General features: G+C 34.8%; 1 protein-coding gene across 1 annotated transcript; it reads left to right on the top strand.

The window, feature by feature from the left end:
* The first annotated feature begins 26,954 nt into the window (after positions 1-26,954).
* Positions 26,955-77,934, top strand: LOC131876674 (uncharacterized). Its single transcript, XM_059222121.1, has 2 exons — positions 26,955-27,383; positions 77,926-77,934. Exons 1-2 carry the CDS (start codon positions 26,955-26,957, stop codon positions 77,932-77,934), a joined length of 438 nt encoding a protein of 145 aa, XP_059078104.1.
* Positions 77,935-144,179: the final 66,245 nt, after the last annotated feature.

Raw genomic sequence — 144,179 nt, forward strand, 5'->3', positions numbered from 1 at the left:
GTTTCCAGATACCCTCATCAGATTTAATGATACAGGTTCGAGGGCAAACATTATTAGGGTTAGTCAAAACACAAATTTTTACCAAAACCTCCCCCTCCACAAAATCAAATCTTGATGATATAAAAGGACCACAAGTATTACCAATTTGTTCCAAAACCTCTAGGTCCATAAATTCAAATGGTAATTTGGGCAAGCCAAACCAGAAAGGAACTAATTTAAAGCTTGACCAAGCAGGGACATAAAATGGTTTCCAAGCCAAAACAAACACTAAATTTTTACCAAACCAACAATGTGAAGATTTTAAAACTTCATCCCTAACAAAAGAAGAGTTGAAAACAATAATAAATGCATTTGCAAAGAGTAATTGAAAATAACGCATATCAGACCACTTTTCTGCAATTTATGATGAAATTTAGATAAACTAGTTGCATCCCCCCAAATTTCCCCTAGAAATAGCATGTATATGCAAACAATGAGCTTTCAAATCTACAATAGAATCAAGTAAATCAATGCATGGAACAGAAGCCCATACCTATGAAGACCCACCTCCTAAATCAAAGCTGGTTTAATTTTCACTTACCTTATCGTCTTTTCCTGATGTCGGAGATTCCCTTACCTTATCCCCCCTTTGATGTGACGAAGATAACTCAAGCAGGTTACTGTTAGATTGCTTCTCCATCATCTTTTCACTAGTGTTCAGTCGAGAAGCCCTAATTGCCTCATTTACAGATGAAAAGTTCACAACTTTCGCATAGGACGGTTTTCCTCCCAGCTCTGTAGATCGTTTACCCGAAAGCCCCTTTAAATGATTTGGGATAAACTTTTGCCACGGGCCCTAACCAAAATGCCTACAATCCAAAAATCATTGATGCCCATCACCAGATCTGTCCATACTCCGCCGATTTCCACTGCTTGGACCTCTAAAAAAACCCCGAAAATGCTTGGAGACCAGCTTGAAATTTCGTAAGTCTGCCCTCAACCAATTCTATGCTGCCATATCTACCCATTTGCCCTTCGTGAAGACCAGCTGTGGGACATGCGGCTAATCTTCCCAGCCCACATCAGCCCATGCACCAATAACCCTAGATTCGTCCATGCAGAGAACTTTTAAAATTTGAAAGATCTGGGTTGCGCAAAACCAAATTTACTGCACCTTTTACTTCTGAATCTTTAAATGATCATTTTGTAACTCTGCTTCTATGTGATCTACTGCTATAACTCAGAAAGCCTTCTCCTGTAATTTTGGATGTCTCCGGAAAGGAAATCTCACTAAGAATTGCTCCAAAATGTGTGGAATATGAAGAATTCTTCAAACTTGCGCTGCTGCTCGACTGAACAACTATTTCCAGTCCAGGAAATCTGCTATGCTAGTGTTAGATCCATATTTGTTTCCGAGTGCATGAGCACGAAACTGCTGAAGTTCAGAGGCACAGTTTTTCCGATTTGTCCGATCGTAGGCTTGAATCCTCTCAACCCTTTCAACAGGTCGGGGTTTCGAATCCCACAAATTTCGAAACAATAAAATGAAAACTAATTGGAAATAAATAGGCACAGAAACTGCCACTACTCTTCTGATTCTTCTCCGACTGGAGCAAAGTGGACTGCAATGGCAAAGTAGGGCATGCCAAAGCCAACGTTGCCGAGGAGCGGATAACAAGGCCAAATTGAGCCCTAGTTGAGGGACATTGATGTTCAACAATAATATTTGATACCTAACCCAATAGCTGCCCGATCGATCCTAATATCCTTGTTATATCTGATATCCTGTATCTAATTTCAGTCTCTGTATACCTGCGATGATGGAGAGCACTGCTTCTGTAGATTATTTCTCCTATTCCAAATTTCGCACCATTCGCACCATTCGCTAATCGATCTTCTCTGCCTTCAAAAAATAATTAAAGATAACTAAAATATTGTTATTCTAGATATTATATTATTTTTATTATTATATTAATAATCTTATTTTATTATCAAATTTTAATATTCTTAAATTACACAAAGATAACCCTTACCTAACTAAAATTATATATAATTAAATTTACAATGCAGTTAGTTAATTATATTATATCATTAAACATTACTCTAATGAAAAATTACAAGATATACAAGACAAAAAAATACAAGAGTAATCTTGTAAAAATTAAAACCATATTAATTTAAATCTAAGTCTTCCTTTTAATTTTACAATAACTCGTTTAATTGTAAGCAAGGTCTTGAAATGATTAATTTATGTTATTTGGATTTAATATTTGAAGTCATAATTTCATATACTTTTAATAATATTTGTCTTTTATATTAAAATTGGTATATAAATGGTCATATTAAATTAAAATTTTAAGAAAATAATATTATGATGATGAAAAACAATGATAGTTAATGAAAATATTTGTCACGAGGAGGAGCGAGTAGAAAACACATATGTAGAGACAAAAAAAAATAGAAACTCCAAGGAATTGAGAGGCTAAGACTTGCTTTAGCATAAGAAAGACTACAAAAGAATAAGATCTATGATAGAAGAGGAGCAAATCTAAACTATTAAAATATATATTTTTCCATAAAATAAAAGAAAGTACCTAAAATAGTGAACCATGCTTTAGCTGAAAGTGACTTAAATAAAGACTACAAAAGAATAAGATCCATGATGACACAGGAGTGAATCTAAACCAATAAAATATATATTTTGTAAACTGAAGAAAGTCAAAACATTAGAAAATCGCAAGAAACTTCAATAGAAAAATATAATTCATGACAAATACCTCTATCTTTTCATCATGCATGAAATTTTAAAGAAGGGTCAATGCAAGAGGTAAGGAAAACCAAGATCTACAACTTATTATTGGATGAGGAGCAAATTATCATCCCAGGTATCTTAGTATAAAGGACACGAAATTGAGTCACAGAGAATGATGCATGTGGCTAGCCTGTTCCTTCGTGTTTGTATATATGATTAAGGTCGACCTCTTAGAGAGGTTGATGGTTTCTATTAGAAGCTAGAACCCTCCAACAAACTTTTAAAGAAGGGTCAATGCAAGAGGTAAGGAAAACCAAGATCTACAACTTATTATTGGATGAGGAGCAAATTATCATGCCAAGTATCTTAGTATAAAGGACACGAAATTGACTCATAGAGAATGATGCATGTGGCTAGCCCGTTCCTTCATGTTTGTATATATGATTAAGGTTGACCTCTTAGAGAGGTTGATGGTTTCTATTAGAAGCTGGAACCCTCCAGCAAACTTTTTTAATTCTAAATTAAATATGTATTTCTAAATTAAATAGAGATCATACAGTTTGTAGCTTAAGTATTGAGTGGTCTACTTATCTAAATGCCTCTATTGACAGAAAAAAATCATCTTGTACACTATAGTTCCTTTATCACATCTGAACCGCACTACCTCCCCAAAGGCTTAGCAACTCCCATCAACTGACTAATGAGCTCCTCATACATTGAATGAATTGACAATATGCAGGAAATGATCTATATCTAGAAGCATGGAACTCCCTCATTTATCTTCAGTTTGGCCATCGTAACCCATAGATCTACGATCTCAGTCTTTGCTATACTGGCCTTACTTTCTAGCTTCAGAATTTAATGTTACATTGTTTTGCATATCTCATCTTATTACTCTTCGCTTCAACTCACCTTCTAGTACAATTTCCGTTGATACAATGTTTGTTGACCATTTTCTGTGGCTCTCTAGTTGAGCAAAAAAGTATCTAGAAAAATATTAATACTTTGATAAAGTATCAATGTTTTATTTTTATTCTTTTTTCCAACAAGAAAATTTTGAAGGTTTATTTAAGTGTGTTAGATTCACTTTATACAATAATTAAGCTCAATCTGTAGCAATTTGCAATTTAAATAATTGATATAATATTAAAATAATAATAGACTTAAATTCTTGAGGTTGTAAGAATTGATATTAAGATGTGGATTTGTTTGATAATTATAAAAATTTATTATTATTGATTTAGTTATTTTTTAGCATAAATTTATTATTACCAGTTTGATCAACATAAATAATCTATCAACATAATGCTTCGTTGCCATTTACTATTCGACATGATCCACATTCATAAATATTTTCAATAAATTGGTGAGAAAACTGGACTATAAACCAATCATATATTTTTCTTATAAATGCAAATACAATCAACATGGAAATATAGAGATTCAAATAGAAAACATGCATTTTTTTTTTTTTTCTTTTGTGTTTTTCCTTTCTTAGTATTAGTGACTTTTACTCCAACTAATATCTCTATCTATCTCTTTCCCTATCACTCTCTATCTCATCACCTACCCTCTCTCTCCCTTGTTTTCTTCCTATCTCTCTATCTATCTCTATATCTCTATAACTCTCTCTATCGCTTCCAATATGTCTTTGTCTCTGATCTTTCTCTCTTCCTCACTCCATCTCTATTTGTCTCTTGACTTCTATTTGTTTTTCATTCCTTATATCTATGGCTCTCTCCCTCTCCTCTTTATATCTCCTCATATCTCTATCTCTCTATCACTCTATCTCAACATCTATAGTTCTCTTTATCTATCCCCCTCCCTCTTCCTTTATATCTATCTATCTCTTCCTCTCTATCTATCTCTCTACCTCCCTATCTTTCTTTATCTTTATCTCTCCCTCTACCCCTTTCTATTTCTCTATTTGTTTAACCCCCCCCCCCCCCCTCTCTCTCTCTCTCTCCCTCTCTTCTTCCATCTTTGTCAAAATCAAAGACAAAAAAATTAAGGGAATTGACACAAAATAATGAAGGCAATGTCTATATCTGTCTATCCCTCTCTCTCTGTCTCTATCTAAATTAAAGACAACAAAACTAAGGGATTCAACACAAAGTAATGAAATCAATATAAGAAATCGAGGGAAAATAAAAAAGGTATAATTTTAAAAGGGTTAAAATGAATTGATAAATAAAAAATATAATTTTAAAAGAGATGGGTCGAATATGGAGAAGAAGACCATAAAATTGATCAATTTCCTAGAAAGTTACATGTAAGAGGGCAATGAAAGTTTTGACGAAAAAATATAATCATTTTTTAATTAAGAAGGAGGTAAGTATAATATATCAATAAATTCATTGGATACTAAAGTAAATTTTAAATAACATATGGTAAAGTAGTTTAGGATCTAGACAACATATGAGTTGCAATAAAACAATTTCTTTAGTTATTTAGAGAAAGTGAAAGGTGCAAGAATATTTTTTGGTGATGATAGTTCACATTAAATTGAAGGAATAGGTTGAATTCTAGTGACATGAAAAGATAGTAAGATACTAGAATTAATAGATGTGAATCTTTTACCAGAATAAATAAATAAAATCTCTCATTAAGTTAAATAGCTCAAAATGGTTATGAGGTAGATTTTAAATATTCATATAATTGTTCAATCAATATCATTAAGTATAAATTTAAAATTGTGGCTATAAGAATTGACAATGATGATATCTATTAATTTTTAGCATATGTATATAAGATAATTTTAACTACTATAGATTTTGAGCTAAGTGAGTTCTTTCATTAAAGATTTGGTCACTTCAATTATCAAAGTTTATCTATCTGTTCAAAGTTGAATATGATACATGAACTTCCTTGGATAAAGGTAAGCACAAGTGTGTATATAAGATAGATGAGAGGAAACAAAAATGGAAACAAGAACTGACAGTCTACATGTAGGGAAAGTAAATCTCTTGAGCTTATCCATAGTTATTTATTTGGGTGGATGAACCTACCATCATGGGGAGGAGCTAGGTATGTCAAGTAAAAATTCCTAAAGAAAAACGAAGAAGTGTCTAGAAAATTTGAATGTTTAAAGCATTTATACAGAATTAAAGTGAAAACATGGTCAAATTAATAAGAATAGATAAAATTTGCGAATATATCAATTTAACAAATTTAATTTTTTTAACAAATGAAAAATATCTTTTAAAATTTATCTTCTCTCTATTGGGTCTAAACCTATTTCATTGTGTAGTAAGAAGCAATATACTATTCTTTATCAACCACAAAGGTAGATTATACAAAAATAAATGAGGTACAAATAAAGAAATATCTTGGTTGAGGTACATCAAGTAGGGCCTTATTTATTTATTTATGGCAATAAAAGTGTGAGATTATATCTTAAGAATTGAAAAAGGGTAGAATAGTACATATAGAGGTCTATCACCATTACATTTAGAATCTTTTCTAGAAATAAGTGATCTGTCTTAAATATTGTACCAAATAGTTAATATTTTAACTAAGGATTTATGTGAGGCTAAGCTTGTATATTTTATAAGTCTTTAGGATTACGAGAATTCACATTAAAAGAAATAGAAAGTAAATTCTTCTCTAAACCCAACTATTCCATACAGTAAGTTTACAGAGGTATTTATCATCATATTTTGATTTATATTGTTTCAAGTTAGATTAGAAAATTATGTTAATGTTTTATTTTGAAAATTTTAAAGTGTGATTCTCTATTACATTTCTCTCTTCTGGAAGATTAAAAGAACCCTCTCTAATATTTTAAGTCTGATATGCATCAAGTATAAGCTCATTTATGTTATTTTAAAAGTTGATTGTTTGCAAATATTGAGTAAGAATAGAATTGTCCTACTCAACAGAAAAATTAACATGTTATAAGTCCAATATACGTTGAGGCTCTTATTTATGTTGTTATTCCTTAATCTGTTTATTTGAAAATATTGCGCAAAATAGAATTATCCTAATTCACCAAAATATTAATATATTCTAGCTTTGGTGTGCATCGAGTTTGAGCTAATTCATATTCTTGTTCATTAAATGTTTTGTTTAAAATATTGAGAAATAAAGAATTGTGAAACAATACAAGTGTTGAAGTTTATATAGCTACAAAAATCATTAATTATGTGTAGGGAATTCATCATTCTCCATATGTGGAAAATATGCTAGCAATAGTTCATGGAAACAAACTTCAACATCAAATATATATATTTTTAATAGAAACATAAATTTCAATTCTCAACTATGACAACATTTATGCAACATTCACCATCATGACTAGGAATTAATTTCCCAATATCTCAATTCCATCTTGTTGTTTTTATTAGCAATCTCAAAACTATCTATTAATGGATTAAATCAAGTATGCATGTAAAATTGATTTCTCATAAGATTTTTTATATTATGATGAACCATATTTTGTATTGCATCTTGCTACTTTTCTTAACAAGTCTAAAAACTATCAATTAGAGTGTTGAATCAAGTATGCATCTAAAATTGACTTTCCATAAGATTTTTATAAAAACATTTCTTGTTTAAGCATGCACGCGCGCACACACACACACACACACAGATATATATATATATATATATATATATAACTTTTTCTTAGTAAAATAAAATCTATTTCATTTACCTACATTGAAAAAACAATTGTTTATAATTGCATCCCTACCAATAAAGACTAATGCCCACTCCAATTTCTATTGCTTTTTATGTCAAATATTATTATATCCATACAATTTCAAATTTATCAAAAGTTTCTTCGGCATACCCATTGCACACCAAGGTGAAATTTCTAGTTACTTTACATTTAATAGGTGAACAAGTGTTGAATTTCATTAATTACTTTTACTAAATAGGTTTTGAATAATTCAAATTTTATGATTGTTTAATAATTTTAAAATATGTTAATAATATTTTCTTATCTATATGAATAAATAGATAATACATTATAATATTAAATACACTCCAAAAGTGAAGAATATATATGATGTGTATTGATAAGATCCATAGCCAGAAGTAAAGGAAGGAAGGTCAGAGTAGACAACTATCCCGATAACGCAAGCAAGAAGTTGTTTGTTGTGGGAAGGTGGGTTCTCAGAGAAGAGGTACATTCCCTTCTATTGTTCCAGGTAGTGAGATTGTGGTAGTTAGATCCCGCACGATAGTCCGGTGAAGCTTGCCCTTTCCACATGGGGTTAGGGTGGACCGACCAGTAGTTGATTAGTTCCCGGTAATAGAATTATTTCTAATCGGAATAAAGCGACCCCCGGTTGTTGGATTGAAGGAGAGAAAGATAGCCCGGTAGGATGGGAGGACAAAATAGAAATTAATAATACTATTTTAGTTATTCCAATGTAATAATAATATGAAAATTTATATCATAATATTTTAATATAATTATAATATATTAACAACATAATAATTAAAATACCAAAATACAAAAATACTAATGTTTATCTATATGACACTAACCATAATTAATCTTAAATCTAATCATATCTTTAATTGAATTGTAAACTTAATTACAACTAGTATAGATATTTTTGTTACAATTTAAATGTAGACACCTCGAGTGATATATCTAGGGATCTTTTCGATATATATTTATATTTATTTATAAAGTTTTTTGAAAGATTTAGATACAAATTCTAAATAAGTTGTTAAATATTTGTTTAGTGGAGGCCTAAAATAAATTTTAAAAGAAAATTTAAACATATTAAATATTTAATCATTTGAACAGTAGTTTCATGAAATTTGGCAATAAGATGTAAATTTTTTTAATCAATTAGATTTTAGAAAAATAACTTCTATAATTTAGAAACTTAAAAATCATGCATCTTAACTTTTTAATAAAAAAAATATAAAAATTAAAAAAAAACAAATTCAGAATTTCTATTCTATTCTATTCTATTCTATTCAATTCAATTCAGTAACTTCCCATCGAGGGTGTTTGAGTTCACTCCAATTATTTTGGATCTCCTCAGCGTATATTAAAAATCTAGTCACAATTTTCACTCTACATTTTGCATTGGCAACTTTACATATGCTTTCTTAGATAATCTTGATAACATCCTCCACTTTCTTCTGTGCATCATTGAAGAGTCTTTGGTTACTCTTTTTCTAGATATGCCATGGAAGCATTGAAGGTGAGATGCTCTAGATATCAGACCATGATTCTTTCTATTTTATTCTTGGCCAACCACTTAACATATCCTCCTGTGAAGGCCTTGAACATCCTAATGAGCATTGCAGCTTGATGGACCAATAAACTTGATTGCACAATTGCACGTAGCCTCTGCACTGTTAAGATTCTTATTTGGAGAACTATCCACAGAAATGCGGCAGTTCTGGGAAGTACCAATGGATGCCAACACTGTATTGACGACCAATTGTTATTTGCTTCGATTGCATTTTCTATATTGTACCCCGTCTTTACTGTGTACTCACCTGTCTTTGAGCCACACCAGATTATTTCGTCAGCCTGATCATTAATTATAATATTTCTCTAATTCAGTTCTAGTTGTAGTGCCTATTTACAATGATCGAGTAGCGACAAAGAGTCAATACTGATCTTAATGTATAAGAATCTCCAAACTCATTTGAGATGATCTCAACATAATTAGCAACTTTGATGACAATTAACGTAGTTTCCACATAATCAGCTATCCCAGAGATTTCTTTTAGAGGCTTATGGCTATTACATGAATTGGCCTAGAAATATGCATATTTATAATCTTTCAAGTGAGGTTCCTTGCAATCAAACTTAGATTCTCTCACAAGAATATCCAAATCACAACCCCCTAGATATGTTGCCAATAGTCAGAATTTGATTGGGTCATTATAATCCATGTTTTAATTTGAAATATCCTACACCAAAGTTTATGTGGTTCCCTATGTTGAGACATGGACCAGCTAGGACTCGAACCTAGGACCTTCCATACCTTGCTGGAGTGCTCTACCACTGAGCTACTGGCCCCTCTTGGACCACTCCATCGTCAGTCCAGGTGTGTCTTATTTCCAAAACCAACACCCCCCCTTAAGCCACACCTCTCGTGTGCTTGGGGCTCCTAGCCTGGATCTTGCTCTGATACCATGTTGAGACATGGACCAACTAGGACTCGAACCTAGGACCTTCCATACACTGTTGGAGTGCTCTACCATTGAGCTACTAGCCCCTCTTGGACCAGTCCATCGTTGGTTTGGGTGTGGCTTATTTCTAACACCAACACCCTATACATGTTCCATTAATGTTTTGCTTCGAGGGTTATATTTTGTGCCTTCATTCTCCTAAGACTTGCACTACTACCACTACTAGCCATCCTTGGTAAATAAGCTTTCTCCCAATGGATTAGAGGGATTTTTCTATCCTCTTTTGATCCCTCCCATAAGAATTTTTGAGAAAGCATTTCAAGTTTCTCTCAATTTTGTATCTAATATGGTAACATGATATAACATAGATAGGTACAACTTGTAGAACATATCTTAAATCATAGTTATCCTACCTACCAAGGAGATCCATTTACTTTTCTAGATTATTACTTTATTTCTACAAGTCTCCACCACCTCATCCCAATGGAGGGAGTGGTATATCTTCGTGAAGTACGAGAATCCACAGTGTTGAACCAACAAAGAGGCAATCAGGTTTCCCATGAAGTTAGCAATTCTTTTTTGTATGTGCTTCTTTGTGTTAAAAAATAATTTTTTTATTTCTCAATATTCATGACTTGACTTGATAATTTGATGTGTTTAAATCCAAATTTCCTTTATTGTTTCTACTTCCCGCATATTAGCCCCCCCAAATAAGATTGTATCATCTATTAACTTGGCATGAGTAATAGGAGCAACATTATTAGCCACTTGAATACCTCTCCATAAGTCAATATCTCTTCTTAATTTGAAGGACCTGCACATTACTTCTACCACAATTAGATAAAAAAAGGTGAGATGGGTTCACATCACCAAATGCCATTCCTCAAAAAAACCACCTAGTTAGCCATGAACCAAAATTGAATATTAGGTTGCATAGATATAGTAGTGGATCATTAAACAAGCCATTGATAATTGAACCCAAATCTCTCCATGACTAACCTGAGGAACTCCCAATGAACGTTGTTGCAAGCCTTGCTATCATCTAGTTTGATCATCATCTCATTAATTTCGTTTGATAACATAGTGTGAATAGTTTCACCAAAGAGACTTATACTCTCTATTATTTCCCTAGCAGGTGTGAATCCATTATGCTCTTTAGAATTAATAGAATCCAATATTCTTTTTAAACAATTGACCAAAAAATTTGAAATAATTTTATAGATTGTATTGCAAAGTGATATCAGTCTATAGTCATTGAAAGATTTACATGTTGACTTCTTAGGGATAAGTGCAATAGTTCTCTTGTTTATTTTCAAGAAAATATTTGATGTCTTGAATAGTTAAATTTATTTTTCTAATACCCCCTCTATTTTCTTCAAGCTTAACGATTCCATTAAAATCTCCATCCAATATAAAGGGTTGCCCATTAGTGTCCTCATTTTTTTTTGTTATTGACTTCTCAGTTTGTAGCTTATTGATTGGCCCATATATTGCACATGGGAAACTAAATCTTCACATTATAGTAAAAGACATAAAATGGGATCCAATTTGCTTTGGATTTCAATAAACTAACCGATACACAATAATATCTTTGAAGAATTTCTAGTCTTTCTGCTAAACAATAGGCATCTTGTAATAGTCCAAACCAAGATTTATAATACCTAACAAATTTTGTGGCTTCTACATTGCATATTTTGGTTTCTTAATTCATGACGATAACTATTGACAACGTTTCTAGGTGATGCTTTCTCAATCATATTTTTTCAAGTGAATTTAAGCCCCCAACATTCCATGTTGTGATATTCATTACTTTCCAAGGGAGGCATCAACTCCCTTGGATTTTGTCATATACTTCCTAATGCTAGCAAAACCTTTATTAGCATCCAAAATTGTACTTGCCTACAATTTTGTCCTAGCCTAGGTCTCACCTTGGCATTTCGGTTTACAAGATTTGATTGCAATTCTGAATCTACTCACGCTACTTACCTATTCAACATTCACATCAAAGTCCCAGTTCTACCCCATTTTTGGAGTCTTGATTTCCAAGACCAGGACATACCATGCTCTGGTCCTAAATTAGGACTAGGATTTACCATGCCCTTGACTTCTTAATTGGACACCAAATTTAACCCTCCTAATGGTCATCATTGATGAGTGGGATTTTGGATCTCGTGTCGGCTTGTTATGGAAATTCAATTTGTTTTCGATGGTCAAGTAGGAAAGGAGGTCTACCCCTCTCATTTGAAACCTAAAAAATTGAAATCAAAATCTACACTCTAGAAAATTCAAGTGAGCAAGCATTTAGTCGTTCATCAAGCATGGGAGAAAAACTTAAGCCAAGTTCAAGCATTAAAGGTGGTATTCATCATTGATGTTTTTTGAAGACATCCTACATGAAACCCTAATTGCTTTGTGTAAAGACAAACAAAAATCCACTAAGGTAGACATTGTAGTTTCAAGAATTACATTTCAAATTGTCTTTCGCTCAAAACAAAAGTACTTTATTGTAATCTTTCATTACATTTGTAAATTCATTTTCATGGTTAATTCCGAAATTGGGGTTTGAACTAAGGGAAACCTATTCCCAACATATTTTCCTTTCTTTTTGTGTTTAGGAAATAGGTCCAAAGTTATAGTTAGAAAATCTAACAAAATAAATAGTGATGAATAGGTTTAGCTTTCAATGACAAAAAAATCAGAGGACCATGGCGGATCTATGCTACATTCTAAAAAAAATAGGATGAAATTCTAAGAATAGGTTCTACACATCTTTGTTTGCTAAATGCAAGTTGGTGGTTCAATGGGAAATCTATAGCTACTATTTCTATCAATTTACTTCAATATTTTTTGGTTTTACCTTAATTTCACAATTACATCAAAATTCAACTTAAGAAAGAGGATAATCATAATCAACCCTATCCAGTTGAATCCATTCATCATATAAGTCTCTTTGTCATTGGAATTGAGCCTAGATCTATTGGGTTCAACCCTCTTTCAATGTAATTTGATTAATTGGGTTGTTTGGTGATTTTATTATCTCAAACCCTAATTCTTAATTTTCCAAACATTACATTTTAGTGAACTAGACATCTTGCAAGCCTAAGTTTGATTTATTGTCTGAGATTCAATTTTGTATAAATTTTACAATTAAAATTTGCACTCATAATTTTTATTTTGAAGGGAATTGCATAAATTAAGAGGTTAAATTCATAAAATAAAAAAATTATTATTCTAAAATTAACTTGTGGGTTGCATAATTTTCAAGTGTATTTCTAGATGTGATTATTATGACATGTTATGTTGTTATTTTTAAAAAAATATTACTCTAAATCACAATTGAAATTTCTTAATTAATTAGTTAATCAATCATTGCTACAACAAATTGCATTGCTTAATCATAGCTTTCAATTTTTTCATTAAATTTTTTCTCCTTTGTGCATGAGTTTTGTTAGCATTAGTCCTACATACAATAATCCCATGAGAAGAATTTGTATAATTGAGGCTTCCCAATAAGGGTATGGAACCTCAAATAGATCACTTATTCCATGGGAATGTTGGTTCTTCCTCTAATACAACAAATGAAAACATTTATCCCCATTCTCCCCATAATTCGCATTATGGGATGAATCATAACTAGGGTTACTATTGATCAATTGGATAAGATTGACAATGTATTTAAAAATATTCAACAATGGATGAGTCAACAATACTCAGAAATGAGGCAATCCTTTTGATTGAAGGATTAAATAGAATTATGCAATGTGATAAAATTCATGTCGATTTTTTGCATGGCCTTTCTCATATTGTTGACACTAATATCATGCGAATCGAAAGTTTTGTCAAATTACTTTGTTACTCTTAACCAACTAATCAAGTCAATCATTCCATTCCTATGACTACATCCTTTCCTAGTGTGCCTACATTTACATCTTCTATCATTTCTATTTCCACACAAAATTTTAATTATGCACATGTTAGTCATTAGGAAATCCTATTAATCAATATTCTTACATACCTCCTTCTACGAGTCTTCCACTTTTATCTCAATCATCTCCCATACTAACATACCATAGTGTTCCACATTAGTATCAACCTTCACTTGCATATAAAAATGTTACTCCTCTATTACAATTTAACATGTCCAATTTCAATCCATCCACCTAAGAAAGCATCAATAATATAGCCCAAACTATTACAGCCCTACCACAATTGGCTTCTATTACTCAATCTATGTTTAATGTACCCACATTTGATGTAGAGAACCCATTATCTGTTGGCATTGTCTGTGTTGTTGCCCCTAAACATATGGAATTCCCTCAATTAGAGTTGTATAATGGAAAAGGTGACCCCTTGACTCATGTGAAGATATTTCAAAGTTTGTGTTGTGATTTTTCTCATGACCAAATACTTATAGCTAAATTATTTACTAGAGCCTTTAGGGATAAATCTTTGTAATGGTATTGTTCTTTGTCATATTCTATTACTTCGTATCAACAATTGGCTAATGCTTTCATTCAACAATTTCACAACAATATTGGTCCTAAAATTACTTTAATTGATTTGATTCATTGTAAACAAGGAGTTAAAGAAGAAGTGACTAATTTTATTGGTAGATATAAACATTTTCATTCTCAAATTGCTTATCAAGTACCTCGTCATGATTTTCAAAGAATTTTCATTGCTAATTTACAAAAATACATTAAAGATAAGCTTCCCTTTTTAAGTTTACTTCCTTTATGCAATTGTGTGTATTGCTCCATAATTATCAGCTTCAAGTGACTCAATTTGAATAATCTCTTTCAATTGATCCGGTTGATAAGAATGAGGGTTCTCAACAATCACTTGAAATTTTTAAACCGAATAAAGGCTACATGAAGATAAATGATATCATCAACACTCAAGTGATAGCGACGACATCAGGTGTGGCTCCTTTATTGAAATACTTTAGAAAAACATTTACCCCTCTTTCTGAGTCTTTGGATAATATAATATAATGTTGAGGTTGATAAATTATGCTAATGTGTTGAAATTCCTCCCATCAAGAAAATTGATACTTCTTAACTATTTCCATTCTATCATGATCCCACATACTTTTGTCAATATCACCATCAATATGGCTACGAGACTGAGAAATGTTCTACATTGAGGAGTAAGATTCAAGATTTGATTGATAATACCACTATATATGTACTTGGTGTGAATGACAAGAGAAATAAGTCTGTAGCTCCTCCTAATAAAAACCTCCAAATATTTACCAATCCTTTGCCTTGTCACTCTACTATTGTTGTTGAGTCTAAATCTAATACCTTTTATCCCAATGACCTTGGTATGGAATCTAACAATATTGTGAATCTTGTGGATGAACCTTTACCTCCTATAGATCTTTGCATTAATTTTGATCCTAGTGAGACTATTGTTTCTCCTAATGGCCCATTGTATATCATTACGAAGATAAATGACAAATTCTCACGAGTAGTACTTATTTATCTAGTGTGTATGGTGAATGTGATTATCAAAGTAAATATTTATACTTTATAAATGAATCAAGTTAAATATGATAAATTTGACATTACGGTGAAGGCGTATGATGGTTTCTCTTGCCATACTATTGGTTCTATTACTCTCTCTATTGAGATTGGTACTAAGTGATTAGATGTGACTTTTTATATCATTCCTACATTGGATCAATTTCATGTGAAGTTGGGACATTCTTGGCTCTCTTCTGGAGTCTTCAACTCTGAGAGACATTTCTCAAATTATTCAAGGCATTTTATCAACCCATTTTGCTCCACTATAGCAGCATTCTTGAATAACTTGTATTCATTTTTAATTCTACAGAGATCTTCAAGTGCATTTACAAGTTCTCCTTCAAGATCAAATTCTTCTTCATCTTCTTCTTCTCCTTCACTATCATTGCCAAAGACATCTTGTTGGTAGGAATGATCTGCATGATCATTCTCAAATGTGTGCCTCTCATCTTTTGATTCTTGAGCCATGAAGAGGTGGGTTCCTTCTTCATCATTGTTGTGGCTACTAGAAGATCTGCCTTCATCATTTGTAGATACATGAGATGCATTTCTCATCCTATCTTCACAAGTTGGTTCTGCAGTAGTAGGCTCATTTACATAGAGCTTCTTTAGTCTATCCCATAAACTTTTTGCCAATCTGCATCTATCAACCTATGAGGAGATATCATCTGATAACCCACATGGTATAGCCTTCATTGTGACATCATTGCATTGGTTTCTTCTTTCTGCATCTAAATTGGTGGGAGGAACGACTTTACTAGGGCATCCATTTACAATAGACATATGCACATCAAACCCTAGAGAGGATCTAGGTATGCTTTCATTCTACAACTCAAAATGGAGTAGTTTGAACCATCAAAAAATGGAACAGGGATTGGCACTAAACAAACCATTGTGTCCTTAAGATAGAATCTACCCAGGCTAGAGAAAGCTTATCAACTGGGAACCTAGGGTTCTAATACCAATTGTTAGACACAATGCACCATTGAGAGGGGGGTGAATTAGTGATTCTCAAAATTTTCCCTTTAACCACCCTATGTGTGTATGTCGGTTATTAGATCTAAGTGAATGAAAAATTACCATTTAGAGGGGAAAATAATACAAATGAACTCACAAATAAAGAGGGACATCACATAACTCCAAAATATACAAGGAAAACCCAAGATGGGAAAAACCTCGGTGAGAAATGTTGCTGGAGACTACTCCCCCAATCCAGCCTCACAATGAAAATCTAATTACAATGTTTAGGGCACCAACCTAAGGAGCACCAACCCTTGATTAAGGGCAGCAACCCAAGAAGCACCAACCCCTAATTTTAGGGCACCAACTTAAGGAGCACAAACCCCTGATTTAGGGCACCAACCCAAGGAGATTCAATCTCTACACCAAGCTACAACTCAGTTAATACAAAATCATGTTTCTATACCAAAGCTATCTTCTTGTTACAAATGGATTTTGTAACACATCTGTGAATCTCTTAGTTGGATCTTCTATCCAGTTCACTGTTGGTTCTCTGCCAACCCTCACACTTTTGCAACCTTACTCTCTATTGCACTCTTGTCAGTTCATCCCCTTCTCCTTCTCTGTCGGTTCTTCTTTCTATCATTTCTCCACTTTACCGGTTCTCTTTTCTCTCTGCTACACCACTTCTCTCCACCGGTACAACTCTCTGCCGGTTCTATGGTTGTCTTCTCTGTAGTCTTCTGCACTTCTTCTCTATTGGTTTGACCTCTGTCTGTTCTCTCCTTTGTCAGACTTAATGGCTAATTGCGGATTGCTTCATTGATGCCGGTTGAACACTTCAACCGGCATCTTCCTCACCCTTATTCTCTTTTATTTCTTCTTGATGAACACTTGACTAATTTCTTCTCACATGCAACAACACTCTCTCATCTAGTGACACTCTTCAATGATTTTGGCTTGCATATTAATAACTTGGTTTTCCTACCAATAACCAATTAAAATTTTAGGCGGTTAGGGTTTTCTTATCAACCTCGAGACAAACCAAATCCAATCAGATCTCATTCGATCTGATCACTTGGATTGATGAACTATAACTCATCAATCAATCCCACCATTGTCGTGCCTTCATGATCATGCCTTCTATCTTTGGCAATCTGCTTTTGACCTATCAATGGATTTGTTGGTCGATCACCAAGATTGGTTTTGCAGTTTCCTTCACCTTCCTCAATTTGTTCAAACAATCTGTGTTGGATCTTTGTTGTCCATTGACTTCAAGTTGTAAACCTCTGCTTCCACATAAATCTTGACCTATCACCATCTACCTTGTTGTTTGACACTTCACCAACTCAACACACTAACCTGCACATGCATGCCACTTCACCTTCATGTGAGAATTGTGACGGCATCCACCTTTTCTTGATCACCTGTGTCAGTACAGATTCGATTACTGACCAACTCCATTACCAGGTCTACACTCTTGCTAACCTTCCTTATGCACAATCTCATCAGATGGGAGTCTTCTGCATTTGCACTCTTGTTAGCATTTTCGATGGACATACATACTAGTAAACACCTTGATGACACCATGTCATCAACCTTCAACTAATGCCATCTTCAATCTGGCCATTGTCCTCTATCTACAACTACTCAACCTTGCCTTCTTCTTCATCGACCCAGACTATATCTCAACCAGCTTATCAAAGTGACAAACCCATCACACTTCATTTGTCTTGGCAGCTCAACATGCCTTTTCTGTCGGTCCAGTGCATATCCCCGATTTCATGCACTTGAGGCATTCCTTTGATTCACTGGTAGATCTGGTGTGAGCCTTCAAACACCTGCCTTTACCTCTTCTTCCTTATCTCACAGAACTCTGATGCACACTATGCATACTAGGAGATAAGCTCCACTTATCATTGGTAGTGAATCCTTACATCATCTGCATCCTGTAATGCACTCATGTGGCTTCCCAATTTGTGTAGCATATCTTCAAATAGGAACATGTGATCCGGTGTGGGCACATTCATTGTTAGTCATCTCTTCACATGGTGACTGCATCTTTATCCAATGGGAGTCCTATTGTTTTGCATCCACATAACATACCGGTGACCTGTACATCCTTCTCCTCCCATGTTGATGTGATTTAGGTAACATTCCACCTCTTCATCATAAACAACAACTCAAGCACCTTGTTCATCCTACTTTTACACAGTTCATAAGCTTTTTGGTTGGTAACTACTTACTATCAACTCAACTCTTACCAGTTGACATCATTTCCTTACTAGTGACAGACAGTATCAGTAACCTGTCCATTTCATTCACACAAGTCAAACACTAGCTTATGTACTAGTGACTCTAGTGTTCATTCCTATGAATGATATTGTCTTCTTTACTAGTGACTTGCAACACTAGTTGACATCAATGACTGCATGTCAACAATACTCCCATACCGGTTGTCCTTCTATACGAGTTGACATCAATGACAACACAATACCTACAATGTTCTCATACTCAAGTTACTTTGAAAATTGAGTCTTTTTCATTGCAAATTGAGTCTTTTTCTTTGTAATTTGGTATTTTTTTTTTTTCTAATTCATAGTAAACAAATCTTACTAGACTATTCCAGTCGTGTTCTTTCTCCTTCAAGTTTCCTATGTTGTCCCTTTTATCTCAATATTAGAGTAGTGAGATCTTAAAGTGCCTGGGGGCTTAGTGTGTCTTGTCTCTTTGATATCTTGATACAAGTACATTTCAATGCAACTTTTGACTTTACCATGAGTATGCTTAGTCTCATACTCGCACTAAAGTGGTGACTAAATGTATCCTCCTAAATTATACTCACCTACAATTTTGTCCTCACTTAGGCCTCACCTTGGCATTATGTTTTTCAAGGCCTAATTGTAATGTTGATTATGCTCACACCACTTACCTATTATACATTCTCAACAATTTCCCAGTTCTACCCCATTTTTTGAGTCTTGATTTCTAGGATTAGGATGTACCACAACTTGGTCCCAAATCAGCACCCAAGTGTACCATGCCCTAGTCTCACTAGACAGGGCCTACCATGCTCCAATACTCTTAATTGGGCAAAAAATTGCACGCAGATAGTGGTCATCATTGAAGAGTGGGAATTTGGATCTTGTGTTGTTGTGTTGTAGAAATTCAATTTGATTTTCAATGATCAAGTATAAAAGGAGGTCTACCCCTCTCATTTGAAACCTAACAAACTAAAATCAAGATCTAAACTCTAGCAAATTCAAGTGAGAAAGAAATCAGTCATTCATCAAGTATTAAAGAAGAAGTGAAGTCAAATTCAAGCATTGAAGGTGGCATCTATGATCAATGTTTTATGAAGACATCCTACATGAAACCCTAATAGCTTTGTGTGAAGAGAAAAATAAATTTGTCAAGGTAGACATTGTGGTTTCAACCAGTAAATTTTAGATTCAGTCTTTCCCTCAAAACAAAAGTACTTTATTGCAATATTTCATTACATTTGTCAATTCAATTTTGCGGTTAATTAAAAAATCAGAGTTTGACCTAACACAGAAACCAATTCCCAACATATTTCCATTTCTTTTTGTGTGTAGAAAATAGGTGCAAAGTTGACAATGATGAACATGTTCAACTTTTGATGGTAGAAAATTCAGAGGGCCAGAGAAGATCTATGCTATCTGGTCCCAAAAAATTGGACTGAACTTCTGAGAACAAGTTCTACACATCTACTTATGCGGAGATTCAAGATGGTGAATTAATGGGACATTTGTAGCTTATCTTAATTTATTGTAACATGTAGATTACCATTTAATATCTTACCATTAACCTAATTTCACAATTACATTACAATTATGTTAGGATAATTGGTAGACAATTGATAGGGGGGGGTGAATCAGTTGTCAATAGATTATGAAACTTTAAGCACTTAAAACCTTTTACTAGAATAAAAAATATATCAATTAAGCATAGAAATAAATCATAAACCAAATACCATGCATCTATAACACGTAACACCAAGACTTGTATGTGGAAAACCCAATAAAGGGAAAAACCATGGTGGGAAACCCTACCCAGACTAAGATGATACTTTTGCAAAAAGTATATGATTACAATAAGGGGCCTGGACATGAAGGCACACTTCATAGAGTGTACTACTAATCACAAAGGAGCATCACTGACTATAAAATATCATAGAATACAATCTGGAAAGAAGATTGAACTACAAGACTAACATCTCCTATGCCTGAGTATAGTTTCAGTTAAGCTCAATACCACAGGTCTTAAACCTCTTACACAAACCCAATTCGATCACCTATAATTGACCAAAGCCTTTGCATATGATTATAGATTTATTTGCAAATAGATAATCCCATAACCATAATCCCATCACCATGATCTACAAAAAGATCTTACATCTTATTTATACAAACCCAAGACCTAAACAATTTGGTCGGCCACTTAAAATATAATACAATAAATCCATTACATAAACCCACAAATTAATGATAACCCAAGTCAGCCTAAGGCCGAAATGACATTACCAATGAATAAATCCAAGCGATAATGCATCAGGAGCATCCACCAACACATTACACAAACTGGTTCATAACCTAGGATATAATAGCACTGGACCTAAAATAGGTCGCCATAAGAAAAATGTGCAACACTGCCAATCAACTAGAACATGAACATGATAACCATAAACATCCTGAGAACCTTCTATAAGTCGCACCAACATCACTTATCGAATCCATCACAAGATCTTCAACAAAGCTCTGCTAGTAAAACCCTTACCGATAACCAAAAGGATTACTAGAACAAATTATAGTTTTCGGATCACCAAGTCCTGAACCAACTGAATGTGTCATGCACATGAATGACCGAACCAAACCATATCCACCAATCTGAATATATTAGAGACCAATCTCCTGATCATAATCACAATCCAACCACTCTATAGGAACCCGATAGACAACCAAATAAGATAGTGTTGACATGAATGCAACCCATGATCAATTCCTCCATATTGCCAATAATCTCCCCCTTTGACATTAATGGCAACACTAGATGTGAAAAACATCCAAGTGCCAAGAAATGCCAAACAAGAGTCCCCCAATGGAAGACATCCAAGAAATGATATATCAATGAAGGTCTGAACCAATTAACCATCCTGAACCAAACTTCCCCTTTGACTGATATCTTTGTTAAGATCTATTTTTCACATGTATATATCTCCCCCTTTGACATAAATGCCATAAATATGACATAAACGTCAAAGAAAAACAATATATCCTCTAAAACACATATCTGACTACTTCCCCTGAGTAATAGCACCATCTAATCAATCCAAAATGAATAATATCTCTGATAATGCATGTTGGACTGATGTCAATTAGTATCACTTAATTCTCTACCAGAGGGGTAGAGACCCCCAATCTATCTCTAATATACTCAAATAATTCCTTGGGAAAGGATTTAGTGAAGATGTCTACAATTTTCTCTTTAGTGTTCACATAGACCAATCTGACTTCATTTGCTTCTACCTTTTCTTTCAAAAAGTTATAAGTAACTGATATGTTCTTTGTTTTAGAATGAAATACCAAATTCTTTCATATGTCAATAGTAGTAGAGTCATCACACTAAATAACTATCAGTTCATCATAATCTACCCTTATATAACTATCGGTTCATCATAGTAGTAGAGTCATCACACTAAATAACTATCGGTTCATCCATAGAAGTGAATGATTGTTTCTTTTTGATCCATGAAACAAGTTTCTTTCCAAGAAAGAAAGCTCCACTAGATGTGCTTTTCCGGTTATCAATATCTCCAACCTAGTCTACATCTGTATATGCACATAGTGTAAAGTCATCGTCTTTAGGATACCATAAACCATATTGAGTTGTTACTTGTAAATATCTGAAAAATCCTTTTCACTGCACTCTCATTATTCTCCCTTGGATCACTCTGATATCTTGATACAATACAAACTGCATTCATTATACCCAGTCTAGTCTGAGTCAAATATAGAAAACCTCCAATCATAGACTTATACCTTGTAGGATTTACCAGAGCTGATACATCTTGTTCACATTATACACTCAGATGAGAATAGTTGATGTTGTCATGGATGACAACCAGCCAATAACATGGTTCGCAGGTTACACCGGCAATAGACATCATCTACTAACACTGGTAGGCACTACAAGTTTATTCACACCGACATCCCATCTACACTGACAATAGATTATACCAACACTCTAAGCCGACTTGAAAAAATATTATTTTGTATTGTAATTATATTTGTATAGATGACATGATGTATTGTAAAGACTCATATATGTATGAGATCTTGTAGGTCATTTTGAAATGTAATTAAGTAATGTAAGGAAGCGATATATGAGATGTGATAGGTTATGATAGCAAATGAACTATATATGTAATTTGATGTAATTATCCTATGAGCAAATAAGAGTAGGGAAGAGAGAAGCAAGGTTTATGGAAAAGTTATGTAACAGAGCTTAAACCGGTACTGAATCTAGCATTGCAGATGCTATTTTGAGAAGTACATTATTATTGGATTTAACCATCCAATTGTAGTCAATGTGACTCCATTTTGTGTTGGTGTTGAGCAGTGAGCTCTAGGCTATTGGCCTTCCTGCATGTTCAGGCCCATATTGTACAAGTAATATTTATTCATAGTGGTCAATAAGTAAATATTGTGGGTCAGAAATCTCACCGAGGTTTTTCCACTACCAGTTTTCCTTGCTAAAAATATGTGTAATGGTGTGCATTGATGCTTATACTTTTTTTTATCTTTACTACATTATTATTTGTTAACTGGTATATTAATTTGGGTTATAAAGTTGTAAACAAGTTAAAATATTTCATCTACTGGTTAGACATTGATTCACCCCCTCTCTCAGTGTCTTTGGGACTGATCAAGTATCTAAGAATTGGTATCAGAGCCTAGTCCTCTATTTATAGAAGCCTAATAGCTTGAGGAAGATTCTTAAACCGATACTGATGGAAAGTTTGAGACAATAGTTGGAAGGAGCTTTTGAAGATTTTGATGCAAAAAAATTGAAGAATATCAAACTGGAAGATGAACTCAGAACTGATCAGGAATTCATCAAAGCACTTCAAGCTAACCTGGTTATAGCAAAGAATAAGAGAAAATAATTACATGTGCAATTGCAAAATCTAGATGATGAAGAAAAGGAAACTCTTAGAGATATTGTAGAGAAGTTGAGACAAGAGAACAGTAACATGAAGAATGAGATGCAAGATTTAACCATGAGATTATGCAAGGATATTGAATATAGAAAGAAGAATGAAGAAGATTTGGCCAGAAGACTTAATGAAAGATTAGATGAATCTTTAAGGCTTAGTTATGAAAATGATATGCTTAAAATAGATTTGATTCACATGCAACATGAAGAAAAGGAACTTATGAGACAAGTTAGCACTTTGGAAAGTGAGTTGGTCACTACAAATGAATACAAAGACAAATTCAAGAATAGTTCAGAGAAGCTTGATGATATGCTGAAAAGTCAAAAACCTAATGGAGAAACAATTGGACTTGGATTTGAACATGGAGAAAGTTCCAAGACTACAAACATTCATGATCACAGCAAACCAATAAGGCAACCTAATGCTTATAAATTCAATGGGAAATGTTTTAATTGCAACAAATTTGGTCATAGAGCAAATTAGTGTAGATTTAGGAATAATCAGAATACAAACTCATCCACTGGTCAATGTTCCAAATGCAATAAAAATGGTCATAACTCAGACAATTGGAGAATGAATGTGAAATGCCATATTTGTGGTAGATTTGGACATTTACCTAATCAATACAGAACTCAAACAGGCCAAGGTTATAGAAAACCTATTCAAAGAAACAATGTAACTTGTTATGCATGTAACAAGATTGGGCATATTGCAAAATTTTGTAGAAGCAAGACTGTATCGACAAACAACAAAGGCAAAGAAAAGGTAAATGAAATTAATAAAAGAATTCACTAAACAATGGATCAAGAAGAGAGATCAGAGGAATGATGAATCTATCTCTGCACCGACAGAACAAAGCAATCCTACACTGGTAGGATATTCTTCATCTAACTAATTAATGATCCTTAGGGGAAAGGAAACTAATTGAAAATCATGCATTTACCCTCAGTTGGTGGTAAGAAGTTATAATTCTTCTTTACCAGAAGACATGTTGAGTTACAATGGAAATTCACTTCATCAGCAAAGTGGAAATTCATTTCACTGACGAAGCTAACTTTTTGGTTACAAAACACCATAATTTCTCATTTCAACTCACCAAAGCATTCAATCATTCGAAGAAGAGCAAAATTGACAAAAGACATCCTAAAGGCAAAGCAACAAAAAAAATTTCAGAGCATTCAAGGATTTCTCAGCTAAAAGGTATTTATCTTACGCAATGGCTTTTTCATCCTTCGTTCCTGAATTTGTTGCAAACCCTTCCATTGTGGAGAACTTAAAATGGCCTAGACCCATTTTCAAGATAATCCCTAAGATCAAAAAACTGGATGACTCCATTGGTGTATTTTCTAGAATCTCAAAGGGAGTCGAATTTGCTGAAGACCCTAGGGCATACATACATTGCTACATTGAAAGTTTAGGGTCTGAAGATTTAAAGAATATGTTAAATGTTATTGCTGACAACCAAGGTATAGTCAAACTGGAACACAAGGTTATTGAGAATTTAGGGTTCATTAACATCCTTCAATGACAGAATTCTTAGATGAAACCATCTACTATGTTCTTAGTAGGGTTCATAGTGAATTTATGTGGTTAGATTTAGTTTTTAAGATCACTAATGAAGCTATAAGGGTTGTTACTGGCACTAGGCCTGAAAAGAAAAAGAAAATTCCAAACAAGGAAGTTATGAGCTTAACCAGAGCTACATTTGACAACAGGTCACTTAGGGTTATAATATAAAAGGTAACAATGTTAAATTTGCAAGTATGGTCATTGGTTATAAAGTTGCTCATACTAATAAACTAAATTTTGTATCTAGTTTATGCATTCATAGTTCTCATGAGATGATCTTGAATAATGTTAAAATTGGCATCTGTGAATGGTTAAAGGATGAATTGCTAGAGAATTTGAGCAAGATAAAAGGAGATAAGAAGGGAACCTTTAAATTTGGAAATTTGATTGTGAGTTTAATGCTTTACTTCTTAAAGAAGATTCCTGGTATTGGACATAAGAATTTTGCCTATGATATTTCTATTGGAAAAACAGATAAAGGAGGCAATTACCGACATGGGATCTGATAGTGAGAAACTGGTAAAAGAGTATTTCAAGAATTTTCAAAAAAAAATGAGACAAAGGGAAAGGATTCCCCAAAGAATTGTTGATAAGTATGACAAATAAATATGCTTTGTAATCAAAAGAGATGAAGTATGGATGTAGGCAGTTAGACCTAGAACTGTTTGGATTATAGAGATGTGATATGAGGTGGATTCACACATCTTGGATTCATATGCTAAAATACTCTTAGATGCTCCACCGGAACCAACAAAGGAATATTTGGAAATACTGAAAGAATTGAGAAAGGTGTTGAAGTTAAGAAGCACAAGAACCTAAGATAAGAGATGAGGTAATGAAAGATGCTTCGATGTTTGTTGAAATTTTTAAGAAAGGCTTATTGAAATGAGATCCGATGAAAGGTGTTGTTGAACAAGAAAGAAGAACATAACAACAACCGCTAGCACATATCTCTCATGTGGCTACCTCATCTGATTCTGACAATGATAGGGCAACTAAATTCAAAAGACTGGAAAGAAAGAAAAGAAAACCCTCACCGGCACGTGCTCCATCTCCTAACAAATCAAGGACACTCAGAAAGAAGCAATAGGTCCTAAGAAGAAAGTTACTCCAAAGAAGAAATTTGAACCAAAGGAACCAGATACTCTTTCACCAAAAGAGTTAGTCAATGAAATCACTCAAGATGGTAATCTTAGTAATGTAAATAAATTTTATCATTCTTTTAAGGATTCAGATAAGGATACTATATAGGAAAGCATTATTTTGTATCTAGACATGTACAAGAAGGTTCTTATTGAAGTTGTAGATGTTCTTCCTAATGAATTGTACTTAAGATTAGAAGTAAAGAGAATGTTTGTTATGGAAATTGATAAGAAATTAAAGGTAGAAGCTCTATTAGTTGTGCATCCTGTTAATTCCAAGAAGGAAATTGATGACCTTATATCTAAAGCCAATAGAACTATTTTTGTGAGTGGTCACCAACAAGTTATTATTATGGCCGATAGAGTGAAAGAAATTGCAGATGAAATGGCTGATAAATGGGACATATTTTTTGTTGAGAGAGAAGAAAGAAGAGAAAGATAGACAAAAGATGGATAAGTCATTTACTAAGGTATATCAGAAGACAGATAAGGGTAAGAGTAAGATTGGCAATATACCGAATATTACAATTAAGGATAATCTACCTCCACCAGCATAGGACACCCCACCAATAATCTCAAAGGCACCAACACAAATAGATAGTCAGCCTGAAGAAGAGAATTCAAAGGAAGTAACAAAAGATGGCATTAATCAAGAGTCAGACATTCTTTTTACCATGAATGTGGACACTCGGGATATCAATATTGTATTAGATAAGGAAACTAAAGAGGTAAAGAAAGATGAAGCTACAAATGATGTGATCTCTAACTCATTGGTGAACATTGTTGACTCTCAGATTAACACTGAAATACCAGTAGAAGCAAAAGAAGAAGCAAAAAAGGGACATGAACAAAATATATCTGAACCAACAGATAGTAAGACAGAAAGTAAGAAGGAAAGTAAGGTTGAAAATAAGAATGAAGATAAGAATGAAGATAAGAAGGAAGAAAAAGTGGATAAAGAAGAGGTTAAGGATGGAAGCAAGGAAGAAAAAGTGGTTAAGATAGCTGTGCAGACATCTAGAGAACAAAAGAAACCAATTGGAGAAGCAAGCACTCCGCCTAGAACCTCTACTATGGATTATAGACCAACAAATGTTACAGATGTACTTTTAAATTCAATAAAGAGGATTACAGAATACAATGCCTTAGCATTTAAGGCCATTTATGATACTTTACCAATTTTGTAAATGATTGCACCGACATGTAAAGTTGATCATATTGATGGATCTATAGGTAAATTGGACACATTGTCCAAATTTATTGCTTCTAATGTTCAAACCGTGGATAAAATAAATGAAGAGACCGTTAAGGAAAGACTGAATAAGGAGAAAGATGAATTCTTTGACATGACAATTAAAGACTATACAAGACATATTGATTCTTTGTTACCGGCACTAAATTCCACCATTCTAGAATACAAAGAGTTGTACAAGGAAGCATGTAAGCCTCACCATTTAATAGAGGATATTGATAAGGAAATAAGGAAAACACATAAGGAAATTGATGATATAGTTGATAATATGATTGGTTCTTCGGAACTTACTTCAGTTTTGGATCAGGAAATGGCAACCTATGAAGAGAAGATTGAGATATTAGAAAGAGAGAAGGAAAGATTGAGAATGAAAACTCAAGAGTTGAAGAACAAGCTTAGTCCTAGATTGGACAACTTATTAACACACCAGAATGAGCTGTCTAAAGCATCTATTCAAGGCGACAGATCACCAGACAAACATATGAATTATCTCACTGGTATGATCCGACAGATTGAGACCATAATTTCTGACAGTACTATGTTTTTGCAAGGTCTTAACTTAGTTTTGGCAGACATTTTTTCAGATTGTACATTGTTAGCAAATGCACACTCCAATGAGATATTGTAGGTGATTGAAGGTTTTGTCATTGATGGAAACCTTACAATCCTATGACACCGGCAAGGCAATTTACGGGCACTAGCAAGGTCAAACTCTACATTGGTACATAGACCACCAGCACCGGCAGTGAAAAGAAGCATACCGGCACAGAAGCCGATAGGAATTTTGTTTATAATATATTTTGTTAATTATTGTAAAATCATTGTAAGCCAACTTGGCAAGTTATTAAATGACTCATATATATAAGAGTAGATGCTATTTTGAAGTAGTACAAGATATTGGATTTATATAATCCATTTTGTAAGTTAGTGAGACTTACCATTTTGTAATTGAGCAGTAGGCTCTAGGCACTTGGCCTTCCTACTTGTGCAGGCCCCTATTGTAGTAGTAATATTCTCTTATTGGCTAGTAAGTGAATATTGTGGGTCACAAATCCCACTGAGGTTTTTCCCACACCGGGTTTCCTCGTTAAACTATTGTGTTATGGTGTGTTTTTCATGTGGTTGTTATCTCTGTTTATTGCATTATTTCTTGTTTACCGGTATACAATATTAATATGCTTTGCATGTTTTAAGTTAAGAAAATCTTTTTATCGGTTAGATACTGATTCACCCCCCCCTCTCAGTATCTATGGGAATCCTAACAATTGGTATCAGAGCTTGGTCCTCTATTTTCAAAAGCCTAATAGCTTGAGGAAGATCTTGACACCGGTAGAGATGGAAAACTTGATGAAGCAATTAGAAGCAACTCTCTTAGACTATGATGCAAAAAAATTGAAAAATATCAAAATTGAAGATGACCTAAAAGCTACATAACATATTATTGAAGAACTTCAAGAAAATATTACCATTGCAAGAAATAAGAGAAGAGAACTTTGTGAAAAGATACAAAATGAGATTTATGAAAAGGAAACTCTTAGTGATCTGATAAATAAGCTGAAACAAGAAAACATGACAATAAAGAATGAGATGCAGGATATGACTATGAGATTTTGTAAGGAAATTGAAGATAGAAAGAAGAATGAAGAAGATTTGACTAGAAGAGTAAGTGATGCTGCAAATGAGAACACAAGACCTAGCTATGAAAGTGATTTGTTGAAGATAGATCTGATGCATACACAAAATGACTCCAATGAACTTATGAGATAGAAAGAAATCTTGGTAAGACAACTAGATACTGCAAATCAGCACAAAGAAAAATTCAAGAAAAGCTCAGAAGAACTTGGTGACTTGTTGAAGAATCAGAAGCCTAATGGTGACACTTGTGGACTTGGCTTTGAAGCTGGTGAAAGCTCTGGTACTGTAAACACACAGGATCAAGGTAAACTAGTAAGACAACCTACTACTTATAAATTTAATGGCAAATGCTTTAACTATAACAAGTATAGTCATAGAGAAAATCAATGTAGATCTAGAAATTATCAGAATACCAATACACCCACTGGTCAATGTTCAAAATGCAACAAAGTTGGTCATAATTCTGAAAATTGCAGAATGAATGTAAGATGTTATGTTTGTGGAAGATTTGGACATCTATCTAATCAATGCAGAACAAAAACCGGCATAGGATTTGGGAAAGCTATTCAAAAAAATAATGTGACTTGTTATGCCTATAACAAGATTGGACATATTGCAAAATTTTGTAGAAGTAAGTCCTCACCGGTAAATAACAAAGGTCCTAGTTTGAAAGGTAAAGAAAAAGTTGAAGAAGTAAAGCAGGAATTCTCAAAATAGTGGATCAGGAAATCAGAACTAAATGTTGATAGGAATACTCCTCCACTAGCAGAACAGAGTAACACTCCACCGGTAAGAGACTCTTCATCTAACTAAAGAAAATTCCTTTGAGGGTTTGGCAATCAAATGTGAAACATGCTATTATTCCCTTAGTTGATGGTAAGAAGTTGAAACTACTTCTATATCGGCAGATAAGTTAAGTGATTACTTAATCAACAAGCATTAAATGTGGTGGTTGGCAAAATTAACATTATAAATCAATGTTTTGGCTCCAATTTCATTTCACCGAGCATTCAAACATTCGAAGAACGTGAAAATTCCTAAGAAAAGGCATTTCGAGCAAAGAAGTGAAGCAATTCAGCAAGCAATCATTCCTAAGGCAGATAAAGGTATTTATAATCATGACTTCTTCATTTGTTCCTAAATTCATAGAAAACCCTACTGTAGTTGAAGTGATTAAGCGCCCTAAACCTGTATTTTAGTTAGTTCCTGCAATTGCTAAGAAGGATGATAATGTTGGTGCATTTTCTCAAATTCCCAAAGGAGTAGTTTTTACAGAAGACCCTAGGATGTACATTCATTGTCACATATAAGAATTAGGTGATGAGGAAATCAAGAGCATGTACAAATCAGTAATTTGTGATGATTCTGGTAATGTTAAACTTGAACACAAGATAGTAGAAACCCTAGGTTTCACTGAAATTCTCAGTATTCTGGATTTCCCTAAGGATGTTATAAGGATATTTTCAAGCAGGGTACATGGTGCATTCTTCTGGTTGGATTCAGTTCACAAAATCACTAAAGAGGCAGCAAAGGCTATGACAGGGTTACCCTCCACTAGTAATAGACCTGATAAGACAAAGAAGGTCTCAAATGACCTAGTGACTAACCTAATAGGTACAACATCTAATAAGAGATATTTAAGAGTAAATGATGTAACTGAAATCAATGTCAGATTCATTAGCATGATCTTAGGCTACAAAACCACACATGCAAATAGGTTAAACTCAGTCTCTAGCTTATGTATAAAGAGTGCCTATTATATGATTAAAGATAATGCAAAAATAGATGTGTGTGAATGGTTGAAAGATGAACTAATTGACAACTTGGGAAAGATAAAGAAAGGCAAAAAGGGGACATTTAGATTTGGAAACCTATGTTAAATGCTACACATAACAAAACAAGTGCCTAGTATCAGTAACAAAAATATTGGTTTTGATATACCAGTAGGTAAACAGTTGTCTGATTTACTAAATAACATGGGAGAAAATAGAGAAAAGAACATAGATGAGTACTTTCAGGCATTAAAGGCTCGGATGAAGACCTCACAAGCAATTGTAAATAAGTATAAGGATGAAATATGCTTTGTTATTAAGAAGGATGAGATTTGGATGGAGGCAGTTATCCCAAGAACCATTTGGGTTATTGAAATGGGTTATGAAACTGATGACCACATAATTGAAACATATGTAAAAGCCCTCTTGGAAGCATCCAAGGAACCTCAAAAAGAGATATTTGGCAATGCTAGGACTATTAAAAATCAAATTCAATCAAAGAAAAGGGTAAACAAGGTCGAAGCAACAGTTAGAAGAGGATTTAGACAAGATAAAGCTATTAAGAATGATGTACTCAAACAAACTGGTATTACTGAAGATGAGTTAGAAGCACTTCAACCAGAAACTCACCTTTCACCGGTTGCAACTTCTTCGAAAAGTGATATGCCAGCTGCATTTAAAAGAGTTGTGAGGAAAAGGGAACCTTCACTAGTATCTACACCTTCTCCTAGAAGAACCAGACAGAAACAACAGGCAATAATGCCCCCGGCTAGAAAAGTAGCCCCAAAGAAAAAGTTAAGACCCAAAAAGAAGACTCAACAAAACATTTCTCCAATTGACAAACTTCTAGATGAAATAACAAAGGATGGAAAGCTGAAAAACATCAATAAATTATATGATTCATTATCAGCTGATGACAAGGAAAAAGTTGAAAATGGTGTAATTCTACACTTGGACATTTACAAGAAATTTTTAATGCAAGTTGTAGATGAATTACAGGTAGAACTATTTAAATGACTTGAAGCTAGAAGGCAAGATGTTGTAGAGCTTGATAAGAAAATAAAAGTTGAAAAACTATTTGTTGTTTATCCTATCAACTCACCAAAAGAGATAGATGATTTGATCTCTGAAGCTAACTGGCTAGTATTCTCAACTGTACACCAGCATATAGCACTTATGGTTGGTAGAGTGAAAGAGGTTGCAAAGGAAACTGCTAATCCATGGGACATATTCCTTGTAGAGAAAGAAAAGTAGGAAGAATATAGAAATCCTAAACCCATCAAAGTATAACAAAAAGATAAGGATAAGGGAAAAGGCAAGGTTGGTGGACCACCTAGCATAAAAATAACAGATAATCTATCCCCACTGCCTCTAGATACTCCACCGGTAGTTACCACTAAAAATCAACTAGCTAGTGAGAGTATGGACATACCACAAGAGGACATAAATCCCAATTCTGAGGTGTTATATATAGTTGACATTGACACTCAGAAAGTCAATATTGTGGTAGATAAGGATCCAACTGGGAAAATAGATATGGATAGTGAGCCATTAATAATAGATGGTACAAAAGGTAAACCGACAGATGACAACACTAACAAACAAACAGAGCAACAGGTTCACACAGAGACAGTGCCACCGACAACAGCTGAGCAATCCAAACCTTTGCTTAAAGAAATAGAAACACAAACTGATCTACCAGAGGTCACCACAAGCAAGGAAATTTCTCCCACCAGTGGGATATAGAGTGTTGGCTCTTCAAATGCAGAATTCAAACAAACTAATGTGACAAAAGTTCTTCTGGATTCTATCAAGAAGATAATAGAATGTAGCTCATAAGCATACAAAGTAATAGATGATACCATTCCAATTTTGAAAATGATAGCACCTAAATGTAATGTAGATAATAAAGATTCTTTGAGTCAACTTGACACTTTGTCTAAGTATATTACTGGCAATGCTGTGACAGTTGAATAAATAAAATAGGAAGCATTCAAGGAGAGATTAGAGAAGGAAAAACACAAATTCTTTGAGGAAGAAATAAAGAAGTGTACAAGATAATTTGACACACTTCTACCTGAACTGTGTAATACATTGAAGGAATTTAAAACTTTGTACAAGGATACATGTAAAGCTAACTTTTTGATAGTTGATATAGACCGGAAGATCAGCAAGATACAGGAAGAAATAATTCAACTAGCTGACAATTTCATTAATTCATCTAATTCATTATCAGTTTTTGAGTAGAAAATAATAGGTTTTGAGGAAGAACTACTAAAATTGGAAAGAGAAAAGGAGAGAATAAGAGGAAAGGCTAATGATCTAAAATGGAGACTTAGTAAAAAATTGGACTACCTCGCCTCCTTAAGAAAAGAAATATCTGATGCTTTGATTCAAGGACAGAAAACACTAGCAGAGAAAATGCAACACCTCACCGGTATAGTTCAGAGGATAGAGGCCACAATAAAAGATAGCAAAAAGTTCCTTGAGAGCCTGAATCTGGTTTTGGCAGATCTTTTTCAGATTGTAACCAACCGATTACAAGGGTGAAACTAGAAACCACACTCAATTAACACTTTGACAACCTTTGTCATTGATGCCAAAGGGGGAGTAGTAGAATGAGAAAAATAATCAGTAAATGACTTATCAACTTAGGGGGAGTACACATTCTTTTGGTACTCAATTTTTGGTAAGAGAATTCTGATAGATTCCTTTTAGATGACAGTTTTTGATTTTTCTCATGAGTGTTGTCATCAATGCCAAAGGGGGAGATTGTTGGCAAATGCACACTCCAATGAGATATTGTAGGTGATTGAAGTTTTTGTCATTGATGGTAACCTTACAATCCTATGACACCAGCAAGGCAATTTACTGACACTAGCAAGGTCAGACTCTACACCGGCACATAGACCACCAACACCGGTAGTGAAAAGAAGCATACCAGTACAGAAGCTGACATGAATTTTGTTTTTAATATATTTTGTTAATTATTGTAAAATCATTGTAAGCCAACTTGGCAAGTTGTAAAATGACTCATATATATAAGAGTTCATTGTAGAACATTGTAGTAATTATGAAAGAAGATGGAAGGAGATTATTAGGCAAAATAAGGTAGACCTATTATGTGAATTATAGGTTAAGGGTTTATGTATAAAACAGAGCTATAAACTGGTACTAGATCTGGCATAGTAGATGCTATTTTGAAGTAGTACAAGACATTGGATTTATATAATCCATTTTGTAAGTCAGTGAGACTTCCCATTTTGTAATTGAGCAATGATCTCTAGGCACTTGGCCTTCCTGCATGTGTAGGCCCCTATTGTAGCAGTAATATTCTCTTATTGGCCAGTAAGTGAATATTGTGGGTCACAAATCCCACCGAGGTTTTTCCCACACCAAGTTTCCTCGTTAAACTACAATGCTATGGTGTGTTTTTCATGTGGTTGTTGTTATCTTTGTTTATTGTATTATTTCTTGTTTACCGATACACAGTATTAATATGCTTTACATGTTTTAAGTTAAGAAAATATTTTTATCGGTTAGATATTGATTCACCCCCCCTCTCTCAGTATCTGTGGGAATCCTAACATACATAACCGATTACAAGTTTCTAGGTAAAATTTGAATTCTTTGATTCTTTTGACATCCTTTGTCATTGATGTCAAAGGGGGAGTAGTGGTCTATGAGAAAAATGTACAGAAGGAGATCATTTTCTCAGGGGGAGCACACTCAGTTCTTGAACTTCAAATTTTGGATATCAGTTTTTGGATTTTTCTCATGAGTGTTGCCATCAATCCCAAAGGGGGGGATTGTTGGCATTATACACTCAAATAAGAATAGTTGATGTTGTCATTGATGGCAACCAACTGGTAACATGGTTCACAGGTTACACCAGCAATAGATATCATCTATCGGCACTGATAGACACTACAAGTTTATTCACACCGGCATCCAGTCTACACCGACAATAGATTATACCGACACTCTAAGCTGACTTGAAATAATATTGTTTGGTATTGTAATTATATTTGTATACCTAACATGATGTATTGTAAAGAGTCATTTATGTATGAGATTTTTTAGGTCATTTTGAAATGTAATTAGGTAATGTAAGGAAACGATATATGAGATTTAATAAGTAATGATAACAAATGAACTGTATATGAATTTTTATGTAATTGCCCTATTAGAAAATAAGAGAAGGGAAAAGCGAAGCAAGGTTTATGGCAGATCTTAAACCGGTACTGAATGCAACATTGCAGATGCTATTTTGAGAAGTACATTGTTATTGGATTTAACCATCCAATTGTAGTAGTGTGACTCCATTTTGTGTTGAGTAGTGAGCTCTAGATTGTTGGCCTTCCTACATGTGTCAGCCCCTATTGTACAAGTAATATTTATTCATATTGACCAATGAGTAGATTGTTAGGATTCCCATAGATACTGAGAGGGGGGGTGAATCAGTATCTAACCGGCATATCAAATTTCTTAACTTAAAACATGTAGAACATATTAAAACTGTGTACGGGTAAGTAAGAACAAATGCTATAAATAGAGATAAAAGCAACCACATGAAAAGCACACCATAACACAAGGATTTAATGAGGAAACCCAGTGAGGGAAAAGCCTCAGTGGGATTTATGAAACACAATATTCACTTATTGTCCAATAAGATAATATTACTGTTACAAGAGGGGCCTGCACATGGAGGAATGCCAAGTGCCTAGAGATCAGTGCTAAAAATAGAAGTCTCACTGACTTACAAAATGGATTATACAAATCTAGTGTCTTGTACTGGTTCAGAATAGCATCTTTAATGCCAGATCCAGTACCAGTTTCTTCTCTACTTCTTACATAAACCCTTAGCCTATAATTCGCATAATAGTTCTCCCTTATTTCGCCTAATTACATTCTACCATCTCTCATCTATCTATCTCTCAATTTCCTACAATTAACTCTTATATATATGAGTCATTTTACATTATGCCAAGTCATCTTACAAATATTTTACAATAATAAACAAAATATATTACAACAAAAATCCTATCGGCCTTTGTGCCAGTAGTCTGAGTGCCGGTCTAATGTCTTGCTGGTGTCATAGAATTGTAAGGTTTCCATCAATGACAAAACCTTCAATCACCTTCAATGTCTAATTGGAGTGTGCATATGCCAACAATCTCCCCCTTTGGCATTGATGGCAACACTCATGAGAAAATTCCAAAATTGTATCCAAAACTTGTAATCCAAAAATGTGTACCCAAAAATATATGAGCTGAGCTCCCCCTGAGTAGGTGAGTCCTTTGCCGATTATTTTCTCATACTACTACTCCCCCTTTGGCATCAATGACAAAGGTTTTTAGAGTGTCAATGGAGTTGTAGTTTCCTGTCTCAACCTTGTAGCTGGGTGGTTACAATCTGAAAAATGTCTACCAAAACTAGATTTATACTTTCCATAAACTTCTTACTCTCTTTAATTGCTGCCTCAGTTCTTTGTACTATGTTAGGGATCCCACAGATACTAAGAGGGGGGGGGGTGAATTAGTATCTAACTGATGATTAAAATTTCTTAATTTAAGACATGCAGAACATAATATAATAGTGTACCGGTATGCAAGAAATAATGCAATAAATAGAATCAAGAACATCCACATGAAAAGAAAACCATAACACAATATTTTAACAAGGAAACTCGGTGTGGGAAAAATCTTGGTGGGATTTGTGACCCACAATATTCACTCACTGGCCAATAAGAGAATATTACTTACAATAGGGGTCTGCACATGCGGGAAGGCCAACTGCCTAGAGCTCACTGCTCAATGGGAAGTCTCACTAACTTACAATAAAGATTATACAAATCCAATATCTTGTACTTCTTTACAATAGCATCTTCAATGCCAAATTCAGTACCGTTTCCTGCTCTGTTCTTTACATATACCCCTTAACCTATATTTCGCACAATAGGTCTACCTAATATTTTCTTTTTACACTTCTATATCTCCTCTTACAAATGTCTCCAATGATCTCTTTTATATCTAAGAGTCATTTTACAATTTTCCAAGTCAGCTTACACATTTTTACAATAATAAAAAAAATATAATATAACAAAATCATGTCGGCCTCTATGCCGGTATACTTCCTTTCTTCTGTGCCGGTGTAGAGTGTGATCTATTGATGCCGGTATAATGCTTTTTCTGGTGCCATAAGATTGCAAGGTTGCCATCAATGACAAAACCTTCAATCACATACAATGTCTCATTGGAGTGTGCATATGCCAACAATCTCCCCCTTTGGCATTGATGGCAACACTCATGAGAAATTTCAAAATGTATCCAAAAATGTGAGAGCTCCCCCTGAGAATATGATTTCTATCGTATGATTTGAATTTTCTCATCCCACTACTCCCCCTTTAGCATCAATGACAAAGGTTGTCAAGATGTCAACAGAGTTTGAGGTTTCAACCTTGTAGCTAGGTAGTTATAATTTGAAAAAGATCTCCCAAAATCAAGTTTATACTGTCCATAAACTTCTTGATATCCTTTATTGTTGTCTCTGTTCTCTTCACTGTATCAGTGAGATGCTGCAAATGCTCTACCAGTGTTTTGCTTCCCTGTATTAGTGCCTTAGAAATTTCCTTCTGCAGAGATGCTAGATAGTCCAATCTTGGACTTAGTTTTGATCTCAAATGTTTTGCCTTACTTATTATTCTTTCTTTCTCTCTTTCCAATTTGAGTAGTTCTTCCTCAAAATTTGTTATCTTCTCCTCAAAAACTGATAGTGTATCAGGTGAGTTGACAAAATCATCTGTAAGTTTATTGATCTAATCCTGTACCTTGCTTATTTTCTTGTCAATATCTACAGTCAAAAAGTTTGTTTTACAGGTATCTTTGTACAAATTTTTGTACTCTTTCAACAAATTACATAATTCCAGTAGAAGTGTGTCAAAATCTCTATTACACTTCTTTAATTGCTCATCAAAGAATTTTTGTTTTTCAACTTCTACTTTATCCTTCATTGACTCTTCTTTTATTTTCTCAATGTTTTCTGAGATATATTTACATAGTGTATCCAATTGTCCTAAAGAATCTTTGTTATCTATATTACAGTTAGGAGTAATTACCTTCAAAATTGGTATGGTATCATCAATAGCTTTGTAAGCCTTTGAGCTGCAGTCGGTTATTTTCTTGATAGAATCAAGTAGTACCTCAGTAACATTGGTTGATTTGAATCTTGATGATGAATCAACAATCTGAGTACCGGTGGAAGTAACCAAGCTTGTTTTGACCTCTGGTAGGTTTGTTTTTGTCTGCATTTCTTTAAGCAATGGTTTTTCACTAGTTGCCGGTGGTCCTATTTCCTTATGTACCAGTTCTGGTTGTTGTTGTTATGGAGCCTTTAGCTCTATTTGTTTCTCTGTATGTTTCATTGCCTTAGTCTGTGTCTCAATCTCTACCTTTTTCTCTTTATCTTCTGTCGGTTTATCAGTTTCTCCTGCTATCGGAGGCTCACTAGCCATATCTGACTTATCAATTGTATCTTTGTCTACCACTATGTTGATCTTTTGAGTACCAACATTCATAGTATATAGGACTTCACAATTAGGATTAGTATCCTCTACATCCATACTCTCGGCTCTCGGTTGATCTTCAATAGTTGTTGATTTTATCGGTGGAGTAATTAAAGAAGGTGGGTGTAAGTTGTCTCTAACCTTGATACTTGGTGGTCCACCAACTTTTCCTTTCCCCTTGTCTCTATCTTTCTGATAAAATTTTATAGGTTTGGGGTTCCTGTATTCTTCTTGTTTTTCTTTTTCAACTAGGAATATATCCCATCCATTTTCTGTCTCCTATATTACCTCATTAACTCTTCCTACCATTAAAGCAATGTGTCGATGTGCAGTAGAAAATACTATTCGGTTGGCTTGAGCAATTAGGTCATCAATTTCTTGGGGAGAGTTTACCGGATATACAACAAGTAACTTTTCAATTTTTTTTTTCTTATCCAATTATATCACTTCTTGTCTTCTTGCTTCTATTCTTTTGAATAATTCATCTGGTATTTCATTGACTACTTCCATCAAAAACTTTTTGTACATATCCATGTGCAATATAACACTATTTTCAACTTTCTTTTTCATCAGTTGTTAGAGTGTCATATATTTTCTCTATATTCTTCAGTTTACCTTCCTCTATGATTTCATTCAGCAGTATATCAAGAGGGGCCAAGTCTTTGTTTGTCCTTTTCTTCTTCTTGTGTGTCAATTTCTTCTTTCGTGTGGCCTTTCTTACCGGAGATCTCACTGCTTGTTGCTTTTGCCTTGTCCTCCTGGGTGAGGGTGTGGTTGCCGGTGAGGGATCACTTTTTCTTACAGCTCTTTTGAAAGTTGCAAGCATGTCACTTCCTAAAGAAGTACCTACCGGTGATAGGTGAGTTTCAGGCTATGGAGCTACTAACTCATCCTCTATTATACCAGTTTTCTTCAGTACATCTTCTTGGATGGCTTTTTCTTGTCTGGAACCTTTCCTTACAACTGCCTCAACCTTTTTCACCCTTTTCTTAGATTGAATTTGTCTTTCAATATTTTCTGCACTACCAAATACTTCTTCCTTAGGTTCTCTAGGGGCTTCCAGAAGTGCTTTAGCATATGTTTCAACTATGTGATCATCTATTTCATAGCCCATCTCGGTTACCCAAACTGTCCTTGGGATGACCACTTCCATCCAGATTTCATCTTTCTTGATGATAAAGCATATTTCATCTTTGCATTTGTCTACAATCTTCTATGATAACCTTACTCTTTTCTTCATTTTGGTCTTTAATGCTTGAAAGAAGTCATTAATATTGTTTTCCTTGTTCTCACCCATGTTATTGAATAGTTTTGTTAATTGTTTGCCTACCGGTATGTCATATCCAAGTTCTTTGTAACCTATACCGGGAACCTATTTTGTTATGTGTAGCATTAGACATACTAACAGATTTTCAAATCTGAAAGTTCCTTTCTTGTCCTTCTTGATCTTTCCAAGATTGCTAATTAATTCATCCTTTAACCACTCACATATGTCAATTTTTGCATTATCTATGACCATATAATAAGAACTCTTAATGCATAAGCTTGAAACTGAATTGAGTCTATTAGCATGAGTAGCTTTATACCCTAATATCATACTGATAAATCTCACATTGATATCTATTACATCATTAACTCTTAGAGACCTCTTGTCGAATGCTGCACCGGTTAGGCTTATAACTAGGTCATTGGAAACCACCTTGGTTTTATCTAGTCTTTTACCAGTGGTCGGTAACCTTGTGACAGCTTTCATAGCTTCCTTAGTGATTTTGTGGATTGCATCTAACTACAAAAATTCTCCATGTACCCTGCTTAAGACTATCCTAATCACATCCTTGGGGAATTCAGGAATGCTAAGGATCTCTGTTAATCGTAGGGTCTCAATGATCTTGTGTTCATCTTTTACATTGCCAGTATTATCATATATCACAGTTTTAAATATGGTTTTAATTTCTTAATCTCCTAACTCTTCAATGTTGCAGTGGATGTACATTCTGGGGGTCTTCATCATAAACAACTCCCTTAGGAATTTGAGAAAAAGCACCTAAGGTATCATCCTTCTTTGCTATCTCGGGAACTAACTGAAATATGAGCCTAGGTCTTTTTATTACTTCAACAACAGTAGGGTTTGCTATATATTCAATTGCAGAGGAGGATGCCATGATTAAATACCTTTTACTGCCTTAGGATGGATGATTGTTTGGAGTGTTCTTTCTTCTTGCTAGAAATGCCTTAGCTCGAAATTGAAATCTCGGTGAAATGAAATGGAGCCAAAACCTTAATTTTATAGTGTCTTTTTGCCATCTACCACATTAATTGCATGCCGGTTAAGTATTCACTTAACATTGTTTGTCGGTAATAAGTAATTTCCAACTTCTTATCTCTAACTGAGGGAATAATAGCACATGTATCAATAGATTGCAAAACCCTCAAGGAAATTTTCTTCAATTAGATGAAGAACTTCCTGCTGGTGGAGCACTGCTCTGTCCTTTCGGTGAAGCATCACTCTATTCTGCCAGTGAAGTATTGGTTTGTTCTATCGGTGGAGGAGTATTCCCAATATTTAGATCAGCTTTTCTAATCCATTGTTTTGAGAATTCTTGCTTAACCTCTTGAACTTTTTCTTTACCTTTCAAGCTATAACTTTTGTTGTCTACCAATGTTCCTTTACTTCTACAGAATTTAGCATTATGCCCAATCTTGTTACATGCATAATAGGTTACATTATTCTTCTGAATAGCTTTCCCATAACCTATGCCGGTTTGTGTTCTACATTGATTGGATAAATGTCCAAATCTTCCACAAACTCAACATCTCACATTCATTCTGCAGTTTTTAGAGTTGTGACCAACTTTGTTGCATTTAGAACATTGACTAGTGGGTGTGTTGATATTATGATAATTTCTAGATCTACATTCATTTTCTCTATGACCATACTTATTACAGTTAAAGCATTTACCATTGAATTTATAAGCATTAGGTTGTCTTACCAGTTTTTTGTGATCCTGAGTATTCGTAGTACCGGAGCTTTCACCAACTTCAAAGCCAATTCTAGAAGTGTCACCTTTAGGTTTTTGAATTTTCAGCAAGGTGCCAAGTTCCTCTGAGCTTTTTTTGAATTTTTCTTTGTGTTGATTTGTAGTTTCTAGTTCTCTTTCTAAGACTTCTTTTTGTCTCATCAGTTCATTTGAGTCATTTTAAGTATACATCAGATCTGTCTTCAACATGTCATTTTCATAGCTAAGTCTTGTGTTCTCATTTGCTGCATCACTTAGTCTTCTAGTCAATTCTTCTTCATTCTTCTTCCTATCCTCAATCTCTTTGCAAAATCTCATAGTCATATCCTACATTTCATTTTTTGTTGTCATGATCTCTTGTTTCAACTTGCTTATCATATCATTAAGTGATTCCTTTTCATCATTCTCATTTTGCAATTTTTCACAAAGTTCTCTTCTCTTATTTCTTGCAACAGTAAAATTTTCTTGAAGTGCCTGAATGATGTTCTGAGCTGCCCTTAAATCATCTTCTAATTTGATATTTTTCAACTTTTCCGCATCATAGTCTGTAAGAGCTCCTTTTGTTTGCTTCATCAGATTTTCCATCTTTACCGGTGACAAGATCTTCCTCAAGTTGTTAGGCTTTTGAAAATAGAGGAACAAGCTCTGATACCAATTGTTAGGGATCCCATAGATACTGAGAGGGGGGGTGAATTAGTATCTAACCGGTGATTAGAATTTCTTAATTTAAAACATGTAGAACATAATATAACAGTGTACCAGTATGCAAGAAATAATGCAATAAATAGAATCAAGAACATCCACATGAAAAGAACACCATAACACAAGATTTTAACGAGGAAACCCGGTGTGGGAAAAACCTCGGTGGGATTTGTGACCCACAATATTCACTCACTGGCCAATAAGAGAATATTACTTACAATAGGGGCTTGCACATGCAGGAAGGCCAACTGCCTAGAGCTCACTGCTCAATGGGAAGTCTCACTGACTTACAATAAGAATTATACAAATCCAATATCTTGTACTGCTTTACAATAGCATCTTCAATGCCAGATTCAGTACCGATTCCTGCTCTATTCTTTACATATACCCCTTAACCTATATTTCGCACAATAGGTCTACCTAATATTTTCTTATCAAGCTCTACAACAACTTGTCTTCTACCTTCCAGTCTTTTAAACAGTTCATCTGGTAGTTCATCTACCACTTGCATTAAGAACTTCTTGTAGATGTCCAGGTGTAAGATGACACTGCTTTCAACTTGCTCTTTCTCATCAGCTGATAGTGTATCATATAATTTTTCTATATTTTGGAGTTTTCCTTCCTCTGTGATTTCATTCAGTAATTCATCAAGTGAGGTAATGTTCTGTTGAGTCCTTTTCCTTTTAGGTGTTAGCTTTTTCTTTGGGGTTGACTTCTTTACCGGTGACCTCACTGCCTATTGTGTCTATCTAGTTCTGTAGGCAAGGGTGTGGATACCGGTGAAGGATCTCTTTTCTTTACAACTCTTTTGAATGTTGTTGGCATGTCATTCTTAGAAGAAGTTGCTACTGATAGATGAGTTTCAGGCTGTAAAGTTGCTAACTCATTCTGAGCGATGTCGGTTTGTTTAAATACATCTTCCTTGATAGCTTTTGCCTACTGTGTACCTTTCCTCACAATTGCTTTAACTTTCTTCACCCTCTTCTTGGATTGAATTTGGCTTTCAATCATTTTTGCACTACAGAATACCTTTTCCTTGGGTTCCTTAGGTGCTTCCAGAAGGGCTTTTGCATAAGTCTTAATGATATGATCATCAGTCTTGTAGCCCATTTTAGTTACCCAAATTGTTCTAGGGATGACTGCTTCCATCCAGATCTCATCCTTTTCTATTACAAAACATACATCATCCTTGTATTTGTCAATAAGTTTTTGTGACAGTCTGATTCTCTTGTTCATTTTGGCCTTAAGTGCTTGAAAATAATCATGGATATTCTTATCTTTGTTCTCACCCACATTGTTGAATAGGTCTGATAGCTATTTTCCTATCGGTATATCAAATCCAAGGCTCTTGTCACCTATACCAAGAACTTGTTTGGTTATGTGTAACATTAAGCATACAAGTAAGTTACTAAATCTAAAAGTCCCTTTCTTGTCCTTCTTGATTTTACCTAAATTATCAATTAACTCATCTTTCAGCCATTCACATACATCAATTTTAACATTGTCTTTAACCATGTCATAAGCACTCTTAATGCATAAACTTGAAACTGAGTTAAGTCGGTTTGCATGAGTTGCTTTGTAACCTAGAATCATGCTGACAAATCTCACATTTATATCGGTCACATCATTAACCCTCAGAGACCTTCTGTCAGATGTTGCACCAGTTAGGTTTGTTATTAGGTCATTTGAGACCTTCTTGGTTTTGTCTAGTCTACTACCAGTCGAAGGTAACCCTGTTACAACTTTCACTACTTCCTTGGTAATTTTGTGAATTGAGTCTAACCAGAAGAATTCACCATGTACCTTGCTCAATACTATCCTTATGATTTCCTTAGGAAATTTCGGAATGCTAAGGATCTCAGTGAATCCTAGGGTTTCAACAATTTTATGTTCAGGCTTCACATTTCCAGAATTATCACATATAATGGTTTTGAACATGTTTTTGACTTCTTCATCTCCTAGTTATTATGTGGCAATGGATGTATATTATGGGATCTTCTGCGAAAATAACTCCTTTGGGGATTTGGGAGAGTGCACCAATATTGTCATCCTTTTTAGCTACTTTGGGAACTAGCTGGAATACAGGCCTAGGGCATTTGATAACCTTGACTATAGTAGGGTTAGCTATGAATTCGGGTGCAGAGGAGGATGCCATGATAAATACCTTTTTCTACCTTAGGATGGATTGATTGCTGAAGTGCTTGCCTCTTGCTCAAAATGCCTTAGCTTTGGGAATTCCGCGCTCTTCGAGTGTTTGAATTCACGGTGAAGTATAATGGAGCCAAAACCATTGATTTATAATGTCAATTTCACCAACTACCACAATTAATGCATGCCGGTGAAGTAACCACTAACCTTTTGCCGGTGTAGAAGTAATTTCCAACTTCTCATCATCAACCGAGGGAATAATAGAATATGTCTTATTTTATTGCCAAACCCTCAAGGAAACTTTCTTCAATTTGATGAAGAACTTCCTACCAGTGGAGCACTACTTTGTCCTGCCGGTGGAGTTTTGATTGGTTCTACTAGTGGAGGAGTATTCCCAACATTATTTAGGTTTGACTTTCTAATCCATTGTTTTGAGAATTCTTGCTTAACCTCTTCAACTTTTTCTTTTCGTTTCAAACTAGAAATTTTGTTGTCTGTCGGTGATCCTTTGCTTCTGCAGAATTTTGCAATATGCCCAATCTTGTTACATGCATATCAAGTCACATTTTTCTTTTGAATAGCTTTCCCATAACCTATACTAGTTTGTGTTCTACATTGATTAGATAGGTGTCCAAATCTTCCACAAACATAACATCTAACATTCATTCTGCAATTTTTAGAGTTATGACCAACTTTGTTGCATTTTGAACATTGACCAGTGGGTGTGTTGATGTTCTAATAATTTCTAGATCTACATTGATTTGCTCTATGACCATATTTGTTACAGTTAAAGCACTTTCCATTGAATTTATAAGAAGTAGGTTGTCTTACCGGTCTACTATGATCCTGTGTGTTTGCAGTACTAGAGCTTTCTCCAACTTCAAAGCCAATTCCACAAGTGTCACCTTTAGTTTTCTATTTCTTTAGTAAGTCACCAAGTTCCTTTGAGCTTTTCTTGAATTTTTCTTTGTGCTAATTTGCAATATCCAGTTCTCTTTCTAAGATCTCTTTCTATCTCATCAGTTCATTGGAGTCATTCTATGTATGGATCAGATCTATCTTCAACAAATCATTTTCATAGCTAAGTCTTATGTTCTCATTTGTGGCGTCACTTAGTCTTTTGGTTAACTCTTCTTCATTCTTCTTTCTATCTTCAATTTCCTTACAGAATCTCATGGTCATATCTTGCATTTAATTCTTCATTGTCATGTTCTTTTGTTTCAGCATGCTTATCTGATTATTAAGTGATTCTTTTTCATCATTCTCATTTTGCATCTTTTCACATAGTTCTCTTCTCTTGTTTCTTGCAATGGTAAAATTTTCTTGAAGTGCCTGGATAATATCCTAAGCTACCTTTAGATCATCTTCAAGTTTGATGTTTTTCAATTTTTCAGTATCATAGTCTGAGAGAGATGCTTCTAGTTGCTTCATCAGATTTTCCATGTCTACTAGTGTCAAGATCTTCCTCAAGTTGTTAGGCTTCTGAAAATAGAGGACCAAGCTCTGATACCAATTGTTAGGATTCCCACAGATACTGAAAGGGGGGGGTGAATCAGTATCTAGCTGGTATATCAAATTTCTTAACCTAAAACATGTAGAACATATTAAAACTGTGTACCGGTAAGCAAGAAGAAATGCTATAAATAGAGATAAAAGCAACCACATGAAAAGAACACCATAACACAAGGATTTAACAGGGAAACCCGGTGATGGAAAAACCTTGGTGGGATTTGTGACCCACAATATTAACTTACTGGCCAATAAGAGAATATTATTGTTACAAGAGGGCCCTGCACATGCAGGAAGGCCAAGTGCCTAGAGCTCACTGCTCCAAATAGAAGTCTCACTGACTTACAAAATGGATTATACAAATCTAGTGTCTTGTACAACTTCAAAATAACATCTCTAATGCCAGATCTAGTATTGGCTTCTGCTCTGCTTCTTACATAAACCCTTAACCTATATTTCACATAATAGGTCTACCTTATTTCGCCTAATTACATTCTACCATCTCTCGTCTATCTATCTCTCAATGTCCTACAATGAACTCTTATATATATGAGTCATTTTACATTATGCCAAGTCGGCTTACAAAGATTTAACAATAATAAACAAAATATATTATAACAAAAATCCTATCGGCCTCTGTGTCAGTATGCTTCCTTTCTCTGTCGGTGCTGGTGTAGAGTCTGTTCTTGCTAGTGCCAGTGTAATGCCTTGCCATTGTCATAGGGTTGTAAGGTTTCCATCAATGAAAAAACCTTCAATCACCTTCAATTTCTCATTGGAGTGTGCATATGCCAACATAAATATTGTGGGTCAGAGATCCCACCGAGGTTTTTCCCCTACTAGGTTTCCTCACCAAAAATATGTGTTATGGTGTGCATTGATGCTTATACTTTTGTTTCTCTTTACTATATTATTATTTATTTACTAGTATATTAATTTGCGTTATAAAGTTGCAAACAAGTTAAAATATTTCATCCACCAGTTAGACACTGAATCACCCCCCCTCTCAGTGTCTTTGGGACTAATCAAGTATCTAAGACATATTTCTTTGTTAATTTGTCACTTGTAACCATAGCAGTACCAACCGGTTTAGAATTTTCCATACCAAATTTCTTCAACAATTCTCTAGGATACTTAGTTTGACAGATGAAAAATACCTTTATCAGTCTAAATAATCTGTAAACCTAAGAAAAATCTCATTTCTCCAATCATCAATAACTCAAGTTCATTCTTCATATTATCGGAGAATTTAATACATAACTTTTCCTCACCTCCAAAAATGGTATCATCAAAAAAGACCTCAATAATCAATATGTCATCATTAGTGATCTTATAAAAGTTATTGCCGACATTAACTTTAATTAAACCAAGCTTCAAAAGATATTTGTCCAATCTAGCATACCAAGCTCTAGGAGCTTGCTTCAATCCATATAAAGCTATCCTGAACTTGCAAACCATGTTTTTGTCATCTAAAAGTAAAAATCCACTAGGTTGCTCAATGTAGACTTCCTCTCCAAGATCTCCATTCAAAAATGCATACTTAACATCCATCTGATAAACCTTGTATTTCTTCTGGGAAACATTAATAGACATATAAAGAATTGAGAGGGGGGGTCAATCAGTAACAGTAAAAATTATACCACTTGAAACACAAAATAGTAAAGATAGTTAACCAGTTTACTTAATACTATGCATGCAATCCAAAATGATATTAAAGCATCCACAACAAGTAAAACATCCACCATAACACAAGTTTTTATATGTGGAAAACCCAACAATGAAAAACCACGGTGAGATGGGACTCACAAGTTAACTATCCACAGTAATAGGTAACTGACCGATTAAATTCTACAAAAGTGCTTTGCTGGGAGTGAATCATGTTAAATATTCCAAAGCCCTATTAGGAGCTATAACCTGTTAAAGGTAGTACCCTATTAGAAGTGACCTCGGTAGAGGATTTCAAACCCAAACTAATGGATCACCTTGTTAGATGATTTGTACAATGAAGCTTGTTAGAGCTTACCGGACTAGGGGTTTTGACTATTGTAGTGATTAGAATACAATAGATGGTGTGATCTAGAAGTAGCACAACTTGATTGAATAGATCCTCTTATGCTCACTCAAAATTACATCATCGACATACTATGCAATGCCTTTAGTGAATCGCAACAACTTAACACTTCTATCTCACATCATAAAAATACTTCATCATAATGTCATTATATAGACATTAGAATTCATGTCAGCTCAGGGAATCATATCATAATTTCCTAGGTGTAGTGTATTTGGACAATCTAACATAAATCATCATAGATTGCCACCAAATCTTTTGGTTATGGATAACTCATCACACAATCAGTGAAACTCGTTCGAACACCAATACCGGTTAAGAGTTAACCACTTCCAACTCATAGACTGATTGTCCTCCATTTTCTTCCTTGTTGATCTCCACTGAATCTCCAAGATGGTGTCATGCCATTGTTGCATATACTAGTTGTCTACATATACTAGTTAAACACCCTAAAAATTGTTTGAACTTTACTATACATATAATACTGGTTTTGCAATACAAAGACTTAGGAGTAATACCGGTTTGTCTTAACTAAGATGACTACGCCAATGTAAACATATGTTTGTGTATACATGTACCATCAATAACAACACATGAAGTCATCCATTATAATCATCATCAAGCCAACAATCTCCCCCTTAGGAATTGATGACAACACTTAGAAAATTTTACAACTTTACAACTAATTGTGCTTACAAAAAAAATGTACAAACATATTTCTACTCCCCCTTAACAATACATACAAAAGTTTCACAACACATACATATTTATACTCCCCCTTTTACAACAATGGAAAATTGAAAAGTAAAATACATATATATTATATCAAAAATTTCATCAAAAACTACATCTACAAAAATATAAGAGTCTTTATCAAGGATTCTTCATTGCAATTTTCAATAAAATGTCATTGAAAATGATCTTCATCTAAGTAAAATCATTTTCCCATGTTTCCAATAATGTTTTAGTGATCTCAATGGTTGTCATAACCTGTGCAGGGTATTTTTCCATTGCATCCACTATGCTCATCTTTGGAGTTGTCAAAACCACTTCTGCATCCCTATATGCTCATTGTAAGATGTCCACTTTGTGTCTCAACTGGTTCTTGAGTTCCTTCAAAGATCAGACTCTCTTAGCCGATTCATAATCATAGATATCTAACTGATTTTGTAAATCATCAACTAATTTTCCAAATGTTAAGGCTGAGTCATGTAAAGGTATGTAGGTAGTACATATCCTTTCTAGTTCATGTTTTGTCTCTTATATCCTCTTCTTCAAATCAATATAGAAAAATGAAATGTTAAATGTATAGGCTAGTATCCTCCCTCCAGTTTCAATAGAAGTTTTCAAAAGATCTTCATTCAGGGATAAAGAAATCTTCCCTATATCAATATATTTTATTATTTGGTCTCCTCTTTTCTTTTTGTAATTATTCTTAGCTAAAGTTTGAGAAGCTTCTTCAAGGGACTTTAGTTTGTCAGAAGCATCAATAGCCAATTGGCCAAGCTTGCCGATAGGAGTTGACAAATTCCCAATGTCAGTCTCTGGTAGAAGACTTGACAGAATCTCAACTACAGTTTGAATTGTTTTTGATTCCTTCCTCTTCTCTTTCAACCTTTTCTTCTGAGCTTTAGATTGAATCATTGTTGCAATCTCCATGAGTTTAGATGCACTCATATTTTCTACATCTATAGGCCCTTTGGTTCCTATTGAGTCATCCTCATCATCAATTTGTTGCTTTACCTTTACTTTTTCCTTTTCATCTTCTATCGGCTCCTCTATTTTCTCTTTCTCTTCCTCCTTTCTCTTTTCAACCTCTTTCTCTGGTTTCTCTTTCTCTATTTCTTCCTTTGTTTGTTTCTCCTATGTATTTGTTGTAACCAGTGGTAGTTGAATATCCACACTAGGTTCAATGACCAGTGCTTCAGCTTCTTCTCGTGTAACAATAATGACCGGTTGTTGTAAAGGTTCAATAACTGGTGCAATGATATTACCAATTGTATCAATTGTGTCCTGGATTTCATCAGTGTCATCTACAAAGATAACAGGTAGATAAGTATTTTAATCCTTATGCTTAATAGGATAGACAATATCTAGTGTAATAATTTCTTCTTCATCTAGCTCCTATTGAGCTCCAGTCTCTGTTTGGTCATCATTATGAGACTTCATTTCCTCATGCATCCTTTGAATATTTCTAGCTATCTGATGAGTTTCAACTTAAACAGATTGAACGTTTCCATTCAATAACTTCAATCTTCTTGCCTTAGAATGAAACTGTCCTTTGAAATTATCAAGCAATGCTAATAATTCATCTGTAGATAATTAAGGAAAAAATTGAATGAAAACACTCTCAATAATTTCTTGATCTTGGTCAACAACCATTTTCCACTTATTTGAAAGAATAGAATACAAAGAATCAGAAATATCCTTTTCAATATCCTGAGGAAACCGATTGTATTGACACAAGTAGTTGATTACATATTGAACAATTTTTGTTTCTATCCATCATTAAATGAATCATAACATTCTTTCACATTATCAAACCTTTTGCTCCCTAATGTTTTCAATGTGTTTCAAAATAAGTCATAGGCTTGTAAGATAAAACATTAATAGGAATACTTTCTTTGAAGTATCTCCTACTAGTTTGGATTTCTTACCAGTTGCTTTCATCTTCTCTGGTTCCTCTTAAGTGTCAGTATCCTCAGATTTAGCTTGAAGAATAAGTTGCCTACCTCTCTTCCTTGTTGTAGTTTGCTTCTTAGCATATAATTTGGGTGTCGGTTCCTTTTTTACTTGAACACTTCTTGTCACCCTTGTATCGGTAGTCACTGAAGGTGCTTGCTCAACTTTATTCTTCTTCTCTTTGGCAGTATTGGGTTCAGTAGGTGAATTTATTTCCTCATAAGTCCCCAATATTTTCTTGTTCATACCCTTGGGAGATTCCAAAATGTTGTTGGCATATCCAATTAATAAGTCATAGTTGACTTTATAACTCCTTTCATCCATCTCATCTTCCCTGGGATCTATGCCCTTCATAAGACAAAAATCTATGATAACTATGAAACAGATGTCTTTTCCAAAGTGTTTCACTACATCTTCAAGTAGCCTTAACTTCATGCTAATCTTATTTTGGAACTCAATAAAATATTCGTTCATAGAAGTAAAGAATGTGTTCTTTACAACCTTAATGTTGTTCTTGATTTGAGAAGTTAGAAGTATGTCCTTTGACCATTGAATGTCACCAATTCCCAGTAGGAAATTCTATAAATAGAAGAACAAACCAATCAATAGTTGACCAAATTTGAAATTTTGACTATTGTATTTCATAATTGATTGTAGGTTCAACATCAATTTTGGCTTCTTATTGCCTTGCATAATTCATAATTTGCATTCTCAGTAATCATCATTTAAGCTGCATGCATAGCAGTAGATGACACATTGTTTATCTTGCTTGAATAAAATATCCTATAACCAATGACCATAGTTGCAAATCTAACTACTAGGTCTTTAATGTTGTTGACTGAAAAAGCACAACCATCAAAGGTAGTCTGAGTTAGTGTAACCACAATCTCTTTTGAAATTTTCCTTAGCTTTGGAACTTCACCAGTTTGCCAAAAACTAGTCATTGCATGAATTTCTTCCTTCGTAATTGTGTGTGACCTATCAAGATACATATTTTCTTCATGCACATGACTAAGAATTATCCTAACATATTCTTCTTCAAAATATTCAAGGAAATATGGTGCATTATAAAAACCTTTTTCATAAACCCTAATGTACTCGGGTTTGATTTTGCCGATTTTATCACACAAGGATTTTAGTTGAGAATAAATTTATAATGATCCTAAATCTTGAATTTTACAGTTAATATAACTGGATGAATCACCTTTTATCATAACACCATCACAAACTTGAGACAATGCATTTTATGATACTATTTTGTCTGATTCCATTGACAAGAGAATACCTAAATTTGAGAGAGATTAACAAAAGAATCGATTTGAGAGAGATTAACAAAAGAATACCCAAATTTCTCCACACTGGCAAGGTTTCTGGTTGATCTCTCAAATGTACACCCATTTCCCCTTCCCTAATCATCGAATCTAATTCAATAAATTGATCCACAACACAAATCTATCTACAATCAGCTAGCAATTCTCTTTTTCACTCTATAGGTGCTCACGAACTCTCTTTCGAATACAGTTAGGGTAAAAATAACATAGTAAAACTCTCTTTTATAAACTTAACCACTATATTAATTACTCAATCGATAGGGTAACAAACCATAATATACCCCTTAACAAAACTCACTTATACCAATAGGTATATAACCGATTGAGAATGTTTTGAAAAACTGATAGACAATGATATCAATAATTCTCACAAAAACACCCAAAATTCAAAACTCTCTTACCAAACAATCTTCAAGGGGTCAGGAAGTAGATTTACTACTATGCTCCCCTTAGGCATATTGAAAGGCTTAATTCACTGATGCAAGATTCTCCACACTGAGTGAAGGGATAGATTCTTCACCAGACTTGTCCTTACTCTTCTTTTTCTACATTCTTTTCATCTCCTCTTTGGTTTCCTCAACATTGACCTTCTACTTACCTAAGTGATCTTTAGAGTGGTTAACTAGTTTGTTTCTCCTAGTTCTATAGAACTTAGCCATGTGTCCTGATTTGTGAGAATGATAGCAAGCCATCCCAGATGATCTCCAAGGTCTTGCATTACCTCTTCCAGTTCTCTTTCTATAGTTCATAGTCACATTTCTATAATTATTACAAATGGTGCAAATCACTTTAGTTACCTTTTCCATTTCAAATGAACTAAACTGGTTGACATAGGGTTTCTGCCAGTTCATGTTTCCCTAGTTTTCATAGGTTCTTCTCCAGTCACCATTAGGTCTTGGATTCATGTGAGGTGCTCGATTGTTTGCTCCATATCTGCATTCAACTGATCTATGTCCATACATGTTGCATGTGAAACAATGACCTTCAAATCTTACATACCTATCATTTCCATTATAGCTTGTATTATCATTAGGCATTCTTCTACACACATTACTAGAATGTCCACGTTTATGATAGATAAAGCAAATGGGTTTAAAAGTTTTCTTATTGGTAGGCTTGTTATCCTTAGGAGATTTTTTACCTTTGTGTATGTTTCTCTTTATACTAGAAGATTATCCTTTCTCAGATGCATTCAAACCTAGTCTAGATGTGTCACCTTTCATCCTCTAAGATTGGATCTGCTCATCCAACATACAAGAACTCTTATTGAACTTTTTTAGCTTTCCATTAGCCTCAATGAGATCTCTGGTAAGATATTCATTGTGTTTTGTTAGAGTCTCTCTTAGAGATTTTTCCATTCCAAGATCTAGCTGCAAAGCTTCTTTCTCTTCCTTCTCCTCATTCCAATGTTCATGCAAAGTTACATTCTCCTACTTAATTTTAAAAATCTCATGATCTCTCTCTTTTATTAGATCTTCAGTTGTGCTTCTTGCTTCAAGCTCTTGGCTCATATAGATTGTTAGGGCTTCTAGCTCTCTCCTCGGATTTAACTTTTCACCATTCAGTTTTTCAACTTCTTCAACCAATGCATCAATGTTAGTCTCATCTGAATAAATTATATCAGATATCTCTAGTAGTTTCTCAGTCAACTCTCTCCTTCTGACTTGTGAACCTATAAATCTGACCCTTAGGGTTTCAAGCTCTTTGTTGGTTGCATCAAGCACTCTAGCCATTTCTAAAAAACTCATATCCCCCATAGTGGCTTTAGGGTTTCCTTCCAAGTGATTAAGCCTTAAAGAAGTTTAGCTTTGATACCAATTGATAGAGTTATAAAGATCAGAGAGGGAGGTGAATCAGCGATAGTAAAAACAACACCACTTGAAACACAAACCCATAAAGATAGTTAACCATTTTACTTAATACTATGAATGCAATCCAAAATGATATTAAAGCATCCACCATAACACAAGTGTTTATACATGGAAAACCCAACTGGGAAAAACCATGGTGAGATGGGACTCACAAGTTAACTATTTGCAGTAATAGGTAACTGGCCAGTTAAGGTCTACAAAAGTGTTGTGCTATGAGCTAATCCCGTTAAAGATCCCAAAGCCTTGTTATGATCTATACCCTATTAAAGGTAGTACCCTATTAGGAGTAACCTCAGTTAAGGATTTCAAAACCAAAATAATGGATCACCTTGTTAGAGGATTTGTACAATGAATGTTGTTAGAGATTACTTGATTGGGGGATTTGACTGTTGTAGTGATTAGAAAATAACAGGTGGTGTGATCTAGAAGTAGCACAACTTGCTTGACTATATCCTCTTCTACTCACTCAAAACTGCATCACCGACATACTCTGCAATGCCTTCAGTAAATCATAACAACTTAACACTTCTATCTTGCATTATAAAAATAGTTCATCATAATGTCATTATATAAAAATTATATTTCATGTCGACTCAGGAATCATATCACAATTTCCTAGGTGCACTGTATCTGGACAATCTAACATAACTCATCACAGATTGTTACCAAATCTATCAGTTAGGGATAACTCATCACACAATTAGTGAAACTAGTTACAACACCAATACCGGTTAGGAGTTAACCACTTCCAACTCATATATCAATTGTCCTCCATTTTCTTCCTTGTTGATCTTTGATGAATATCCAAGCTGGTGTCATGCCATTCTTGCATATACCGGTTGTCTACATATATCGGTTAGACACCCTTAAAACCCTTTGAACTTTACTATACATATAGTACTAGTTTTTCAATACAAATACGTAGGAGTATTATTGGTTTGTCTTAACTAATATGACTATGACAATGTGAACATATGTGTGTGTATACATGTGCCTTCAATGACAACACATGAAGTCATCCATTACAACCATCATCAAGCCAACAAGCCTAAGAAAGAAATAATCTCATAGATTCAATCCTTGTTATCAGAGAAAAAGTGTCATCATAAACAATTCCTTCCTTTAGAGAATATCCTTTGCAGACCAATCTAGCCTTGTTCCTCACAACCTATCCATTTTCATTTAATTTATTCCTAAAAACCCATTTAGTTTCAATAACATTCCTATTTTTAGGTTGGGGAACTAAAGCTCATGTGTTGTTCTTTTCTATCTGGTCCAATTCCTCTTCCATAGCTTTCATCCAACATTCATCCTTACATGCCTCAACTATTGATGCTAGTTCAATTTTAGAAATTAAGCATACCTCTTCAACTATCAACCTTCTTCTTATCATCACTCCTTTTCTCTTGTCTCCAATGATCTGATCTTCTAAATGATTCAAGCTTACATACTGGGGAGTCTTTTGTCTTTCTATTTCTCTACTCTGATGTTAAGTTACTATGGAATTTTCTGATACTGTCGAGGTAACTGGTTCAACATTTTGTTCCGGTGGTGGCACTACCGAATCAGTTATGATCATTTCCACTTCTGTTTCTCTCTCATAAGTTCTAATTTGACCTCTGCACTACTCATCCACCTTGACATTAGCACTTTCCACAATTCTCTATAATATTTTGTTATAACATCTATATGCTTTTCTTTCATTTGAATAACCAAGAAATATCCCTTCATCACATATAGGAACAAAATTTCTAATGGAATCATCTCTTTTGATATAGCATTTACTACCAAAGATTCTAGAGTACTTAACTGTAGGTGTATGACCAAACCATAACTCATAAGGTGTCTTACCAATATCCCCTTTGATGTTGACTCTGTTGAATGTGTATATCATTATGCTCATAGTTTCTCTCCAATAGATATGAGGCAAATTGACTTTCATCATCATATTTCTAGTTGCATCCAAGATGGTTCTATTCTTTCTATTGGATTTGAGGAAAAATTAACTCTACAGCTCCTAAAGATCACCTATGTGCAAACCTATCATAGAAAGAGAGAAGCAAAATAGCTACGGAGGCCAGAATTCAGAAATCCAGAAATGAGTCATATTGATTATGCAACAAGAATGCAATTCAATAATTATAGTTATTAAAATACAAAGAGAGAATCCTTATAAGAGGATACTCAAAACCCTAAAGAAGAAAACACTAAAGAATTATAAGATTAGTAAGTTTAGCTTAAGCATGGAGTATACTAGACTAATAATTAAATAAATAATTATTAGCTAATAAAAGATAACTCCAACATTTTTTTCCACAAACACCAATCTACTGAGGTGTCCGAGGTGCAGACAATTGTCTCCTTATGCCATGTTTCTCACAATAACTGTTAAATTCATCAGATGTGAATTCACCACCCTGATCATATCTTAAGTATTTGATCTTCAACCCTACCTCTGTCTCAATTATAGCTTTAAAGATCTTGAACTTTTCAAAGGCTTCATATTCCTCCCTTACAAAAGTAACCCACATCATTCTACAATAATCATCAATGATTAGCACGAAATAGATATCACCCTAAAAGATTCTTATTCTAGAAGGACCACACAAATCAGTATGAATAGGATCAACAATATTCCTTAGATTTGTCTTGTATACTCTTAAAAGAAGTTATGACTAGCGTAACCATTTGACATTACTTGCATACCGGATTATATGGCTTCATAATCTTAGGTATATCTCTAACTACTTTAGTTGAACTGATCATTATAATTCAACCAAAATTCACATGATACAACCACTTATGCCATGTCCAACCCTCATCAATATGTGCAATCAAATATATCTTCTCACCGAAGTTCAAATGGAAGACATTATCTTTAGTCTGAGTACCGATTGCAATCTCTAATCTAGATCTATTGATGATTTTGCATTTTTCATCCTTGAACCGTAATTGAAATCCCTTATCCACCAATTGTCCTAAACTCAAAAGATTATGCCTTAAATCTTCTACATAATAAAAATTATTAGTGTTATGATTACCATCCAATGATATAGTTCCTCTTCCTCTAATCATGCATGCTTTATCATCTCCAAATCTGACTAGACCTCCATCAAATTCATGCAAAGATAGAAACTTCCTTTAATCTCTAGTCATATGATGTGAACATCCATTGTCTATCACCCATTCATCCTTGTCTTCAAATTTACCATTAAGGTCCTTCTCTTCATTTTGAATGACAAGTTTCAGAGCATCTTCCTTGATAGCTAAGAATACCCATTGCTGGATCCATGAGATGAATCTTTTGTCGGTTCATCATCAGAATCATCAATCACACCTTCCTCATCAACATACTAGCATGATTTGTCTATGTTCCTCCTCTACTTATGCTTGTTCTGATATTCATGCTTAGGCTTAAAAGATCTTCTATATTTTTCTTCAAATATTGAAATCCTTTTAAAACATCTATATGCAAAATGACCCATCTTATTACATGCAAAACATTTGAAAGGAGATTTTCCTTCATACTTACTTCCTATCAGACCTTTATGTACCCTTCTAGAAAATAAGGCTTCAAGTTTCTTAAGCTCTTCATCTTCTTTCTTCATATCCTCTAATTCATTTACATATAATGATTTCCAGTCTTTCTTGCCAATTGATAATGTAGATGCCTTGAATGTAGAATCTGTCTTTGTAGCTCCTTGAGGACCAAATTCTTCAATCTCAAAAGAAGATATCTTTCCAACCAAAATATCCCTATTGATATATTTGTTAGACATTGTTCTCAGATCATTAATTGCAATAGCCTTCATTTGTAAGATGGTGGAAAGACTCTCACTACTTTAGAAACAATCTCATCTTCACTCAGAGATCCACCACAACATTGGATTCCCAAGACAATTTCATTGACTCTTTCCATAAAAGCAATAATTCTTTCATCTTCCTCCATTCTCAGGTTCTCATATCTCACCTGGTAACCATCATGTTTAGCAATTTTAATAGTAGGGTCACCTTCATTGAGAGTCTCCAACTTATCCCATATAGCTTTTGCTGATTTGAAAGGGTGCTCAAAAGGGCATCTCTAGCTCTGCAGTCATTTTAAATGTAATTATCCAAGTTTGTTGGTGGAGGATTGCTAGATGCCAAATCATAAGGAGTATATCCTTTCTAAGTGATCTACTAAATCTCTTTCCCAAGACATCTCAAATGTGTCTCCATCTGAAGCTTTAGATGTGTCTCCATTTGAAGCCTAGGGTTTTTCATTTTGATAAACAATTGAAGTTGAATGATTATTCACCATATGATCTTCCTCAAGCGATTAAGCTTGTGCAGAGAGGACCAAGCTCTGATACCAATTGTTAGGATAACCGGTGGACAACTAAGGGGGGTGGGGAATTATTTGTCAACAAAATATGAAACTATAAGCGCTTAAAACCTTTTATCGAAATATAAGATATATGAATTAAGCATAGAAGTAAATCATAAACTAAATATCATGCATTCATAACACATAACACCAAGATTTTTTTTGTGAAAAACCCAGTAAAGGAAAAAACCATAGTCGGAAACACTACCCACAGTCAAATGACACTTATGTCGTAAGTATGAGATTACAATAAGGAGCTTGCACATGTAGACAAGCACACTTCCTACAATGCACAACTCATCACAAAGGAGCCTCACTAACTATAAAATATCTTGAACTACAATCTATAAATAATATTGAACTACAAGAATAGCATCTCCTATGTCTGAGTATAGTTTTAATTAAGCTCAATACCAGAGGTCTTAAACCTCTTACACAAACCCCATTCGATCACCTATGATTGAAAAAAGCCTTTGCATATGATTACAACTTTATTTGCACATAGATAATACCATATCCATAATCCCATCACCATGATCTACAAAGAGATCTTACATTATAGTTATACAAATGCAGGACCTAAACAATTAGGTCGACCACGTAAAAGATAATACAATAAATCCATTACGTAAACCCAAAAACCAATGATAACCCAAGTCGGCCTAGGTTCAAAATAAAATTATCCACTGAATAAATCTAACCAGTAATGCATTAGGAGCATCCACCAACACATTACATAAACCGGTCCATAACCTAAGATAGAATAGTATCAGACCTAAAATAGCTTGACATAGCCCAAATGCAACACCACCAATCAACTGGAACATGAACTTTATAACCATCAGCATCCTAATAACCTTCTAGAAGCTACAACAACACCACTTATTGAATCGATCAAAATATCTTCAACACAGCTTTGCTGGTAAAACCCTTACTGATAACCAAAAGGATTACTAGAACAAATGATAGCTTCAAGATCAACAAGTCCTAAACCAACTAAATGTGACATGCACATGAATGACCGAACCAAACCATATCCACCAATCTAAATATACTGGAGACCAATCTCCTGATCATCATCATAATCTAACCACTCTATCAGAACCTAGTAGACAACCAAATAAGTTAGTGTTGATATCAATGACTAGCATCAATGCAACACATAATCAATTCCTTCATATTGCCAACAAATTCAACTTCAGAACAAGGCTAATCATAATCAACCCTAACCAATTGAATCCAATTAAGAACTCGGTTTCTTTCCTAATATAATTGAGCGTAGATCCCTCTTCCAATGTTGTGGCATTAATTGGGCTATTTAGTGGATTTACTTAGTAAAACCCTAATTCCTAATTTTTACCTTATTACATATTTTTCCATTGCTTCTTCTACCTTGTTCTATTCAAAATATTTTATTTCCTTTCCTTTAATGTATTTTAATTTTTGCTAGAACCTTAGATGAAGATTGGCTTATACATCATGTTGTAAATGTGATATTGATGATTGCCATTAATGATTTTCATTGATGTCAATATATTGTTTTGGGATTAGTTCCTTAATTTGGTGATCTAGAAGATGTGCTACAGTTGATATTCAGTGATGTTTGGTGATCTAGACGATAGTTCATATTCAGTGATCATGATGATAGTGATCCAAATTTCTTTATTTACTTGATATGGTTTTTATCGATTTTATTACTGAGTATCTTGATTTAGTTTCTATTTTTGCTGAGGTGAGTAGTACTATTTTCTGATCAAATTAAATCCATAATTGGAGAATGAGTAATGACATTTGTGTGGCATTTGAATTATGTTTTGGTTCTAGTAATTGTAATGCATCTAACCTGTTGATCTGTCTGATGAAGTGTGTTGTGGTATGGTTGAAGAACACAAATGGATATTGAGAGGGGGTGAATCAGTGTATTTTAAATCTTTTAGCTATGTGTGCAAGTGCTGAACCTACAAATTAATTAAGAACACACACAAACAAATCAAACCACAACACAAAATATATGAGGAAAACCAAATGTGGGAAAAGCCTCAGTGATAACAGTTGTTTGAGTCTACTGCTCCAATCCAGGCTCACAGTAACTAATAGATTACAAAGTTTAGAGCACCAACCCCTTAACTTTAAGGAACCAACCCAAGGAGTGCCAACCCAAGGAGAACCACCCCCTAATTTTATGAGAACTTACTCAAATGAGCACCTACCCTTGCTCTGAGCACCCACTCAAAGATTTAGAATGATTGTCAAAATTTTACAATGTACTTATAAAGCCTTGTTACAAGTGATTCTTGTAACACTTACATATTTCTCATAACTTGAGAATGAACTCCTCTTCCTGTTGAGTCACTTGCTCTATTTCTTCTTCTTATCTTGTTTGTTTGTCTTCTTTTCTTTGATATAGCTTAACCTTACAAAATACTATGTTCATGCTATGTTATTACTCTCTCCACTTTTGTAGATTTTTCTATTTTCTCAAGGCAACAACAACACTCTGTATAACACCCACTCTACATAGTCGACTCATTGAGATATTTGTATTTCCACCTCTCTCTTAGTCTCAATAGTCACACCTACCAATGTCAAATCACATTTTCAGCCTTGCATAATCAGCTCTGCATAGAAGAATATTTTTTCCCTCCAAACTTGCAATTGAAAATTAACTCATTTGTCTCTCTAGGATTTGGTCTATGGAAGATTGGATTTTTTGTTTCTTGGATTGACCATCTACATTAAATGGCTCCTCTCTGATTTTCTAAAAGTTATTTGTATTGGGTTTCTATATTTAGAAAGCTCAATATGTCCAATAGATTTGATTCTACCTATGTTGATCACTTTGAGCCCTTCAACCATCTGCAACTTGGTCGCCATTAATGTTTTTTCCATCCTTTGTCAACCTAACCAAACAATATCGACAACTACCATATAAAAATAATCATCACCAACTTCTACACATTAGATATTCTTCATTGACAACCGGGAAGCCATATCTCTCTATTTCCTTCATCAGATTGCTCGGTCAAGGTTGGTTAGCTTCGACGTAAAATGCTTGTGCCTATCGGCATGCACAAACATCATTAAAATTCTTCCCTATTATCATCCAAGACATCAGGACAACCTTCGTCAACCACCACATGGATTATCCGCTTGAATTGGGCTACCTCATTCTTTCTTTTCATTATCCCGCATCATCATCTATGAGCCCTTTTTACCTATGTGGGATAGCAGGATGCACAATTATTTAATTTATCTTTCCCCACAAGAGTTCTAACTTATGGTCTTTGACATCTTGGGATAGTGGTGGACATGTCTCACTTCTCCTTTCGTTATCGTGCATGAAATTTGATATGACCTATTAACCGATGCAGGATTAGAGACTTTGTTGTTCTCTTTGTTATCATTTACCCCACATGGTCCTCTTTTCATCCCCCTACATGTTGTGGGATAGCTGGAACTTTCTCTCACTTCACTATCTTATCCCACACAACCATCTCTTTATGCTTCATATCACTACGAGATAGTGGGATGCATCTCTTGATTCTCTCATTTTGATGATGCAGGATAATAGGGAACCCCTATCCATTTATCTATTTCATATCCTATAGGACTAATTTTCTTTGGTTATTAGTGGTGCAGAATAGTGAAGAATACATTTCCCTTAGATCTTTCTTGTCCTGCACGGTCACAAAACTTTTTTTCATCATGCCACTTGATAGTGGGGCATCTTCGACCTTAAATAAAATTATTATCCCACAAGACTAGTGCATCTTATTTTCAACGTTGTGGGGTAGTTGTGGATGACCTTCTCTTTGTTCAAGTGTTATCCTGCATAGTCTCTTTCCTTCATTTGAACACACTACAGGACTCATGAACACATGTGAACCAAACAATTGATACCACATGGAAATTACAACTCATCATACCCAATTTAGGACTCAATCAAATACTGAAGACTTCCCCACCCAGTGTCAAGTGCAACAAATGATGCACTAAAGAGGCCTTACATGGACACCTCACCAACACATAACTCTAGACCGCTTTTGACACATGGAGACAATGAGTCTAGTTGACACTCCTATAGCATAACACAACATGTTATGCACAATTGCATGCATGACAACATAACTTGCATGTTATGCACTTCACATGTCTTCTCCTATCTTCATGTTATGCATGACTACTACCTTCTTCTATGTATCTTCTTGAAATCCCTTGACATCAATGACAATAATACCAACAATGGTCCACCTCCCATTCCCTTCCACCACAAGAATGCTTATTGTTGACCATTTAAAATCTTTGTTTGGCTGACTTAGAAGATTATGTTTTTTGAAGATAAGTATAGATAAATAGATGATCAGAATGAATAAAAGAAATAGATGTATGGAAGTTTCATGTGAGACTAAAAATAAAAATCTAACCAATGTTGATGTGTGAAATGTGTTCTTGTTGAGAGGCATCCGAAGTAGTTTTGATATTCTAGATTATGTCTTAGTGGTGGATTCTATTTTTTTCTTTCTTATTTTGATAGTGTGCCTTTCTAGTCAATGAGCCCTCTTCTAGTGAGCATTTTGGTAGTAAGCCACCCTTTTATAAAAATCACCTTAACCGGTGTCACCTTAACTGGTGTTATTGTAAAGGGGAAAATTTGATTTGGCAATGCAACATAAAAGGGAGAAATCACCAAATCTATTTTGCTTAAAAACCCTTTACATTCAAAAGAGGAAGGGAATCCAGTAGATTCAGTCATAAATCAGATTAAGGATTGAATAGTGAATGGATTGATTAATTTGTTGTTGTGGGTTTCCTCTTTTTTGTAAATTGAAATGCTAAAATAGGATAAAGTGCTGAAAATTGAAGGTAAAACTAAGAAAATAGTGAGGTATAAATGCAACATTTTTGTGTGCACCTAGATTTGAGCAGTATAAGCCAAGTTGGATTTGACCATCAAAAAAACTCCTAAAAAAGTCAAGACCATGGCATGTCACAACTATCCTTGAAACTTTTCACATGCCAAAGAGGGTTGATTCATCTCTCTAAATGAATCTTATTCTGAAGAGTACATTTCTATACCTATTTCCTGCAAACAAAACAAAGGAGAAAAGGTTGGTAATAGGGGCTCATTTAAGTCAAACCCTAGGTTGGAATAAATCTTGAATGAAATATTGCAAATACTTGAAATAAATGGTAGAAATGTTTACCTCAGATATGCAATGAATGATAATGATTCTTTTCTTCTTCAATGTTACCACATATGTTGTATGAATATGGCATGAACATGAAAATCTCCTAATCACACACACATGCTTGCAAATGAATGATGTAATGTTGCTCCACGATGGATAGATGAAAAATATGTAGTCTTGAAGACCTCTAGAGATTCTTGATGATGAATAGTTGATTGCTTAAATGTAGTCTTCCTACTTATCCCTTGTGTCCACCTTATATCCAGAGGAGAAGGGAAGACCTCCTTGTATACTTTCTCATTGTCAATTATGTTAATTTTCTGACATAGGCTGACATGAAGAAAGATTTCTTGCTCAATTTTGGATAGGAAAAAAGGTTTGAATTGGGACCCAAATAGGGAGGACCATGGAATGGTGCCATGGTCCCTGTGAGGACCAAGGCACCACACCCTATTCCTATCCCATATTTGGGTCGGGGTTAAAGGTCCCAACAGATTAAAATGTGAAAATAAGGCATATATTGCATGGTAGGGGCATAAATAGGTCCAGATCAAGAATGAGGATTATAAAACTAAGGTGAGTACCCAAAATGAAATGAAAATGGCAAGGGGTGTAATTTTTTAGGATGTTACATTTAGCCCCCACTTTAATGTGAGTATGAGTTTACACAAATATTCGCATTAAAGTAGAAGAAATAGAGATGAATAAGATGAGGAATATGGAGAAAAATCACGAGTATAGGATATCACTAATTTTGAGGAACCAAGTTCCTAATCTTAAGATCTTAACTCACTCAAAAATATGCAAGGGAACACAAAACATGACACAAACAAAAAGGAAAACAAAGACAAAATACATAAAATGACATGCAAAAAAATCTAAAGACCAAAACAAGACCTCAAGTCAACTAATTGAAGAGACCTTGATTTCCAATTTTGTCAACAACTAATATCATTCTTGAAAAATACCATCTCACAAACAAAAATGACCACATAAAACAGAAAAGAAAGAATCATCCATGAACTATCAATATCAAAGTGACAAGTTCATCTGAAGAAGAGAGAGCATGAATAAACACTAAATGTGCTTATCGAGGTGATCCATGAGAATAATGATGAAAAAGAGGGGAACATAGATACCTCACCCCTATATGTTTGCTTGTTTCCTCTAGTTTTAAGTATGCTTCAACCTGTTTAAGACATGTATTGTAAATGCAAATTCCAAGGGGAGAATGTCTAACCTCGGGAACATCTCATCTAAGATTTTTACTTTGGTTTTGAGAATGTGTAAGCCAGATTAAGACAAAGACATTCCTAGTTTTGATTACATCCCATGTAAGATTTTTTCTCTAGTTTCAGTGATGTGTAACCTTGTCTAAATATCAAATGTTGCATGTGATTTCATGTGTGAATCATCTTGTGTAATATTTTTTCTCTGGTTTTGAGAATGAACATCCCATTTAAGGCATGCAAAAGTGATATCTAAAAATATAGTACAATATGTTACAAATGGAGCGATATGGCTGCCCCCGCTTAAGAGGTACTAGAGAAAACTAAGAGGGGGGGGGACGAATCAGTTGTCTAATAAATTCAAAACAAAAACAACTCAACCAACTTAATGCTTAATACCGGTAAACCAGTTAAGTATGTCGGTAGATAGTGTTAATAGTTAATTGCTATACCGGTAAAGATTAATGCATGAAACATAAACACAAAGTCATCCACAACACATAACACCAATATTTGTACGTGGAAATCCTATAAGGGGAAAAATCACGGTGGGAAACCTTACCCACAATCAGGTGATACTACTACAAATAGTAAGTGTACATAAATGGGGTTTGCACATGCAAAAAGGCCAATAGCCTAGAGCTCATTGCTCAATCACAAAATGGGAGTCACACTGACTATAGTTGGATAGTTAAATCCAATAAGAATGTACTGCACAAAATAGCATCTTCATATGTTGGATTCAGTACCGGTGTGATGCTGATATGCTTCCACAAAAACCTAGCTTCACCTTCAAATGATGTCTTCATGTATAGCTCTGCTTAATCTCGCATATACCTTCACTTAATTCTTTTTCGCATTCACACATTCGATCTTACAAATAAGATCTTACATTTATACCATAACCTAAGACCAATTTTAGTAGGTTGGCTCTACAAGATATTACAAAAAAACATTTTACAAATAGTATATTATCTGATGCAATAACCGATTAAACATGTCGGCTTAAAGCATTTACAACAATAATAAATCATCTCCATAGTGTGCCATGCTGATCTGGAAAAGATAAACCTACCAGTGTAACCCTAGGTAACCCTGGACCTATTTGTCGGTAAAAGCAAATATACAAATATGAATATACCAATGATTAAGTCTTCAAAACAAAGTGTCCACATGATGTCTTTGACATTACCAAGTGTCTTCCATATCATTCCAAGTGTTGGTGATCATTATATCCTGTCGGTGAACCATATACTAGTAATTATGCAATAGTTACTTGCTTGCCGGTGAATGTTGTTGGATCTCCAGAGTGCTAGTACTTTAGTAGGTGTTGACATCAATGACAAAACCATACCAAAATACCAACAATCTCCCCCTTTGGCATTGATGGCAACACAAGATGGAAAAACCATCAAAATGCCAAAATAGAAATGCCAAAAACCAAAAACCAACAATCTCTCCAAAAAGATCATAACCATAATACAGAGAGTAATAATCTCTCTCAAACAACAATCTCTCCCCCTAGGAGCAACATGTGTTATCCAAAGTTCTCTTAAAAGATAATGTGTTTTTCCATAGATATTGTTGGCATATGGACACTCCAATGAGAATAAAAAACCTAAAGGTGACACTTCTGGAATTGGCTTTGAAGTTGGTGAAAGCTCCGGTACTACAAATACTCAGGATCACAGCAAACCGGTAAGACAACCTAATGCTTATAAATTCAATGGAAGATGCTTTAACTGTAATAAGTATGGTCATAAAGCAAAAGAATGTAGATCTAGGAATTATTAGAATATCAATACACCCACCGGTCAATGTTCAAAATGCAACAAAGTTGGTCATAACTCTAAAAACTATAGAATGAATGTGAGATGCTATGTTTGTGAGGAAAGGATCAAGGCAAGCTAAGGCCATTAAGGAAGATGTACTAAAGAAAACTGGCATAATAGAAGATGAGTTGGTAGCTCCTCAACCTGAAGCTCATCTATCACTAGTAGGTACTTCTTCTGAAGGTGACATGCCAGCAACTTTTAAAAGAGTTGTTAGAAAAAGAGATCCCTCACCGACAACCACTCCTTCACCTAGAAGGACAAGGCAAAAGCAAAAAGCAGTGAGATCTCCAATCAGAAAGGTCACACCCAAGAAGAAGCTAACACCAAAGAAAAAGAAAAGGACAAATAGTGACTTGACACCTCTTGATATATTGTGAAATGAAATCACAGAAGAAGGAAAACTGAAAAACATAGAGAAAATTTATGACACTCTATCTGCTGATGAGAAAGGGAAAGTTGAGGAAGGTGTGATACTGCATATGGACATGTCTAAGAAATTTTTGATGGAAGTAGTAAATGAAATTCCTGACGATTTGTACAAAAGGTTAGAAGCTAGAGGGCAAGCAGTGATTGAATTAGATAAGAAAATAAAAATAGAAAAACTACTTGCTATATATCCAATAAACTCTCCCAAGGAAATTGATGATTTGATTGCTCAAGCAAACCAGTCAGTATTTTCTATTACACACTGACATATTTCACTGATGGTAGTAAGAGTTACTAAAGTAACAAAGGAAACAGAAGATGGTTGGGACATATTCTTGGTTGACAAGGAAAAACAAGAAGAATACAGGAAACCTAAGCCTATAAAAGTATATCAGAAGGATAGGGACAAGGGGAAAGGCAAAGCTGGTGGACCACCAAGCATAAAGGTTAAAGACAACCTACCCCCACTGGTAATAATTACAACTACTGAAGATCAACTGGTAGCAAAAAGTATGGATTTAGAGGATACCAATCCTGATTCTGAAGTCCTATATACTGTAAATGTTGATACCCAAAAGATCAACATAATAGTTGATAAAGATACAACTGACAAGTTAGATATGGGTAATGAGCCTCCGGTAGCAGGGGAAACAGAGAAACTGGTAGACGACATAGAGAAAAAGGTAGAATCTGATCCACAAATAGAGACAACACAACATTCAGAGAAACCATCAGAGCTAAAGGCTCCAGAATAGGTTCACAAGGAAACAATGCCACCGGTAAGTAGTGAAGTAGGAAAACTAGTGCTAAAAAAAATGTAGACACAAACTAACCTACCAGAGGTCAATACAAGCATGGTTACCTCCACTAGTACTCAGATTGTTGGGTCATCATCAATATTCAAGTCAACAAATGTGACTGAGGTACTACTTGACTCCATTAAGAAAATAACTGACTACAGTTCACAGGCTTATAAAGCAATAGATGATTCAATACCAATTTTGAAGGCAATAGCTCCAAACTGTAACATAGATAACAAAGATTCTTTAGGACAATTGGATACATTGTGTAAATATGTTTCTAAAAACATTGAGAAAATAAAGGAAGAATAAGTAAAGGATAAGGTAGAAAAAGAGAAACAAAAATTCTTTGATGAGGAAATAAAGAAGTGTAACAGAAATTTTGACACACTTCTACCAGAACTTTGTAGTTTGTTGAAAGAATACAAAAATCTATATAAAGATACATGTAAAACAAACTTGTTCACTGTAGATATTGACAAGAAAATAAGCAAGACACAGGATGAGATAAATAAGCTTGCAGACAATTTTGTCAACTCACCGGATTCATTATCAGTTTTTGAAGAGAAGATAGCAAATTTTGAGGAAGAATTGCTCAAACAGGAAAGAGAAAAAGAAAGAATAATAAACAAGGCAAAACATTTGAGGTCTAAACTAAGTCCAAGATTGGACTATTTAGCATCTTTGTGGAAGGAAATCTTAGAGGCACTAATACAGGGAAACAAAACATTGATAGAGCATTTGCAGCATCTCACCAGTACAGTACAGAGGACTGAAACAACAATAAAAGATAGTAAAAAGTTTATGGATAGTTTAAACTTAATTCTAGGAGATCTTTTTCAGATAATAACTACCTAGCTAAAGGGTTGAGGATATGGATAGATGAAACTAAAAACTCTACTGACATCTTGCCAACCTTTATCATTGATGTCAAAGGGGGAGTAGTGGGATGAGAAAGTTCAAAACATAGGAATCATATGCTCAGGGGGAGCCCTTATATTTTTGGTAAACATTTTTGGTAACATTTTTTTTGGACTACACATTTTTGATACTTTTTGAAATTTCTCATCAGTGTTGCCATCAATGCCAAAGGGGGAGATTGTTGGCATATGGACACTCCAATGAGACATTGTATGCGATTGAAGGTTTTGTCATTGATGGCAACCTTGCAATCCTATGGCACCGGCAAGACAGTGCACCAACATCAACAAAGACACTGGCACCGGTACAGAAGAAAAGATGTATACCAGCACAGAGGCCGACAAGATTTTTATTATGTAATATTTTGTTTATTATTGTAAGCCGACTTGGCAAATTGTAAAATGACTTGTATATAAAGGAGATCATTATAGACATTTGTAGATGTGATAGAAGTGAATGTAAGGGCATAAAAGAAAATTATTAGGCAGACCTAAAGTGTGAATTATAGGTCAAGGATTCATGTAAATAATAGAGCAAGAACCGGCACTGAATCTGGCATTGGAGATGCTACTATAAAGAAGTACAAGTCATTGGATTAGTATAATCCTCATTGTAAGTCAGTGTGACATCCCATTGAGTAGTGAGCTCTAGGCAGTTGGCCTTCCTGCATGTGCAGGCCCCTATTGTAAGTAATATTCTCTTATTGGCCAGTGAGCGAATATTGTGGGTCACAAATCCCACTGAGGTTTTTCCCACACCGGGTTTCCTCATTAAACATCTTGTGTTATGGTGTACTTTTCATGTGCATATTCTTGATTCTATTTACTGCATTATTTTTTGCATACCGGTATACTGTTATATTATGTTCTGCATGTTTTAACTTAAGAAAATCTTATCACCAGTTAGATACTGATTCACCCCCCCCCTCTCAGTATCTATGGGACCTTTAACATATATCTCTCCCCCTTTGACATCAAATGCCAAAGTTATAATAATAAAACCAAGTTCATATACAAAATACCAATCAATTCAATATACCAACTACTCCTCCTAAGAAGTAGCTTCCTCATCAAAGACCAGAGTAAAAGATTTGTCTTTTAATTTTGCCGGTTGATGACAATAATCAACTGTCTAAGTCTCTACCGGTGGTGGTACGACTCCAAGTTGATCTTTGAGATATTCAAAAGTCTCCTTAGGCAAAGGTTTTGTGAAAATATCTGCAAGTTGTTCTTTAGTATTCACATAAGCCAGTTTTATCTCTTTTTCTTCAACTTTTTCCCTTAGAAAATTTAGTTTGATAGAAACATGTTTTGTTTTAGAATGTAATACCGGATTCTTAGATATATCAATTACTGTAGTGTTATCACAATATATAGTAATAGGTTCCTTTCATTTTACCTTTATGTCTTTCAACATTTGCTTAAGCCATAGTACCTGTGTAGAGTTAGTTGATGCTGCAACATATTTTGATTCTGCTATTGATAAAGATGTACAACTCTATTTCTTACTTAACCAAGAGGCTAATCTCTTTCCAAGAAATAATGCTCCCCTGATGGTGTTTTTTCTATCATCCACATCTCCTACCCAATTTGCATCTGTGTATGCACATAGATCAAAATTTTCATCTCTAGGATACCATAATCCAAGATTTGCAATGCCTTATAAGTACCAAAAAATCCTTTTTACTACTGATTCATGATTTTCTCTAGGATTACTTTGAAATCTAGAAACAATACATACTGCATTCATAATATCAGGTCTGGTTTGTGTCAAATACAGTAAACCTCCTATCATAGATTTGTATCTAGTTGGATTAAGAGATGTAGATTCAACCCTTTGAGATAATTTGTCAGTTGTAGTCATAGGTGTGCTTACTGGTTTAGAGTTCTCCATCCCAAATTTCTTTAGTAACTCTTTCAAGTACTTGTATTGACTCAAAAATATACCTTTGTCAGTCTGTGAAATCTGCAATCCTAAAAAGAATTTTATTTCTCCAATCATAGACATTTCAAATTCTTGTTGCATTTTAATAGAAAATTCTTTACATAATCCATCTTCTCCTCCAAAGATTATATCATCAATGAATACTTCTATAATCAAGATATCATCATTAGTTATTTTGCAATATAAATTGATGTCTGCATTTCCTTTAGAAAAACCAATCTTTAAAAGATACTTATCCAACCTTGCATACCAAGCTCTTGGGGCTTATTTCAATCCATACAGAGCTCTTCTTAACCTGCAAACCATATCATTGTCATCTGTCAAAGAAAATCCATTAGGTTGTTCAATATAGACTTTCTCTTCAAGATCTCCATTCAAGAATGCACATTTAATATCCATTTGATAAACTTTGCAGTTCTTGTGAGTTGCAAAAGCCAAGAATAATTTGACTGCCTCAATTCTAGCTACCAGTGCAAAGGTTTCATTGTAATCAACTCCTTCTTTCTGAGAATATCCCTTACACACTAGTCTTGCTTTGTTTCTGACAACCTTACCATCTTCATTAAGTTTGTTTCTAAATACCCATTTGGTTCCAATTATATTTTTATCTTTAGGCCGGGGAACTAATATCCAAGTATTATTTTTCTCAATTTGTTCTAATTCTTCTTCCATAGCTTTAATCCAAAATTTATCTTCACATGCCTCATTAACAGATGATGGTTCAATTTGAGAAATAAGACATACCTCTTCATTTGCCAATCCTCTTGTCATAACTCCTTTAAATTTGTTTCCAATTATCTGATCTTCAAAATGATTCAATTTTACATACTGGGGTGTCTTAGTTTGTTGTTGTTCTTCAATTACTGTGGAATCCTTTGATGGTACCAGGGTAACTGGATCTTCATTCTGTATCGATGGATTTAGTATAGGTTCATTTGTCACAATTTTTGTTGCTGGTTCAGAGTCTATATACCTTTGAGTTCCTCTAAATTGTTCATCAATCTTTACATTTGTACTCTCAACAATTTTCTGCAATCTTTTATTAAAACATCTATATGCCTTGCTCTTAGATGAATAACCAAGAAATATGCCTTCATCACTTCTAGGATCAAATTTGCTGATATACTCATCTCTTCTAATATAACATTTACTTTCAAAAATTATGAAATACTTAAGAGTAGGAGTATTACCAAACCATAGTTCATGAGGGGTCTTATCAGTTTCACCTTTGATGTGAACTTTGTTGAATGTATAGACGACTGTGCTGACTGCTTCTCTCTAATATACATGTGGTAAATTTGCTTCAGATAGCATACTTCTTGTTGCATCCAAGATAGTTCTTTTTTTCCTTTCAACAACTCCATTCTGCTGTGGTGTTCGAGGTGCTGATAGTTGTCTTCTGATTCCATTCACTTCACATAATGTATTAAAGTCCTTAGATATGAATTCTCCTCCTTGATCTGATCTTAAACAATTGATTTTCTTACCGGTTTCATTTGCAACCATTTCTTTGAATAGTTTGAACTTTCCAAGTGCTTCTGATTTTTCTCTGAGAAAAGTAACCCAACACATTCTAGAATAATCATCAATAATTAGCATGAAATATCTATCACCTTGTAAGCTTTTAGTTCTAGCTGGACCACATAAATCAGTGTGAATCAAATCAAGAGCATTATTGGATTTTTTTGGAATACTTTTGAAACTTTCTCTAACTTGTTTTCCAAATTGACATTCCTTACATATTGTATTATGAGGTTTCACAATTTTAGGGAGATCTCTAACTACCTTAGAAGTACTGATTTTTATCATGTAATCAAAGTTTACATGACATAGTCTCTTATGCCATAACCAACTTTCATCTATATTTGCAATCAAGCATGTCTTTTCACTACTACTCAAATGAAAGATATTACCTCTAATCTGATTACCGGTTGCAATTTCTAAACCAGTTCTATTCATGATTTTGCATTTTCCATTCTTAAATTGTAAGTGAAATCCTTTCTCAACTAATTGACCAACACTTCAAAGATTATGCTTTAATCCTTCAACATAGTAGACATTGTTAGTGTTATGCTTATCATCAAGAGATATTGTACCCTTACCTTTGATTGAACAGGCTTTGTCATCCCCAAATCTTACTAAACCTCCATTGTATTCTTGAAAGTTCAATAATTTAGCTTTGTCTCCTGTCATATGATGTGAGCATCCTGAGTCAATGATCCATTCATCCTTTACTTCAACTTTAGCTACTAGGGCTTGTTCTACTGGTTGAGTAGTAGGTGTCAGTTGACCTTCTATTATAGCAACAAAAACCCATCCATTGTCTACTGGATCCTCATCAGAATCATTAGTCACACCTTCATTAGCAATGTAACAAGATTTGTCTTTGTTCTTCTTAAATCTGTATCTCTGATTTTTAGGATTAGGCTTGTATGTTCTTCTAGCTTCTTCTCTTAGTCTAGCATGTCTATGAGGGCATCTTGAAGCCATATGACCAATCTTATTGTAGTTAAAACAATTAAAGGGTGCTTTACCTTCATATTTACTTCCAACTAGACCTTTAGGCATTTTTCTTGCAAATAGTGCTTCAAGTTCCTCAAGTTCTTCATTCTCCTTCCTAGTTTCTTCAAGTTATCTTGCATAAAAGGCTTTCCAATCTGATCTGTCAAATGATGGAGTAGATGATGTTGATTCTTTAAAGGCCAAATCTATCTTTATAGTAGCAATAGGACCAAATTCCTCAATTTCAAAAGATGAAAGTTTTCCAATCAATGTATCCCTAGTTACTGATGTATTAGGCATTGTTCTCAACTCATTTATAGCAGTAACCTTCATTTTATATGCTGGTGGCAATCCTCTTAAGATATTTGAAATAGTTTCATCCTCACTCAAGGTTCCTCCACAACATTTAATACACAAAACAATTTCATTTACTCTTTCCATAAAAGCAGAAATCCTTTCATCTTCTTCCATTTTTAGATGTTCATACCTGACTCGGAAGCTTTCAAGTTTTGCAATATTGACTATGGAATCTCCTTCATTCAGTGTTTCGAAATGATCCCAAATAGCTTTAGCAATAGACCTATCTGATAATCCCATTATTTGTTGATCAGATAAAGCGCTCAAAAGTGCTTCTCTTGCTTTGCAATCATTCTCCTCATCTTTGGCTAAGGTAGTTGGAGTGGTTTGACGAGCTACAATAGTAGTACAACCATTCTTTGTAACTTCCTAGATGTCTTTACCAGTGCAATTCAGATGTGTATCCATCCTAGTCTTCCATATCCCATAGTTAGTTCCATCAAGTTTAGGACTGTCCTTCCTGAAATAATTAGTAGTCATTGGATCTCCATAAGTTGTTAAACTTCTACAAAAGAGGACTAAGCTCTGATACCAATTGTTAGGTCCCAGAGACAACTGAGACGGGGGGTGAATTAGTTGTCTAATAAACTCAAAACAAAAACAACTCACCCAAATTAATGCTTAATACTGGTAAAACAGTTAAGTATGCCGGTAGATAGTGTTAATAGTTAATTGCTATATCGGTAAAGATTAATGCATGAAACATAAACACAAAGTCATCCACAACACATAACACCAATATTTATACGTGGAAACCCTGTAAGGGGAAAAACCATGATGGGAAACCTTACCCACAATCAGATGATACTACTGCAGATAGTAAGTGTACATAAATGGGGTCTGTACATGCAGAAAGGCCAACAGCCTAGAACTCACTACTCAATCACAAAATGGGAGTCACACTGACTATAGTTGGATGGTTAAATCCAATAAGAATGTACTACACAAAATAGCATCTTCATATGCTAGATTCAGTACTGGTGTAATGCTGATATGCTTCCACAAAAACCTAGCTTCACCTTCAAATGATGTCTTCATGTATAGCTCTACTTAATCTCACATATACCTTCACTTAATTCTTTTTTGCATTCCCACATTCAATCTTACAAATAAGATCTTACATTAATACCATAAGCTAAGACCAATTTTAGTAGGTCGACTCTACAAGATATTAAAATAAAAATATTTTACAAACAATATATTATCTGATGCAATAACTGATTAAACATGTCATCTTAAAGCATTTACAACAATAATAAATCATCTCCATAGCGTGCCATGCTGATCTGGAAAAGATAAACCTGTCGATGTAACCCTAGGTAACCCTGGACCTATTTGCCGGTAAAAGCAAATATGCAAATATGAATATACCAATGATTAACTCTTGAAAACAAAGTGTCCACATGATGTCTTCGACATTACCAAGTGTCTTCCATATCATTCCAAGTGCCGGTGATCATTATATCCTACCGGTGAACCATATACCAGTAACTGTGCAATAGTTACTTGCTTGCTGATGAATGCTGGTGGATCTCCAGAGTGATAGTGCTTTAGTAGGTGTTGACATCAATGACAAAACCATACCAAAATACCAATAGTCAACCTAGGCCTATGTTGATGTCTTAATGAATCTAGAAACAAGGATACCTAACATTCAACACCAAGGATATATCCTTTAGGAAACAATGTCTTAAATCCCAGATAAAGAGGGAATACCCTTATAGGCAAGGATAAGATATTTGAAAAAGAGATATCTTGCAACAAGTGTAAAGGAGATCCTTGGAGGAGAAGAGATATTTTCTCAAAAGTCATCTACCTCCAAGAGGAGTTTCTTGAACAAATATAATATCTTCTACCAAAAGAAGGGAAGGATAATAGGAATGCACACCTTTCCCATATTGCTAGGTGAAAGTAATTTTTTGATGAAGGATGACACACTTTAAACCCAATGAGAGAGGATAAGTTTATGATATATGTATATTACTAAGCGAAGAAGAGGTTATAGCCAATAACTTACACCTCTTTCATAAGAGAAAATCCTTGAGAAATCAACAACATCACACAAGGAATGAAACAAAATCATCAGCAAACACTTCTCAGTAAAGGAAAAGTGGAACTTTAGAAAGGACAAGAGAGAGGAAGATAAATCATTTCCCCCCAAGTATAAGGAAAATGAGAAGAATTTAAAAACTTCTAAAGAGAGATTTAACATAAGCAAATACATAATATGCTCACATGAATGAATATCCAATGCAAGAAAAGACATTAATATATGTAAATGGCAACTCTAAAGAAAAGGTAATCTTCAAAAAGAAATACAAAGAAAGGAAGGAATGTTGGAATTGTACACTCCAATGAGAATTGAAGGTGATTGAAGGTGTTGTCATTGATGGAAAACTTGCAGCATTGTGGAAATCTACAAGCACAATCATCGGCAGGCACAGGCACCGTCAGGCACTTCACCGACAATGACAACAATGTTCACCGGCATCCCAGTCGACAGGAACAACTTTTTGTATTTACTTGTAATATATTTTGTAAGACGACATGGCATATTGTAATAAGACTCATATATGTATGAGGTTTTGTAAATCATTTTAATATAAATGAGAAGTAAGACAGCATGGATGTAGAAGTGATAAGTGAATATTAAGGCATATTTTGTATAAGGGTTTATGGTTATAGTATGAGATTAAACCGGTACTAAACATGGCATAGAATATGTTGAATTATAGCAGTACATTATATTGGATTCTCATAATCCATTTTGTAAGTCAGTGAGATTTCCTTTTGTAATTGTGAAGTGAGCTCCAAGCAGTTGCCCTTCTTGCATGTGCAGGCCCCTCTTGTAAGTAATATCCATTCATTGGCCAGTGAGTGAATATTGTGGGTCACAAATCCCACTGAGGTTTTTCCCACACCGAGTTTCCTTGTTAAACATCTTGTGTTATGGTGTGCTTTCTATGTTGTCTTTATTGTTCCTATTTTACTACATTAATTCTTGTTTACCGATACACTATTTTGGAATGCAAAATACTTAATAAGGTTAAATATTCAGTAAACCAGTTAGATACTGATTCACCCCCCTCTTAGTATCTTTAGACTATCATCAATCCTAACAAGGAAGATCACAAATAATCCTAAGAAGGGATTAATCATTAGAGATATACTGTTCCAAGAAAGGCTATCGACACATGAAAAATACAACCCCTAAAGGGAATAGTGATATTTTAGATAGAAAGAGAGAAAGGGAAGATGCCACCCTTGCCCCCCAAGAAAGAAGACAAGGATAGATAAGGGGAAAGAATCACACATTTTCCTAGGAGAGATTATTCATAAGAGATTTGCCATTTCAAATAAAGAATAGGTCTTAACAAGGGACACACGATACTCTCATGAAGGATAATTCTATGCAAGAAAGGATATCATGTCATGAAAAATGCAATCCATAAAGGAAATGGTGAAACTTTAAGATAAAAGAGAGGATAGAGATGAAAGAGGATAATGTTGCTACCCCAAGATATTTGAAATTGAGAAAGTAGCACGTCTATAAACAAAGATCCCCCAATTAAGTTAACTACTTGTGTCATAGGGTGAGGAGGAACATGAGGGGGAAAGTGTCATGCTCAAACTTTTGGACAAAAATGCAACAACAATTTTTTTTAAACAACACAAAAATAATAAATGTTATTGGGTAAAAGATGTGATAAATAAATTTTTTTCTATACTAAGGGTTAACTCATGTGTTAAAAGAATGGGTTCCTAGAGTTAATTTAATTAACTCCACAAATATAACGTTTATATCTTTAATACTGAAATAATTTTACCTAAGTCATCATCACAACTTTATTTATTAATTAATTAAATTTTCCCTAAATATTCTTCAATTTTCTAATCAAGAGATAATATTCATTCCTAATAGTATTTAATTGCCTTTGCAATTTATTTAAATTAATATTATCACATTTCCATTAGTATTAAAAAATAATGAGTTTAATGATAGTACACATCGTTTTAAAATCGCCTATTAAAGTTGACTAAATCCAATACGATAATTTCCTACTCACTAACTTCACATTAATGTCAAGTATTTCCCTTAAAATGTTAAATATTTAATATTTAATATCCAACATTAAACTACCTCAACTTAATTTACTCATTACACCATTAAAATTTCCATTAGTAAACTCTTTTAATAAATTTACCCAAACATGAGAATAATATTGCTATATAAATAATTAATTACAACTCCAACAAAATTCCCTAAAAGGTCAAGTAGCCTAAAATAATAACTTAAATTAAATGGGTATTCCCCCCCTTTACTTTATTTCTTTTATTATTATCTTTTATTCTAGCCCTAACTAGGATTTATTTTAAAATCTATTAACTCTCTTCTTTTACCTTTTCTTTTCATTTTTTACTCTCTTTACTTTTCCTTTGTTTTATTCATTTACCCTAACCCGAAATTGGGTTAGGGTTTCATTTTAGCTACACATATTTTTGTTTTTGTGTGTGTGTGTAGGTGAAGTAGGGCGGAGGCATGTCGAAAGGAGGCCAAAGAAGGCATGAAGGTCGTGGCGTTAGAGGTGGAAGGGCGATGGTTGCAAGCCGCAGGGCGACACACGGGCACCACTATGGATATCCACAGTGGTGGCGATTCCGCTCAATGTGGATACCCATAGTGGCGGTTGTGGTGCTGCCCACTGTGGTTACCCAAAGTGGCGGCAGCGGTGCCACCCACTATGGATACCCACAATGGTAGCCAAACCTCCACCATGGTTATCCATGGTGTTGGCCAGGGTTTCATAGCAAGGTTAAAAAAAAAATTGAGCATTTTTTTTCTTAAAAGGCATAAATAAATAATTACATATGTATATGTATATGTATATGTATATGTATATATATATATATATATATGTATATATATTTATATATATATATATATATATATATAAATATATATACATATATATATATATATATGTATATATATTTATATATATATATATATATATATATATATATATATAAATATATATACATATATATATATATATATATATATTTATATGTATAGCATATATGACAATCAATATAAAATCTCATTATGAAATAAACCAAAATAGAAATAGCAAAATCTTTTTCATTTAGGATAAATGTATCTTATATTTTTTTTTGTTATTTTAATGTAGTATACTATCTAACTTAATTTTTTTTCAATGCACCAGATTAGTTAGATGTAAGATAATAGATATTTAAAATGTATCACACACACACACACACACACACACATATATTCATATACTTAAATCTACAGTTTTTATTTTCTTCTACACTAGCTTAGAGCAGGTATGTCAAACAAACAGAATGATTTTCTTATATCTTTTATATTTAAATAAAAAATGCATAGATTAAATTATTCCTCTAAACTTGTGTATTTACAGATTAACTAAAAGTAGAGTTTTATAAGAATGCAATGATGAACTTTCATTTTTAGAATATAAACTTTAACAAAAATAATTTATTTTACAGCGACAACTAATTTCTTCAAATTTATTTTTGAACAATAAAGAAGCAAGATGCAAATACTAAAGGGATTAAAACTAACACTTAAAAAGTATTTTTATTCATTTTCTTTTAAAAAACTATAGGCAACAATAACATTTCCTTTTCATTTATAATTGTACTTCTAACACTTATTTTGCAGAAATGATAAAATTAACAGAATGTAATCAACTTAAATAATTATCTAACTTTTTCCCATTTCCAACTTGCATATCTTTTACTAACCAATAAAATAGAAAATAGATTTTCATTTCAATTTTATCCAAGCAATAAACAAATTTAAAGGAATAACTCAAATGTTTTTCTTTTCTTTTATTTCTTTGAAATGAACTACACAAGTAAATTTTTATTTTTTTTCTTCATTGTTTCCCTTACACAAAATAGGAAGGTTACAAACTCAAGCCTCTTCATTTCTACCAAATGAGGGCTTGTCAAAAATACATTTCTTTAATTTGAAAACTCAATATATTAAATAGGAACTTTGCAAGAAGACTTCACTCCATTATTTATTCTCAAGAAATCCTGCAATAACATTTGTAGGTTGTGACCATGTAGGCTCACCTTCCAACCTAGGATTACATGAAGCCAACCCCAAGATAGGAGAACCAAGGATAAACTAGATAAAAACAATGCAAACACAATAGAAGAAAGACTCACAACATTAGAACTCCCAACCCAAGGATAAACGAAGTTACCAAATGACTATTTCTTTGAGGGGTGAAGGTGGACCAAGTACCTAGAGGAGAATTTGCAATATGGAGAACATAATGCCTTTGCAAGGTTGCCAAAAATAGAACCACCACAAGCTACATACTTGTCCCAAAATACCCTTATGTCCCCCATGGCATACAAGCCCAAAATCTCCCCTTATGACCCCCTTTGCATAACTACTATAAAAATAAAATGTAGCAAGGGTCCCATAACCCTTGTTTATCTCTCTCTTCCAAGAAGAGGATCTCTATACTCTTAGGCTATCAAGCAAACCTTCACTGCCAAGGCTACTCTACCCTCCCAAGGGTGAGTATGGCCTTGAAACACCCAAAAATAGAAATCATTCAACAAATAAGGACTCATGATGAACTTCCCAAAAACAACAAAGAAAACAACATCAAAAGCACATACAATCATTTTCATATTGACAATAAAAGCATTTACAAGGATAAAATTATACCAATCTTAAATCTGCAAAAAGGAAATGAGGAGAAGTTGAAGAAGATCTTCCCAATGCACTAATCTCTTTCCCCCTCCATACTTAAAAGATCCAACTCCAAAAACCAAAAAAAACTTGAACGAAAATTCTCTGTCTCCAAAAAAATGGAGAGTGAGTGATCAAAATTCTCCCTCTCAAACCATTCCCTAAGAAGACTCTCCTCACTCTTTCCAATCCTCTTGGAAAGGGTGAGAGATTTTCATAGGTTGGTCTTCCCAATAGCTTAAAAGCTCTCTAAACAAGTCAACCCGAACAGGTAAAGGAAAAATGGGAAAGAGAAAATATCACTCAATTGGAAGGTTGTCTAACCTAGGTGAGATCCTCCAAAGTTGAATTTCGGCCATCTTGAAAAACTTAACTTTCTGGGTGACTTGAGAGTCACCAGGGAGTGGACACAATGCTAAAATTGTCTTTTACTCATGGGTATAGCATATGGACCTGAAAAAATGCCCCTTACCTAACCTTAGGAGTTAGTTTAACCCTCTAGAAACTCACCCAAAGTTTACCTATGGGTCAACTTTGATTTGACCTTTCTAATGGCTCTCTATCCAAGACTTTCTTGGGGCCATACTAGGATATTTTGAAAAATGCATTGGTAAAACAAATTCCCTCCAAGGGACATGTCACTGCCAACTCACTTCTCAATACATGTGTCAAGTGACACCACACAATTACACAATACTTAAATACACATGGCAATGTCCCTTTTTTGGAATTAATAAATTTAACAAATTCAATTTAAACACACATTCAAGCGTATACATTTACAAATAAAACACATTACACACAAGGTATTGTATCTTTAAATAGACAACCCTTGGCTTCACAAACACACATAGGTTTAGCTTGATTCTCCAAATAGTTTCCATGGTCACATGGATTAGTTTTCCTGCACATCTCACTTTGCATATTAGTAATCCCAATAATCACATATAATATTAACATATGAAAAGAGTAATTCAAATATTTGATATAATTTCAATTATAATAATCAAGTTTCCAATTATAGAAGAAAATCCACATTAAATAATCTACTCAATGGCATCATCACAATCATCATGAAATTTAGTCATTTATAAAGCATGCATCCATAATTTCTAGCATCAAAATAAAGTTCTGCAAGTCAAAGATAAATGACATAGACCATATCAATGCTATCCAATCACTGGATCATATAGAATCTATGTCCATAATGCATCAAAATAAAGTATCAATAATAGATCCAAAACATGAGAAATAACTGCAATGCTATGACGGGTCGAGGTAGGGCCTCACAAAAAGGAGTGCTAAGGCACTACCTTTTCACCAAGAAAGAGATCAAGATCTATTGAAATACATATATGAGCACTATCATATTGCTCTTGAAAAAATTTCTCAAATTCTTTACACTTTCCTAGAGAATGAGAACCACGATGATGAAAAAGACAATATTTGTTTCCTTCTTTATACTTAGTGCTAAACTTCACAAAAGGAAAAACAACATTCTTGCCATACTTCAAGTTCGAAAAGATTCTAGTAGCCAGTTTTTCTTGATCATCAATAGGTGTAGGCTTAATTTTTTTGAGATTAAGAAAAAGAGTTATTATTAGAAGAAGAAGGTTTGTAATCAATGATTTTAACCATACCACTATTAATAAATTATTTCATTGAATTTTGAAAATCAGGACAATCATTAGCATGATGATCATTGGTTTGATGAAATGAACAAAAATGAGTTTTTGAAGAAGAATCACATTTATGAGAGTGAATGTCTTCTTGTCTTGCAAGATGATATTTGAAGTCTTGAATCCTAAGGAGGTCATCCATAGGAGATTTATTATCATGTCCTATTCCTTTTGTGGTGATTTTTGTAGGAGGGTTTATAGGGACTCTTGTAGACATCTAAAAATGGTCAATGCTTGTGGAGTCATACTTTAACATTTGTGCATTGCCTTATTTTAGGGTTCTTGCATCGCATTAACATTTCTTCTATGTTGCGCACTTGGTCTTTATCATTTACGAACATCGAGTCCTTCTTCTGCATTCCAAATTTTTCTCGCTTTCAAATTAGGTCTTGTCGATAACAATCTTCAATCATGATTTTGGTCGATCTTATCCTGTCGCATCAATGTGTGTGCTCATTTATCATGATTTTGGATATCATCAATTCTAATCGATGATAGAATTAGGGTTTTGTCCTCTTGTCAATCTTTCAATCATCTTTAGCTTGTTAGTAATCATTTGTGATTATCAACTTGTCAATCTCCTCATTTTGCGATCGATTCATCATTGATCCTTGTCCTTGTCAATCTCGTCATTTTTACGATTAATTCATCATCAATCCTTGTCCTTAGCAATCTCGTCATTTTGCGATCGATTCGTCATCGATCCTTGTCCTTGTCAATCTTGTCATTTTTGCAATTGATTTGTCATCGATCCTTGTCCTTAGCAATCTCATCATTTTGCGATCAATTCATCATCGATCCTTGTCCTTGTCAATCTTGTCATTTTGTGAACGATTCGTCATCGATCCTTGTCCTTTTCAATCATGTCAATTTGGATCGATTAGTCATTGTTCCTCATCAATTTGCGCTATCAATTTGATCTCCTTGTCAATCTTGGTCAATTTGTCATTGATTTTTGTCAACCAATTTTAATTATTTATCAACATTGGTCCTTTGTCAATCAGAATCATGATCGAACCTACATTAATTTCTTGTTATCTTGACCTAATTAGTTGTCCTCTTATTTTTAGGGTTTTATGATTTATTCATTTAATCCTTTTCTTATTCTTTGTGGGTTAAATAAATCTATTTATTTAGTCCTAGGTCTCTTTCATGAATTAATTAATGGATGAAAACATATTAATTAATTCACCTAATTTCTCTTTCATCATTTCTAATTTTCCTAATTCCTAATTTCCACCTCATTTCTAATTTTCCTAATTCCTCATTTCCACTTCATTTTCTAATTTGCTAAATTCAATTTCCACCTAATCAATTCCTCTCTAGTCTCTCCCTATTTTTGTGCTTCGGTGGAAGCATGAATTTCTCATGTGTCATATCATTGGCATAGAAAGATGTCATAGGCTTTTAGTCTTCTAACCTTTGCATTGGCAATATGTCATAATTCATGACATAGAAGGTGTCATAACCTTCTTCCTTCAACTCAATTTTGCCATTTTTGAAATTAATTGCCTTTCAAATCTCTTCATGCTAATCATGTCCTCTCTCCAATTTGTCTATAAATTGGATGAGTTTCTTCAATAAAAAAAAAAGGAATCAATCACATTTTCAGAATCAATCACACGAATCAATCAAAAAACCATGCTTCTAGTATCCTTATGCTACAATTTTCATCTTGTCAATCTTGCTTGCTTTCATACTTGCATTTTGCACTTGTAGGTGAGATCCACAAACAAAATAATTTGAAGGAGAAAGAAGGACAATGGAGGTCAATTGGAAGAGACATTGGTGATGGATTTTCATTTATTTTGAATGTCTTGTTTTCAATTCTTCTATTGATTGTAATTAGGATTTATTTCATTGCAATTTGGCTTTGTGGTTAGCTAATATCTATTTGCTTTGATGATTTCCCAATTTCTTGGTCTACAACTCTAATTCCTTGTTCAAATTTTCCAATTCCTTTTCCTCTAAAACCTTGTTTTGATATTGTGTTAAGGCCACTCTTATAAGAATATTTTAGTTGAGAAGATGAGGGAACGTTCTAATTTATTTATTTGAAGTTTGTAGTGTAAGGGTGTTTAGAAGGAATGAAAGGATTAGTTTATGAAGAAAAAATATCTTGTGGAGGAGGATTTTCCTTTCTTTCATCATGCATATCCTATTTGGTAGATTGGGAAGAAAGATCCTTATCATCTAAGGGCTTATCTTTACTTAATATTATATGGGGAGAGATATCATGAATGAAATGCATGAAATCATCTTCTCTACAAATGTGCTGATATTTAAGATAGGCTCTAGGGGAATAAGGAGGATGTAGTGCCCCTCTCTGTTTATCTTTCCCTTTTGTGCATCGATGGATTATATTGATATAGCTTAGACTACTATGTGATGCTTTTGATAGATTTGTATGGATTTATTCCTTAATTTGGACACTTTATTATTGATGATAGGCATACCATGTATTTTAAATTGACATTATGATATCATGTGGATGATGACATTTCTAGGTTGTTATGATGTTGGACTTATTTGATGATCTATATGTACTCATTTTATATGCATGGTTTATATTTGTTTATGGTATTTTGATGGTATCTTATGATGTACCAACCCTGTTTCATGATTATATTGGATACGATGATGATTATGATAGTTCTTGGTTGTGTGATTGTCTTCTACTATGTTTGTGATAGGGACGATGTCATACCACCTAATTATAATCATGATATGACATTGTGATTCCCCTTCACTTGTTCTCCTATTTCATGATAAATGTTACTGTATATGTTATCATACATGTATTGGTGGTGACAGGTTTGCAAGTTCCAGACATTGACTCCACTTGGCCTCAGAGGTCTGAGCATATGACTTAATTTCAATGGCAAGTTGTTGGAGATGGCATGTGTTCCTTCTACACACTTTAGGATTAAGTTATCATCAATGTCAGTTTATGTGCCTTTGCTGAAGTTAGTGGTTAGAGTCTTGTGTGGCATTGTGAGTATTTGATTATTTAAATTAATTAATAATTGATTCATATAGTTTATTAATGGGTATGTGCACAAAGATGGTGGTCAGAAAAGTGGACACCACCCAAAAAAAACATGGAAAAACAAGCAGCACGTACGTGGTTCTATAATTTGAAATTCCCTCGTATGCGCTTAGGTTTGTTCTTCCCGAGCCTAGAGAAGGTAGCGTGTACGTGCTACTTTTAGGAAAATGAGCACGTACGCACTGCACCTAGGAAAATTAGCGCGTACACGCTTCTCATAGGAAAATGAGTGTGTAAGCGCTAATAATCCAAATAAAACCACGTACGCAGTGCCTATTAAATTTTTTTTTTAAAAAAACCTAGATCTCATTTACTCGTGAATAGTGCATTTTTACTTCATTTTTTTTCCATTTCCTCTCCTAAACTGATGGGGTGCTAGATTTGTCCTCCAAGCTATGGATCAAGGTTAGTTTTTATTTATTTTTGTCTTTCTTTCCTGTTTGCTCAATTTGTTTTACATTTTGAATTTAATTTCATTAATTTTGATTAGGTTTTTTCATTTATTGTTTCAAAAACCAGATTCTTCTAATCCACAACAAGATTAAACAATTGCACCTCCTAAAAACCCACAAGAACAACCAAATGCACCTCTTGAAAACCCACAAGAACAACCAAATGCACATCCTGAAAACACACAAGAACAACCCCCAATTCCTCCTTCGACCGCACACCCAAAACACAGGAGCAATTAATCAATCAGTTAGGACAAAATACATCTAAAATCAATAGACTGATTGTTAAATTGAAAACTTCTGAACTTGAGCATCATCAATCCCTCACCACTAGCTTAGAAACATTAGCTAGTGGTGCCATATCTATTTCCACACAAATTACCAAATGGGGAAGCTTGAGGGATAGGTGTCGTCAATTATATGCTGATGGGCTATCATACGATGGAGTAAAAAACAAAAATATTACTAAACAACAAATATATGCCCTTTTTGTTGATCCCAAAACTGATCAGTCATTTCCTCTTAATGCAAAGAGGTTTCCCATACATTGGTGTACCAATGTGAAGATGAAGAATCTTTTTTGGCAGAGGTGGTGGATGGTCTTTGATGATCCACCTTGTAATAATTATGAGGTGCCATTATATTTTTTGAGAAAAGGATATTGTGAGTTTGTGCTCAATGTGCACCCAAACTATTTTGACATGAGAGAGTTCCATGGTAGAGGTGGTGGCTCTGCCCAAGATAGACTTGGAGCTTGTAGGCGATTACCCATAGAGAGTCGCCACCCCCTAGCACCCAAACCCAAGGTGCATCAAGATGTCCCAATAGAGCTGAAAGAGTCGATGGAGCTACAGAATATTTAGGCAGCCATAATGTTGACTAGTGTCATCATCCAGCATGGGACGTCATTAGCACACCCTATTGTATTAGATGATGAGCCATTATGTGGTGACAGAGAGCCCATCCAGCATATATGTGTCAGATTCTCAGGGATAGATGATGCAGCCAATGCAGATGGATCCTCATCTCATTTGTGCATGATTTGTGGGAGTAGATGTTAGGCCCGCACAATTGAGGATTTTGTGCTGATAGATGAGTTGATGGACATGGTGTTTGCCCATGAGCGAGAGACACAGGTGTGTTGATTTGAATTCATAGCATTTTATTTATCAGCCACTTTAAATTTGTAATTACATAAATGAATTTTCATTTATACATCGATTTAAAGTGAAACAAATAATATGCATTTCAGGATGCAACAATAGTATCCCATACTCCTCCCCTAGTTACTATAGCTGCAACTTTGATGCCTGAGGTATAAATTTTGTAACATTTTAAAATAGAATAGTACATTTTGAATTCAAAAAAATACAAGATATACTAACTATCTTTAATGCTTGGTTCAATTTTTGGTTTGTAGGTGTTGATAGGGGATGAAATGTCCCAGATTGATGACATCATGCTCTGAGCGGACGATTTTGGCCTACAAGGCTATACGGTATCATATTTTGTACAACCCTTTTTATGTTTTGTTTTGATGGAATATGCAAGTTATTTCATTTTAGATTTTTAAAATTATGTTTAATTTATTATCTGTACTAATATCTCATGTTAATTTAATTTTTTTAAGGTACCCCCTCCTCGTCTATGGCTCGTCCTAAGAAACAGAATTCCTGGAAGACGCCAAAATGTGGGAAGAAGGTGATTGAACACATTTTTAGTTGTATAATTGTTTGAAAATATTGAAATCAAGTCTTAGTTGGGGTTTGTAGATTGATTAGTGTTTTTTGTCTATTTTACATGTATAATGGCCATTGAGCTATGTGGATTTGTTGAATGCACCTGATTCGCTCGTGGATCAAGAGAGGGCGGAGGTATGTATCTCTACGTTATTTTCTTGATTTCATGATTATATGCACGCATACATGTGAACTTGTGATATATTATAATCTTATAATTTTTTCATATAGGAAATATCCATACCTATTTCATTAAAGGCGAACCCTCCTTCGTGCACTGGACAAGCATCTCAAGATCTGGTACACTTTTGTTTGATATGTAAAATTAAGTGTTTTAACCTTCAATAATTATCATTATATTAATTCTATTTAATCTTTGAATATTTTTTGTATAGGTAATAGTGACAGTTTCTACATCGATGGTGAGCCATCCTTAGTCCATTGGAGAAGCATCTCAGACACAGGTGTGAGGCCCTACCCCAACTCATCTTAGCATTTCAGTGATATTCATGTTGGGACTATTATGGATGCTTTATTTTTATGCATTATGGATTTAGAACTTATATGATTTCATGATTTGGATAACTTTGATATATATATTGATGCTTCATTTCTATGCATTATAGATATAGAACTCTATATGATTCTAGAATATGATTAATTTGAGATGATGTATGTCATAATTGGATTTGCAGGACTTTACTATGATGATAGAAATAGGATGCATGTCTTATGTATGGATCAAATTATGAAGATTTTGATAATTACTTATGTGGATTTATTTGGATATAAGATATATCGATTTGTTTAAATATAATTTTTTATGAGAGTGTTTGATGTGTATTCTTGTTCATGTGTTTAATATTATATGAGGTTATTTGGAATTACTAATGTGTAATTGAGATGTGCAGGAAAATGATCCATGTGACCATGGAAATATTATGGGGAACCAAACCTAGACCCATGTATGTTCATGAAGCAAAGGGTTGTCTATTTGGAGAGACAACACCCCGTTTGTATCATATTTTATTTGTGAAAGTAAATGTTGCATGTGTGTTAAATTGAATTTATAAATTTGTGTAAATCCAACAAGAGACAAATTTCATGTGTAATTTTGTAATGTATTTTATTGTGTCACTTGACACATATGTTGATTTATGTCTTGATTTTTGACTTGTCTCTTGGAGGGAGTTGTTCAACTATATTTTTTTTCAAACATTTGAATGTGGTTCTAAAATTTCCTTGGGTAGAAAGTCCTTGGAATGGTCAACTCAGGTTTGACCCGAAAGTTAACTTCAGATGGGTTTATAAGGGGTCAAATTGACTCCTAGGGGTAGTTTAAAGGTGTTTCCTAAAGCCCATAAGGTATACCTATAGGTTAGGAGTATTTTTAGGCATGTGTCTACTCCCATGTGACTGTTTAGTCACCTCAAAAAGTTAGTTTCTTAAGGTGAGCGAAAATTGAAATTAGAAGGTGTCATCTAGGTTAGATAACCTTCCCTTTTGATGAGAGATCTCTTTTCATCTTTTTCTTACTTTTTCCTTTTTAAGTTTTAGAAACTTGTGAGAATTATCACTAAGGTCTTCTTAGGAAAGAATGAGAGATTTTGTGGGTAATCACCCACTCTCCATTTTTGGAAACTATGCAATTTTGAAAAATTACAGTTTTGGGGAAGAATTTTGGTTAATTGTAGAAGGAAGAATTGTGGATTTGGGTTGCTCATCCTCAATCTAGTTCTAGAAAACCTTTGGGTAGATTGAAGGTTGGTTCATCCTCTTCTTTTGTTTCTTTTTAAGTTGCATGTTTATGTTGGAAAGATTGTTTGAATGAATAAGTTGATGTCTTGGATTTTCTTTTGTAAAAATTATTATGCAACCTTTCTTTTATTCTTTTGTGCATTTTATGTGATTTGGGAGTAACCAAGGTCTTCTACTCTTGGGAGAGTAGGATGGTCTTGTAGGTGGTAGAAGTTTGATAGCCCTCAAGTGAGAGGCTCTCGTTATGAGAGTGATCTTAAGGGGTGTATATGTGACCCTTGCTGCATGGCCTGGTTTGTGCATTTGGGGGTCATACGGGGAGAAAATATGGCTTGAATGCCTTGCGGGGGGCATAAGGAATGTGGGGTTAATGAACTTATGATATATCTTTGTTTGCCATGAGGTGGCTTTGTGATCTACCATTCTTACAGTCTCCTCAGGGTATTTGGTCCACTACCACCCATGTAAAATCATCATATTTTGTGATGAAGTGTAGCCTTGGTTGGGAAAGTGTTGTTGTATGTTTTTCCCTTGCTTGTTGTGCTTGCATGTGTGTAACCTGTCTAGGACTTGGTTCTCCAAGCTTGGGGGTGGCTTCTAGTAAGCCTAGGCTGGGAGGTGAGCACTCCATGGTCAAGCCTTATGATTTATTTGCACGTTGCTTGGAATGGAAGGAAAAAGTCAAGCTAGGAGTTGTTGTTTTGTACTTTAATTGCAGAAAAAGAATTAAAAAAAGGATGCTATATGTTAGTTACAGAAATATAAATGGAAGTTGCATGTTGTATTTACTTTAAAAAAAGAAAATATATCTATTTTATTTAAGTCCCCATTTAATAGAAATGAGAGACTAGTTGGGTAACTCACCCATTTGTAATGTTGACTATATTGTATGCTAAATATGTTTAAAGAAATGCATTATTCTATTAGGTTATTATTGCAAAAATGAAATGTGTATTTCTGGATTAAGTTCCTATGGTTCAGAAAATAATATTTGTTGTGTATATGTAGTTCTGAAAATAAAAAAATTCATTTCTCTTTAGGCATATTGAAATAATGGAATGAGTAAAGTAGAAAGCTTGCATGTTAGTAAGATAAAATTAAGCATTAGTCCTATTATTTATTCTCAAATCCAAATCATGGTTTAATAGATTTAACATGTCTATCCCTAAGGTTAATTTAAAAGATTCTAGACTATTGTAGTTACTAAATATAGTTTAATTAATTCTGTCAATCTCTCCTCTATGTATTCTAGAATTAAACTTTAATAATTGCACTATAGATTTATGTCTAGATATAAAGGAAGAAATAAAAATATTAGACTAATGCTAAGCTGCCATTTCATTTATTAATTTCCTGCAAGTTTTTTTTTTTTTAAATATATAACATTATTCAGCTCCCTCCCCTTCTTCGAGCTCGGCCGCTACACTGCCTCCCTCCCTCTTCAAAAAAACCTCTGCCTCCCCTGCCCTACAGCAAAACACACACACACACACACACACACTTCTCTCAAGAAAAATATCATGGTTAAGCCCTAACCTAAAAATAGGGTTAGGGCAAGGCATTTAGATGGAAGAAGAAATAGAGTTGAGAGAGGTATTTTTATAATAAATTAATTAGGTTAAATGGGTATTGTTATATTAATATTATTTAGAAAATAAGTATCCCCATGTTTAAATATCTATGTTTAATAAATAAATAAACACTTATAGGGAAATATAGGCTATTCCAGGCTAAATTTTATAGGGAAATTTTCATTATGGATTTAATTGACCCATTAGTCAAATTAATTTAACCACATTTTAATTAAATGTTAAAATAAGATATAGGCATTAATAATCTAAGTGCTAGGACCAATTTATTTAGTTCTTAAAAGCAATTAATGGTGATTGGAGATTAATATTACCTTTGTCAATTAATTTAGAGATTTTGGGTTAAATTAACTTATTGATTGAAATTGATGAGATAATAAATAATTCTTTTAGTATTCTGCATTTAATTTAAATTATGTTCACTTACTTGATTTGGTTGTTAGATTAAATCAAACATAGTTAAGACAAAACTTGTTATTGCTTTTCAAATTAGCAAATTTAATGTTATAAGGTTGTTATTTAAAAAAAAAAATTATTCCGTTCGTGCCCAAAAGTTTGGGCATGACAATAGGTACGTCATTATTCTCTCTATTATAGCTTTTAAGTGTTTTTGATATATTTATGTTAGTACATTGTATTAATTCTACATTTAATCTACAATAGACCCCTTCGCGGTACGACCATAACATGGATCCATTTAAGTATGTGTAGACACCTAAAATTAATATTTAATTATTTTAAGCCTATCAACATAATTAATTGACTTTAATTGTGTTATCCTTATTCCTCTCAGAATCAATTAAATCTAATTTAATTAATCCTGTCACTATAGTCCAATAATTAATTTATGAAATAAATTAATTTCGCCTATTCTTCTAAAATCCCCTCCAACAATTATTTCCTCTAAAACCCACTTAGTTAATTAATTCTAATTAATTAACCTAGTCATGTGATTCCTACAAATCACTTTTCCTAATCCCACTTAGCCTAATTAATTCTTCTAGAATCTCTCATAGTCATGATTATCAATATTCTCCAATTTTCAATTCCCACTCATGTCACATCAAACTTTGAATCTCTCAAAGAAATTCAAATTTCTTTGAATCCCTCAATGCATCTTTATTTTGGAATTTTTAATTCCTCAAGTTTGAAATTCAAATTTCTCCCCCCTTTTTCCAAAGGAATTTTATATTCCTTTTTATTTTCCCAAGGCACCCTTGATCCATGCCTTCTATCTCAAATCAATCTCAACCATTCATAATCAAATCAATCTTGGCCCTCCATTGGCCTCCTCCAATCTATAAATTGGAGCTTATTATCCTCACAAAGGATCCACTTCTCATGCATCCTCATGCTAGTCAATTATCCTCTCATCCTCTTCTAATCCTCTCTCAAGTCTAATTCAAATCCTCCTATCCATCACTCAAATCCAACAATCCAATAATCAATCAATCCATCTTGTTGATCATTTGGAGAGCATTCCATATCAAGCAATCAAAGGAGCACATCAACTGGAGCATCATCAAGGGGTGCCTTCACTTCATCAAGCTCAATTCGAAGGAGAAGGTATAAGGTTTGTGAGGTATATACATTTCATTCCTTCTTTTAGCATTTCAAATTATGTCTTTCAATTTCATATGATTATATGTTTGATTTGCATATTTTCTATCTAATCCACCTCACTAATATTTTCCCCTCTTTAGTATGTCTTCAAGAAATCTCCTAAGAGTGACAAGGAGAGGAGAGAAAAGACATTAGCTCCTAGATCAGCCGATGAGGTAATCTACATTTCAATTGCAAAGGAATTAAAGTTAAATGCATAGTTATGTTGTTAATTGTGAACTATTTTCTACAAAATAATTCTAACTTGGCTTTTGAAATGTGGTTTTGCAGCCATCTATAGAGCTGCCAACTACATCAAAGAGGCTTGATTTTGATGATCCACCACAACTTTAGGATCATATAGTGTTAGTTTTGGTCATAGAATTACCAATACATGTAGATATATTTTACATTTTTATTGTATATCGATTTGGACATGGCATACGCCACATTTTTGTAATACTTGTATTGACTTGGCATATATGCCTTATATATATATATATATATATATATATATATATATGTCGATAATCGATCCAATAAATGTGTACTGAGTTCATTATTTTATATTCGTTGTATTTTTTGGTTATGATTTTATAAATTTAATTGATCATTTGCCTATGTAATCAACAATATGAATATAAACAACAAAAATACATGATATAAAATATTGCAATCGTGGAATATGATTTGATAAAATTTCTTAAATGTTGAATTAACCCTACAAAACTCCTTGTATTCAGTTCATTATTGTGTATTCATTGTATTTGGTGGCTGCCCTTTTATAAATTTAAATTAATATTTGCATATGTAATCAACAATATGAATATAAACAACAAAAATTGACAATATGAATATAAACAACAATATGTGTTTGGTGCGAGAGCACCCTCACACTCGCAATGGTCAAATTTTGTTCATCGTGTGCACAAACCAATGTCACGAGCATGTCTGGGTGGGAAGGTTTATGCTAGGAATGTCCTTGTCATGCATCCCAAAGCACCGAAACGTTGAGAGTTATACCATACCGGTGTGATCTCTCAAGTGCCCTGAATCCAAAAAATTATCAAAATTTGACGTACTGTTTCTTCAAATCCAGGATACATATGGTCAATCCATTTGAACCCATGGGGTTGTGTGAGGCTCTTCTACAATGGCCTATCTTAGTTTTTGATGACTCAAAGCCATTTTTAATTGGTAGCATTTTTTTGCATGCTGCAAAAACCGTCAGTTGCATGCAATGAAAAGTTGCAAGATTGGCTAGAATTGATTTGGTTCGTTGTGTGCATGAACCAACGTCATGAGTGCATCCAGGTGGGTAGTTTTATGCTAGGCATTTCCCTCTCATGTATCCCAAAGCATCGAAATGTCGAGATTCATACCCTACCGATGCAATGTAGAAGTTTCTTGACAATGTTTTTGACAATGTTTTTGACAATGTTTTTGACAACAATGACAATTTTTGCTCAAATTGTATCTAGTCTCAATCTATGACCCCTATGACCCGATAATGACTCAAATAATTCTCCATAATTATACAAAAATCAAGAATGCTCATGATTGACCAGGGACACATCACATATACTCAAAACATAGTCACAAAACATTGACACACAAAATAGTCACAAAACATTCTCACATTATTCAAAAATTTGCCTCTAAATATGGTCAAATCAGCTCTTGGCTATTTGATTATACAAAAAATTGTCTTACAAATCATCTCATGGGCTTTTATACAAAATTTGGCATTACAATATGTGTGATTCAACTGATTGCCATTTTACTATACAAACCATCTCATGGCCTTTTATAGAAAATTTGGCATTACAATATGTGCGATTTATCTCATTGCCATTTTAATATACAAAAGTTGGCATGTACATATGTACAAATCAGCTCATTGTCATTTAAATATATAAAATTATGCCCCTAAACATGTAAAAATCAGCTCATGGACATTTATATATACAAAAAATAAATATAGAACAATTCATCAACGATTTATAAAAAAATTTCAAAATCATTCTACTTTGAACCGTAGAATCAATCAAGTAAGCATTCAAGATTGGCTCTAACCTATATTGTGTCAAGTATTGCCTCGTGGTCAAATTCATAAACTTTCCATAAAATCTTGTTATGAGGTCTACCATGATACTTAATAAAATAAATATTTGTTGCAACAACAAGGTTAGAGAAATGAAGAATATGTCTATGTGTTTCAAAGTCCTCGAACAACCAAACATTAGAATTATTGATAGGGTATCTCCGAAGCGATGTTCTTGTCACGACCAAAAACCGTATTGGGTACTCAATACCCTCTCCATCAATGATTGTGGTTGTCAATTTTTTTGTTGGCTCAACACAATGACACAAATAGTAATATGTTCCTTCTTCATTGTTCTCTTCTGCAACAACTACATACATATGACTTGGATTTTATAAAGTGTTAATTAATACAAAAAATAAAGTATGATGTACAACAAAATGAACCAAAAAGAATACTTGTAAAAAAATTAACTCAAAAAATCACCTGAATCCACTAGGTTAGATACATGGTCAAAATCCATTGATGTCTCCATCTAGCTCAATTGTAGTGCTTTGGGAATTTGATATGAATCAATGGGAACCAGCAGTCTACAAGACCATTTGTCAACCCACTCTTGTGATTCACATTCTTCCCACAAACAATACATGCATGAAGAGAAAAAACATACCATCTATCTCGTATAAATTACCAGTGAACTTGAATTTGGACTCATAAATAAGTGCATGTCACTCGATCCTGCAAGTGTAAACAATCTAGATAGTTTTAAATGTTAGATTCATTGATAAACCAAAAATATCTATGAACAATTTACCTACCTAGATTACCTAGACCCATCGTAGACTTACACCATCACACAATTGTTTCTGCATCTATCAACTCAACACCACCTTCATACTTCAATTCTTCCCTAGCTAGGGCTCTTTTCACACATGCTCCTGCACCATCGTGCTCTCCATTACCATGTTCAGCCTATTGAAATTATAAAAATGTTGTACACCGCTTGTCATATGCATCTTTGTCAAACAATAAAACATCCTTGCATTCTTGAATTGTGCGGTGCAATTATCTAACCATATTAAGTGTCGGTTGTATCATATGTTCCTTTCCCTTAAACTATCATAGAAAACTTTAAAGCATCCTTGTACAAACTCTGATGAATGAGTATGATCATCACTTATGTAGAAGTGATACTCTCTTACAACCTTTCTATCCTCCTCTATGCTATCATTTGTATGCATGAATGCTATGTGTACAAAAATAGAAACTTGTGTAGAGTGATAATACATGGATTACACTTCATTTTGAGGTTGTAGTATATAATTTTTCAGTGAAATCAATGATAGAGACAATGGTGCCAAGAGGAAATGTGTCCTTACATAACTTGAATAGCTCATCTAACCATCGAGCTCTATGTGTATGCATTATGTACTCATAATCTAGTTTCTCTTGAAACATTTTCATAAATTGAGCTACAGATATATCATTTTTCACTAGCTCACATCTCTTCAAATCTTTTCCATCTATAACTCCATATGTGATTGTCTTGTATTTTCTGAAAGAAACTAGTTTCGTACCATTTTCATGTGTTCTCTCCAAATGTACCCATATTGGTAAACATTGCAAATCACCACATATAGCACAAGAACCTTCCAAACAAGGCATCTTATAATAAATACAACCATCATGTCTATTACATAGCACACTTGAAATAAATTCTCTTACTGACTTAGGAGGTGCTTGTATATTACATTCTAGAAAAACATCGTTAGTGTGCAAAGTAGAAAAAATATGACGAAAAATATCATAATGCATGGAAAATTCAATATGCATCCTACAACAACATGTGGTGCGTACATGATTAATCTTAATATAAAAAGGTTTTGCCATTTCAAAAAATCTTTGAGAAATTCTTATTTGAGGAAACTTTTGAAGGAATCTTTCATAAAATTTAGTTTAATTCATATCCAAATAGTGTTTGGCATGTGGCTCATGGTTTGTAGACCCAATTCACCTTCTAACAACATCTCTTTGGTTGGACGAAACTCTTGTGTTGTCATGCCAAAAATTTTCAATTAATATTTTTAGTGCATCAACAACAACCTTGTCTTTGCATGGTAGTCTACCCGAGAATGCCCATAGAGAATTATTGTTAGGTTCCTCTATTTTTTCTTGCCTCTTTAATGCTTTACTTAATGTTGTTCTACTAACATTTAATGACTTACTTGTTTTTCTTATCAAATGATCTTTTTTTATTTTCTAGCTCATTATGGTTGATGTAATGACACGTCGAGTAGCATTAGAATCTTTAGTATGTGATTTTGAACCAATAGCTTGATATGCATCAAAAATATTTCTCACAATAGTTCTTTCACTATTACTTTTAGATGATCTTAGGCTTAGGATTTTCATTGTCTCTCTAAAATTAAAATTTTTAATCATTTGAACAATTAATTGACATCTTGCGGTTTGATTTAAGTTTTCAAAATATTTTTTCCATATTCTTTTAACCATTTTCCTACAATTTCCTTCATTCATTTTATTGGGTATCGGCTTCAATATATTCTCATCAATGTCAATTATATACTTTAGTCTCCTATGAATGATTCTAGGAGGTGTTAACATCAGTGCATTATGTACATTCAATTCATCAAGTAGAGAAGGTGTAATATGTTCATCATTTAATTGATTATTCAATGTGGTATCTTCTTCAATTGTATTAGGTTCATACGGTAAATCAAATGTCTCTTCTTCAATTGCATTAGGTGCATTATATCCGTTTGGTAAATCGAATTGAGATGTTGAGGATGACATACCTTCTTCTCCCATTGTTCTTATGTCACGCAATTTCTTCATATGTTGCCTTTGTCTTTCCTTTTGAGCCTCTCAGTGTTCCATCATTCCTCACTTGTTCTTTCCCATGGTTGATATCGGTTGTCATAAATAGAATCATATTACATATATATGCAAATAAAAGTTCATAAATAAATAAATAACCATAAATATGCATCTTATCACTATTTTTTGGAAGCAAACTATTAAAAAATCACAATACTATTGACAAAACTAATAAGAAGAACACTTAAATCATTTCAAATCATGCAAAACCAAAAAATTCACTTACTTCTATGTATAAAACAGTGATAGAAGTGAACACACAGTTCTAGTGGGGCCTTCAATGACCTCAAAAACTTCTTTTGGGGCCATTGAGGCTCTTGGGAAACTAAAACTATGTTTATGTACCGTGTACATGCTACATTAATAACTGTGTACATGCTGTTAGTCCATAAAATGTTGGCAAGCCCAACGGTATTCTTTTTTCCCATTCTGGACTAATAAGTAGCACATATGCACTCCTAAGCCTAAAAATTATTATCGTGGGGTAGTGAATAATATGCTCAATACCTCGTACATGCTTACAAGTAATAAGTACCACATACATAGTCCGTTGCCTTAAAAAAGTTATGGCAGGGCAGTGAACTAATAGTTTTAGTACCCCATATGTGCTATTGGTAGTAGAAAAGATGTGAATTAAAAGGGAGGGAGGGGGAGAGAGAGAGAGAGGGAGAGGGGGGAGAGTAGGGGGAGGGAGAGTGGAGGGGGGAAGGAAGGGAAGGAGGGAGGGAGAGAGGGAGAGAAGAGGGCGGAGGGTGGGAGAGAAGAAGGGGTATGGAGGAAGGGAGAGGGAGAGAGAGAGAAGGAAGGAGGGGAGAGAGAGAGAGAGAGAGAGAGAGAGAGAGAGAGAGAGAGAGAGAGAGAGAGAGAGAGAGAGAGAGAAAGAGAGAGAGAGAGAGAGAGGGGAGGGAAGGTAGAGAGAGGTAGAGGGAGCGAGAGAGGGAGAGAAGAGGGGTGAGGGTGGGAGAGAAGAAGGAGTGTGGAGGAAGGGATAGGAAGAGTAGGGTGGAGGGAGAGAGGAGGGAAGGAGGGAGAGGGGGGAGAGGGAGAGGGAGAAGGAAGGAGGGAGGGAGAGAGAGAGAGTGAGGGGGAGAGGGAGAGAAAGAAGGAAGGAGAGAGAGGGAGAGAGAGGGAGAGAGAGAGAGAGAGAGAGAAGGTAGATAGAAGGAGAGAGGTAGAGGGAGGGAGAGAGGGAGAGAAGAGGGGGGAGTGGGAGAGAAGAAGGGGTATGGAGGAAGGGAGAGGGAGAGTAAGGTGGAGGGAGAGACGAAGGAAGGAGGGAGAGGGGGAGAGGGAGAGAGAGGGAAGGAGGGAGAGGTAGACAGAGGGAGAGAGAGAGAGGGAAGAGGGAGAGAGAGGGAAGGAGGGAGAGAGAGAGACAGAGGGAGAGAGAGAGAGGGGGGAGGGAAGGTAGAGAGAGGGAGAGATGTAGAGGAATGGAGAGAGGGAGAGAAGAGGGTGGGAGAGAAGAAGGGGTATGGAGGAAGGGAGAGGGAGAGTAGGGTGGAGGGAGAGAGGAGGAAAGGAGGGAGAGGGAGAGAGGGAGAGAGGGAGGGGGGATGGAGGGAGAGGTAGAGGGAGGGAGGGAGAGAGAGAGAGAGAGAGAGAGAGGGAAGGAGGGAGAGGGAGAGAGAAAGGACACATGACACCATTTGACTAATCTTGATTGTGACTATAGGAATTACAGAAAAAGAGAAAGAGGGATGGGGTATGGAGGAAGGGAGAAGGGGGGAGAGAGAGGGATGGGGTATGAAGAGAGAGAGAGAGAGAGAGAGAGAGAGAGAGAGAGAGAGAGCATAAGGAGGGGGAGGGAGAAGAAGAGATATCGAATCCAGGACACAATATGACCCTTAGAACACAATATGACCCCTAACAACATCTGAGGGGTCATAGGGTCTCATAAGGGATCATATGACACTATATTATACCTTATCACACCAGAGGACCTATAATGACACCAAATGGTGTCCTAAGGGGTCATAGAACACCATAGGACCCTTTAGAATACCATATGGTGTTGTTATGGGTCATTGGTGTCTCGAGAGGTCATATAGCATCTTATGACTCCTAGGACACTATATGGTGTTGTTATGGGTTGTATGGTGTGTTAAGGGGTCATATGGTGTCTTAAGGGGTCACAAGACACCATATGATTGATCTTGATTGTGACTTTAGGAATTATAGAAGAAGAGAAAGAGGGAGGTAGAGAAGTAGAGAAAGAGGGATGGGGTATGGAGGAAGGGAGAAGGGGAGAGATCGAGAGAGAGATGGATGGGGTATGGAGGAATGGAGAGAGAGAGAGAGAGAGAGATCAAATCCAGGACACAATATGACCCTTAGAATACAATATGACCCCTAACAACATCTAAGGGGTCATATGACACTATATTATCCCTTAGCACACCATAGGACCTATAACGACACCAAATAGTGTCCTAAGGGGTCATAGAACACCATATGACCCTTTAGAACACCATATTGTGTTGTTATGGGTCATTGGTGTCCCGAGGGGTCATATGACATCCTATGAATCCTTAGGACACCATATGGTATTGTTATGGGTCGTATGATGTCTTAAGGGGTCATATGGTATCTTAAGGGGTCATAAGACACCATATGACCTATTAGAAAAACAATACGACCTCAAATGACACCTAAGGGGTCATATGGTGGGATAATAAAATGATATATTAAATTTATAGTTTTGAATAGAACATCATACAATGAGACTCCAAGCGAACAAACAACAAGGCTTCGCTAAAAAGAAAGTGTAAGAGCTTGACCTAGCCCTAAGAGTATTGCCTAAGTTCTAAAACATATGATTCTATTAAATTTGCAAGGTTATAAGACTGATCTTGATTGTGACTATAAGAATTACATGCTTGATTTCTTTCATGGGTATGTACCATTCCAAGCTGTTTGACAAGTGATGATCATCATATACTACCACTGCCATGCATACTAGAAACTTTAATTTATGTAGGTGGCAGGCATTGTGTAACAACATGGGAACTCTTTCATACCCACCACTATCATTCTCTAGGACAACATTTGTGTTACTATCCTTCTTTCTCTTCCTACCTGTTGTTTCCTTCTAAAAAATATGTTGCAGGTTCTCTGACTCATCATGTTTCTTTGTTGACACTATTTTCCACATCTGCTCTACTCATTAAAAACACATTCGAGAAGAATATTGCTGTAGGTTTCCTTATTTGTCATGGTAATACACCCGTGGTTCAATTTCAAACCCTATTACTCCTATTCAATATAACACACAAATCCATCACTCAATTTTCTTAGGAGAGAATACATGATAAAAATCAAAGAGGAAGTTGCAAACAAGAAATAAATTCACTCACTTCTATATAAGTGCAGACACAGTTGCAGTGGGGTATGGAGGGAGGGAGGGAGAGAAGAAGAGAAAGAGGGATGGGGTATGGAGGAAGGGAGAAGGGGAGAGAGCAAGACAGAGATGGATGGGGTATGGAGGAAGGGATAAGGGGAGAGAGGGATGGATGGGGTATGGAGGAAGGGAGAAGGGGAGAGAGGGAGGGATAGAGAGAGGGATGGGGTATGGAGGAAGGGAGAAGCGGAGAGAGAGAGAGAGAGAGAGGCACATTGTATGTGTTTGAGAGGGAGAGACAATACACTTACAGGTGTATATATGTACTTAATATATATATATATATACACACATATTATATATACAATATCATATTATACACATATTATATATAGAATATCATATTATACAATAGCGCGTATATGCTATTTATAGTAAAAAAACTGCGTACTACACCATAAGTACCCCGTACATGCTTTTGACTGTTTGGGCTTGGAAATAGGCCTGGATGACAAAGGTATGGTTTGGAAGTTTGATTTCCCTCCATTTCTCTCATTTTTGACGTGTTTTATTGTATCAACTTGGTTTATCGACTTTGTCATCATCAGGTTTACACTTCATCAAGTTGGTATTTTTAAAATTGCCACCATATTTTCACCCATCTTCTGAGCTTTCTAACCATATAATTTTTTTCAATTTGAACAACAATAACATATTATTATTGAATTTCTTTTACCAGTGTCTCCATAGTTCTCACAGACATAGGTGCGCCATTTTTTGAATAAATTTTGATATACTTATCCAAATTTTAAAAACTTTATATATTATTGTAGTACACTTTATTCTTTACAATTTAAAAAAAACAAAATTGTATTTTTGATTTGTTTAGTGCAACTTATGCTTCGCGCACGAACAGGTACCTCTAGATGTGCTCGATTGGAAAAATAATACAAAAAATACTCAACAAAAAATTACAAACAAATACAAATATTCTAGTGCTCACTCTTAACTATCTTTCTACCGAAGGATTTATCAAAATACTAAATCTAACTATGACTTTTTTGATGTGCACATCAGACACTATGTTATGTTTTTCAGAAAAAATCAGGGTGATATTTTTGTGCGTGAAGGATTTGACCCCCTTAATCTTATCTAATTTTGAAAAAGTTTAGTAGTTTGGAAACTAGATTCAGAGTACTACAATATTTGTTCTTTGATTATCTTCATATCTTGAGTGGATGACTTTCAAATGTTGCCTCCAAGTTCAGGTTCACTTGATTTCAGAAAAAAGGTGTCCACTTATACCCCCCTTTTTGACCACCATCTTTGTGCACTTACCCTAATGTTAAATTAAATTAAAGTATAGTTTTGATATCTTATTATTGATTGGGAGATTTATTAATCTTTATTATATTGGCTTGATTAATAACTATTAATTGAAGTGTTTATTAGATATTTATTATTTATTGTTTAATTTTTTTATTAATTGATATCTCTTGGAAATTTATTAATATTTATTATATTGGTTTGATTAATAACTATTAATTTAAGTGTTTATTAGATATTTATTATTTATTGTTTAATTTTTTTATTAATTGAATCTCTTGGAATTATTATCTATTTATATAGTTGAGGTTTACAAATTAATTTGGGTATTTGTTTATATTACCCTTGGTTGTTTTATTATTGGGCTTTTATATTTAATTGTGCCCATGGTTGTTTATTATTATTATCTACCTTTTATCTATTGGGTTAATTAAATAATATATTCCTTACCTACCCAATTTTACTATTGGATGAGATATTGGCATAAGTTATTTAAATAATATTTTATATATTTTACCTTGGTTTTTGGGTAGGTTGGTATGAAATATATTTTTATGCAATATTCTAATTGGCTGGAATTTTTCTATAGTTTGAGTTGCAAATTTTATTTATTGTTTTTCTCCTATGCGTTGTCAGGCTGGATTCTCAGAGAATTTTGAATGTTGTTGGAGATTTTTGGTTTCATTTTGGAGCTTAGCTGGATTGTTGAAACTTGCTGGATTTTGATTTGGAATTTCTCTAATTCAATTTACATTTTACCATCAGTTCAAGTTCCAAGTTATTTTCATTTATTTCTCTGTGCATTTTATTTTCTTGAAAAGAAAATGTCTTCTCCATTCTTGTGTTTACTATTTTTGCAAATGGGAGAAATAAAATTGAAAATAGAATATATAAATAGTTATATTATATAGTTGGGGTTCAATTTGTACATTTTCATATGGTGTCATCTATTTGTTTTGTCTAGTAAATTGTCATGAATGACAATGTGATTTCTTTGTGTATACCGTATTAGATTTCGAATTCTCATTGATTCAAATTCATGCACTACTATAGATTGTATTGGCCTCTATTGAACATTCTGTAGAGAATAGTCTAGGAGTTTGGTTTGTATTTGCTATGTTTGGGGTTTCTGAGTATTGTTTTAAGTAGTATTAATATTCTAATGGTGAAATATCCTATGTTTTGAGTTCCATTTGGTTAATTGATATGTTCCTTGAGTTGAAATAATGTTGCATTCCTTTATGGGTTGATTTGTGGTCGTATCTGAGTCTTGGTTGGTTTATGGATGAATCAAAATTGTCTAAGATCCTTTTTTTTTTAAGTTTTTAGTCTCTATCTTGTATGCACTAGAGAATGAGTTGTATGCACTAAAAGATCAGTTGTATGCACTAAAAGTTGAGTCCTATGCGCTATTATACACGTTATATGCTTCAATATTTGTTACATGTGATATTCACTCTATCCTTTGAGTTTTAGACTCTGACATGGATGCATTAAAATAAGTGCTCTATGTGCTAAAACAAATGATATATGTGCTACTCTTTCCCATGGATGCACTAAACTACCCTATTAATGGTAATGTTTATGGTTTTAGCTTTCTAGGTTGGTTTTTCTCAGTATTCCCTTGTACCAGAGGCATTTGATGATTTCCTTATGAATCTCAGAGTGGATTACATTTTAGTTTTGGCTATTTTATTATTGCTTTTAGCTCTGGCAAGAGGAATTTATACCTTGTTGTTGAGGTTTATGTTATATTTGCTCCAACAAGATAAGTGTTCCTTGTTTTGGAGGATATATGTGTTGCTCCAACGAGAGGATTAGTGCCTCACTATAGAGGTAATCTACAACTTGATTGTGCAAGAAGATTTATACCTCGCCTTATTTATATGTGAATTTAGTTTCTTGGGGTTCTTCATTTATATGTTGGCTTTAGGTTCTTGTTAGATTTTCAGATTTGTATACATGCATGATTTATGTTGTTGATGGATTTATTCAATATGAGCCTCCTCACTATTATTATAATTATGTATTGTGTATACCTTCTTATCTCTAGGCGCATGATTAGGGAAAGTGAGCTTCCATGAGTTTGTTGAGGTCATCAGGAATGGACTACTAGGATTCCTTGTGTTATGGAGCTAGGATCTAGACCATTGGGATAGCTCATTGGAGGTTAATTATAATAATCAAGTGATAACATAAGAGAATAATAATAGGTGGGCTCGGTAGTAGTAACTCATATTAATAAGATAAGAGATATATATGTGTGTGGTATCCCATCTCATGGCTTGGAGTGCTAATGCAGACCGAAGTAAGGTATGGGCAGATCTGGTAATCTAGATAAACCAAACTCCCTTGATTTTCTTAAAGATTAAGACAATTCTACATTTGTATCACAAATGTCAGGGCTGAGTTCTAGGATATCCTTTGATAGTGATAGCATATGATGACACTTTTCCCTACATGTAGATCCTAGTTCCTTATCCTTGTTTTCATGGTGTCTTTGGATATGTCTTGTGCCCTAGTTAGCCATGTGAAGTGTTATGGCTTATTGTGTATGCAGCTATCTTTCAGTCATGGTGTTTGTTTTATTGAGTTCTATTTGGTTATTAGGTGTCAACCTAGGTATAGAGTGTGTGTGGGATCTTATGTCATCTCCTAGCACAGGGGGTGGTTCATTTGGTTCCACATGGTTGAGTGGTTTGATGCCTTCTTCCATTGGGATGTTTTTCATTGGCTGCTCGTATGCATGGATGTGGATTCTTATCTCTTCATCTTATGGATGGATATTCATAGTAGATTGATAGATATGATTCATATGGCATATCTATCTTGTAGATTTCATGATGTAATTGTATATGTAGTTGAGAGCCATTCTCCTTGATGTAAATGGTATGTGATATATTAGGTCATAATCATAATACTTGTAAGAAATTGTAACGTTGTATCTGTTGGAATTTTGCATAGAGATTGCATTAATGATATGTTGTCATTGATATCAATTGAATCGGTAATGGTATTCATGTTATTCCTGATATTGTTGTTTTTGATATTGGTTAGTAACTAGTAAGAAGAGATTTGTGGAAGATGTTGTAAACCTGTATGTTAAGTTTTTGAGTTGAATCAGTAAAATGGTGTAAATGGTTAAACCTTTCTATGCAATATAACTGGTAAACCCTATCAGCTGCTAAACCCTAACTGATCAAGTTTGTTGGTTTATTATCTGATGAGCGGTAATGATGAAGACACATGTGATCATTGTATAAGGATAATTTGAAATTGTTTTGGCGTGTTTGTTTATTGTCTAGGGAAGGAGCAAAGTGGATTGCATCGAATGCACAAGGCATGATGAGTTACAAAGTTCAATGGAGTGGTGATCATGGAGTGGTTGGAATTTTCTTGAAGAATGTGAAGAGATTGTCATGATTTCTAATGGTCAAGATTGTACCGACTTTTTTGTAATCTTGATGATGAGAATTAGTTTTTGTTGTGTTACCAACCTAATTGATTTATATTTTTAAGGTCGATGAAGTTGCTTGTAAAAGTTGTTGGCAAGATTGGTAGAAACTTGTTGAGTGTGTTGTTACCTAACCAGTGAATGGATCCGCACTTTGAGTGAAGGCAGATTGAAGCTTAAAAGGATCTAATCAAGCAAATGTAGTGCTATTTAGATAGATCAAGAAAACCTGTTGTTTTCTAACAATTACAACAAAAGTGAAATCCCTTAATTGGGTAAGCTCTAACAAGCTTGGTTACTCATTAAATCCTCTAACAAGGTGGCCCATTAGCTTCAATTCTTAAATCCTCCAACGAGGCTACTCCTAACAATGTATTGTGCTTTTCATCAAGGAAAATTTGTAAATCCCTTAACCGGGTGATTCCTAACTGGAATTAGTTCTTAACAAGACTTATTGTAAATCTTTAATAGGCTTGGGTCCTAATAGGGAGAACTTTAGAAGAGTTCAAATATCTATCCTTGTGAGTCTCATCTCATCGTGGTTTTTACCTATTTGGGTTTTCCACGTATAAACATTTGTGTCAAGTGGTGAATGTTTTTGTGGTTATGATATTATATGTTGATTTGATTAACTTCTGATAAGGCATGATAACTAGAAGAATTGAGAGATGAATATGTTAAGCTATGATTAAGCATTGTTGATGTTTACAAGATTGAAGTGGTTTACTGTTAAGTTGTCATAACAGTCAAACCAGTTGATGCCAAGTATTCTTATGAATATTGATCTTGACTGAGATATCTTTACTTTGTGTGATTGAATTTAAGTTTGGGAACTTTGTATCATCTTTTCAGTATATTGAGTCACCCCCCCTCTTAGTATTCTACCGGATACTTATTCTTTCATCATACCATCAATATCTTGGTTATTGAATTGTTAATGAGAATAATGTAATTGGATCTATTGTTGTGCATTAAGTGTTATGTGAATGTCTATGAAGATTAAGGAAATGGATAATTAGTAATGTGGTAGTTAGAATTGGAAATGGAATAATGATGTTAGAATAAGTAATGGGATTAAGAACATTTGGATTGGTGTTTAAAAATGGAATTTAGGGGACTAATGGGGTTTGCATTATTAATGGTTGTAATCATGATAGATAGACTAGTGAGATATCTTATGTATGCATGAAAAGAGAAATGGTAGTTGAGTTAGAGTGAATTGGTTATGGTATTATTTTATGATGTTATGCTTATGTAGAGATGTGTTTGAGATACCCTATGGAGGATTACTTGTACAGTTGTGTTTATTCTGTTTGCGTATAACACTTTTGGTGAATATGTTCATGATGGTTATTTGTTTCTTATGTTAATGAATGATTAATGCATGTGAGTAGTTGATTATGTTGGCATTAGTGGATGAATTGATTATTTGTTACATTGATGTTTTGTCATTGATGTCAACACTAGCAGTTATAGTTGGTTACTGATAGATAGGTTTTGGTTACCAGTAGAAGATCTAGTGTTACCGACAGAAGAGACTATTTGTTCGATACTTTCGACATGTTTGGATCTATGGAATGTGATTGGTTACATGTGATACATTCTTCTGGAGAATGTTTTGGTTAGTTGGTATTGAATTGGTATTGGGTGTTATCATACATTCTAGTAAACCCTTACCGACATTGGTTTAAGGCTCTACCGGTAGAGCTTTCACTAAAGAATCTTGACAGGATGCATAATTGGTGTTAGTCCAATTTCTACATGGATTTCAGAATGTTGAAGAAGTTCTTTGATCGTGCTTCAACTGCTTGAAGACATCTTTTTGGTGTGGTTACTAGGATGTTTCGAGATGATCTATGGATTTGTTATTGTTGTTTTGGTCTTAAGCCGACATGGCATATGTAATACAGAATTATGTAATGATGTTATTGTAATATCTTTTAGGTGGCTGACCTAATTGGTTTAGGTCTTAGGGTTTGTAAAAAATTATGTAAGATCTCATTGTAGTTCACCGGGATTATGTGTTGTGGTCTTGGAATGCAATATCATATACAAAGGAGATTTGGTCGATCATAGGTGAGCGAATTGGGATTAAGGAAGAGGTCAAAGGCCTCCGGTATTGAGCTTAACTGAGACTCTAATCACGCATAGTAGATGCAATTTCTGGTAGTTCACTCTATTGAATTGTTGTCCATTTATCTTGAGATGGTTGTAGCCTCTATGTAGTCAGTGAGACTCTTTTGTAATGAACCATATGCTCTAGGCAGTGTTGCTTCCTGTATGTGCAGGCCCCTTATTGTATCACATACTTTCTGGAGAAGTATCATCTGACTATGGGTAGGCTTCCCATCATGGTTTTTTCCTTTCTGGGTTTTCACATACAAATCATGGTGTTATGTGGTATGGTTGCCTTGAATTGATTATATAGTTAGTTGTTAAGTTGTATTGTTTACTGGTATCTGTTCCTATCGGTATCTATATGTGCTTTACCGGTACTTGATCTATTTTAAGGTTGTATTCTGGATTAAAAGTTATAATCTGTTAACAACTGATTCACGCCCCCCTCTTAGTTGTTCACCAATTATCCTAACAATTGGTAATAAATCTTTGGTCCTCTTTTGCATAAGCTTAACCTCTTGAGGTGGATCCTATGGCAACTAACATTTCTAATCCACTGACAACTATTTTCAGAAGAGAAATCCCTAAGTTTGATGGAGAAAATTATGGGATATGGAAAATTTGAATGGAGACTCATCTTAGATGTCTTGGCAAGGATATTTGGGAGATCACTGAGAAAGGATACACACCTTATGATCTAGCATCTAGAAATCCTGCTCCTGCAGACTTGGATAAGAATATTAAAAATGATTGCAGAGCTAGAGAAGCCTTCTTCTATGCACTTACTGATCGACAGATCATGAGATTGACTGATAAATCATTGGCTATGGTTAAGTGGGACAAATTGTAAACTCTGAATGAAGGTGACTCTACTATCAAAATTGCTAAACTTTATGGTTACCGAGAAAGATATGAAAACTTAAAGATGGACGATAATGAGAGAATTGTTGTGTTTATGTAAAAAGTAAATGAGATTGTTATGGGAATTCAATATTGTGGAGGATTTCTAAGTGAATATGAAATAGTTTCCAAAGTCTTGAGAGACCTTCCACTAACTTACAAGATGAAGGTAACTACAATTAATGAGTTAAGAACAATGGCAAACACTTCAGTTAACATATACATTCTGATTGGGAAACTATCTACTTTTGAGTTTAAAAAATTTGGATCTTCTGAAGCTATAAAGTCTGAACCCTCTTTTCATGCATCATCATCATCATCATCATCTACCAGCAAAATTGATTGGAAAGCCCTATATGCAAAAGAATTGGAAGACATGAGAAAAGAGGAAGAAGGACTTGAGCAACTTCAAGCCTTATTTGCTAGAAGAGTACCTAAAGGACCAACTGGAAGTAAGTATGAAGGAAAAGCACCTTTTAAATGTTTTGCATGTAACAAGATTGGTCATTTTGTATCTAGATGTCTTGAAAGGAATGCAAGGTTTGAGGAAACAATTAATAAATCTTTTAAGCCTAACCAGAACATATATAGATTCAAGAAAAGTAAACAATGCTACATAGCAGATGAGGAATGAGTAATTGATGACTCTAGAGATGAACCAAAAGAAGAATCTACTAGTGGATTCAACAATGGAAAGGAATGGGTGTTCTATGCTTAGAAGGAAGATGAACCGAAATTGGCTATCAAAAATGAAGAAAAGGCCCTGGCAGAAATAGTTAAAGATAAGGATGAATGGGTAATTGATATTGATGCTCACATCATATGACTGGAGGTAAAGGAATTTTTTTGTCCCTACCAAAATACAATGGCGGTCAAGTCAGATTTGGAGATGACAAAGCATGTATGATTTGAGAGAGAGGTATTATTTCGTTGGATGGAAAGGATAATACTTATAATGTCTATTATGTATAAGGTTTGAAGCATAATATTTTGAGTGCTGGTCAATTGGTTGATAAGGGTTTCTAATCAGTTTAAACATAGAAAATGCAAAATCATTAACAAGACTAGTTTAGAGATTGCAAGCGGTATTCAAACAGGAAGTAATATCTTTCACTTGAACACTAGTAATAAGACATGTTTGATTGCTCATATTGATAAGAGTTGGTCATGGCATAAGAGGTTGTGTCATGTTAATTTTGATTGTATTGTTAAGATCAATTCAACTAAGGAAGTTAGAGATATACCTAAGATTATGAAGCTTCATAATCCTGTATGTAAGGAATGTCAATTTGGAAAGCAAGTTAGAAGTTCTTTTAAGATCATACATGATAAATCTAATGATGTACTTGAGTTGATTCACATTGATTAATGTGGTTCAGCAAGGACTAGAAGCTTTCAATGTGATAGGTATTTCATGTTGATTATTGATGACTATTATAGAATGATGTGGGTGAATTTTCTAAGGAAGAAGTCTGAAGCTTTTGAGAAATTAAAGATATTTAAAGAAAAGGTTGAAGCAAAAACTAGATTGAAAATCAAATGTCTAAGATCAGATCATGACAGTGAGTTTACTTCTCATGAATTTAACAGTTATTGTGAGACAAATGGAATCAGAAGATAACTATCTGCACCTATGACTCCTCAATAAAATGGAGTAGTGGAAAGAAAGAACAAAACCATTTTTGATGCAGCAATATCTATGATGATGGGAGCCAAATTGCCTCATATCTACTGGAGAGAAGCTATGAGTACAACAATCTACACATTCAATAGAGTTCATGTTAAAGGTGAAACTAGTAAGACTCCTTATGAATTATAGTTTGGACATACACCTACTATTAAATATTTCAGAATCTTTGGAGGTAGATGCTATATCAAAAGAGATGATTCAATTGGAAAGTTTGATCCTAGATGTGATGAAGTGATATTTATTGGGTATTCAACTCAAAGAAAAGCATATAGATTCTATAACAAAAGATTACAGAACATTGTGGAAAGCGCTAATGTGAAAGTGGATGAACAATACATAAACCATTCTATATCATATGATACAGAACTGGCAGTGGAAATGATCATAACTGAAACAACAATGCCTCAACCAGTCTAGGAAACTAAAATATTACACTGACACAATTAGAAAATTCAATTGTGATTGATGACCAAAGCACTAAACCTGAAATTCAAAAGACACCAAGGTATATAAGATTAAATCATTCTAAAGATCAAATCATTGGAGATAGGAACAAGGGAGTTATGACAAGAAGGAAAATGGAAAATGAAGAGGTATGTCTTATTTCTCAAGTTGAACCGACAACTATTATTGAAGCTTGTAAGGATAAACACTGGTTAAAAGCTATGGAAGATCAATTAGATTAGATAGAGAAAAATGAGACTTGGTCTTTAGTTCCCCGACCTAAAAATAAGAATGTTATTGGAACTAAATGGGTTTTTAGGAATAAGCTGAGTGAGGATGGTAAAGTTGTAAGAAATAAGACTAGATTGGTTTGTAAAGGATATTCTCAAATGGAAGGAATTTGTTATGGTGAGACATTTGCACCTATGGCTAAAATTGAAGCTGTTAGACTATTTCTTGTCTATGCAGCTTATAAGAACTATAACGTTTATCAAATGGATGTTAAATGTGAATTTTTGAATGGTGAGCATGAGGAAGAAGTATACATTGAGAAAATTGATAAATTATCACTGACGAATGATAAAGATATGGTTTGCAAATTGAAGAAAGCTTTATATGGACTGAAACAGGCTCCTAGAGCTTGGTATGCAAGGTTGGATAAATACCTTTTGAAGCTTGGTTTTACTAAAGGCAGTGTTGATAGTAATTTATATTATAAGATCACTGATAATGATATTCTGATTATTGAAGTATTTGTTGATGATATGATTTTTGGAGGAGAAAATAAATTGTGCAACTTGAAGAATGAATTTGAAATATCCATGATTGATAAGATGAGATTTTTCTTAGGTTTGCAGATTACTCAAACTGACAAAGGGATCTTTATCTATCAAACTAAGTATTTGAGGGAATTGTTGAAGAATTTTGGTATGGATAATTCCAAACTGGTAAGTACTCCTATGGTGACAAGTGAGAAATTATCTATCAAAGATACTTCTTCACCGGTAAATCCGACAAGGTATAAGTCTATGATTGGTGGTCTGTTATATCTAACTCAAACTAGACCAGATATTATGAATGTAGTAAGTATTGTTTCTAGATGTCAAAGTAATCCTAAACAAAATCATGAATGTATAGTAAAGACAATATTCTGGTATTTGCAAGGAACAATAGAATATGGTTTATGGTATTCTAAAAATGATGATTTCACTTTATGTGCATATACTAACTCAGATTGGGCAGGAGATACTAATGACAAGAAGAGAACTTCTAGTGGAGCTTTCTTTCTTGGAAAAAAATTGGTATGATGGATTAGCAAAAAATAGTCATGAATTTCTTTATCTACTATAGAAGCTAAGTATGTTGCAACAACAACTAATTGCAATCAATTCTTGTGGATGAAGCAAATGTTGAAGGATATCAAGGTAAATTATAGTGAATCAGTAGTTATCTAGTGTGATAACTCTCCATCTATTAAGAATCCAGTATCTCACTCTAAGACTAAGCATATATCAATAAAGTACAGCTTTCTGAAGGACAAGGTAGAAGCAAAGGAAGTCAAATTAGTTTATGTGAACACTAAAGAATAGATTGTAGATATATTCACTAAACCATTGTCTAAGGAATCATTTGAGTATTTGAGAGATAGGTTATGGGTTTTTGCCCCTCTAGTAGAGACTTGATTTATGCAGTTTGTCTTCACTCTGGCCTATATTACCAGAGACATTATTCATTTCAGCACTGATGAGTTGTGTTACTACTCAGGGGGAGTAGTCAGCTTGGAGTTTGAAAAGTTTACATTATTGCTTTGATATTTTTGTCATATTTCTGGCATTGATGTCAAAGCAGGAGAGATATTGATGTGAAAATAAAGAAAAAGGAGTCAGAGTTGTATACATTAGGGGGAGAGATTTATTCAAAACTTTATAGAGATATCATTCACACAGATTGTTGGTTGTCTTCCCCAGGGGAGACTTGTTTGGCATTTTTTTGTTACTTAGATGTTTTTCACATCTAGTGTTGCCATCAATGCCAAAAGGGGAGATTGTTGGCATTATTGAATGAATTTATTATGTTTTACATTGATGTTTTGTCATTGATGTCAACACTAGTTGTTATGGTTGGCTACCGACAGATAGGTTTTGGTTACCAATAGAAGATCTAGTGTTACCAGAATAAGAGAATATCTCTTAGACACTTTCGGTAAGTTTGGATCTATGTTACACATGATACATGTTTCTAGTGCATGTTTTGGTCAATTGGTATTGGCTTGGTATTGGATTCTATCATACATTATGGTAAACCCTTACCAGTATTGGTTTATGGCTCTACCGGTAGAGCTTTCACTAAGGAATCTTGACAAGATGCATAATTGGTGTTGGTGTAGTTTCTACATGGATTTCAATATTCTAAAGATGTTCTTTGATCGTGCTTCAACTTCTTGAAGACATTTCTTTGGCATGGTATCATGATAACATGTACTCGACATGTTACCAGAATGTTTCGAGATGATCTGTGGATTTGTTATTGTTGTTTTGGTCTTAAGCTGACATGGCATATGTAATATGGAATTATGTAATGATCTTATTGTAATATCTTTTAGGTGGCCAATCTAATTGATTAGATCTCATTGTAGATCATGGGGATTATGTGTCATGGTCTTGGAATGCATTATCACATGCGAAGGAGATTTAATTGATCATAGGTGATTGAATTAGGATTAAGGAAGAGGTCAAAGACCTTCAGTAATGAGCTTAACCAGGACTATAATCAGGCATGGTAGATGGCATTTCTAGCAGTTCTCTCTATTGGATTGGTGTCCATTTATCTTGAGATGGTTGTATCCACTCTATATTCAGTAAGACTCTTTTATAATAAGAACTATGCTTTAGGCAGTGTGCCTTCCTGCATGTGCAGGCCCCTCATTGTATCACATATTTTCTGTAGAAGTATCATGTGACTGTGGGTAGGCTTCCCACCATGGTTTTTACCTTTCAAGGTTGTCCACGTATAAATCACAGTGTTATGTAGTATGGTTTCTTTGAATTGATTATCTAGTTAATTGTTAAGTTGTATTGTTTACTGGTATCTGTTCCTACTAGCTTCTATATGTGCTTTACTGATACTTGATATGTTTTAAGGTTGTATTGTCGATAAAAAGTTATAACCTATTAACAACTGATTCATGCCCCCCCTCCCCCCCTCTAAGTTGTTCACTAGTTATCCTAACAATTGGTATCAGATATTTGGTCCTCTTTTGCAGAAGCTTAACTGCTTGAGGTAGATCCTATGGCAGATAACATTTCTAATCAACCGACAACTATTTTCGGAAGAGAAATCCCTAAGCTTGATGGAACAAATTATGGGATATGGAAAATACGAATGGAGACTCATCTTAGATATCTTGGCAAGGATATTTGGGAGATCACTGAGAAAGGATACACACCTTATGATCTAGCATCTGGCAATCCTTCTTTTGCAGACTTGGATAAGCATATTGAAAATAATTGTAGAGCTAGAGAAGCCCTCTTGTGTGCACTTACTGATCAATAGATCATGGGATTGACTAATAAATCATTGGCTAAGGTTATGTGGGACAGTTTGCAAACTCTGAATGAAGGTGGCCCTACTATCAAAATAATTAAACTTGATGGTTACTGGGTAAGATATGAATGTTAGTATTATGGTTATGTTGCATTTGTTTTGTCATTGATGTCAACACTTATCAACACTTATCCTTCTAGAGATCTTTGGTTATGTTCACTAGCAAGTTCAATGACTTATGCAAAGTCACCAGTATTTGGTTCACCAACAGGTTATATTGTTCATCGTAACTAAGGATGACTTGTTATAAATTGGAGATCACTTGGTTATGTCGAAGACATGGTTTGGACCCTTGGTTTTGGTATTCTGGTTATGGCTCTAATCAGGTTGACATATTTGTTGTTACAGGAAAATTGATCTAGGTTATAGACCAACATGCATGATCTATTCCAAATCAGCATGACATGTTATGGAAATGATTTAATAAATTGGATATTGTTGTAATTACATTGAGCCGACATGATGCATTGCATCTTGACTTAGTTTATAAATGATTTAATTGTAATATTCTTAGTGAGCCGACCTACACATTTGGTCTTAGGTTTTGGTATATATGTAAGATCTCAATTGTGAGATGTAGGGATATGGTATGTAAGGTTACGGTATTGTAACATGGTATGTGTGAATATTGAATATCATATAAGAAGACCATAGAGAAGGTTCAAGGAAGGTTTGAAGGTGATTATCAAAGCTTAACTGGTACTGAATCCAGCATTGGAGATGCTAATTTGAGTAGTACATTATCATTGGATTTAATCATTTAATTGTAGTCAGTGTGACTCCCATCTTCTGTTTGAGTAGTGAGCTCTAAGCGGTTGGCCTTTCTACTTGTGCAGACCCCATTTGTATACACATACTATCTACAGTAATATCATCTAATTGTGGGTAAGGTTTCCCACCATGGTTTTTCCCCTTATAGGGATTCCACGTACATATCTCTGTGTTATGTGTTGTGAATGTTGTTTCTCTTTCATCGATATTAATATTAACTGTTAATCTATTAACCAGAATTAAGTTTTGTTTATCAGTATTATGTATCAAGTTTGATTAAGTTATATTTGGGTTGAAATTAATAGACAACTGATTCACTCCCCCCTCTTAGTTGCCTTCGGGTCCTAACAATGAAAAATTAAAGATGGAAGATAATGAGAGAATTGCTATGTTTATGAAAAAACTAAATGATATTGTTATGGGAATTCAATGTTGTGGAGGATTTCTAGGTGAATATGAAATAGTTTCCAAAGTCTTGAGAGCCCTTCCACCAACTTACAAGATGAAGGTAACTGCAATTAATGAGTTGAGAACAACTATTTACAACAACCAAAATTATCTACTTTTGAGCTTGAAGAATTTGGATCTTTTGGAGATGTAAAGTCTGAACTTGTTTTTCATGCATCATCATCATCATTATCATCATCATTAGCATCATCATCATTATCATCATCATCATCATCATCATCATCATCATCATCATCATCATTTACAAACAAAAGTGATTGGAAAGCCCTATATGCAAAATAATTGGAAGACATGAGAAAGGAAGATGAAGAACTTGAGCAACTTGAAGCCTTATTTGCTAGAAGAGTACCTAAAGGACCAACTAGAAGTAAGTATGAAGGAAAAGGACCTTTTAAATGTTTTTCATGTAACAAGATTGGTCATTTTGCATCTAGATGTCCTAAAAGGAATGCAAGGTTTGAGGAAAGAGTTAAGAAATCTTTTAAGCCTAACCAAAAAATATATAGATTAAAGAAAAGTAAACAATGTTACATAGCATATGAGATAGGAGTAACTGATGACTCTGGATATGAACCGACAGGAGACTCTGCTAGTGGATCCAACAATGGAAAGGAATGGGTGTTCTATGCTTTAAAGGAAGATGAACCAAAGCTGGCTATCAAAAATGAAGAAAATGCCCTGGCAGTAAAAGTTGAAGATAAGGATGAATGGGTAATTGATAGTGGATGCTCACATCGTATGATTGGAGATAAAGAGAAATTTTTATCCCTGCAAGAATACAATGGTGGTCAAGTCAGATTTCAAGATGACAAAGCATTATGATCAGAGGTAGAGGTATTATTTCTTTGGATGGAAAGCATAATACTGATAATGTCTATTATGTAGAAGGTTTAAAGCATAATATTTTGAGTATTGGTCAATTGGTTGATAAGGGTTTCCAACTTCAGTTTAAAGATAGAAAGTGCAAAATCATTAATTAGACTGGTCTAAAGATTGCAACTGGTATTCATATAGGAACTTGAATACTGGTAATAAGACATGTTTAAATACTCATATTGATGAGAGTTAGCTATGGAATAAGAGGTTGTGTCATGTTAATTTTAATGGTATTGTTAAGATCAGTTCAACTAAGGCAGTTAGAGATATACCTAAGATTATGAAGCCTCATAATCCGGTATGTAAGGAATGTCAATTTGGAAAGAAAGTTAGAAGTTATTTTAAGAGAATACATGATAAATATAATGATGTACTTGATTTGATTCACATTGATTTATGTGGTCCACAAAGGACTAGAATCTTTCAAGGTGATAGGTATTTCATGTTGATTATTGATGACTATTCTAGAATGATGTGGGTGAATTTTCTAAAGGAGAAGTCTGAAACTTTTAAGGAATTCAAGATCTTTAAAGCGAAGGTTGAAATGGAAACTATATTGAAAGCCAAATGTCTAAGATCAAATCATGGTGGTGAGTTAACTTCTCATGAATTTAATAGTTATTGTGAGACAAATGGAATTGGGAGATAGCTATCTGCACCTAGGAATCCTCAGTAGAATGGAGTAGTGGAAAGAAAGAACAAAACCATTTTGGATGTAGCAAGATCTATGATGATGGAAGCCGAATTTCCTAATATCTATTGGAGAGAAGCTGAAAGTACAACAATATACACATTCAATAGAGTTCACATCAAAGGAAAAAATGGTAAGACTCCTTATAAATTATGGTTTGGACATACACCTACTATTAAATATTTTAGAATCTTTGGAGGTAAATGCTATATCAAAAGAGATGATTCAATTGCAAAGTTTGATCCTAGATTTGATGAAGGGATATTTCTTGGGTATTCAATTCAAAGAAAAGAATATAGATGCTATAACAAAAGATTGTAGTAAATTATGGAAAGTGCTAATGTGAAAGTGGATGAACAATATAGAAATCATTCTATATCATATGACAAGGTACTGGCTTATCAAAATGATCATAACTAAATCGACAATTCCTCAACTGGTATAGGAAACTGAAATAGTTACACCAACACAGTCAGAAAATTCAGTTGACTAATGATTAGAGCAGTGAACCTGAAGTTCAGAAGACCCCAAGGTATGTAAGATTAAATCATTGGAGATAGGAACAAGGGAGTTATGGTCCAAGAAGAAAACTAGTGAATGAAGAGGTATATCTTATTTCTCAAGTTGAACTAGCAACTGTTATTGAAGCTTGTAAGGATAAACATTGGTTAAAAGCTATGGAAGATGAATTAGATCAGATAGAGAAAACTAAGACTTGGTATTTAGTTCCCTAGCCTAAAAATAAGAATGTTATTGGAACTAAATGGGTTTTTAAGAATAAAATGAGTGAGGATGGTCAAGTTGTAAGAAACAAGGCTAGATTGGTTTGTAAAGGATATTCTCAAATGGAAGGAATTGATTATGGTGAGACATTTGCACTTGTAGCTAGAATTGAAGCTGTTAGACTATTTATTGCCTATGCAGCTTATAAGAACTATAACGTTTATCAAATGGATGTTAAATGTACATTTTTGAATGATAATATTGAGGAAGAAGTATACATTGAGCAACCTGATGGATTTTCATTGATGGATGATAAAGATATGGTTTGCAAATTGAAGAAAGCTTTATATGGATTGAAAGAGGCTCCTAGAGCTTGGTATGCAAGGTTGGATAAATATCTTTTGAAGCTTGGTTTTACTAAAGCCAGTGCTGATAGTAATTTATATTATAAGATCACTAATAATGATATTTTGATTATTGAAGTATTTGTTGATGATATCATTTTTGGAGGAGAAGATAAATTGTGCATGGAATTTGCTAACAACATGAAGAATAAATTTGAAATGTCCATGATTCGTGACTTGAGATTTTTCTTAGGTTTGCAGATTACTCAAACTGACAAAGGGATTTTTATCTATCAAACTAAGTATTTGAGGGAGTTCTTGAAGAATTTTGGTATGGATAATTCCAAACTAGTAAGTACTCCTATGGTGACAAGTGAAATTATCTATCAAAGATACTTCTTCACCGGTAAATCTGACAAGGTATAAGTCTATGATTGGTGGTCTGTTATATCTAACTCAAACTAGACCAGATATTATGAATGTAGTAAGTTTTGTTTCTAGATATCAAAGTAATCCTAAATAAAATCATGAATGTGCAGTAAAGAGAATATTTTGGTATTTGCAAGGAACAACAGAATATGGTTTATGGTATTCTAAAAATGATGATTTCACTTTATGTGCATATACTGACTCAGATTGGGCAGGAGATACTGATGACAAGAAGAGCACTTCTAGTGGAGCTTTCTTTCTTGGAAAAAAACTGGTATGATGGATCAACAAAAAATAGTCATGCATTTATTTATCTATTGCAGAAGCTAACTATGTTGTAGCAACAACTAATTGCACTCAATTCTTGTGGATGAAGCAAATGTTGAAGGATATTAGGTTAAATTATAGTGAACTGGTAGTTATCTACTTTGATAACCCTGTAGCTATTAAGAATCCAGTATTTCACTCTAAGACTGTAGGGTCCACCCTTGACTTGACTTGTTTCGACTAGTGTTGACTTAATTCATGCGTGATAGATATTATTGGGCATAGGCTATTTCAGATGATTTATATGATGTTGATACTATCATTATTGATCATGTGTGTTGTTCACCAAAAGTGATAACCCAAGAAGACCTACAAATCTTTCTATCAAATGGCCAATTTCAGTCTACAAAACACATCAGGGCTTGGACAACATAACATAGGACCCTAATTGATCCTCCTGCACTTCAGGTTCTGCTAGACCTAGGGGGGGACACCCTTTTGATGCACTAAATACAATAATTACAGACACATAACTGCATCAACACTAAGCAAATAGATCATTTCACAAGCTCAACAGGTTAGGAAACATTACAGATTGGCTAGATCTGTACAAACAATAGGATGAAACAGAGCTTGGAAAGAATGGAACACACACCCCTAAACATAAAGGGAAATAGATTTATCTTTTTAAATGTATATCTGAATACAAACCCCAAACCTACGAGACTAGTGCCTTGTTCATTAGGCAACAGGGTCACACACAAAACTACAAATATGAATCATAGATGCAAGTTTGTTTTCCTTAAACAAGATATTCATGCACCAATACCTTATATTAATGCACTAGTTGATTCATTCACAAATTTATCAGATCTGGAAACACATTTCATCATTTATGATTGACTACAGAGTTTAGAACCTTCCTTGAAGGATACCCATAAACAATCACACAATTTCCTTGAAATTGAAAAATCTTATCCTCCTTGAGGATTCAATTCATGATAATGAAATACATACCTAGAGACAATACTGTGAGGAATTTACTCATACCTGACACAAGCAAGACCTACAACTAAAATCACATTTACAACAATGCACTGCAATCCTCTGTACCCTTAAACAAACCAAAAGCATTTACAAATTTGGGTCATGACATTTAGAAAGTGGGAGCCATCAAATCTGGAGCATTTTCCCAAATTTGTGGAACCCTTACAACTGAGAAGAATTGGGAATAAGAAGGAGAGGGAACCAAATCAAATCTGCAACTAAATTGCCAAGTGTCTCCTCTCTAACTGAATTTCAATCTCGACCAAACTGCTCCCAAAATATTTGATCTTCACCAAAATTAACTCCATAATCGGATTTCTCATTTCGAGAGCTTTTCGAAAACATATAACACTTTATATTTTGCCCAAAAACTGAGCCCTAGGAGAATTAATTCCCCATTTGTGCACATCATTTAAATTTTTCATTTATTCAATATAGTCAGAACTATATCATAAACTAATTTTAATTTTAATTTTTTCTCTGATGGGGTTGACCAGACGCCACCTGGGATGACACCTCATCACCGCCATGTCATCCGCTTTGTCACTTCCACATGGCTACCATGTGTACACCATTTTAGAGCCATGTCATTACCACCTAGGTGCCACCTCTGCGCCACCTCATCGGACCTACCTGCTGGACATTTGACTGTACCTGCCACCTGGCTTATGCCATTTCGCAGGCTCTAACTTTTGTGCATCCTTCCTTTGCAAAACTGCACAGGCCGTCGATCTCCATCTAACATGCTCACTGGTTAACCTACTGCATTTTCACCATTTTTTCCATTTCGCATTTTGCCATTTCATGGGGCTTAACTGGCAAGCAACTTTGGCCTGCGAAACCGTGCAGACCGTCCGATCGGCTGGAACCTGCATGATCTTTACCCTTTCCCAATTTCGCAGGGTGTAACTCGCATGCATCTTCAGCCTATGAAATCATGCACTTCGTCGGATCATCTCAGACCTCCTCACCGGTTAAGTCAGCCTTTCTCTACCAAATTTTGCCTATTTATCTTGAGAAGCGTGCCTAGGTGGGGTCCTCCTTGTTGTTGCTCAGTCACCTCCACCGTCGCCTCGAGATCCTTGCTTGCACGTGGGCCCACCTTAGGCGCCTATAGGCACCGTCCGTCAAAAGCCTTTATGGCTTAGACATTATAGATGGGTTTGTTTTTGCTTATAAATACCAAAAGGTACCACTTCCCAGCCAATGTGGGATAATGTATTATGCTTGGGAATGCATTTTCTGGAAGTTTTTTCTGAGTGCTTTAATGGTAATTTTTGAAACTTACATTGCTTGGAAGACTTAAAAAATTTCTCCTCCACCCTCTACACCATCTACATTTGCTTAAAAGTTTTTAATGGTGTTGTTTATATGTTTTACATGTTGTTGAAGCTTCAACGCCCTTTACCAGTAGTCTCTTACTCTCCACACTAAACTCTACATAGGGGGAGGCAACAAAGTATTTGAAGACTTCATGGCCCACATGGAGGGAAAGACACTAGCCAAAGGAGCTCCATGTTATACTTCAACTCACCCATGCTACACCTTATGCCTTCCAATGCACTAGCTGTAGTCTGAAGACCCTATGTAGGCTGCCAATTTCCATTTACTTCTGAGTTTCAACAGTTTTAATCATGCCACGCAAGGAAAGACTTTGGATTCTGCATGATTTCTAAAAAGTCACAACAACCCTCCAATGCACAACGTGCAACTTGGAGTCTTCTGCAATCCCTCCACTAGACACCACATCCAACCTACCAGACACCACATGCCAGATTGATTTGCATTCGCTGCTGTCATCACGTGCCAATATGCATTTGCTTGAATGTGTTTAATTGCTGCTGTAACTGTTTCGCCATCCACCAGAGACTTCACGTGGGGGAGGAGGGAGCTATCTTCTCTACATGCACTTGCTGGAAGTTTATAAATCTTCCACCATTCACGCATTGGAGGAGGGGGCTCACTGCAACATGGATAAAGTGAAAGCGACTCTTGTCAATGCTATAGGCCCTAGACTTTTCAGACTTCTCTTTTCTCACCACTCCTTGTATTTGGCTACAATCGGTCATAACCATTTGGCAATGGAGTTGTAAAGGCCATTATAGATGGAAAATGATGAAAGACACCACCCATAAACTCTGTTTCTTGCCATCCAAACAATACACATTCAGCAAAGAGGGAAGATGACAAAGGAGGGCACATGAGAGAGGAAGCTAACTGAAATTGCCATTGCATGTTATTGACTTCCAAACAGCCACGTGATTAGCTACAACAAAGAGGGAAGATGTTGGGGTCTTCAACATCTTGGAGGTTCTCATGGCCCACGTGAGGGGAGTTTGGCACATTGCATTCATTTAATTTTTTCTAAGAACCTATTCCAACACCTTCTCTAGACACCAGTCACATGAAGGAGGGAAGACTTGACAATTTATTTGCTTGAAACATTTTTAATGCTGCCATTTGTATTTGCTATAGTTGAGCTCACAAAAGGAAGTAGTGCACCCTCCTGTGGCATTGGCTCTTTTGATGCTAAAATTCTTAAAATATGTTCTATCATCTTGCACTTTGGTGAACCAATATATTTCCTCTCTTTCCCCATCTTTGCACATATTAAATGCAATATTTCTTGACGAATCCAGGACTGAAGAACTTCAGAGCTACATTCTGAACCCTCAACAATATCGTATACCAATTCATGTTTCTATAGCATTGTCATGTGATCTCATTTTATGGCATCTAACATGGGACCATGCCACTAGCGAGTTGCAGTCGAGCTGACATCAACACACATTACCATGAATTCAAAACTATCGGGCACGAGCCAAGTCGGGCCCCAAAGCGGGTCCAACTAAAAAAAAATTTGTTTTCAAATAACTGGCCTTCAAAATGCTTCATGGACCTCAAACATACCTCTAGAGATGATCGGCCTTGTTTTCGGATCATTAAACTAAATTTTGCAACCTTCAGGCGATTACGCCACATTTTCGCATTTAATCGCAAAGACGTAATTTTCAAACCTGTCAAAACACCTTTCTGGAGCTCGCCATCTGACAGGCGTGTACTTTGATATACAAGCATGAAATCTACCAAATGGTTTCTCGAAATGCGTCCTGAGTGAAGAGATATTAATTGGCAAAAAATGCCCTACTGGCTTTGTCGACACTACGGACCTGATGAAGTCAATGTCCTAGCAACACATGATGCCTTTCTCAAAAATATCAAACGACCTCCGTAGGTCCTCAAATTCGGAACATAGGTACCTTAAAGTACATATTAAAACTTGGAAATCTCAGTTCGATCACAAGACTGACAGGATGCAAATGGTGTGCTCACAAAAATGGCTACATTAACTGATATAACAATGGAAGTGCGGATAACTGTAAATGATGGCTAAATGAGCTCTTTTGAAAACCGATCAAAAGGATTGGTAGAGGCTTGAAATTTGAAACGTATCTCATTGTTTATATCAGCATTAACCCAGAGTAAACATTCTAGAATGACGCTTACTAAGGCAACTTTTACACTCATGTGAAATAGGGCTCCGACTAGCTGTCAAAATAGGGACTTGGCAAATCACACAAACTGCAAACAGATTTGGCTTTGAAAACTGAGCAAATGGATTCATCAAGACTTGAAATTTTGTAGGGTAACTCACTTTTATGCATAGAATTAAATCCACTTTTAAATTCTCCATGATGATCAATAGGGAAAAAGATGTAATCGCTCAAAGTAGGCTACTCAATAAAATTTGTATTTGTGCCTAAAATGCACTTCCAGCTCACCCCTCAAAAAGGGTACCTCATAAACTTATCCAAATTGAATTCTGAAAGTTGCACATCACTGAATAGGCCAAATGAAAGGTGTAGGACATGAATCCCGAGCCTTACCCTCTAAAGATCAACTGGCTCCATTTTACCCCCTCACAAACTAGGCCATTCAAATTGACTCATTTAGGTACTTTTCTGACATGCAGAGCAAATTTTTTGAAATGGGCCTCTAAACTTGACTCAATTTTAATGAGTCCCAACAGTGTGATTTATTAGACACTATATACTTATTATGCGATATATTATCAAAAGATTATTTTGATCATGTGATTTGATGAGCGTAAGTGCTGATGGACTTTAAATGCCTTACTGTAATTATGAATTATACTAATCATGCACTTGATGATGTGTTTATGTACTAGCCATATTTAATGAATATCTATGATGAGTTGATCTTATGGTGTGTTTGATTGTTGTATGACTGTCTTCGGGATAGAGACAATGCCACATCACTCATTGCAAGTGGGATGTGTCATTGCGATTCTCTAACACTTGTCTGTTATTGTATAAATATGCATATGTTGTATCGTTGCTTTGTGGATGTAGGATTTGTAGGTACCAGACACTAAATCCACTTGGCTCCATAGGTCTAAGTATATCTTTAAATCCCAATGGTATGTGGTTCAAAGTTGACACAAGTTCCCCTCAAATACTCTAGTTGTAAGTTGTTCATTGTGAGTCGTTAGTGTCTTGGCCCAAGTCGCCATGTCAGTTAGTAAGTTGTGTTTCTTCTGTGTTGTGAGTATGTTATTATTGGCTGGTTAATTCTATTATGTTGAGGCTTATTGATTATTGATGCGAGATTAAATAGCTAATAATGTTTATTCTATTTCTTTTTATTAATAGCGATTTAATTATTTGATTATCTAATGTTTAAATTAATTTATTGAATTCTTGCCTTTTCGGGGTATTTAATTATTTGATATTTAAATGATTATTTATTTTAACGATGATTTAATATTTATTGTTTAGCTTATGTTGTGGCTTTATATTTATTTGTGATTTGACCTTTTATTGGTATTTAATTGTTTATTTATTTATCTATTTATTCAATCACCTATGGTTTAATATTTATTTGGTATTTAATGTTTATCTGGTTCTTTAATTCATTTATGAACCTTTGGTTTATTTAATTAAATTTCCCCATTTGATTTATTTAATTGTGGCTCATGTTTTATTTATTAGTTGACTTTTATATTAAGTGGGTTGTATAAATACTCTTTAAAATAAAATAATAAAAACATTCCCACCTAATTGTAAAAGCAGGATTTATATTTATCTTACCTACCCTCTTCTCTTATTGGTTGAAATTGAAAAGGAAGGTAAAATTATATTATATGGTGGGGTTGGTAAAATATATTATAGATTGGAATATTTTGATTAGTGGAGATTGAGGCTAGGGTTTTTGGTTAATGTTTGTCTTTTTATTTTCTTTCCAGTGAAGTTTTTGGGCTTGGGTTGGCTTCTTCTTTCAAAAATTTCTTTGCAAGATTTCTTTTGGTTTTTGGCTTGGATTGCTGCTAGAGCTTGTTGGTTTTGTCTTTTGGATTTGGGGAGCTCTTCTTCAGCTTCTTCCATCACACAGGTTGTAGGTTGGAGATGTATTCATCTTTTTGTATTTTGTTTTATAGTTTTCCTATATGCTTCGTGTTTGTAGATTTAATGTGTGAGCTTTGGAAAATAAATCTATAGTTGTATAGTATGGAAGGAAATATGTGAATGCATAAATTTGTTGCAAGAATTTATTCTATAGTTTGTGGAAAATACATATATTCTGGATTTTATCTGGTGTCTTTTTGAGTCTATGTCGTGAATGGAGTTTCGATTGAATCTTGGTTTTTAAGCGTTTATTATTTATTTCATCTATGCCCTTTAAATCTATTGTTTAGGGTGACTTTGTGTATATACTTTTCAAAGCTTAATGTTTTCAAGTTTAATTTTTAAGCTTTGTCAAAATTCTGTCTTTTCATCTAGTTTATGCAAAAGTGTTGATTTTGTATATGCGTTATCCTTTGTTGCATATGCGATGTCCTTTCTGATAGTTCTGATACTTAATATAAGTACAGATCCAATAGCCAACAATATGAGAGGGGGGGTGAATCATACAACCTTAATCTTCCATAAAAACATCGAATTCAACCTCGGTAACATATATTTTAGTAATATAAGCAAAACAGTCAAACGTGCAAACTCAAAAGCATAGAAACATCATAAACCTCATAACACCAGATTTAACGTGGAAACCCAAATAGGGAAAAACCACTACAGGATTTCAGACCCACTAAGAAATATACTCTTCTAGAGTATGCTCGGTTAAAAGCAAATCCTGTTAAAGATTACAAACACATTGCTAGATGTGACCCAATTAAGGGATTTCCCTCAGATCTGTTAGGATCTTCACCTTGTTAGAAGTGACCTTGTTAAAGAATTTCAAACACTCAATTAGAATGTCACCTTGCTAGAGGGTTTTACAAATAAGACTGTTAAGTCCACTCAGTTAAAAGATTTTCTGTCACTTTCACAAAATAACAGTAATAAAAATCTATCTGCAGCTTCACATCTAAAATGCTAAAGCACATTCATATTTGTTCAATACAATCTAGACATAGATCTAATCTTGTCCATCTGTTGGGCTTCTATACTCTGTTATTCAAACAGGTCTCCAAGCTTTTGTGCTCGGTAATCACTATGTAGCATCCCTATGCATACACTTATCCGCATACATTGTTTATCAACAGTTTCTTATTTATAAACAATTAGGTAACCGCTTAATCTCCTTGATCACATTTCCCATGATCAATCATAGCCATTAGATCTTCAATCTTGTCTAGGTTCAATGAATTTTTTGATCTAAAAATGTTTTACCCCGCCTAGGAACTTGCATATATTTCATGGAACTTGTGCCTGGGTATTGCGGTTCAATCTGTGCTGTAGATCTTCATGCAAACTTTCCTTTGCCATAGATTCATTAACAAACTATATTAATGGTATACCAATCATTCAATTAGTTCTAGCTCATCAGCTTCCTTCATTAAATAATGCATGTAACCATTTAATGCATTCTGTTATAGCTTGGTTACAACTCAGTTACAACTCAGTTACAACTCGGTAAATACTAAACTTCACTCGGTAGACATTCCGCCTTCGTTAACCGATAGCAATAACCTTAGGGTTTACTAACTAGGTTCCTTGCTTGATAACATAGTATAGTATTAACCTTTACAATTTACAACATATGTATGATGTCAAAACAATCTAAACATCATGATCTCATCATTGTCTGACTCGGTAATAGTTGCCCATTGAATACCTTATTCATCCCCTTATTCATCATAATCTTTCCTGTGTCTTTTACCGGCATCTTTATATTCTTCAAATCATACGTCTCAAGATATGACAACATCATACTGAATTAGAAAATCAATTTCTTGACATCAATGATAAAATAATAATATCAAGATAGTAAACATCCTTAATTAGTTATATCCATAATCATCAACAACCTTTTCAATATCCTTATTGAAATGTCAACAATCTTTCATTGTCTATTATAATGCAATATTGCCAACAATCTCCCCCTTTAGCATTGATGGCAAAACCAATTGATTTGACCTTAAAAGATTTAGATTGTTGTGATTCTGAAATGCTAAAATGCTCTCCCCCATACATTAGACTTCTCCGCTTCTTTGTAGTCTTCTCCTCCGATATTAGTCTTCTCCTCCTTTGACAACAATGCCAAAAAGTAAAGAATTAAAACATAATTTCTTTCCATATGAAGTGATTTCCTATTGTTGTGTATCAATTCAGTCTCGGTCAGAGCATTTTGTCTTCAATTCCTGTTCCTTGTATTGTTTCCTGTACACCTTTAGAAAACATCCTAAAGTGTATAATGCAACATCAACTCCTAAAAGATATTCGATATAGTCATCGGATTGATGCTTTCACCGAACTCGGTCAGTGAGTAGAAGATAGGGGTAGGACCCCTAACTTACTTCTAAGATATTCAAAAGTGTCCCTTGGTAGTGGCTTGGTGAAGATATCTGCTATTTGTTCCTTTGTGCTAACATACTCCAACACCACTTTCTTCTCCTAAGTTTCTTCTCTAAGATAATGATATTTGATAGAGATGTGCTTTGTCTTAGAGTGCATAACAGGATTCTTTGAAATATTAATGGCACTAGTATTGTCACAGAATATAGTTACTGGCTCGATAACTTTCTCATTTATACCTTCCAACAATTGTTTGATCCATGCAATGTTGGTACAATTCAATGCTGCAGCAACATATTCAGCTTCTGCTATTGACTGTGAAACACATCCTTGTTTCTTGCTAAGACAACTCATTATTCTTTCTCCTAAAAAGAAAGCTCCTCCAGATGTGCTTTTTCTATAATCAATGTTGCCTACCCAATCAACATCAGTATAAACTTTTAAATCAAAATCATTTCCTTTCTGATATACTAAGCCATAATCCTCAGTGCCTTTCAAGTATCTCAAAATTCTTTTGATTGTTGTCATGTGTGTTTCCTTAGGATGTGTAGAGAATCTTGCAACTATACCCATTGCATGTACTATGTTTGGTCTACTGTGAACAACATATTGTAGTTTTCTAATCATGGATTGGTAAAGTGTCTCATCAACAGATGCAGATTCATCATTCTTTGATAGTTTATAGTTGGTAGTCATAGGAGTACTTACTGGTTTTGAATCCTCCATTCCAAATTTCTTCAACATTTCTTTTATGTACTTGGATTGAGTAATGAAAATCTCATTTTTCATTTGCAGTATTTGTAAACCTATAAAATACTTTATCTCACCGATTAATGACATCTCAAATTCTTTTCTCATTTCATTTCCAAATTTCTTGCATAAAGAGTCATTTCCACAAAATATAATATCATCAACAAATATGGTTGAGATTAGTATTCCATTTTCATCATTCTTCATGTACATATTGTTGTTCTCACTTGTCCTTATAAAACCAATCTTAATCAAATAAGAGTGCAATCTTTCATACCATTCTCTAGGTGCTTGTTTCAAACCATATAAAGCTTTGTTCAATATACATACCTGATCTTTATTATTGTCTTCAACAAATCCTTCAGGTTGTTCAATAAAAACATCTTCTTCTAAAATTCCATTCAGAAATGTAGATTTGACATCCATTTGATATACCTTTAAGTTTTTGAAAGTAGCATAGGCCAAAAATGTTCTTACTCCTTCGAGTCTAGCAACAGGTGCAAAAGTTTCACCATAATCAATTCCTTCATCTTGAGCATAACCTTTGCAAACTAGTCTTGCTTTGTTTCGAATGACCTCTCCTTTTTCATTTAGCTTGATTCTGAAAATCCACTTTGTACCGATTACATTTTTGTCCTTTGGTCTTGGGATTAGTGTCCATGTGTCATTCTTCTTGATTTGATCAATCTCTTCTATCATAGCATTTATCCAATCTCCACTATTAAATGCCTCTTTCACTATTCTCGATTTGAATTCAGATATCGAACATGTGTTCTATCTTAGTTTGTTCCTTGTCATCACTTGATCATCCTTGTCTCCTATAATCTTACTTGGTGCATGATGTCTTCTGACATACTTGGCTAATACAGCCTCGGTAGGCTTTGTATGATCTTCTTCATCACTTGGTAACTGGATATTCTCTTCATTTTCTTCAACAGTCTTCTCAGTAAGACTTCTTGGTTGAACATAGACAAATTCATCATAGTCTTCTAGTTCCTTCGAATTTCCTTCATCATTTCTTTTTGTAAATTCATCAATTTTCACATTGGCACTTTCTACTATTTTGTTAGATGATTTGATCAGACATTTAAATGCTTTGCTTCTAGAAGAATAACCTAGAAATGTTCCTTCTTCACTCTTCTGATCAAACTTGCCATTTCTATCATCTTTGTGAACATAGCATCTACTTCCAAAGATTTTAAAATAACTTACATTAGGTTTCTTATCATACCAGATTTCATATGGTGTCTTCAAAGTACCTTTCTTCAATTGTACTCGATTCAGAGTGTAAACTACTGTTCTTATTACTTCTCTCCAAAATGTTTGTGGCACCTTCTTTTCAATCATCAGTGTTCTGACACAATCCACAATAGATCTGTTTCTTCTCTCAGCTATTCCATTCTGCTATGAAGTTCTCAGTGCAGAGACATGTCTTTTAATACCATGATCATTGCAAAATAAGTTGAACTCATCAGATGTGAACTCTTGCCTTGTACCATTTAAACATTTGAAAAGCTTCTGATTTTTCTTTTAAAAATATTACTGACATCATCATTTAATAGTCATCCACAAATAATATGAAATATTTATCACCATAATAACTTTGAACTTTCATAGGACCACAAAGATCAGTGTGCACTAGATCTAAAATTCCCTTAGAAGTGTAAGACTTACTTGTAAAGCTTGATCTCCTCATCTTACCCATCTGGCATGCTCGACACATAGCATTCTTAGGTTTTTCAAGACTCGGTAGACCTCTTACTCGGTGCTTCTTACTTATTTTGATCAGATTATCAAAATTTACATGACAAAACCTTTTATGCCATAACCAGGTATCATCTATCTTTGCATACAAACACTTATTTCAAGTTGAGTCAAGGTGAAATGTGTTACCTTTTGTTTGTGTCCCGGTAGCAGCTAAATTTCTATTCTTGTCATGAACTTTGACAATTCCTTTTTGAAATTATATTCGGTAACCTGTATTGTTTAGCTGTGCTACACTCAACAAGTTGTATTTCAAACCTTCAACCCTATAAACATCATTGCATCTTGCATTGTCAAGAAGTGTTATAGATCCTTTACCTTTCACCAGACATGGTGCATCATTACCAAATCTAACATAGCCTCCATCATAATCTTCTAATATAACAAACTTGTGTTTATCTCCTGTCATATGATGTGAGCATCCACTATCTATGATCCAATAATCATTAGTGTTTATGTGAGATATTAGGGCTTTTTCTTCATACCTTTCTTCATCTGATCCATCTTTGATAGCCACATAAACTACTTCCTTTGTATCAGTTTCATCTGATTTATCATCATTAGATTCCTCATCAGCTATTAAGCATGTCTTTCTATCTCTTCTTCTGAAGTCTTGGTGTCCTCTGTAATGATTATCTTTCTGTCTATCATCTCGGTAATCTGTCTTTTCAGTAAAAGCTTTGTCAGGACAGTTAGAAGCCATATGTCCTATCTTATCACAATTGAAACATTTCAAAGGTAGCTTTCGTTTATACTTACCTTTTTCTCTTAGTAACCTTTTGGCTAATAGTGCTTCAAACTCTTCTTGCTTTCTAATTTCCTCATACAGTTTGTGTACTTCCTCCATGTTCTTACGAAATCTTTCACTTGCTCCACTATGATCTCCTTCAGAGTACTTATACTTTCTATCATTGAAATCATTAGATTCATCAAAATGAAAAGAACTAAATGCAAATTCAACTTTATTTACCGAAGATCCACTATTATCAAAGTTACTTAACTCAAATGTATGTAGCTTACCAATAGTAGCATCTAAAGAAACTGGCATATTAGGTACAGACCTCAATTCATTGATTGTAGAGACTCAGATTGCATAAGCTAGTAGAAGGGTTCTTAAAAACTTACTTGTTATATCCTTTTCTTTAATAGTTCCACCTGCTCCTTTGATTTGATTGACAATCTCCTTTAGTCTTGTATTGTACTGAGTTATGTTCTCACCTTCATTCATCCTCATAGATTCAAGTTGTCCTCTTAGACTATCTACTTTTTCTCTTTGAACATGTTCATCTCCTCCATATACTGATATGAGCTTATCCCACATAGCCTTTGCATCATTGCAGCCTTCTAGATCATTAAACTCTGAATCGGTCAATGCAAATGTTATTTCAATCATTGCTTGAATATGTGCTTGTTTTGCCTTTATCTCTTCCATAGTCAATGGATAGGTGATCGGTGTAACAAAATAATTCTCCAGATAGTAGACAACATATTCTCCAACTCTTGATAGGTGCAACTTCATTCTTTTCTGCCATGTAGAGAAACTTGACTTGTTCAGCATCAGTGCATCCCTCTTATACATCTTTGGATCTTTAACTCAAGTGCCTTTAAACTTTTCTTCCAAAGTCCAAAGCTCTAATACCAATTGATAGTTCTGATACCTAATATAAGTACAGATCCAATAGCCAACAAGATGAGAGGGGGGGGGTAAATCATACAACCTTAATCATCCATAAAAACATCAGATTCAACCTCGGTAACATATATTTTAGTAATATAACCAAAACTGTCAAACATGCAGACTCAAAATCATAGAAATACCATAAACCTCATGTAACGTCATAAATTGTATGCACTTGCTAAAGCAGTACAATTTAACACCTAGTTTAGCACTCGCCTTGGCACAGTTGCATTTTGCATTGCATTTCCCCTTTAGCACTTAATTAATCAAATTAATTAGGTCTAAAGGTTCTATTTCATCATCTTCCACATCATAAAGTTGGGCCCTTTCATTAAAGTGTGCCCCTTTCATTTTATTCCTCCAATACATCACTTAATCAAAAACCCTAATTAGGCCCTATTCTGAGCTTGGGGGCTTGATTTCGGGGGTCAAAACATCCCGAAATCACCTGTAACTTCGGGATTCTCTCTAAAATCATCGTATCTGACGGCCCTGAAAATTTGGTGAAAAGTTGTCGAGACCGTGGCGCCCAGAGTGCACACGGTCCTGGACATTTTTCCCAAAATTTTAGGAGCGTGATCCAATCATAAAATAAAGCTTAACCCAAAGAAATTAGCGGGATATTCAATCTCTAGGTCAGCCAAAAGTTGGAATTAAGACCTAGGGTTTCATACATAAGAGCTCTCTTTCTTCATTTGAAGGGATCCGATTTTTGTTTTCAGGGACCTCATATGCAGTGAAAGAGAAGATCTTTGAAGACTTCAACAACTTTCAACATCCCTCTATCAAGCATTTATCAAATCCTTTCATCCATTTAGGGCTTGGAAGACATTGAAGAACAATAGGAGATCACTGACTGAAGATTGGCTTGTACCTCTCCCTTGGGGGTTGGGTATGATTTCATGTTGTTTTCATGTCTTTGCATAAGTTTCAATATATCATTTATCCATGCTTTAGATCACTTTGCATCTTGATTTGGAGCATTTACATTATCATTTATAAGCAATTAGGGTTTACTTTGTAGGTTGCTCTAGTTTGCTTACTTGCATTTTAGATCTTGCACACACACAAGGTCTGCACACACATTACTTTTACAATACAACTTGGCTATTCGTGGAGGTGGGAATCATCGAAGCGGGGGTTTGACTAAGGCAAAACCCTATATAGCCGCCCAAACACCTTTTTCAGATATAAGTGCAGGTTTCGAGACTCGGACGACGCCGCAGGTTGCAGATCCGGGAAAAGTAGGTCAAGACAGCACCCCAAAGCAAATTGCAGGGCAAAAGACTAGGAAAAGGGCATGGGGCGCCCTGGTCCTACCAGGACAGGGGCGCTGGGCACCCTGGTCCCTGGGACAGAGGTGCTGGGCACCCTGGTCCTCCTGACAGACAATAATTTTTAGCATTTCAGACAGTTTTCCAGAGTGCAAAACAACAGTTTCAGGTCCAGAATCAGGACAGTGGCGCCCGTGCCCCGGTCCCGAACATTTCCACTCAGATTTTGACTTTGGGTACGCATTTGCATTCTTGTCTTGTCTTTGTATTTATAGCTTTCCATTGTTTAAGTTCAATTTTGCAATCTTGTTATTAATTATTACTTGCATTTTAGGGTTAGGAATTGAACTTACATAATCTTACCTTTCAATTACAACAAAGGAATAGAAACCCTAATAGGTAGCCCATGGCTCTCTCTTTCACAAAAAGAAGTAGCCAATTGTGTGATACCTCTAGGCTCTTTCATATTCCGTAATGTGTGTCAAAAGGTAGTATTAGGGCATGATAACCTAGTCTCGCTTTTTCTGAGTCGCAAACACCAAGACCAAGCATTGTCTTTCTATCGCAGAATATTGGGTCTCATAATCGAGTAAGGTACGACTTATATAATAAACCGGACACTCCTTACCATCTTTATCATGTTGTGCCAATAATGCTGCAAGAGCATGAGAGGACACAGCCGTATAAAGAAGGAAGGGTTTAGAAGGTTCGACCGGTTGGAGGATAGGAGGATTAGCCAAATACATTTTTAAATCTTCAAATGCTTGCTGACAATCCTCATTCCATTGAAAAGTAATATTCTTTTTGAGAAGTTGAGTGAAAGGAAAAGTACGATCCACAAGTTGAGATACAAACCTATGAATAGCTTGAATTTTTCCTTGTAAGCTTTTGAGTTGAGACACATTTCTAGGAGGTGGCATGTTGACAATAGCATCTATTTTCTTAGTATCCACCTCAATCCCACGATGCAAAACTATGAATCCTAATAGTTTTCCACTATCCACACCAAAAACACATTTTCGGGGATTCAAGCGCATGTGATATTTATGAATCCTTTCAAAGATTTGATGAAGGATCTTAATATGATCTATGATAACCTAGCTAAGTGGGTTATGATGTTAACTGAATTTGACCTGAAATTTGTTTCACAAAGGGAAATTAAAGGGCAAGCGTTGACCGATCACTTAGTTGAGGCCCCTTCACCTTTCTCCTTCCCTAACCTTGAGTCTTTTCTCGATGACTTCATCCTTTGTACAGAGAAAGATGAAACTTGGGAGTTATACTTTGATGGCTCTAAGTGTCGTACGGGATCGGGGGTAGGTGTTGTTCTGATTTCTCCTACAAAGAAGTCCATTCCCTTATCATACCGTCTCAATTTTTTATGTACCAATAACATTGCTGAGTATGAGGCTCTTATAGCAGGAATAAAGGCAGCCTTAGCTTTGAATATAAAACACATACATATTTTTGGAGATTCTCAACTGATTATAAGACAAGTAACAGGACTGTATCAAGAGAAACAAGACAAGTTATCACAATATAAAGACCTTGCTATCTCTTTGTTACAAAAATTTGATTCTTACACCATAGAACCTGTTCCTCGAAAAGATAATCGACATGCGGACGCAATGGCATGTGTGGCTTCTCTTGTATCTTTAGAGGACCCTGTGGTTGATCTTAAATTTGTTATTCACAATCTTACTTTTCCAGCTATTGTAGATGATTCCAGCCTGGTGACATGTTACGACTTCATAGACTCAGATGAATGGTACTCGCATATTGTAAGATACTTGACTGATGGTACCTTTCCTGATTCCACCAATAGGAACACCAGGGCTAGAGTTCGCAAGTTGTCTGCTAGGTATATCATTCTTTCTAATGTTCTTTACCGAAGGGGTTATAACGGTCTTCTCCTTCGCTGTCTTAACAAATCAGAAATCCCTATTGCTCTTGAAGAGGCGCATTCAGGTGCTTGTGGGGGGCATTTTGGAGGTAAATCCTTGGTTCAAAGATTACTTCGAATGGGATATTATTGGCAAACTATGCAGCAGGATTCTTTTTCATTTGTTAAGAAATGTCATCAATGTCAACAACACAATAATTTGATTCATGCTCCTACCCAAGAACTCCATTCTCAGGTAGCCTCTTGGCCTTTCTCTGCATGGGGGTTGGATCTCATCAGTAAAATCTCTCCTCCTTCATCTCAAGGACATATTTTCATTATAACCACAACAGATTACTTTACAAAGTGGGTAGAAGTTGTTCCTCTTCGCTCCACTACAGCTGAAGTGATTTGTCGATTTCTTCTAGAAAACATTATTTCTCGATTTGGGATACCTTCCACTATAATCTCTGATAATGGGACATCATTTAAGAATAAAGACGTGAAGCAATTCCTCGAGAAATATCATATCAAACATCGATTTTCTACACCATACTATCCTCAATCAAATGGTCAAGCCGAATCATCCAATAAAATAATCAAACAAATTCTTCGCAAAACCGTGAATAAGCATGGTAAGGATTGGAGTACTTAGCTAATCTATGCTCTTTGGGCCTACCGAACGAGTGTATGAATTGCCACAGGAACTACTCCTTATAATCTTGTTTATGGTGCTGATGCTATTATGCCTTTAGAATTAGAGATTCCATCACTTAGAGTTTCTCTCAAAGGTATAGTAGATGATGACTCTTACAGAGAACAAAGGCTTCAACAGCTTGAGACGCTTGATGAACAGCGTATAAATGCTCTTGAGCATATTCAAGCGTATCACAAAACTCTACAATGAAGCTATAATGATAAGGTTATTCAACGTTCCTTCTCAATGGGTGACTTAGTGCTCTATGAGAATTAGCGCAATGTGAATGCCTCACTTGAAGAAAAGGGAAAATTTAGTCCTAATTGGCTTGGACCGTATATTGTTATTGAAAATTATGGATCAGGTGCTTACAAAATAGCGGATGTAGACGGTATGCCTCTTAAAGACCCTATAAACGCTATGCACTTGCGTAGATACTATGCTTAATTCCTCATTCCTTATCATTTATCTATTTCCTTTCTCACTTCTTCAAAATTGGATAATATGTTAACATATCTTTGTTAGAGCAAATAGAAGTAAATGATGTTTTGTTTAATCTATATTGCTTCGTTCCTGACAAGCATGTTTCTTTACTTTATGGTTTGTCTTGAATTCATTTATGTAAATTGAAAAAGATTTACATTTTTCATTATGTGGACATATTATACAATGTTTTTATGTGTTAAGTTGAATCATGTCATGTTGTGTTTAAATTAAAATTAAATCACATTAGCTATATGATTCGTAGGCTTAATACACACTTTCTTCCTTATCATCAATATAGTACTTGATCAAATATTTTAATTAAGTCACACATGTATCAATTTAATCATGGAGCATTGAGAAATCAATCACATGGAAATTAAATTCAGATCATACATGTACATCTACCAAATGTATTAACTTTAATCACAATACACATTGTTTAGGCATTAAAGATAACATGTTTGAAACAAAGAAGCATGTATATATATATATATGTGGATCAATATACAAAGGTAGGTCCCTACACATCCAAAATGTGACCTACCCTACATCATAAAATCATCTTCTATTCCTAGGGCTAGTGGCTGGAGAGTGATGACTAGATGCTCCCTCCTGATCCGGCCATGCAGGTGGACCCATAGGCATATACCATGATATAGATCATGAATGGCTCCGAGAGGAACTCCTATGATCCCTATCCATAAGGATAGCGCGATATGAGGTACCCTCAGCCTGAGCTGCTGCTAGATCACGCTGTGCTCGCTGAAGGTCCTCTGATAGAGCCCGCTCTCTCTCCCTCCATATCTCTACCTGTACTCGAAATGGGGAAAAAAATCATCATGCCGACCCGCGCTCCCTTGAGGTCTATAAGCAACCTGTGAGGAACTAGGGATCTGCACTGTCATGGAGATATCTATCACTGCTCGCTAGATCAAGGAGCGCCACTCCTACACATTAGCTGTAGCAGTAGAACAGATTTTGTGTTAGTACCATTTTATATCATCAAAACATCAATCAATCAATTTAAACCTACTATACCTGGATCTCCCTCACACCAGCAGGGATCGTGATATGGTAGCATCTGTGACTGGGAACTACTAGGCTCCCCACGCTTGAATGATCTGTGCGCGATAGATACAGGTCTCCATATCGCCTCGTGTTCCCCCTTTTGTGGAATAACGGGAGGATCCAAGGCTATGGTATCATCTCCTGAATGGTGAGGAGCTGCATCTGTCTCCTCCTCGTCATCTGCATCCTCATCCTCATCTGCATCCTCGTTCTCCTCATCATCATCTCTCTCCTCCTCATCCTCATCCTCATCCTCGTCCTCCTCCTCCTCGGCACTAGGCTGATCTCCTATGGGCGGATCAAGACCTCCTGTCTCCTCATGACCCTCTCCCTCCTCTAGCTCCTCTGACCTGGATCCCTGATCCTCATCTCGGTCTGCATGTCTCCATGGGCCTGGATGGCCTGTCGGGTGATCTGGTGGAAAGATAGGCCTTGGGTATGATCTCATAAACCATGAGAGATACCTGCGCTGTGCCTTGGGGTCTGTAGCATAATCAGTGACCACATCCTGATCGGACCCCTCTATATCTGTGATCTCGATATCATCTATCGTGGGTCTCGCTACTACTCTGGGTCTGGGAAGGACTCATGAGTGTCGAGTGTAAATGGGCACATCGGCTGGAACACACTGCTCTAGCCCAAACTACCTCCGTACTCGATCAAAGTTTAATGGGACTATGATATGTGGATATCGCCCTCTCAGTAGGCGGTTCCTCTATAGGCATGCTAACTGTCTCTCCATCCCATCCCATCTGTGCATCCATAGATATGGTCTCCACACGGTCACCTCAGCTGTCAATCTGTCAAACATCACTCTCCAATACAATAGATCTCCAAATCTCCACTCGCTAGTAAGTGGATAAGCAAATACCCTAGGTCGCTTGCTAGCCATACTCATCGGATAGCCGGCAGGCCTGGTGCATGTAAAGTGCTCAAATATCCACACCTGCAGAAGTGTGCATGTCATCAAGCTGCAACCCTGTCCAAAAACATACTCCTCGAGGTCATGATAGAGATGTGCAAGCATACTCTGACCCCAGGTGTATACTCTCCTATGTCTCTCCATAGCCTTGATGCACCATGTGAGACCCCCATGCATGTGTGTACCTCGCCCATTAGGGCAGACAGCTAGTGCAATGATGGCTATCATAAGACGTCTCATGAGGGGCACCTCTCCTGTAGGATGTAAGAGCCAGCTGACCATGATACGACCTCTCGTCTCACTCGGCATGACTCTCCCTATGCAATATACCTGCTCCCTCTGATGATCCTCTACTGACCGATCAGTCACATATGTCACGGTAGCTCCTCTGATCGGTAGGAGAAGAATGCGGTACACATCCTCAAGTGTCACCATCATCTCCCCTACTGGAAGCTGGAACGTGCATGTGTCAGGATCCCATCGCTCCATGAGTGCCATCAACATCATGGGATGAAATCAAATGGCCGGCATAAGAATCATAGACCACAAACCTACTATCGACAATGTGTCTCTCTCTGCCTGAGTAAGTCAGGGAATCTGATCACGCAAACTGCGAAGAATCTGCCCCGCCGTGTGCTCTCTCATGTACGGGAGACCCTGCATCACAAAAACATAACTATAATAAGTACTCAATCATCAAAAATCATTCATGCAAACTGTCGAACATTGTATGCTAACCCTGGCATCTCTCGCCAAGTCCTGATTGGGACCATGGTGCCTTGTCAGGGACCATGGCACCCTGAGGGGACCATGGTGCCCTGTCAGGGACCATGGCACCCCACAGGGACCAGGGTGCCCTGAGGGGACCATGGTGCCCCACAGGGACCATGGTGCCCTATGTGGGACTCACGGTCGGGTTCCAAGGCCCACAAATGATCACAGAAAGTCAAATGCAGAAAATCAAAAGTCAAACATTCAGTCAACTCACCTCGTCCAGTGGCCCGTCGTCGATCACGGCCTGTCGCATGATCTCAATCCTCGCGGGATGCTTCGGTCGTCATGAAGGCATGATGATGGCTATGTGGGCTCTGCTGCAATGAATAGTACTCAGAATCAACAAAGTGACAAATGCAAATGTCTCTTTCAAGGTATATACGTTCATTCCTTTACCTTTACTTTCAAAACCCTAATTTTCCTCTTTCACTCATTTCATCATAACTTGAGTTTGGGAGATGCGATTTTTGAACTATTTGTTGCGTAGGAATCATATTTTCATTCCCCTACTCTCGGGATGTTCCAAAAAGTGCTCTGATGAAGCCTTTTCAGTGAACATCCCTCATCAATACTCTCTTACACAATTTGTCGTAAGTAAACATGTTACCCTGTTTCACCTCCCTAATAAGCAAGTCAAAACAGGGGGGGCATATAGCTACTCACAAATTTCATCTCTTTCCTTAGTAAGCATTAGGTGATTTTGTGATCTAACGTGTGTTTTGTAGGGTGCGGTTCCTAACTGTGTACTACAGATACCGCTGGGGGCTTCGTCCGACAACTTATGGATATATCCTTTTTCAAATGATGTTTACTTTCTGTACTTTAGCTTGCATATGCACGTAGTACTCATATGACTGCTAAAGTGGGGGCTAAATGTAATGTCATAAATTGTATGCACTTGCTAAAGCAGTACAATTTAACACCTAGTTTAGCACCCGCCTTGGCACAGTTGCATTTTGCATTGCATTTCCCCTTTAGCACTTAATTAATCAAATTAATTAGGTCTAAAGGTTCTATTTCATCATCTTCCACATCATAAAGTTGGGCCCTTTCATTAAATCGTGCCCCTTTCATTTTATTCCTCCAATACATCACTTAATCAAAAACCCTAATTAGGCCCTATTCTGAGCTTGGGGGCTTGATTTCGGGGGTCAAAACATCTCGAAATCACCTGTAACTTCGGGATTCTCTCTAAAATCATCATATTTGACGGCCCTGAAAATTTGGTGAAAAGTTGTCGGGACCGTGACGCCCAGAGTGCACATGGTCCCGGACATTTTTCTTGAAATTTTAGGAGCGCGATCCAATCATAAAATAAAGCTTAACCCCAAGAAATTGGTGGGATATTCAATCTCTAGGTCGGCCAAAAGTTGGAATTAAGACCTAGGGTTTCATACATAAGAGCTCTCTTTCTTCATTTGAAGGGATCCGATTTTTGTTTTCAGGGACCTCATATGCAGCGAAAGAGCAGATCTTTGAAAACTTCAACAAATTTCAACATCCCTCTATCAAGCATTTATCAAATCCTTTCATCCATTTAGGGCTTGGAAGACATTGAAGAACAATAGGAGTTCACCGACTGAAGATTGGCTTGTACCTCTCCCTTGGGGGTTGGGTATGATTTCATGTTGTTTTCATGTCTTTGCATAAGTTTCAATATATCATTTATCCATGCTTTAGATCACTTTGCATCCTGATTTGGAGCATTTAGATTATCATTTATAAGCAATTAGGGTTTACTTTCGAGGTTGCTCTAGTTTGCTTACTTGCATTTTAGATCTTGCACACACACAAGGTCTGCACACACATTACTTTTACAATACAACTTGGCTATTCGTGGAGGTGGGAATCACCAAAGCAGGGGTTTGACTAAGGCAAAACCCTATATAGCCGCCCAAACACCTTTTTCAGATATAAGTGTAGGTTTCAGGACTCGGACGATGCCGCAGGTTGCAGATCCGGGAAAAGCAGGTCGAGACAATACCCCACACCAAATTGCAGGGCAAAAGACCAGGACAGGGGCGTAGGGCACCTTGGTCCTGCCAGGATAGGGTCGCTGGGCGCCCTGGTCCCTGGGACAGAGCCGCTGGGCGCCCTGGTCCTCCTGACAGATAGTAATTTTTAGCATTTCAGATAGTTTTCCAGAGTGCAAAACAGCAGTTTTAGGTGCAGAATTAGGACAGTGGTGCCCGCGCCCCGGTCCCGAACATTTCCACTCAGATTTTGACTTCGGGTATGCATTTGCATTCTTGTCTTGTCTTTGTATTTACAGCTTTCCATTGTTTAAGTTCAATTCTGCAATCTTGTTATTAGTTCATACTTGCATTTTAGGGTTAGGAATTGAACTTGCATAATCTTACCTTTCAATTACAACAAAGGAATAGAAACCCTAATAGGTAGCCCATGGCTCTCTCTTTCACAAAAAGAAGTAGCCAATTGTGCGATACCTCTAGGCTCTTTCGTATTCCGTAATGTGTATCAAAAGGTAGGATTAGGGCATGATAACCTAGTCTCACTTTTTCCCCCACACACCTCATAATACCAAATTTAACGTGGAAACCCAAATAGGGAAAAACCACTATGGGATTTCAGACCCACTAAGAAATATACTCTTCTAGAGTATGCTCGGTTAAAAGCAAATCCTGTTAAATATTACAAACACATTGCTAGATGTGACCTGGTTAAGGCATTTCCCTCATATCTATTAGGATCTTCACCTTGTTAGAAGTGACCTTGTTAAAGGATTTCAAACACTCAATTAGAATGTCACCTTGCTAGAGGGTTTTACAAATAAGAATGTTAAGTCCACTCGGTTAAGATATTTTCCGTCACTTTCACAAAATAATAGTAATAAAAATCTATCTGCAACTTCACATCTAAAATGCTAAAGCAGATTCATATTTGTTCAATACAATCTAGACATAGAACTAATCTTGTCCATCTACTAGGCTTCTATACTCTGTTATTCAAATAGGTCTTCAAGCTTCTGTGCTCGGTAATCACTATGTAGCATCCCTATGCATACACTTGCCTGCATACATTGTTTATCAACAGTTTCTTATTTATAAACAATTAGGTAGCCGCTTAATCTCCCTGATCACATTTCCCATGATCAATCATGGCCATCAGATCTTCAATCTTGTCCAGGTTCAATGCATCTTTCAATCTAAAAATGTGTTACCTCGCCTAGGAACTTGCATATATTTCTTGGGACTTGTGTCAGGGTATTGCGGTTCAATCTACACTGTAGATCTTCATGTCGACTTTCCTTTTCCATAGATTCATTAAAAAACTATACTAATGACATACCAATCATTCAATTAGTTCCAGCTCAACAGCTTCCTTCATTAAATAATGAATGTAACCATTTAATGCATTATGTTATAGCTCGATTACAACTTGGTTACAACTCAGTAAATACTAAATTTCACTCGGTAGACATTTCGCCTTCATTAACCGATAGCAATAACCTTAGGGTTTACCGACTAAGTTCCTTGCTTGATAACATAGTATAGTATTAACCTTTACAATTTACAACATATGTATGATGTCAAAACAATCTGAACATCATGATCTCATCATTTTTTGACTCGGTAAGAGTTGCCCATTGAATACCTTATTCATCCCGTTATTCATCATAATCTTTCCTGTGTCTTTTATCAACATCTTTATATTCTTCAAATCATACTTCTCTAGATATGGCAACATCATACTGAATTAGAAAATCAATTTCTTGACATCAATGACAAAATAATAATATCAAGATAGTAAACATCCTTAATCAGTTATATCCATAATCATCAACAACCTTTGCAATATCCTTATTGAAATGTCAACAATCTTTCATTGTCTGTTATAATGCAATATTGCCAACACTTTCATGTATTTGTGCTATATTTCATTGAATTTTCGTTGTCCTTTCATCCATTTGTGTTGTCCTTCATTGCATTTGCACTTTGCTTTCATTCATTTGTGTTGTCCTTTCATGCATTTGCATTGTCCTTGGTTGCATTTGTGTTGTCTTTTGGGCAAAAGTGTTGTCTTTAACTGCACAGACGCTAAAATATTAAACACAGGCACTAAAATGTAATGTAAAAGTGCTAAACTTCAATGTGAAAGTGTTGTTTTGCCTGTTTTGGTGTTTTTCACTGTTTTCCCAGTCAGATTTGGATTTTTGAGTTCCATTTCATTCCAAAGATTTTTTGGAATTTTTGCAAACATGCAATTTTACGTTTTATATGCTGAAATTTTTTTGTCTTATTTATTGTTGAAGATTTGAGTCTTTTCTTATATTGAGATGTTGCAATGGAAAGATGTTATTGTTGTGAAGACAACAAGATGTTAATGCTATGGAGACAGCAAGGTGATATTGATGTGGAGATAGTAGAATTGATATATTTTATTGATGGAATATTTTATTATATGATATGGATTTCCACATTGAGGTTCATATTGCTTTTTAATGGATTTAAGCCCTTTGTGCTCTTTAGCTATGGTTTTCCTTGTATGTTTTCTATTTATTGGGCTACATGATGAAGTTATGGATCTTTTATTGGAATTTGAATTGGAGCCTCTTTTATATTGTTGTTTTGGAGCATGGTAGGGGGAGTGGGCTTTCATGTGATGACTGGAGTCATGAGAGCTAGGCTTTCACAGGGATTCCTAGTAAGGATGCATGAAGTCTAGACTGCCAAGGCACATGGGGGTTTTCCTTTGTTTTAAACAAGTGATAACATTAATAATGAATTAATTGGAATTGGTAATTAGATCTCATTTAAACAAGATAATTAATAGTTTGAGCCTCATGGTTGATTCCTAGGGATGATGTTTTAGGATAAGCATGAGAAGGCCATGAAGACGGTAAGTCAAATCTCCCTTGATTCTCTCATGGGTATAAATAGCTCCACATGTCTATCGGGTTATGTCGTGAAGAGTTGTGTTTTAGAAATAGTATGGGGAGGATAGCATGTGATGACACTCCACTCCTACATGTGTCCTTTTCTTGAGATGTGTTGATGTCTTAATGATTTGTGCACCTTTGGGAGTTTTCTGTTTGTGCTATCTTGTGATTGGTTCTTACTTGAGTGTCCTTGTATTGGTTAGTCTATTTAGTTTTAAGTGTCAACCTAGATGTATAGTGTTTGTTGGGACCTTGTGTCATCTTCTAGCATGGGGGGTGGTTCCTTTGGTTCCACATGGTCATGTGGTTGGTGCTTTTAAATCATTGGGATGTTCCTGCCTTTGGATTATTCTTACGTGGATGAGGATGGTTCTTCAAATAGTTCATGGATAATAATTGTAGAAATAAAGTAAATGATGATGTGATTTATGTAATGAAATTCTTATGTAATGGTTGTAAAAGAAATCATGTTTATGAGAAATGACTATGTTGTTTTGGTTGTAGTGATAAATTTGGTTATGGTAGGTGATTGTAATGATGAACCTTGAGTTGTATTGTAACACATTTATATTAAATGAAATGGATGCATGAGATATGGATAAGTATTGTGGTTCAGAACTAAATGATGCATTTTGTATTCTTGATGAACCATGTTAAAAGGAAATGGTGTAAATGTTATGATAATGGTATTAGTCTTGAAATG

This window comes from Cryptomeria japonica, chromosome 6, assembly GCF_030272615.1.
Source record: "Cryptomeria japonica chromosome 6, Sugi_1.0, whole genome shotgun sequence".
In the NCBI taxonomy this organism is placed as follows: domain Eukaryota; kingdom Viridiplantae; phylum Streptophyta; class Pinopsida; order Cupressales; family Cupressaceae; genus Cryptomeria; species Cryptomeria japonica.

Coding starts and splice junctions, on each gene's coding strand:
- LOC131876674 (XM_059222121.1), top strand. CDS start 26,955: ATGAATGTGGACACTCGGGATATCAATATTGTATTAGATAAGGAAACT.